The 144179-nt window shown below is 40.8% G+C and overlaps 1 protein-coding gene across 1 annotated transcript; it reads left to right on the forward strand.

Annotated features, from left to right (window-relative positions):
• Positions 1 to 13007: 13007 nt before the first annotated feature.
• VEGFC (vascular endothelial growth factor C) lies at positions 13008 to 108616 on the forward strand. The gene is made up of 7 exons (XM_072123612.1): positions 13008 to 13445; positions 77992 to 78193; positions 80759 to 80949; positions 95687 to 95841; positions 100977 to 101080; positions 102848 to 103181; positions 105384 to 108616. Exons 1-7 carry the CDS (start codon positions 13332 to 13334, stop codon positions 105496 to 105498), a joined length of 1215 nt encoding a protein of 404 aa, XP_071979713.1. The 5' UTR covers positions 13008 to 13331; the 3' UTR covers positions 105499 to 108616.
• The last annotated feature ends 35563 nt before the right edge of the window (positions 108617 to 144179 follow it).

Here is a 144179-nt window from a genome sequence, read left to right on the forward strand (position 1 = left end):
TTTACAATTTTTGAAATGTCTGGATAATTTATTTTCATGTCTTATATGGCTTACAAATTGAACATTGTTTTTTTTATATTTTCAAGTTTTTAAGCATTGTACAATTATACAATATGCATACTTGGTTTTCTATCGTAGACGAACCATCTCCACAGTAAATAAGAAAAGAACACGTGGAAATCTCAGGCATGTTTATAGTCATACACCTGCTTACACTTACAAAGCGCGCTGTACAACAATGGGTTCAAATAAAGTGTAGCAGTTGCCCTTTTAACCATAAACAATTTGAAAGACAAGCAAAATAAAGCAACCAACCATGCACCTGCTCCATATTCCCACCTCAGTAGTGCCTCTAATGGTGTGCCCAGATTAGGACGAGAGATTAGGGCCCGAATCGCTCTTTTTCGTCAGGTTTCACAAATATTACCGATTTGCGTTGTTTTTTCCCTGAATTGCCCCGGGATTTTGGCGCACACGATTGGATTGTGGCGCACCGGCATGCATGCAACGGAAATTGGGGGGGGGGGCGTTGGAAAATTCTACGGATTTGGAAAAAACACGGAACTTAAAACTAAAAATGTGTCGCTTGACACGCGCTTACCTGCACCCAGGGTAGGACGGTGAACTCCGGCGAACTCCAGCGGACTTCAGCACAGCAGCGACACCTGTTTGGACATCAGACGCACTACCTTAGACCCGAAGACCCGAATCCTCGACGGAGAGCACGCCGCTGGATCGCGACAGGACCAGGTAAGTAAATGGGCCCCAATGTGTCTAGAATGGAATTTGGGGAATCGCAGTGAAGGGAGAGTCAAGCCATAAGTTCCAGATGGCATGGAACCGCCTACCCTTCTTCAAATAAGTAAATAGCCATTTTTTTAGTGGGAGGGTGTTATTCACTGCCTTTATCCAGTCACGGAGAGAAGGGGAATATGCAGCCATCCAAAATCTGGCTACTGTCTTCACAGCATAGTAGAGAGTTTCGGTAATGAAAACACATTCTGCAGTATATTGTATCAATTCACGGTCTAAGAGAAGTAGACAGACCATCAGGGACAGCCAATCCCATTCCTGAGGTCTCAAAGCATTTAGGACAGAGGTCCGGAAACCCAGGGCAGAATTTTACTAACTCTACTAGTAGTTAGGTATGCTTGATGGAGTATATATACTTGGGTCATTCTGTCTCCCAGTTTGGGGAAAGCCAACTTAGGCAAAGAGATGGCAAAATTCCTCTACTCGTCCATCAGGGGATCAAGGTCCCTCTCCCATCGTACCCTCGCCAGTGCAGGTGTTCATTTGTGAGTGGATAGTAACTCTCTGTACAGCCGAGATATGAGGGCCGTCCAGGGGTGTCCAGGAGAATGAGGGGAACAGAAAAGGAGCTTTCTATCAGCTTTTCACCTGAAACTGTGTGTCTTGTGTAGCATGGCGGAGTTGAAGATATACAAGGTGGAAGGAATTTGGCAAGTCATAGGAATCTTTTAACTGCTGAAATGAGTGGAGGACTCCATCTGTACAGACGTCCCCTATATAGAGAACCCCCTAGCCCTACGTCTAGCCCCATTAGGCAGTTGGAAAAGTTCGGAAAGAACTAGGTTATTCCACAGAGGAGTGTACTTGTCAAACCCAGTAGCATAGTAGTGGGAACGGACTCTGGCCCACAACAAATGAAATTGGTGCAGTATGGGGAATGCCTCTCTGGTCCTTCGAATTCCCCAAATAGGAGAAGTTCAGGTGAAATATGTAGACAAGAATACCGGTTTACAAGTAGTGCCTGCAAGGTGGAAAATCCAAGGGAAGTAAGACAACTGGGTCACCCAATAAAATAGCTTTAAATTGGGAAGACCCAACCCCCCTCCTCCCAAGAGCGAAACAGCAGGCTGGTGTCTATCTTTGACCTCCCCCTTCCCAAAAAAACAGGGCTATGCAACAATGAAGCTTCTGAAAGAAATGACATGGTATATACATGCATCTTTAAGATGACATTAGGTCTATGGTTCCGCGAGCTACGGAACTGTAAATAAAGACATCAAGTTTAACAAAACACAAACTAAGCATACTCACCTACGCTCCTCTTCATCCAGGTCCCGGCGGTGTTCTTCTTTAATCTTCATACACCGGGATTGCCTGAAACAAAAAACGTATAATTGGCAGGCTGGAGCACAGGGAAAAGATGTCCGGGCTGCTAATTATTCTCACCCAACCTGCTAATTATAAGTCTTTTTTCCAGGCGATCCCAGTGTGTGGAGCGTAGGTAGAGTATGTTTAGTATAATTCATATATATGTACAGGCGGTCCCCGGGTTACATACAAGATAGGGTCTGTAGGTTTGTTCTTAAGTTGAGTTTGTATGTAAGTCGGAACTGTATATTTTATCATTGTAATCCCAGCCAGAACTTTTTTGGTCTCTGTGGCAATTGGATTTTAAAAATGTTGTATTGTCATAAGAACCAGAATTAACACTAAAGCTTCATTACAGACGCCTGTGATAACTGTTATAGCTGATCATTGTAGCCTAGAGCTAAAGAATAATAAATTACCAATATCCAGAGGTCCGTTTGTAACTAGGGGTCGTATGTAAGTCGAGTGTTCTTAAGTAGGGGACCGCCTGTATATATGAATGGGTCCTTAAAATATAAGTTAATGTGTAATTAGTTGTTATTTTATATTTTGCTCTTCTTAGCAGAAAAATGCTGTGGACATACACTCTAATGAAGTATTAAAATGCTACTGGCCCTTTAATCATTCCGTAGATTTTTTCAGCGCAGAGAAGACATGGGACAGAAGATGGACGATGGTCACATGTCCAAATCACATGTCCTGCACCAGCCTGGTCATGTGATCATCGCTAAGTTTGGCTGTAATCAGTTAGTTGCAGGGCATCCAGTATTGCCAGTGTTGTGGTGAGACCCATCTCAGTAAGGTAATGTGCAGTGATGGCAGTTACACATCATTACTATGGTAACAAAGCAGGACAGTCTGTTACATCATCACTGGGAGCCGAGCATGACAGGGAGGAGCCATTACTGAGAACTAAAGGATCATGGGACTTGTAGTTTCCAGTGGTGGCCATCTTGGTGATAACTCCACCTTCTTAAGAAAGCCCATAACATTTTGTGAATCATAAAATCAAAATATTTAAGCTTTATTTTATGACATTGAGTTTATTTTTAATTCATTTATTTATAGCATTATGGGTTTTTGTATATGACGTTCATATTTCTGGAATACCCCTTTAATAGTAGTTTTTCCTTTAAAGAAATTGGATGGAACTTGATCTTTATTGGCAGCTCACATTTCCAACTGTATCTTATCCTTTCAAATTTCTACTTATCCTTACTTAGTACTTCGGATCATCCTTTATTACATTACCATACATTTATTTTATCATTTACCATTTTGACCCATGAAGAAGACAACATCAAGACACACACATTCAATTGTATTTTATGGTTCAATTACCGTATATACTCGTGTATAAGCCGAGTTTTTCAGCACAAAAAATGTGCTGAAAAACGTCCCCTCGGCTTATACACGAGTCTATTATTTAAAAAAATTACCCAGTTAAAAAAAATAAACTTAAATACTCACCCTCCGACGTCAGCGCGACTCCCCGATGTCGGTGCGGCTTACCGATGTCCCCGATGTCAGCGCGTCCTGTCTTCTTTCTTCTCCGTGGCTCCTCTTCTCTCTTCTTTCTTCCGGCATGGACGCCGCCATGTTTTCTTCATGGCCGCGCATACTATGACGTCAGCAGCCGCCGCGTCATAGTATGCGCCTGCTAGAAGAAAACATGGCCACGTGCATGCCGGAAGAAAGAAGAGGAGCCGCGGAGAAGAAAGAAGACGGGGCACGCTGACATCGGGGAGCCGCGCTGACATCGGAGGGTGAGTATTTAAGTTTATTTTTTTAAGGTCCGTGGGGGCAGGCTGCTGTATACTACTAGGGGCTTGCTGTATACTATTAGGGGCTGCTGTATACTACTAGGGGCTGCTGTATACTACTAAGGGGCTGCTGTATACTACTAGGGGCTGCTGTATACTACTAGGGGCTTGCTGTATACTACTAGGGGCTGCTGTATACTACTAGGGGCTGCTGTATACTACTAGGGGCTTGCTGTATACTACTAGGGGCTGCTGTATACTACTAGGGGCTGCTGTATACTACTAGGGGCTTGCTGTATACTATTAGGGGCTGCTGTATACTACTGGGGGCAGGCTGTATACTATTAGGGGCTTGCTGTATACTACTAGGGGCTGCTGTATACTACTAGGAGCTGCTGTATCCTACTAGGGGCTGCTGTATACTACTAGGGGCTTGCTGTATACTACTAGGGGCTTGCTGTATACTACTAGGGGCTTGCTGTATACTACTAGGGGTTGCTGTATACTACTAGGGGCTTGCTGTATACTACTAGGGTCTTGCTGTATACTACTAGGGGCTGCTGTATACTACTGGTGGCTGATGTATAGTACTAGGGGCTTGCTGTATACTACTAGGGGCTGCTAAATACTACATGGGGGCTGCTGTATACTTCTGGGGGCTGGCAGGCTGTATACTACTGGGGGCTGGCAGGCTGTATACTACTGGGGGCTGGCAGGCTGTATACTATAGGGGGGGACTTGACCAATGCTTATACTCAAGTCTGTAGTTTTTCCCAGTTTTTGTTGGTAAAATTAGGGGTCTCGGCTTATACTCGGGTCGGCTTATACTCGAGTATATACGGTATTAGTTTATTGAGTAACATAATAAACAAAGAAAGAGCTGCAATTTTATTTTAATTCTATTATTTTATCACTCATTGTCCACATCTCTCACTAACACAAGTTATTTTACATAATCACAGGACTTTATTTGGCAAAATGAACGAAGCCCAATAGACAACATACCTATTTTAAATACCTAATGCTCCATTATTTGACTTGTTTTTCCCCTATAATAAAGCATAATATATATATATATATATATATATATATATATATATATATAACTATAGCCAAAGAAGATGTGAAACTGGCCTTATAGTTTATGTAGCTGGTAATGTAAAGAGGATTCCAATTTAGAGTTAAGCCAGTGCACACCTTTGTTTGTGCCTCAATTATTATCTTCCAAATGAAAATAACCAAAGTCTAACATATCCTTTAAATGTTAGTTGATTTTAATGGATTTTAAATGGCTTCCTGTAGTGTTCATTTGCACCACTTCCGTTAGTGCTTCCATATTTTGAGTTGGAAAGCAAAGTGTTAAAGAATTTTGACATATCTGTTTGACTTTTGTATTACCGTTTCATTGACAGTTGTTGAGAACAGAGGTCTGAACTGGGCCTAACCTTGATAATTTGGTGACGCGTAGATAAGCAGCTTCTAATGTACATTATGTCCCAGATCTGCAACCAGAAGTAAACAAAATTAGATGGAATAAAGTAGAAACAACACATTTACACATAATATATAATGCCCTTAATCTAATGGTAATAAGACTTGATAGTTGGCAAATTACCAGACTGATTTCTCCGCTCACACTTTAGGTTCTCATAAATAATCCTGTAAATTGTTTTAGAATTAGGAATAAGTGCCAGATATTCATTTTTGCCTAGAAATTGCAATTAAAAATTTGTTGTTTTTTTATCGTATGTAAGTGAGGGAGAAAATGTGAAAAAGACAATCTAATCCCTGTCCTCAAGGAGATAAAACTACAAATAAGAATTATGGATTACAATCCTGGAAAAAAACATTTACGTTTTAGTTGTTGTGCTCTTCCATGTGCCCCTCAGTTCTCAGACATGTTCTCAGCTGTGGTGTCAGATTGTTGGTTGTTTGTGTTTTCCTCTATGAGACATAACGTAGCCTGTACATTCATAAGTTATCTCACCGCACACACATTCCATGCCGAGAAGATATGAATATGTAAGAAATGAGTCAGCAATGTGACATCAGACAGGATGGGACATGCCACATCCACTAATTGCCCAAATTCTAAGAAACTTAGTAGGTTAGAAATTTTTGGATCAAATACAAATATAAACAGTATAGGGCAGTGATGGCGAAACCTTTTAGCGGCCGAGTGCCCAAAATGCAACTCAAAACCCCCCTTATTTATTGTGAGGTGCCAACAAAAAATTAAAGCAGAAACTTATTGCTTCCAGTTCAACAACTTTTAATCAAATTGGCCTCCTGAGGACGGCAACACAGTAGAAAGATGGAAATTTTTCATCATTATAGTTTCTCTCCAGTGTCCCTCTGTACAGAGAATATCGTGGGGCCAGCAGAAGGTCCTCCAAAGATAATTAGGCATTAATTACTCATTCTCCCTCTTCCTACAGGCCCAAGTAGCGAAATAAGTCTGAAATATGACTGAAAGAGTCCTGTCTGGTGTGCTGGGGCGATGTCCCGGGTGCCCGCAGAAAGAGCTCTGAGTGCTGCCTCTGGCACCCGTGCCATAGGTTCGCCACCACTGGTGATTGATGGAGACCATATATACAGAATAAATGGGACTTACCTGAAGGGACCATTGGGATTGTGAGGTACTGGACTCTATTGGTACAGAATAACTCAATCTAATTTTTTGCCCATGGATGAGCAAGGGTGGGTCCCCAAAATAATTATATCTGGTGGGTAAGAATTCCAAGAAGCATACTTGGAATAAGTATATATATTCACAGGAGATCAAAAATAGATCTCCTGTGAATATAGTGCAGTCGGGGCTGCACTATTCTTCATGCAACACAAATTATGTCACTGAAAGGGGCTTTCCAGTCTACAGTCAGACTGTGTGACAAACTTTATAAATACATGTGCAAGCAGTTTGCATGTTCTTTTCAGTGCAAAATCAGACAGAAAACTGGCACAAACGCTTCAAAGAAAGTCTACCATTTAAAAAAAAGTAAAAAAAATACTACAGATACTCACCTACTCTCCTCTTCATCCCGATCCCGGTGCTTGTCTTCACTAATCTCTATCACCTTAAAAAAAGAGATAAAAAACAGCATTTTTCATGTAAAAAAAAATGCTCAGCCCTTGTATTAACATAGAAAACTATGCGCATCTCATTGATTCGTGATCCTCCTCCACTTTGCCGTTTCTGGTATGACATTCCACAAAGGAGAGTGTCATTGATGAAGTCAATCCCTGATATTAGAACATTGGATGCAAGGACCAGCAGCACTGCCTGCTTGGGAATGCTGGTGGCTGTGGAGAAAATCAAAACTATGCAATTAGTGGATTTACTCTGATCAGAGCATGAAAAGAGTTAGACTACCTGCAGATGATTATGCCAAAACTCAGCCATTGAAAAACTGAAGTTTTTTCCAGGTTTTCGATGATCCATGAAAATTGGTTCTGACTAGTACAAGCTGAACTCTTTAACAGAACGGTTGCACTTTCTGTTAAACTAAAATTAAATATATTGGATTTAGTTTGGTCATATGCCATCTGTTAAATAAATGTTGTATGCATCTACCCTTAAAATTTGTGAGGGTGATAAAATGTATTTTTAAAGGGAACCTGTCACCAGGACATGTCATTTTTAGCTGGCAACAGTTTCCAATAGCCTGTGCTATGCTGATTTTAAAAATGCCTTTGTTAAGCATTCTGAATCATTTCAGTAGTTTATACAAATTTAATGAGCCATTACCTGGATCCCTGCCAATAGCATGAGGCAAGTCGTGGGAGGGGCAGCTGCAGCCTGTGTGTGCCTGTGTCAGTCTCCTCTCCTCCCCACTCATGCAGCTCCCTCCCCCCTTCCCACTTCAAGTCATGTGCATTGAGCAGGTATGGGAGGGAGGCGAATGGCAAGGAGGAGAGGATGAATGTATAAGGAGACGAACCCCCCACACAATACACCACACACTGCTGACAGGTAGACAGGAAATGTGAATTAAACTATTTATTATATAATACTGAAATGATTCAGAATGCTGACAATAAAATCAGCATAGGATAGGATAGGCTATTGGAACCTGTCACGAGCTAAAAATCATACTCCTGGTGACAGGTTCACTTTAAATATATAGTCTAATTAAAAGTGATTTTAGCCCCTTAATGTAGGGTGAATGAAGAGGCCACACAGGGTGCGCAGTCTACAGGGCAGGTGTCTGCTGTATTATATACTACAGACAACCGATATCAAATGTCATGACCAGTGCTGGTGCCAATTGCCACAGACTTTTAAAAAAAATTTGTTAAAGGTATTATAATTTACTGTACCAAAACTTTATAAATTTATTTTGTCCCCAATTATACTTCAAAGAACAAATGAGATTTGCCATGTGGACCTCACAGAATCAAATCAGGAACAAAATATGTAGCAACATTGTTTTTTATCAACTCACATCTGGGACAAGAGCCTGGACCTGGAGGGGTTACTAAAGCTTTGTGTAAAATAAAAATGTAAAATTAACTTACCCTCCCCTCTTCATGTTAGCACCACTGGCTTGGAGCTGGTGGTGTAGATGCCATGAGGTTGTTGTCCCCCCTCTCCTCTCCATAGGAAGCCAGGTGGCTCTGATACTTGTGGTGGGCAATACGGCCATTCAAATGTATGATCCTATTGCCCATTGAAGTCAATGTGGTCATGTGCTACCCACATAAAGCAGTACAGTAGGAGTAGCCAACAGTTGTAAAAAACGTTAACGTGCAAGAGGCCTCCCAATTAGGCAGATGTATTATGTAGTATTCCTGCATTTTTCCTGTTCACATGGTGCGGTGTTGCATGGCGTTCGCTGCTTCTGTTGTGCAGTGCTGGTGGGGACCCGGGCCTTGAGCCATGGGGGCTATGCCTGCCAGTACGGGTGCTGGTGGGCAACCAGGTCTTGGTCCCTGCCAGCGCTGTGCTGCAGCGGTGTTGGACGCCATGTGATGCTGCACATAATAGCGTAGGGACCCACCATAAAGAGGTCACCTTGAAGTGGTTGGTGGGCTTATACAATTTGATCAAAATGTAACTAAGAACCTCGAGTTCGTTATATAATGCAGCCTAGCGGCAGTAGATCATTGTGTGATGTGTGGATGTTCGGTCCAGTTCTTTTTCTCTCCTCATGTTGGTTCCTGCATTTAATATAGCTGGTTAGAGATGGCTATAGATGACTAGATAAATGTGGTTCTAGCACATATGAAGTATGCAAATTGTCAGTAAGTGTCTTAAAAAAAATACATTGATTTAGGCAACTGGGGCTTTTGCACCTAAAGTGGTATTGCATTAATCTGTCAAATAGAATAATCTACAAATAGATTCACGTGATATCTGGAGTACGTTGTCTGAAGAATTGAGTGGGTTTCCTCCTTCCAAAAACAAAAGTCACAAACTTGGCACAAATGAATACATTTTAGACATCTTAAGAACAAAAATCTGATGTAACTACGATTGTACACCTACTGTGTGACAAGTCATTGGGTGTTGGGTGCTAATAATGTATTTGTTATTAAATTAAGTGCTTAGTACATTATACATTATTTTCAATTCCCCACATTTGTCTCAAAAATAGAAATATGTTTAAATAGACATTAGAGACCATTGCAATGGATCTGATGTGCAGATTCTGAATAAACTCTGACTGAAAACTGATTGAACTCTGATGCAAAATGTCAGTTTTTCTCCAAAACCCTCCAAACCCTCATCGCACCCTGATCAGACTTTGTCATGATCTTCAACGCAAGTGTGGAAGGGGCCTTAGTGATGTCATAATTCTGGTAGAACAATGCAGTGCAGAATTTGGTAAAAAAAAAAAGTGAATGTAAACCACTGAACATAATTATTATTCCAAAACTAATCCCACCATTAGCTATTCACAGGGTATCTGATCAAATGTTATGTAACAAATGTTAAAGGGAACCTACCACGAACAAATCTACCTATAAAGGTAGATCGGGTGGTAGGTGGATCAATGGGACGTGAGGATAGCCCTTTTAAGGGCTAATCCTCACGTCCCTGCACTTTTTTAGTAACTTTTATCAGACTTTTATGCAAATTTCATTATGCGGCTACTGGGGCGTGGAGTGCCCGCATCTGAGGTTACACAAGGCGGCTACTCCATCCCCCGGTAGCCTCTTTTCTCCTCCTACTCACCATTTTCGTCACGCAGCTGCTCATAGCTGCGCGCCCTCGTCCAACGATCCGGCAGTCTGCGCATGCGCAGAACAGCAGGCCCGCGCCTGTGCGGTCACTGCTCCGAATAAAAGTCTAATAAAAGTTACTAAAAAAGTGCGGGGACGTGAGGATTAGCCCTTAAAAGGGCTATCCTCACGTCCCATTGATCCACCTACCACCCGATCTACCTTTATAGGTAGATTTGTGGTGGTAGGTTCCCTTTAAGTTGATGTTGAACTCATTGGGACTTATTTACTAACGGTCGTGGATTGTACTTTCATCAGAATGTTCACTGGTTTTCGGGATTTGCACATCTTTGACAGGTTTTTAACTGGGGTTTGTGCCTGGATTGTGTCGCACGTGATTGGATTGCGGCGCAGCTGCGCTGGCTTGCTTTGCGACAGAAATGGGGGGGGCGTGCTGTTGGACGATCTGACTGATTCGGAATGAGTGTGGGATTTAAGATTCAAATTGTGTAGCAAGACAATGCACTTACATGCACCAGGAAGAAGAAGGTGAAAAGGACGATCTTAGTGAATCGTGGCACAGTGCATTATTGTTGGACAACGCACTTTCTGTAAACTCCTTGGACTGGGTAAGTAAATGTGCCCCATTATGATTGGTGTATACTATAACATATACAATGTAAAGCTAATCACAAGAAGGGGGGCTCTGTGTCCCCAGCTTGTCACCTAACTTTTGGGTGTTATTTGCCACAGGGGATGTCAGGGATACACTGCAGAATTTCCTTGAAAGAAAATGAGCCACATATCCATCCCATGTGGCCTCAGCCTCCTGGTGCATTCCATGGATATCTGTGAGGCACTCTAACAATAAGAAGACGGCCTTGCATCAGCTCCATATTGTTCCTGTGCCAGTATTCTCATACGTCTTATTTGTAATATGCCGTGCTGTATGACATAGACCAGACCACATGCTGGGAAACTTGCACTTGCATATCTGCTTCACATGTGTGGACATTTTGTGCACCATTGTGAAATGTAAAACCACAATCTTTTTGCAGCTTCATACACTGATGATATAATATCTATATTTATAATAAATCTTTATTTATTTGGCACCATCAGATTCCACAGCGCAGTACAGATCATGGGCCAATAAAATGATAGGAATGAAAGCCACTCTGCTGCAAATGTATATCACTACTGGCACGGAAAATACTTTGGTCAAACTGCAGCAATGACGTCCTGTGTGTCTTTTTCTTATTAATAAATGGCATATGTTTATAACAATTAATATTGGGGCACATTAATCTTATACTGGAGCAAATTGTGCCAGCGTATGATGTGCCCATGCCTCCTGGCATGTGAAACCTCTATGCCAGATCTGATCATGGTGCAGAATTGTGTCCTAGCCTGTGCCTAGGCTATAGACAGTGCACATTCTGGCCAACTGCACCCAAGCGGCATAGAGGGTGTAGAAGTCGAAATTCCCTGCCTATTTTCAGGCATTCAAGCCGTATTACCCCATTGCTTTTCTTTAACACTCATTTATTGCATATTAATAAGACAGATATTAGATGTACAGGAGGATCCACATCATGTCAGGAATAGGACCTCTCCCTCCTGATATGGAGGTTGCTGGTTATCAGTGATGCTATCACAGAGCCAGATATTTAAAGGTACATTTAAATACATAAAATGATAGATTTCTAATATTTTTTATTTATGCAATAGATTAAACATATTGGGGCACATTTACTAAGGGTCTGAGGACCGCGATTCTGTCGGGTTTCCCGAATTTTTCAGTTTTGTGCTGAATTGCCCCGGGTTTTTGGAGCATGTGATCAAATTGTGGTGCATTGGCGCTGGCTTTCATGCGACACAAATCGGGGGGCGTGGCTCGGATAAACCGCGGAATTTAAAAATCAAATTGTGTCGCAAGATCAGAGCGGGAAGAAGATGGTGAAGATGGCGGATCTCAGCCGGGAAGCAACACATGCAGGAAATTGGACTCACGATCTTAGTGAATCGCGGCAGCTCCGAACCCAGGTCGGACAACGCACACAGCAGGGATCGCGATGGGACAGGTAAGTAAATGTGCCCCAATCTGTTGGAGATTGAGCTTTTATGGTGAAGGTGCCAGAGGTGAATACAGGAGCTCCAAAGTTTCAACTGGATCAGACATGATGGGGGGCATTTATTATCGACTTTCAAACGGAAATTTTATTTCCCCCTTGCTGCAACTAATTAATGAAGAGGTGGCGCCACAATATTGGTGCTTTTCCGACACACACGACTTGTTCCTTTTTGGGTGGAAAATGGTGCCACTTGTGAATTTGCTTGTGAAAGCGAGCAGCACTCCAAAGATGGAATTCAAAAGTTGGTGATCTTTATTGAGGCACGTGGCAACGTTTCGGTGTTGGACCAAGCCAGGACCTTGGCGGGCTCTGCACCCCCCCTCCTTAGGGGTTCCATAAAGCTGTGCGGACTTGAACTCTACTTTTTGTAGATAGATAGATTTATTTTCTCTGTAAGGAAATACATCAATGACTGCAAAAATAGGCAATACTCAAAAAAATAGAGGTGACAATTGTGATACTTGTATTCCCCCAATTCACTTGCAGCGCAGGTGAATCGCTATTTTCACTTTTTGGGGTGCTGCCTGATTTTGCATCTTAATGAAGAAGCATTGTCCCCTGGGATAGCACTCAGACTTTTTCTTTAGATTCTAAGTATGTTCTCTGTACAGAGACCTTGGTGCAGGCAGCTCTGACATACAGATAGCATGGATAGACAGACAGACTGTCCTCTGTAGGGTGTTGGGGCAGTAAGTGAGGGGCACAGGACACTTGGCAGAGGAGCTGTGCATCCCTGTGGTCCTGAGCCGTCTCTCCCCTAATTCCTGCCAGGGAGGAGGGCGGTGAGGAGGGAGGAGAGGGGGAGGTATAGTGTGAGTACCTCCTCCTCCAGTGCCTCAGACCTGCCATCCCTGCATGCCTCTCTCACTATCACCCCCTGCTCATGCCGACCACTGCTGCCTCCTGATGCCAGCCTCACGCGTGTCCCTCCTCCCCCATGCTGGCACCACACACTGCTGCGCGACTAGATTGTAGCGATCCCGTCGGATGTGCAGTCTCCTGAGACAACTTTCCTCTCGTGCTCCTTGGCCACCTTTGCTGAGAAGAGGCTGATGCTGGGGGTCCTGCTGCACTGAGTGAGGGGATTACTGGGAGCTCGCTGTGACCCGACTGCCTCCAGGACCTGAGCCACAGTCCGGACTGGAAAATGCACTTGCTGGAAGTCGCTGTACTCCTTCTATACACAGTGCTGATACAGGGGGACATAGCTTATGAGTCAGGACAGGGCTATTACGACGATCCGGAATTTGGGGACTTCAAGGTAAGACATGTGTGTCCTGTGATAGCAGCCATACAACCTCAGGTGTCACCTACCTGCTGCAGGAACCTACTGACCCTGCACTGGATGTGACTGGTGCAGACAGGAGCTGAGCCCTGACATTGAGCACCCTTCATGCATGGATCCTGCTGTCTATGTGGTGTCATGGAGTCTGATTATTAGTCTGTATTAAGTTGTTTCTTTATTTTGTTACTTTAATCCTCTGCATTGTACAGATTGTAATCCCTGTGTATGGGGTTCAGAGGTGGATCACAGGTCATAGGTGACAGTGACACTGTGCATGATGTAACATTGGATTTATTCATCTGGTTGGTAATAATGATTGATTGCAGACGTGATTGGACATATCTGATTGGGCAGATTAACGATTTGGAAAACTATATTGACGTGTCAGTGGACAGTGCACATGACTGTGTTTTGTTACGGATGCATATGGATGCTTAGCAGCAGGTCCTATTTATGCAGGGGTTTGTGGCTTGAGCTTTTCCATAGAAGTCTATGGGAATGGGAAAAGTACGGATGCGACACAGGTGTTATCCCAGTGCAGTCCGTATTTGTGCATCAGTTGCTATTTAACAAAATCGTTTGACCCCTGTCGGGGCTGGGACAGGCTAGTGACATCATTTGGCAGACTTCATTTTTTTTTTGTGGCTTTGCCAAAGCAGATGGCATACATATGACGTTTTGTGGCTCCGAAATTGATCACACACTGATAATCTACTGAGCGCAAAAACGGACCTGAGAAGCCATAGAAGAGCGTTCAGGTAGCCTAAGGAAGTTTTAAGGAACATAAAAATAATGATATAATATCCTGGTGCCAGTCACTTCTAGTGCTCACTGTGTTCTGGGTCACTTTTCCTTTTCAGAACATGTGCCGTTAGGGTGAAATGGACCAAAACTTCTTATGGGTTCTCTATTTTCATTGGATCAATGTTTATTCACTAAAAGCTTGTACCTTAAAAATGTCATGAACTGGTTCCCTGGCCTGTCTCCATGTACTTCACTTTCTCCTTATGTTAAAATTGGCTCTAAAATATGCTGTCGTTTTTGTGCTTTTGTGTGGTATGGAAACTAGATTTTGAGTCCCACTAGGGACAGGGACTGATGTGAGTGATGACAGCTCCTGTACAGCATAGCTGGTTCCAAAGGCCACTAAGTCAAGACATCAGTGGGGGTCCTAGTTCATCCAACCTTAACTATATCATTTTCTGACATTCCTCAAGAAGTGAACTAGCAGAACCCCTCCGTACACTAGGAAATCTGTGCATCCATTTGTCCACACAGCAGCACACAGGTTAACAGGCATTTTATGACATGCTAAGAATTCCTCCCAATATAGCAGCACGTGTTTTCACTCACTTTGGCCTTTCAGACACAATTTGTTTCCATAATCTGAAAAGCTTTTATGTTTTTTGTGAACTGCTCAGTAAATGAAGCAGGACTGGTAATCCAAACCTAGAAGATGCCTCGCTGGGTATGTGCTTCATGTGTGGCAGGCGTACAATATATTGCTGCAATTTGGCTCCAAGAACAGGGGGTGCAAGGTTATAATTGCCTAATTTCACGTCAGTGGAGACATAAGGAGTTAATCTTATTTACTTAGCTGACCAGTAGCTACATTGTCGCCGTGATTCTTTAATGGTTGTTTCTTCTTTCTGCGTTGAATGGGATTTATACGGCTATTGTAAAATTTGACATCCTTTATGCACGGTATAAATCACATTGTTATACACATGGTTTTTGGCACTGAGTTTTTTCGTGGCATCTGTTTTTAGGAATGTTTTGTGAAAATACTGACATTTTTTTTTACTTGTAGATTGTTAAATATGTTCTCTGTGACAGTCTACATTACTTACTATTGTGATGCTTCTGCAAGTTGCAGGTTGTACTGTAGATTTTCAGTGGACAAAAAGTGTAGGATGTAAAGCACCGTCTGGCAATTATCCCTGGTACGTGGAGAAATATTCTGTAGCTATCAAACAGTGGATTACAGTAGGTTGTAGTCAATCACAATGTGCAGAATAGTCTTTCACCTTCTGTTTACAAACAGATTACTACATTCTTCCATTCCAAACCTTACATGCCAAGAGTAACCTACAAGCAGCAAATAGTAGAGTGACACTTTGTTGGGGCGGCCTGCGGAGCTGTCAGACCTCACCCTTTACTTACATCGTACAAGAGCTGTGGAAAGTTGTAGAGAAAGGGATTACAATGCTAAGGATACTGTACCACAAAACCAGAAGATTAATCCAAGTCTTCTGACCCCTGCTCACATTTTTAGTAACGCTTACAGTCCTCTTCCAAAGAAAGCAATTTGACATTTTGCAACTTTTTCCCCCTTTTTTTTTGGAGTCTTGGCAGATCCCTCCATCCCTACGGAGTGGGCTTGTGTGTCATTTGGCATTTTTTAAGGTTTCATATGATTATCGTCTCATATTAATCATATACATGGAGAAACAGAACTGCTTTTACATTTTAAGAAAAATGTAAATTCCATTTTCATATCACTCTCACACTTTCATACTGCTGACACTTCATCTTCACAGCGCAGACACGGAATATATTCCAGTCCCCTATCTGTATTAGTCAACTCAGATGACTTCACACAAATGGGAATGCAAATTGGGTCCCAGATCTGAATTGTCTCTTTTTTTTTAATTCCTTGGAGAATGAAACCAATTAAGCCATTGAAGAAGTCATCCAACAGCTGTAAAATAGTTGGCTGGAAAGGAATGACGAATGATACAGGAATAGTTTCCGAAAAAAGTCAGATACACATATTGATGTAGGTTATGGAACCTGCACTTTAGTGTTGTTACTGAGTTGCTCTTTTGTGTAATATAAGATCAACCTCTACATGTCAGGCATATCTTTACTAGTATCTTAGTATATAGATATCAGCATATGAGTATGTGTATAGCTAAGCTACTCTATATGTAATTATCCTATGTGAGACTTGTGTGACCTGGCCCGAACTCACAGTATCATCAGTTGTTATGATTATGTGAGACCTCACCCCACATATGTCCCATATGTTATGATGGTCTATATACAGTATGATGATCTCAAGAACATCTCTTGCATCCAACCCTTCCTCAATCCAGTGTCTACAAAATTTCTAGTACATGTCCTCATCATCTCCCGCTTGAACTAGTCCCATACTCTGCAACTCTCCGCAGACTGTCCCCCACTTTCCAAGTCTTCAAATGTAATCTGAAAACTCACCTGTTCAGAATCGCCCACAGTACACAATAACTGTACTTCTTTGCTCCCTCACCTCTTGTCTCCATCTTCCCCCTCACGGGCCGGGTACTCCTTCCACTTGTCTCCTCATCACTGTGGTTTTGTGTTTGTACTTGCATTTGTTTTTGTCTTAATGCAATGTATGTGAACCCCATGGAATCAATGGTGCTCTATAAATAAATAATAATCAAGCTGTAATATCAGCCAAAACACCCAGAACTGAGTTATGTGTCCCTTGTACTCTGGCATTTTTATCTAAACTTGTGGCTCATTTGGTGTTACAGTGTACAGAAAGTCCCTGATTTGAGGACCCCCAACTTACCCAACTCTGGTAGCTGGTAATTTACATCACTTTAGCTCCAGGCTGAGATGTTCAGCTGTAAGAGTTATGTAAGGTCTCTACAATTATGTTTTATTATTAACCCTTGTTCTTGTGACAATCCAAAATATAGAAAATTAAAAAAAAAATTTCTGGAGTTACAGTTACAAAATACAGGCGGTCTCCTACTTCCACTCGACTTACATACGACCCCTAGTTACAAACGGACCTCTGGATATTGGTAATTTATTGTACTTTAGTCCTAGGCTACAGTGACTTACATACAAACTCAACTTAAGAACAAACCTACAGACCCTATCTTGTATGTAACCCAGGGACTGCCTGTATACCAATTTTGCCGTGCATGCAAATGAGACTTATATTGCTATATATGAATATGCATGGTTTGTTAATAGGTTTGCCTAAAATGTAATTCTCTCCACGCAAGGAGATATATGGGGAATGTTGGGTCAGTGGGAGTGTAACTGCCGGGGCATCCTTAATTATTGTATTGGGGGACTCTGCTCCCTTACTCCCCCACTTAACATCTGCAGTAAAAAGTAGTTGAATAAAGAGGTCGTTGAGTATGTGAGCTGCTGCTCTGAAAACAACTGGACCGCTGATGATATTACTATATATCCAGTGTGGGTTTGTATTGTTTGAGTGTTTTCAAATATTCTTAATAGAACGTCAAAAATTTGTTATGATTGCATCCACCCTTCTTGTTTCTCCAGAGTGTGATGGACACATTAAAAAAATCTTCACCGCGAAAAATGTTTTCCTCTTTCACTTTGATATAAATTGAAGTACATTTTTTAAAGAGTGCTAGTTCTGTCTTAAAGCCTATGCAGACTATTTTCTTCAAACGGCATGCTCCATTAAAGTCATATTGCACAGAGAAGACTATAAACTATAAAATATATTTGTGTGATTTGCTAATGCAATGTTAGTTTTGAAAAGTAGTGGTCGGGTTATAGTGAGGAAAAAAAGAATTTTTTAATTGGGGTTCCTTGGATCGATCAGATAAAATAGTTATGGGGACCCAACCTCCATCAACACCTACAATTTAGATCCTAGTAGCTTCTAAGATGGCTTGTCTTCTGCTGGACCTGTGGACCTATGGGGGTTATGTATCATACGCTGGCACATGGTGCATCCGTGTATGATGATCCACCTGCCCCTTCTACACACTGTATATATCAGGAGGCTCCATCCTACTAATGTAGCCACGGACAACTGTGCCCGATGTCATTTCTAAGTCAGACCATGTTTGGTGTGAAAATAGACTTTGACCTGCTACAGCTAGTTTGCGGGAGTGGGGGTAGGAACGCCATATTCTGGGCCACTCCACTGTCAGGCCTTTGGCATAGAGGTAGTGTTGCGCCAGGATTAACGATTTTTTGTACACCAAAATGAATGTGTTAGGCCGAATTCACACGACGTATATACGGCCCCGGTAGATGGCAATGGCCGCATGTGTGGCACCGTATCGCTCCATACACAGAGAAAATTTAGGACATGTCCTATCATTCCCCGTATGCCCAGCCGTGTGCCGTGCATCTCTATGGAGAGGGGATGGGTCACCCCTCCTCCTCTCCATCGCACTGGTTGTATGCAGGGCCCATCAGAGGATCCTGTGGTGCTGGTGCATTCACTAGATTACTGTTTCTTCTTAATGACAATTCCTTTAACAGATCCATTTTCTTGCGACCCATGTTCTTGAAGCAGTAGTGTATGACCAGCTTACTGCAGAAAGATACAATGGAAGGATAGATGTATATCATTATACTATCAATATCAGTCAACTATAACATGTCAATATAGTATAAAAAGCAAAATGAATCTCAATCAAATCCATAGCATAGTCTCAATCTCATCCACATGCTTTATCAAGAAATTAGCGGATATGTTGCTGATATTGAACTGTGATGTGGAGTTTAATCTGCTTATGTCTCTGCTTATGTTGCTGATCTTCATTGTGGAATTTCACCCTTTGTAATAAAATTCACTACAAAAGCCACTTTACATTTCTTTCGGATATACAGTTCAACCGTTCATCCGTCCAACACAGCCTCAAAACCCGGTTAGCTCTCTAAAGTAGCAGGGCAACAGGAACTTCTACCAACTTAAAGAAAACAAAAAGGCAACAACAGTAAAATTTTAGAATTTCTGAGCACATTAGATTCCTAGTTTCTTGGATCTTTCCAGTTCTGGCTGTTCTTCCTCTTCCTATTACCCTTCCAACTCTTCTATGCGTAATAGTCTTTTTCACTGAACTGTAACTTCTATGCGTCCGTGCAAGATCAACTCAATCCAGTCATAATGACTTGAAGTGTTTTGGTGACGGATTTATTTGTTAGTTTTCCTTGCAGTTTGTTACTGTTATCTTTTCCAACCCAAAAGTGTCAGATCTTCTAAAAGACGTAGAAAATGCCGCCTTTAAAATGAATTAAATGAACACTATGGGGGAAATGTACAGAGTGTGTCACGCCAAGAGCAGGGGGTGGCACCAGATAAAGGGATTCCAGGAACACCAAGAGAGACTGTGTCATGCATATAGTGTATCAGCTGTTCCAGGAGAGTTCCTTTAATTGTATCTTTGCGTCTGGGAAGATTACATTGCGATAAAATAAGATCGATGTGGCTTTCCTAGTAACATACACTGAACCTAAAGAAATTGTGACGCTTTAAAAATTCCTTAACCCCCTTATCTATGTAATACATGTTGTACTTACATAAGTAAGTACTTACATGTAGTTCTACAATAATTCTGTCTAGCTGACTAGTCATGGCCTTAGTGTGGCTAATTTAGAGTATGTTCCTATAGACAACAGAACGTGTACAGTATGTGCTTATTCTGATATAAGAAATATTTGCAGTGCCACATCGGCTAAATATACATTTCACATCTCCTTTCTAAGAATATTCTGCAACTGATTTGCCTGGGAGAAGGAGATTTAACCTATGCCTGCTTTAACTTTGGAGGACTTTGAAGTGGTACGGTACCTTCTTACATCATAACCATCATGTACCACGTAAGGAAAACAGACAATACTTTCTTGGTGGCTGTTTCTAATCAGATCGGAATGATCAGTGTATGTAATCCCCTAGAGGACTGAATAGTAAGTCAGCTGGGAGGTCTACGCATGGACCCTTGCATTCATATGTACTGCTCTGAGCTGGAGGGCTCTAAGTTGAAGAGATTTGTGAGAATATCACACAGCATATAATATCCTTGTGTGTATCCAATTTATCAACACTGTGCATAGCGGCTAATGTGTTAAAGGGAGTCCACTGGCTCCCAAGTTATCTTTGAGTCGAACAGCCATTGTGTAGGGCACTATATAAGCTGTCCAGAAATATATCTTTCTTGTTTCCCAGTGATCAGTCATTTTAGAGAAAATTAAGATTCTTTCTTTATGCAAATTACCTTCTTGGTGCACCAGGTACGGACTGTGTCTGCTGGTATACTGGATTTTAAGGCTGGCGTTAGGGAGCTGCAAACTGGGCATTTGCCCAAGGCCCCCTGTCCTACAGGGGCACCCTGCATGTGGACTTTTGTGGCCAGAGGATGTATTGCTCCTTTAATACCCCTTGGCAGAATGCCCGGGTGAAGATACTTATCACTTATCTCCTGTCTATATATCTATCATCTATCTGTCTTGTTATCTATTTCCTGTAATTTGTCTATTTCCTATCTATATATCTGCCCATCTAACCGTTTATCTATCTAGATTTTTGTCTATCTATTTATCTATATATCTTCCATCTACCTATCTAGTTAGATATCCATTTATCAATCAATCAATCCTCTGTCTTTAACTTTATCTATCTAGCTCTCATATCCATCTATCTACCTTCTATCACTTTTATACTTTTATACCTTCTATTATCTATATTTCTGCATCCTATCTATAAATCTATATCATCTTTATATTTATCTTCTATCATCAATCTGTCTATCTCCTATAACATTCTCCTCCAGTCCCATATTACAGATGCCTTACCATACTACTGGGTGTAACTACAAAGTGTAATTATTGTGCAGGGCTAAAGGAGCCTCTTACTGGATGTGACTGCTCATAAAATAGTTTTATTTTGGAGCCCTACTTTGTCTAAAACCAGGTTTTTCATGGTTTTCCACCTTTTTCCAAGAACGGATGTCCACAATAGTGCAGAAGGCCGGTGTTACTTGGTGCTGTAAAATATAATGAAGAAAATAAGTTCATGGTGCTCCAGCACACATGACCTCACCCTTGGAACACCGAGAAGGGAATTTGCATAAATATTAAAACTGAATTTCCTCTAAAATGACATATCCCTGGGAAACATGAAACACATGTAAAGTGAGTAAAGTGTCCTGTACAATTCTGGTATTGCTTGTGGGTGAATTGGGAGGTAGAAGACTCCCTCTAAATACAATTGTGCCATTTCTGGTCTACAGAAAGAATAAGTAGTATACCTAAATATATATTTATGTTTGTATCACTGTCATATTGCCTATGTTAGACTTCCTACAAATACATGGGATACATCGACAATAGGGTGTTACCATTCTCCATGTGAAAGGGTTGTGTTCATATATGGGCATTTCTGATTGGACATACCCCCAACTGCTAACAACAATACATTTCTATGAACAGAACAATGTGAAGCCCTTGGAGAAGATGCTCCATAACTCTTTATGAAGAACACTTCAGCAGAGCTCAGGGCTTCTCGATGGTCCCTAGTTAGATCTATGTAACGTACAAGAGAACTTTACGTAATAAAGGGTACCAGGGAGGAAAGTGTTAATTATGACACGTCAGAAGAAACATGCACGCTTGGCTGTGTCCCATAAGAAGAGAATAAAAGAGAGTAATTACATTACCATAACATTGCAGATATTTCTTGGAAAGCAAGTCATCACAACTGCGTAAGAGATCATCCCATACATCATACAGGATGGTACCGCAAGGAATCGGCTACATTTTACATTTCAGATATGACCATTGTGTAAATGGGGAATATATACATTTACAAAGTGACCTATACAATTAATTATTATTATATACTGAATTACCAACCAAGGAACAGAACAAATCAACCATCTCAGCCTTGGTCCATGGGACACAGGTGTTTGTAAAAAGCTCAGCCCCTGTCACTGTGGGTGGAGGTTGGGTCAATAGAATTCCAAATCAATTGTATATCATTCTCTGCTTATTATACACTCAGCGCTCTGTGTATTTCCATAATTTTTGTCACCACTACCTCTTGTAGTTGGCCATCTCAAGTGCCTAACCTTTACATGTAGTTGGGCTGCGTTCACATCTCGTTTTGTGCCTACCACGCTTGCAACGTATGGCACTTGTGTATCTTACTGTATGTTTATACAGTGGATTATGTCGCCTGGGGACCCCTCCTCCCCCTGAATACGTGGGGGAGCAGCACACAACAGCTGGAGCCGGCGATTGCCTGTTGCTGATGTACATGGTGTTACCCCAGTGATGTCACTGTCCTTATATAGATAGTGACATCACCGGCTTCCCCTTCCTGCTGAGTGACGTATCCGCGCAGGAGCTGTGGCTCCGGGATGCAATACGTTGCATCAGCTCCCTATAGGCTACGGCGCATATGTCGCTCAGCAGAAGAGAGCAGGATAAAAAAAATGTAGCTTGCTACGTCTTTCCATCCTGTCTTTTTCAGCTAAGGCATATGTCAATGCATACGCTCAGCACATAAGTCGGGAGCTTTCCCTACGTATACGCTGCGTGCATACATAAAACAACATGTAAACTAACAAAAGTTAGATGTAGACTAACAAAAGTTGTCCAGTTTAAGCAAATAATTGATATTGTTTGTGTAATGAAAAGTTATTCAAATTTCTGATACTTTTTGTATCAATTCCTCACGGTTTTCTAGATCTCTGCTTGCTGTCATTTTATAGGAAGTTTCTATGTTTACTACGAGTAGATTCAAATCGGTCCATGGTCACACAGGTGACATGACTCATTATACAGTATATCACACAGCTCTGATTACTCTCTATGATACTAATGAGGTGTGCACCTGTGTGACATCACATGACCAGGGACAGATCCACTGGAAGTAAACAATGACACTTCCTATAGAATGATAGCGAGCAGAGAGAAAATAGATAGGTATTGATGCAGAAATTACAGTGGAAAATTGTATAACAAACAATCACATATACTTATTGAAACTGGACAACCCCTTTAATGCATCTTGGTGCATTTTTACAGTTAATTTACGCACGAGCCTTTTCAGGACCTTTGAAGCTCCTCCAAAGGTCCTGAAACTGCAGACTGAGAGCAGGCAGAAGGGGCACATCCCCCATTCTCTAAGAAGCTGATTCTTTACCATATGTAGGAAGTGATTCCAGACTTGTCGGGGCTATAATATTCAAATAGCCCATGGCCCATGGCAGTCTTAATCTAACACTGCTCTGACTTCTCTGCAGAGTTTTTATTTTCTTTGCACAATGTGGAGCCCAGAACTCAATACCATATAGAAGATGTGACCTTACAAGAGTTATGATGGATAACATTACATTGATATTATAGGGTTTTTTGTACCTGTGTTTTATGTTGCTGTTGCAGCTGCTGACTGATATTAAAGGAAACCTACCATTTCAAATGGTCGGTGTAAGCTGTAAACACCGAGCACCAGCTCAGGGTGAGCTGGTGCCGGTGCTTAGTTTCGTTAGTGTTATAAACCGTGGTATCGCGGTTTTAACACTTTTTAAACTTTAGAGCAGAAACTGCTTTGGCGCTGCGTGTGCACTAACGAAACTGAGCACCGGCACCAGCTCACCCTGAGCTGGTGCTCGGTGTTTACAGCTTACACCGACCATTCGAAATGGTAGGTTTCCTTTAAGTGCTGAAGATTTAGCTTCTTGTGATCAGAAGACCCAGGCCCTCCTCTTGCTCTGTAGTCTCTAGCTTTATTTACTTTCCTATTATCACCATAACCTTACATTGATTAGAAACTTCACTAAACTTAGCCATGCCACCAGTATATCTAGGTCCCCTCACTGAAAAGCATTTTGATGTTTGTTTTAAATTCACACTGGTTTGTCCCCAATGACCTGTGTGTAATCCTCAGACAAGATAAGATAAGAGCACACACTTGAAGCAGCAGTGCCATCTACTGGATAACATACCTGGCCATGCCGTCATCTGTACATATCTTCTGTACAAGCCTATTCGTGATATAATATATGTTGCAGATCACAACTATTCTTTCAAATCCCCTTTGCAGAAGATCAGAATGTTTTGTAAATAGGACTATATTATATTGTGTATTGAGAAATATTTGACTAGCAAATTTACTTTTGACTTTAATTGTCTTTTTTTTAGCTTTTCTTGTTGCGGTGTTTGCACCTTTGTCATCTCAGTGTTTCTACTTTTTGTTGAGAAAGTCATCAAAAACTTAAAAGGAACCTGTCAGGATTTGGGACACTCAACCACCCACAGGTCCTTATTAACCAGTGAGTCAGTGTCCCAAATCTCTCTGTATGGTTTTTCAGCTATCGTCTTAAAAGAAAAAAAAACTTGATACTCACCTCGTCCATCGTTCTCTCTGCGCCTGCTTGTTTAGGCAACTTAAAGGGGTTATCCGGGATTAAATTTTTTTTTTCTGGCCGGGCTGGGGAGGGCTATTTAAACATAATAAACATGGACTTACCTCCTCCGGTGCTGCCGATGTCCCGCGCCGCGGCCCGTCTTCTCCGTGCGCCGGTTACAGTAGAAGGGCGCACAGGGAGCTTCCGGCCGGCCGGATGCTCCCATGCGCACCATCTCTCAGCGCTTACAACGCTGAGAGATAGGGACGGATGGGAGGAGCCGTCCACGTACTGACTTACAATACAAGTCAGTTTGCGACCCTAAACTAGAGGTCTATAAGGACCGGCAGTTTGTTTTTAGGTCACAAATCAACCTAACGGGTCTTCTTTAACACACAGTATATAGGCTATTGAGAATGGCGTGTGTATGGGGAATACTGTAGGGGAGGACTAGGAAACCTTGGATTTTAAAAAGCTATAAGTGGATCAGGCAGGGAGTTAATCTCCAATTCTGACTTCCCGAAGGGGCCACTTTCTTGATGAAAGTTTTATAGTATACCATCTTTCACTCAACTTATTTAGTTAAGAATATATATTGTAGTCAAACGGATATATGCAAATGTGGTCTAAGTTCATGATGATGGAAATGTTACATTACTTTCTCTTCAGGGGATTGAACAGGTTGTGCCAACTTCTCAAGTTATCTGCAGTATAGAACAATGATGTTGACCCTTTTAGAGACCGATGCCAAACCCCACTTACTTATTGAAGTAAGTAAAGTGCAAACATGATAATTTTTCAATCATATTAGTGTCTTGAGGACACCAATACAGTAGAAAGAAAGTGGAGAAATTTGGCGTATCATTGTAGCTTGCCTCCAGGTTCCCCTGAACAGCAAGAATGAAGGGGCCCGGAGCAAATATTCCAATGATAATCCAGCTCTGTCCACACGTTCTTGCTTCTCCAGTAGTCTCAGGCAGTCCAGGATTGTATTTGAAAATAGTACTGAGCATGGCATGTCCTTGGTTTCCATTGACTTCAGGAGGGGGCCTTGAGTTCTGTCTAATGAACTCTGTGCTAGGGTGACAGCCTGAGTGCCTACAGAGAGGGCTCTCCATGCCATAGGTTCAGCACCACTGCTATAGAAGATAACAAGTTGATCGGTGAGGGTCTAAATGTTGAGAACCCCGTACAACCACATGAACAGGACCCGCAGCAATCTACGGAATGGGATCCCGTTCTAACTAATAGGTGAAGCAGTAAATGTTGCTCTATTCAACAGTATGTTAGTGCCGGAAGTTGCTGAGCATAGCACTCGGCTATTTACGGTACCCTCCACATCACTGGGGGTCCCGTTCCCTGTAGTTTGACCTTCATCAAATAGCATAAAAAGTTGGCACTAGTTTTTCAACTAACATCTTTGCGTGGCCAAGGGCTCAATAAAATATGAGAACAATTGGTAGCTGCCTAATCCGCCATAAATATGAAGATATATAGAGACATAAGGTTTGAAAATAAAAGTATGTACACATTTTGGAAGAACTGACCATCATGGTGTGATGGGATAATGTATGGCTGGACTCCTTTTACATCATTGTACTCTATGCATACAATAAAAAGTGTTTATGAATGTCACATGACCATCTCCAGCTAATTGTTCTCAAGTAACGACTGCCTATTTTTAACATTTCTGTTTAACAATATCCCTTGAGATGAAAGTCGTTCCAGTAAGAAGTAACTTGAAGGTCCTGAATGATATGAGACTTCCTTCATTTTAAGTATGCCATCATCTACTCAGGAAGCTCGAGTGTAAAGAAAAGAGGAAATGACATTTAAACGAAACCACTCCAAATATATTGCATGGTATAGACACAGGGTACAGAGTTATGTCCTTAGTAGTCTCTTGTTAGACTCCTTTACAAATTCTGTCATTAATAAAACACAAGGTTTTGCATTATTGTCAAGTGGATATTGATGTGTTTTTGTGCCTCTTATGTGTGGGTCTCAATGAACGGTAAGTTGTTCTCTTAGAATTCCTGCCTTCTCTGTAATTTACTTTCTATAAAATATAACTTTTACTAAAATATTGATCTTTTATTTATCCTTTTATTTAGATTGATAAAAGAACCAATTTTGGGCCCCGAAACCAGCTCCATGTCCTTATGTTGCTGGGATTAAGGACCCCAAACCTGGTCATCTCAATTGATGAGTGGTTATTATAGTATCTTCCAGTCCCAAAATCCTAAAGGGGTCTAGAAATGTAGAGACCAATCTATCTACCCCTTATCTCATACACTGATGCTTGTATATGCACTGTAAATGTAGAAATAATGTAGTTGGAAAGGGTGGGCTGTGTAGGCAATCATTTAGTGGGGCATAGTTTTTCAATTAATAAAAGGTAAAGGATAGAAATTATGGATAAAGCTTGGAAAGGTGTTATAGGAGCCAGAACTGGTACATGTGGTGCGCAATTTTTGAAAATTACGCTTGGGATTGGTGGTTTGGGGGAGAGAGGGGGTTAGGGATTCTCAGTGTAAGGGTGGGAAGTTATTTTATCAATGATTGTCTATCAGTAATGCCAAACTATACTGTATAAAGCTGGCTGGTGTGAATGGCACCAAGAAAGCTTCTCCACGTTCCACCCCCAACCCCTCATTTTGCTGACATTGCTGGAGCACTTGGAGCATTTTCCTTCTACAAAGCTTCCTTGATGGTGATGTAGTTTGATAGGTGGTATTTCATCAGTAATAACTCTAAGAAAGGTACAATATTCTGTCAATCTAAATTATGTGGAATGGTTCCTAAAATATATTTATAATAGTTTAATTTAAATTCCAATTTTTTAATATCTGCCCTCACATCCTCTGAATGCAGAGATCTGTAGTGAAACTATACGTAATGAATTGTCTCCTTTTCTGTTCACACACCAAGAACCATTGTATGTCTTATTTTGGACATCTTGTGTGTAGTAGAGCCTACCCTCCGAGCAAGGAAGTAGAGGTTTATATGGAAAAAAAACACAAGCGGCCACTATACCATTCTACTGCCAGTGAAAGGTCTGATTGCAGATTTCCATAGCAGATTCTTAGTAATTGAGCCAAGTTTCAGTGACTACAAGAAGATTTATGGAGTAGAAGAGGAAGTGGCCATGTACTGTGAGAAATTTGTTATGGTCTAAAGGAGAAACCAGCTAAATTCATTGTGTGACAGGACTTGGTAGATTGCCAGAATTATATATCGTAGAATTAGAGCTTAACATACGGCTTCAGAACAGGTAGAAATATTCAATAACTGAAAGGACTTGACCATTGCCAACTACAGTGAGGAGCAGATAAGCAGATGACGAGGGTGATAGTGGAATTTCCAGAATGTCTATTTGTTGTATGGAGGCTGCTGATAATAACTATCTTATAGTATATGTAATACTTAGAATTTTGACTTAAAGGTGTTGTCCACGGCAAGCACATTCCAGCAAATAGTTGATATTGTCTGAATAATGAAAAGTTATAAAAATTTTCCAATATATTTTATGTATCAATTCTTCAAGGTTTCCAAGATCTCTGTTTGTTGTCTTCTCCTTAGTTTACTTCCTGTAGATAAACACAAGGCCATAGCTATGTGGTATCATGCAGGTGCTAGGTTCGATATAACACACAGTGTCATCAAAGCTGTGTGATGTGAACGTGCCATGCACCTGTGTGACATCACATGACCATGGACCGGTGTTTATCTACAGGAAGTATACATAGGCGCTTCCTATAGAAATACAGCAAGTGGGCATCTATAAAACCACAAGGAATTGATATAGAAAGTATATTGGAAAATTAAATAATATTGTTTGTAATGAAAAGGGAATTATTTTCTGTAATGTGCTTAAAGTGGACAACCCCTTTTAGATGAAAACATTTAATAAACAGTAAGAAGTTAAAAACTGCCAGGTCCCTAAAGCCTGGACTAAAGTCATTTTAGCACAGCCATAAAGGAAACACCCCAAGTATCTTATTAAATTAATTTGCATATTTGAGGATTAAACTTTATGTCGGCAGCAACTGCATCCAAGAATTAGGGAAAAAAACGGGAAGCAGTTTCTGCCCGGACAGGGAATCTACCATAGGGAATCTTTACAAAACTAGTTTCCTCATGGTAGATTTCTTTTAAGCTGTCTGCACGTTATTCATTGTCACAGATTATCAGAGTTCCTTTTAAGCATTTTGAGCATTTTATACCTGTCCCGAGGGTCATGTAACTGGTCTTTAATATAAACTTTCTGATGAGTCAGCACAACATCACAGTGAGGATTTCAGTCTCAAAGCACAGATGTCAGAGTCAAGAAAAATAGTGTAAAATAGAATTATAAAGTCCCCCGTCTTTTCCGCCCTGTTAGAAACATACTTTATTATGATCATCCTCTAAAAAAATATTTACCCAGTTATTTATATTGTACTTACTGGACAATGAAAAAGTCACATTACTGATGCCTTGTTCTACCAATACCGGCTGTAATGGATCAGCATCCTAGAGTAGTTGGATATTTCTTGTAAGATATCAATGTGGTTAAAGTTGTTTAAATGTACATCATGTTCCAAAAAATTGGAGCTTCAAATTCTACTTTAGTTCAGGTTCGTATATAATCTGCAGATATTTTTTTATCTTAATAATATTTTCAATTATTAAGGATAAAAATGTAGTGACAAGAGTTGGCCATTAAGTTGTAAGCAGCCTATACTGAAGGAGCTTCATACATGGCACGGACGGCACTCAAGAACTTTGGTAATATCCGCTCTCTAAGTTATTATACGGCAGTTTTACTTACATTGTGTAGCTTTCTTATTAGATCACTGTACTGCCATTTATTATAGCGTGGTGTGGTAATGTACTTTAGTTGTAGAACAAGGATTTTTGACCCCTTGAACTTTCAGTTCTGTAAAGGTTTAGGGCAGTGATGGCTAACCTATGGCACTGGTGCCAGAGGTGGCACTCAGAGCCCTTTCTGTGGGCACTCAGGCCATAACCAGAGATGACTCCAGGTATCTTCCTGCAGTCCCAAACAGCCCAGGACTTGCTGTGCACAGAGGTATGTTAAAGTGACAGCTGGACCTGGGACTATGTTCTGCTTTATTGGTGTCCTCAGGTGCTGGTATTGATGAAAACTGTGACAGAGAAGGGAGTATAAATCACAAATTACATTTCTGTGTTGGCACTTTGCGATAAATAAGTGGGTCTTTGTTGTAGTTTGGGCACTCGGCCTCTAAAAGGTTTGCCATCACTGGTTTAGGGGAATTTCCTTTTCTCCTATCTCTTGTTTTTCTTGGTGTGCATGGTTGGGTGGGGTTTAAGTTGTTTTTTTTTTTTAAATAACTTGTTTCTATCTACTTTTCTTATTTTCATTTTATGTACAAATTTTTTGTAAAAATAAAGGAATTTAAATAGAAATAAAAATAACATTATTATTTTTATGTACCGGCAGTCAGTCCCCGATTTAAGGACACTTGACTTACAGGCAACCCCTAGTTACAGACGGACCTCTCTGCCCAATATGACCTCTGGTGAGGCTCTCCAGATTCTCTAGTTTGCCCCCAACCTGAAATGATCAGCTGTAAGGTGTCTGTAATGTAGTTTTATTGATTATCCTTGTTACCATTATGCAATTGACAAAAAAAAAATTGTCTGGAGCTACAATTTTAAAAGATCAGTTTTCCTATGAACAAAAGTTAGGCCCTATCCAAGGGATAGGACCTAACTTGCTGATCAATGGGGGTCTCAGTGATGAGACTGCTAGAGATCACGAAAACTAGGGGTCCACTAGACTTATGGAGCAGACAGCCGCGCATGACTGTTCTGCTCCATTAATCTCTATGGAGCTGACAGAGCTCGCCGAAACTGCTTGCCTGACCATGTCATATTTGAGTTTTTCTTGTTTAATAAATTAGCAAAAATATCTACATTTCTGTTTCAATTCAAGATGGGTGCAGTGTGTACATTAATGAGCAAAAAAAGAACTTTTTTGATCTTACCAATTGACTGCAATGAAACAAAGAGAGAAACATTTATATTGTACTTACTGAATAATGAAAAGGTCACATTACCGATGCCTTTTTCTACCAATAACCTGCTGTAATAGATCACCATCCTAGAGTAGTTGGATATTTCTTGTAAGATATCAATGTGGTTAAAGTGGTTAAATGTACATCATGTACCCAAAAATTGGAGCTTCAAATTCTACTTTAGTAAAACAGCAGCCTAAACTTCATACATGGCATGGACGGCACTCAAGAAGTTTTTTTAATAACTGCTCTTGATGTAATTATACGGCAGTTTTACATTTAAAGGGGTCAGAATACTTTCTGTACCCACTGTATGTAAAGATACAAAGTAACATGGTGTAGCCAGCTCACCTGTAGAACTGCACTGTAGAGGCAGAGACAGCACCACTGAATATAGTAAATGACTTGAAGTAGTCAGCAAAGTTCCCCAGACCTTTCTGGCTACTTCTCATCCTTTTACAATATTTGTGAAGCTGATACTGTAAATGTGAAGATAATATGCAGCTACAGATCTTTATCCCATGGAAGGGAAAGGTGGAAGGCAGAGCTGAGCGGGGAAGTGACACGTGCAGGATATTGGGCGCACAATGTAAGTAAATAGAAGCAGAGTGCAGGATCGTCGGACACTCTGGATCGGGGAACGAGCAGGACTGGGTAAGTAAATGTGCCCCAATGTGTCTGCCCCCGCCCACACTCTAGAATTTTACACTTACCATCAATGAGTTATAGGAGCTTAAACAGCAATAAAACTGAAAAGTAAGGGGTTAAAAATTATCTATTATTGTATAAACATCACTAGGGGGTTGAAATTTGAGAATTTTCTTTTATGGGCAAACCTCTTCAAGGGTTTGTTCACAACTGCAATCCCTACTATTCCTATAGCTACTCCCCTGAGTGGGGGATTCTCAGGTAGGCGGGCCCCGTGCCAGTCTCTCTTTTTGTAGTTCAATTGTTTTAGTGTTTTTAAGATTTAAGCAATGAGTATTGTAACTGTTCCAGCACTACTATGTACTAGGAAACACTAGGAGGCACCTCTCCTGTTGTGGGGGTATCTGGAGGGGAGTAGTTACAAAACAGTTATATTTGTAAAACAGACTGCAAAATATCTCTTTAGGAGAGGATAGTAAATCAAGGTACAACCTGGAAATGAGAATTATTCATACATTGGCTATCCCTGTAGCTTGCTATGTAATGATGTCTTATCCTGGAAATGTATTCTAAATTTAGGTTTAGAGAGAACTGCTCCATGCGCCACATGTCATGTGAGAATAATGAGGTGTACAATACACAAGAAAGATTTGGCGCCTCTCACTCCAATGTATTGTGTTCTCTTTTGGATGTACACATAATGGCAAATGTAATGAAAATAAAAGCCAGGTTACCATGGATTGTGTCTTGGGTGTTACGCTTCTTCTACGACAAGCTTAGACTTTCTAAGTGGAATCAAAAGCACTGCCTTTGACAGCACCCTAAGTCAGGAACAGAGAGTGATGTGTGACCAAACATAGAAGTGTCCTTCACAACTGGTTAAAATATTGATATCTAGGATGACTTTTACTCTTCTCTTGAAAATTATATCTAAAACATGTGTGTGTTTGATAGAAAATACTGAAAAACGACGATGATTGAAATTAGTATTTCACTGCGTCAAAACCGGAGTTGAGTCGAACACTAAATAAGTGGTATATTGAGAATTATACCGTCAACACAGAGGCCTAGGGGGAGATTTATCAGAAGTGCCTGAGGTAAAACTGTTCTAGTTGTCCATGAAAACCAATCAGAGCTCCGCTTAGATTTTATAAACAGCTGTTGGAAAATGAAAGCTGAGCTCTGACTGGTTGCCATGGGCAACTAGAATCATTCTGCTCCCTGAGAACTTTACTTGATATCTAGGGTTAGAATCTGCCAGTTTATTAGATTGCTTTACCTGTTATATGAACTTTGGGACATTTTAAATGTATGTATATAAACCTGTTTCTATATTTATAACAGAATCGATTGTGGAAGCTAGCGATCGGTTCGTGTACCTGGCTGAAACCTAACCCAATTGGGTCCACTCATCCCTATTGAAATATACTATACTGGTAGAACTTTAACATGTTTAACATTTGTCTGTGAATAAACCTCACCCTCACTTGGAGTGCTGCTTTATTTTTTACCATGACGATAACATTTTTATTAGCTATATTTGTAGGATAAACCTCATTAAAATTATATAAGGCTGATCCCTATGGTATATAATACACTAGTAAAAAAAAAAAAAAAATATATATATATATATAAAGCAAAAAGTGGGTGGCATCCCTGGACCCTGATCTCTACAATCCTATTTCAGTTAGAAAGCAGGCAGAAAAATATTTTTGCATCGTTTAAAGTGATATTTCATGTTTCCTATGGGAGCACAAAAATAGCCATTTTATAGACTGGACATGAATGGAAAGTGGCCGCTCATGCATGGCTAATTCTCCTTTTGGCTGGGCTGTTTTTAGTGGAACCCAATTCTACAGATAGATTAAGGTTACACAGGCTGTCATGAATTTATGACATAATAATAATAATTCCTTATTTATATAGCGCCTATAGATTACGCAGCGCTGCACAAAGCTTGTCATATTGTTCTGTGTAACCCAGTTTGGCAACTGCATTGTGTTCAGAACTGTCTGCTTCGAAATCAAAATCTTACTGCAGCTTATTCTGCTCTTAGCTGATTGTGTGAACGTCAAGACTCCTCTGATCTGAAATTGATGATGGTTCTTAAAGGGAACCTGTCATCAGAAATTGGTCTAATAAATGATTGCCAGTATGTTGGCTAGCAGCTTTACACCTTCCAGAACATGTTTCTTTCCTAGCCCAGCATGGTTCCATCATCCACAAAATCTACTTTAAAGTGAGATGTAAATTGGTTGTATAAAGTCAAGCAGGCGGAGAGTTTAACATGGAAGTCAAGCTCCCCCTGCCTCTGAACACCTCCTCCCCTGTAATTGACATCATGCATCAGACTTCTGGAGATGTGTTTAGTGATGTCTCTGGATGCAGGACCATCAATTACAGTGAAGGGGGCTTTCTGAGAAAGATAAAGCTTGAATTCAGTGTTAAAATCTTGACTTTATACAACCAATTTATAGTTCATTTTCTGGATGATGCCACCACACTGGAAAGAAACCTGATCTAGAAGAAATTCAGCCTGCATGACAACATACTGGGATTGGTTTATAGGGTCAATCTCTGCTGACAGGTTCCCTTAAAGAGGACCTGTCACCCAAAATTTCAGCACTAGGAGCTGCTTACATCAGTAGTGCTTTACTAGTGCTTGATCAAACGCCGCAGTGTTAGAGTGATAGCATTACCGGAAACCTCCGGTAACGCTATCTAGCACTGCGGCGGGGTATAGTGTAATTGTCCGAACGCTTGCAAAGCTGTCTGACGTATTCATTTTTTAAATGGATTATAAATCGACCCCCAGAGATCTTAGACCAAAATAAAGCTATATTTACAGTAGATATAATTTACCATTAGCTCTAAATAAACGTGTTGCCCTAAAATGTCCAGACATAGTAACAGTGTAATCTACCGGTAATTCAGAATTTCTTTTCATTATGGCTGAAAGCTGGAAATGTTATTTACCTTCAGTTCGTTAAAAAAAATGTGCAAATCTAACTTATTTTTTCAGAAAATGTAATCTCTTTAAAATGCGACGAAACAATGTGAAATGTATACTTTTTCCATTTCCTTTTTCACCATTTGTATTTTTCCCATTTGTATTAAAGAACAGGTTCCATGCAATAATATTTTACTAGATTAATGAAATCCATGCAACTTCCGAGGAAATGGTGCAGGGTCATGTTTACTATCTGAGAGGGGTAATATAACCCAACATCACTCATACATATATAAAAATGTTGGAAAAATCATTAACTCACTAGGGTGCATCGATCAATGTAACAAAAACTGTGTTTTTCTTGGTGAAACTATAGCCTGCTATTTGTCATGAAGAGGAACGTCTGCTTCTTTCAACACATATTTTACTTTACATTACTTTCCTAATTACAGCTTTTAATAATATATTTGGTTTGGTAAAGACCTGGGATCTTCATATATATAGTTCTGAAACTGTATATTAGATAAACAGCAGTGACATCTGTATTCAGAATTTTTTTTACATTGATTGAATAGTGTTAGGCTTGGTTCATATTAGTTGTTTTATTCCTATTTTCCTCTTATAGCAGAAGAAACAATATATCACAAGACAAGGAGGCCAAAGTATTATGACTGGTGAGTTGTACACCAGTCTTAGACCCCTTACACACTAACGCAGTGTTTTGGTTGTGTTGAAGCCGTAGAATACTGTTAACATACGGTGTAATTTTAATGGGCAATCCCCGTATTGCCCACTGTACCGTAAGATGGACAGAAATAAGAATGTAAAATATAAAGCATGTCCTATTTTTGCCTGTATTTCTGTTCCGTTCCCCCATCAGATGTCTATCGGAAGATATAAAATAACTACAGCATATTGTGGCAAAATGTATTGCCACTGCATATCGAGGGTAATTACACTGGGTAGCCAAGTAGATCAGAGCATGGGGAGAGGACCTTAGCTGTCAGAGTTTCAGACTGCAGAGAAGATTACTTTCCAGATGGTATCAGAGGAGGAGAGTAATGTCAACTCAACAGATTGTGCTGAACTGGGTGATTACTCTCTTTGCCCGACCCATGTCCCCTGCAAACAAGTACCCCACCCATGTCCTCTGCAACCAAGTGCCCCACCCATGTCCTCTGCAACCAAGTGTCCCATCCATGTCCTCTGCAACCAAGTGCCCCACCCATGTCCTCTGCAACCAAGTGCCCCACCCATGTCCTCTGCAACCAAGTGTCCCATCCATGTCCTCTGCAACCAAGTGCCCCACCCATGTCCTCTGCAACCAAGTGCCCCACCCATGTCCTCTGGAACCAAGTGTCCCACCCATGTCCTCTGCAACCAAGTGCCCCACCCATGTCATCTGCAACCAAGTGCCCCACCCATGTCCTCTGCAACCAAGTGCCCCACCCATGTCCTCTGCAACCAAGTGTCCCACCCATGTCCTCTGCAACCAAGTGCCCCACCCATGTCCCCTGCAACCAAGTGCCCCACCCATGTCCCCTGCAACCAAGTGCCCCACCCATGTTCCCTACAGTTGTGCGCATTCCCACTGTCCCCTGCAACAATTTACACCCTCTGCAGCCGTGTGTATCTTTAGTATCCCCTATATCTTTAGTGTCATAATTTGCCAGGCCATCATTTAAATGGATACGACTCACTTACAGGGACATATGGGTGTTATACTTCACATATTTACAGTTGAAAATGGCACTGAAACACATGACTGAAAAAACAATACCATCGTGTGTAATGGGCCTAACTCATCAGCACGTGACGTGCCATACTCACTAAGAGGGTCCCCTCTCTTTACTAGCGCCTGGGTCACACTTGGTAACTCTGGAATATGGGACACCTACTGCTTCTGCACAAAGATAATCCACCACATGCAAGTACTCTAGTGCTCAAGATGTGATTTAAATAATTCCCAGCTTGGTAGCTTGCACTGAGGGGATTGAGACCCCTAATGTGTTCCATCGGCACACATTAACACGTTCACCTGTTGTCTATAAGAAACTTTTCTGCAAATATATACCTCAATAGTAATATGCTTGTATACAAGTACAAGGTACTTGTATATACATATGTATGGATACATAGATATTTCTATATGGCAGTACGCTTTAAGATGTCAGTAGCATTTGCACCTACTTCACCTCATCCTGTAAGTGGGACAAATTTCACAACGTGGTACAAAAAACAGTAATAACCCTAGAGCTTATAATAAAAACCCTTTAAACCATTGGTCACTGTTGGGATCTTTTGTAAAATTAATAATAATAATAATCTTTATTTATTTAGCGCCATCAAATTCCGTAGCTTTACAAATCATAGGGGACATATACAAATCTAATATTACATTACAGAGTGCAGTAATTTGTAACAATAGGAGTGAGGGCCCTGCTTGCAAGAGCTTACAGTCTATGAGGATGAAGGGAGTAACACAAGAGGTAAAAAAGATTTTGTATAATTAATCGGGCTCACTGATGTGGCTTTCAGAATAAATCAAAGCCTCTACAATCTATTTTTAATGCAGCTGCCAAACGCTACACGGATGCCTCCAGTTTGTGCCAATCACTGCACTGGCTGCCCATCTCCTTCCGAATTCAGTTTAAAATAATAAGCCTCATCCACAAAGCTCTGCATAATGCTGCACCTCCCTATCTCTCTTCTCTCATCTCGGTCTATCGCCCTTCCCGTGCTCTTCGTGCTGCCCGTAATATTAGATTAATCTTTACCTTAATTTGAACCTCCCATGCACGTATCCAGGACTTCTCCCGAGCTGCACCAATTTTCTGGGATGACCTTCCCTGGACTATTAGACTATTACCCAACCTCCAAAGTTTCAAACATGCTCTTACAACCCATCTCTATAGGCAGATCTATCACACTCTCTAACTGCAGGAAATGTCAACTCTCTCTTTACTAATCCACCCTATGTCCTTCTTCGGTCTGTTATCATGGCAGCTAACTCATGGCCACCATTGAGAACAACATTTCTCACTACACCCTAACTGAGTGGGTGTGGCCATCCATCTTCCTATTAAGATGGGAGGGGTGAGGAATACTGTGCTAGAAACTGCTATAAAAGATTAAGAATTCAGATCAAAGTTTGAAACAAAAACTCAACATATCATCATAGGAAATGAATCAGGTTTACATGATATGAGTAAGATTGAGGGGAATGTAGCTGTTTTGTAGCACCACTGATGAATAAGTAGTTAGAGAAACTTCTGTAGAAATTTTAACCCCTCCGTGACTAAGGGTCATTGATACCTGAATGTCCAGTTCAATTTTTGCAGTTCTGCTATGCACTTCTTTAAATAACATCTTTGTAAACGCTTTAGATATAAAAAACAGTGGGGGAGATTTATCAAAAGTGTCTGCGAGAAAAACTTTTCTAGTTGCTTATGGCAACCAATCAGAGCTCAGCTTTCATTTTATCATAGCAGTATCATGAGCAACTAGAACAGTTTTGATAAATGAGGCCCAATCTTTATTTAGTTTCAGGACATGTGAGACTTTAACTTGATAGTTGATAGTTTTATTAATTGCATATTTTTTTTCTTTATAAAATTAGCCAGTAAATGAATGCAAATGTAAAAAAATAAGATTTTTTGTAATTTTTCTGATTACATTTTTTTAGATGTAGTAAACCTGAATAAACTTTTATCAAAATATGTTATAAATATGTGCAGCATTATTCCATCAGCCTTTCCCCAAATTCAGCTACAGATGCAGAGTGTGCATGTACAATTCTGTGAACTGTAAGCTAAGTCTTTCCTGCAGCTTCTTCTACATTCTGCCCTCAGCTGACATTCTGGAGGATGGCACATATCAAACACCTATATCTCCTGAACCCTGGCACCTATAAACACAATTCTGGTGTCATATTAAACGGCTATCTCCAGATATGATACCTGGATTGGATGCTTCACAGAACCGGAGATATCCACTCTGAACCTTACAATCGGAAGTCTCAGAAATCAAAAGCTTTATACATAAAACGTATCCATACACAATCCAGATATCATAATAAATGGGAGATTCTTGCATTTAATATGACACTATGATTGTGATCGAGGTGCCAGGGTTCAGTAGATTTAGCCCTTTCTGTCTGGGGCATGTGAAAGTAGGACGTATATAGCCATATGGCAGTCATGAAGCGGTTAAAGACCGATTTTTCTTCCCAAATTATGGTCTCAACTATAAATTCCAGTTCACACTTGTCTCTCAAGTTGTCCTTATGTTATCGGTTAGGAGAGAACATAATGGAAGGGAAATTCTGATAGTAAATGGAGCCTAATGTCTAATTGCACATGAACAAACATCTCGGATGTGAAAAAGATGCATGAACGTTTGTTTTTCACCAGTATGCATCCCTTTGACATCCGTCTTTCACAGATCATTATAAACTATATGTGTTCCGTAAAAAGCGACATCATGTCAAAATCTCAATTAGCCTCAAAAAGCTATTGCCTCATTCTTTCACTCTTCTTCCATGAAAAACAATTCAGATCAGGACATGCTTTACTTTTTAATGGACGCACAGTCCATTAAAATAGCGGACGTTTGAATTGATCCGTGATCCCATATTCAGTGCAGACATCCTTTCATAATTTGCCCGTTTTTAACTGTAATGGACAAGAACCCTTAAACTGTCTTCAGTTCCGGTACAGGAGAGGTCCCTTCCAACATGCTAAATTTATTAATAATGGGAAAACAATTCCTGATTTAGAATTGGGATGAATTCCCCCAGTCCCGTTTTTCAGTGAAGTGTTATATCCCCTGCACTTTCTTGACTGGCAGTGACCCTTCCATGAGTAATCCTTTTACGCTCAGTTGAGGCACTTTTTCCTCACTGGGGGATATGGCAGTACGTCTTTTAGTGCCTCAGACTTGCAGAGCGTCTTACAAAAACAACCATTTGACAAGTGTTTTGTTTTATGTCAGGCTCTTGTTGTTTTAAACAACCCTTTGTTCTTTTTATGGAACAGAAGTATTTTTTTCTTGAAAACCACAAAATATTTGGCTGTTATTTCTGATCTTTCAAAAGTATCAGCAGTGTGCCTCATAAAATGAATTTTTTTGTAATATATGAGACCACATTAATAATATGTGGGACATTTGTGAGATGCGGAGGGACATTTTAATTATGTTATTCGGGATAAAATATTACACCCAGCTTAGGGGGAATTTCAGGTCAAGCTTTTTAAAATATGTATTTACTTTTACCAATGGATACAGACTATTTTGCAGTGTTGATTTTTTGCTAAAAAGGATCATATTTCTAAGATTCCATTTTCTAGCAGTCTTACTCCATGTCATCTTACTACATCCCTGCCAATAGCTGCCAGTTTTACATAAAATCACATTACTTCATGCTGTTTTATAGGTTGATTCCATGTTTTATTAGTCACTTTCTCCCTGGTTTTATACTCACAGGGAAGAATAATGTGCTGAGCTTAATAATCATTCTAGTAAGTTAAAGAGTAACTGTAAAGGTTTTTTGTTTTCCACAAATCAATAGCTCTTGAGATGTAAAACAACTTTGCCTATTATTGTTGTTACCTAAATTCAGCAGTTTCTTTGCCATCCCCCTCAGATTATCTGAGTGCTGCAGTAGTTGCTTACTCCCCCTGTGCTGACAAGTAGTGATTTTTCGTTCACGTATGAGCCGCCTCACTTAACCCTACCCCTAACTGGCTCACCACGCCCCCTTTAACCCGATACAATCGGATTAAAAGTGGAGTGGGGTGATTGACTGGCCTGCAGCTCCCTATTATATATTTAATATTGAGCCGTTCAGGAGCCAGAGGAGCCGGCTCTTTTTAGTGGGCGGGGCCTAATGAGCCAGTTCACTAAGAAGAACCGCAATTCCCATCACCAATAACAAGCCTGTAGTCCTTAGTATAAACAAATCTACGAATTCTACGGATTCCTGGGAGGGGAGGGGCCGCTGCTTCCTGCTCATAGGGGAGGAGGTCATGTGACAGAGCTTTCTGTGTATGTAGCAGGGCTGGATGTGTTCCAGACAGTGGAAACAGATGTCTCCTGAACAGAATAGTGAGCTACAAGATCCACCCTGTTCCTCATCAGTCCCTCCATACCAGTCTGTGAATCTACAGAACTTTCTCTGTCTGTCTCTGCACCTCATGCTGCTCCATTCCCCAACCTTGTCATCCGCAGTATCACCACTGTGCAGATAAGCCCTTAGTACTCACACAGCACAGGCATAGACATCATGTATTAATGATTTCTACAACTTATTACATGTTCCTTGCTTCTCGATGTGATGGAATCTTCCAGATTAGTCACCATATACATCCTGTATGTGTACTTTTCAATTTTCTCTGGATTTACTTGTCGGAAACTAAAGGTATTTACTGCTAAATTACTTTGAGAGAGAACACAAGGCATCTGTGGGCAAGCTAACTGGCCTTGATGGCATAGACAGATATTAGTCTGTCTCCGCCCACTTCACCTCTGGTAAGAAGGATTTTTGTCAAACACTTTCAGAAAAGAAAATGCCATAACTTTGGAAAGAAAAGAATGAGCACCACAAAGTAGGCATCAAAGGGGGAATCACATATAACAATTTGATTAAATCATTATAACTTTATATAACTTTACAGTTATGCTCTAAAGTCTATTTTGTATAAAACCACCTTCTTTGCCATTTCCATTACTTTACCAACAGTTGAAAACATACAAACAATTAAATATGTTTATGATAGATGTTAAATATGTTGGTAAAAACTTGTTTATACAGTTCTTATATACAGCAGGTAAGAGTGTAGCTTAAACAATTTCACCTTTAGGATGTTGAGGCAGGAGGCTGATAAGCAGATCAGAAGTGATGTGAAAGGGGTTTTCCAGGAATATGGCAAACAACTAAGGAGTCGGGAAGAGAAATAAAAAAGATTTTCATCCCTATGTGCAGCTGGAAGTGGGGTCACACTTAAGCCAATGAATGGGCTCCTCGGACCAGGAAACAACACTGAAAGATGGAAGTTACATCCAAAGAGGCCACTCATTGGTTGATGCAAGTCCTAGGACACAGGAACCGTGAGCCTCATAGAGGTAAGTATACATTCTGCTTTTTACCACCACAGTCCTGGACCCTTTTCCTATAAAACCCCTTTACCAATTCTACTCCAGTCAATGCTGAGGCCACTAACTGACCAGGGCTACACCGCTGGAACAGGTAATCAGAGCAAGGTAAGCTCTGGCTGGGAGTATACACAAAAACATACATTCTGTGTATTATTTTTTCGACCCCTACCCCAGTGTTCTGTTGGTTTCTGGAGAACCCACAACACTTTAATTATGTTCTTACGGAAGTATGAATGCAGAATCAGACTACATTGGACTTGTTGTCTGTTACCATGGAGACAAAAAGATCTACATAACGTTAATAAACATAGGAATAGTAAAAATAGGAATAAAGATGAAAAGTGGTGATCCATTGTTTTAATTCTGCCTCTTGTAACTGCTATCCAATTTCTTCGACACAGTCTGCTTATTTTTACCACCAATGTTGCTTCCATTGCGAAACTGGCCTTTCAGTTAATTCTTAAGCCTAATGTTCAGAAGCATATCACACATTTGGTATTAACACAGATTTAGATTGTTTAGCCGATAATCATAGATTAGTATTTATTTGTGTTCCTTTTTTTGTATTGCATTCATACAATTGTCTAGATTACTGGCTGCCGGCATGTAGTGTTACATGTAGATGACATTTGTCCCCCTTTAGGTACAGATGATTCTTTATGTATGTAACAGTATTATTATGTCTTGCACATTAAAGCATATTGCCACATATTGTAATGCGTAACTTTATAAGGTTATCGATTACCGTACTTCTATTTGTCAAATAACCAAATGTTTATTCTACTCCAGTAAACTTCACTAGTTGTTTCTGGTTGTTACCATTAATCAGGGAAGGATTGCTCATTGTACCTGTAATGCCCTTGAAGACTTTGGTTTTGAATACCAGGCATTTACTTGTACCAGAGCAAGTAGCATCTTATGGAGGTATAGGTAGTTATTAAACCTATACCATAAAATTAGAAGATAGTTTCAGAGTTGGAGGGAAATAACTAAAAGTCCTAAAGTGTGAAATAATGGATGTCTTCAGTCCAAACCTTTAGCACCAGGAGAAAAGTCAACTCAAAGCTCAGAAGTCAGGATATCAAGGTCACAATATTGGCTTGCTCTAAGGAATAAACAACTTTATCTTATACACCTAAGGACGATCATCAATGGTTTGCCTGTATATAAGCAATGGAACATGGAATTGCCGTTTCATATGAGTTGTGGGAATATTCATACCTATAATAACCTATAGAAATCATACCTATAATAACCTATAGCATATATGTATAACATTGACCACAAGTTTGGACACACCTTCTTATTCAGAGAGTTTTTTGTATTTCCCTGGCTATAAAAATTATAGATTCAAACTGAAGACATCACAACTATGAACTAACACATTATATATACTTAACAAAAATGTTTGAAACAACTGAAAATTTGTCTTATCTTCTAGGTTCTTTAAAGTAGCCACATTTTCCTTTGATTACTGTTTTGCACACTCTTGGCATTCTCTTGATGAGCTTCAAGAGGTAGTCACCTGAAATGGTCTTCCAACAATCTCTGAGTTCCCAGAGATGCTTAGCACTTGTTGTCCCTTTTGCCTTCCCTCTGCAGTCCAGCTCACCCCAAACCATTTCGATTGGGTTCAGGTGTGGTGATTGTGGAGGCCAGGTAATCTAGCGTAGCACCCCATTGTTCTCCTTCTTGGTTAAATAGCCCTTACACAGCCTGGAAGTGTGTTGGGGGTCTTTGTCCTGTTGGAAAATAAATGATGGTCCAACTAAACGCAAACTGGATGGAATAGCTGTGTAACCATGCCTTCAATTTTGAATAAATCCCCAACAGTGTCACCAGCAAAGCACCCCTACACCATCACTCCTCCATGCTCCACGGTGGGACCAGGCATGAAGAGTCAATTCGTTCACCTTTTCTGCGTCGCACAAAGACACAGTGGTTGAGCCAAATTTGGACTCATCAGACCAAAGCACAGATTTGGTCTAATGTCCATTTTTTGTGTTTTTGAGCCCAAACAAGTATCTTCTGCTTGTCTGTCCTTCGCAGTGGTTTCCTAGCAGCTATTTTACCATGAAGGAAGATGCACACAGTCTTTTAACATTGGTTGTACAGATGTTTCTGCTGCTAGAACTCTGTGTGGCATTGAACCAGTCTTTAATATGAGTTGCTATTAACCTGCAATTTCTGAGGCTGTTGACTCGGATGAACTTATCCTCCGCAGCAGAGGTGACTCTTGGTCTTCCTTTCCTCATGTGAGCCAGTTTCTTGTAGCGCTTGATGGTTTTTGCAACGGCACTTGGGGACACTTTCCCAATGTTTTCCCAATTTTACCTTCATTTTTTAAATTAATAATGGGGACTCATATATCTTTAGTCAGCTGTTTTTTTCTAGCCATAATACAAATTGTAACAGTCTATTCAGTAGGACTATCATCTGTGTATCCACCTGACTTCTGTGCAGCACAATTGATGGTCCCAATCCCATTTATAAGGCAAGAAATCCCACTTATAAACCTGACAAGGCACCTGTGATGTGCAAAGCTTTTCTGGTGACCACCTCTTGAAGCTCATCAAGAGAATGCCAAGAGTCTGCAAAGCAGTAATCAAAGCAAAGGGTGGCTACTTTGAAGAACCTAGAATATAGGACATATTTTCAGTTGTTTCACATGTTTGTGTTAAGTATATAATTCCACATGTGTTAATTCATAGTTTTGATACTTTCAGTGTGAATCTGCAATTTTTATGAAAATACAAAAAACTCTTTGAATTTGTGTCCAAACTTTTTATCTTTCACTGACTGTCAGTCCCTGTCACAGCCTGTCTGTCAGTCCATCCCTGTCACAGCCTGTCTGTCAGTGCGTCCCTGTCACAGGCTGTCTGTCAGTCCGTCCCTGTCACAGCCTGTCTGTCAGTTCGTCCCTGTCATAGCCTGTCTGTCAGTCAGTCCCTGTGACAGCCTGTTAGTCAGTTCCTGTCACAGGCTGTCTGTCAGTTCCTGTTACAGGCTGTCTCTCAGTCCCTGTCACAGCCTGTTTGTCAGTCCCTGTCACAGTCTGCCTCATTCCCTGTCACAACCTGTCTTTCAGTCCCTGTCACAACCTGTCTTTCAGTCCCTGTCACAACCTGTCTCTGTCCCTATCATAACCTGTCTCTGTCCCTATCATAACCTGTCTCTGTCCCTGTCACAGTCGGTCTCAGTCTGTCTCTCTATCTCTATCCATCTTACCTCACACATAAGCATCTTATACTCATAGCCTATACCAGTGATGGCGAACCTTTTAGAGACCGAGTGCCCAAACTACAACCAAAATCCACTTATTTACCCTGATGTGCCAATGTGCCATTTTAAACAGTAACTTATTGCTAACGGTTCTTCCACTTCTTTAATTGTATCGGCCGCCTGAGGCCACCAATACAATTGAATCAAGGTGGGCAAATTCAGACTATCTTTGTAGCTTCTCTCTGTTTAGAAAGAATGATGGGTCCAGCAGGGGGACCTCCAAAGATAATGCACTTCTTTCAACACCTTCTCACTTCTCAAGCAGTTCCAAACAGCCAATGAAGTGTCGCTGTGAAGTAGTGCTGAGCGCAGCATCTCATGAGTTGCCTAGGACTGCAGGAAGATTTAATGAATTTGTTCCTGTTTGGTGAACTCTGTCCTGGACTGATGGCCTGGGTGCCCACAGAAAGGACTCTGAGTGCCATCTCTGGCACCAGTGCCATAGGTTCACCATCACTGGCCTATACTAACCAATCAAAGCGCACAGCTCATAGTAATGAGCTGTGGAAGAACAGCAACCAATCACGACTCAGCTTCCAACTGCCACAGCAGCAGCAGACAATGGCTCCTGTATATGGTGGTGACTAATTGAATCTTGGAAAGTGCATGGTGAAAATTTCGGCTCAAACCGAGTCTCTGACATTCCCTGAGTCACAGAGAGCGGGTGTGCAAAATTTGGTGACTGTAAATGGAACGGTATAGATTCATTTAGCGGACATACATACATACACACACATATACATCCAGCTTTATATATAATATATATATTTACATATATGTTAGAAGTGAAATTACTTTAAATATATTTCTAGTAAATTTCTGTCATGAGACTGTAATTTTTACTAATTCCAGTGAAGTGTATTCCTCTGAGTTTGGCATCACTGACCGCTGTCACCATATTTTGACTGAGCTCAGAAATGTTGTAATTGCATGTGGCAGTAAGATCCTTTTTTTCTAAATACTTTTCCAAGGAATTAGCAATTCACATTCATCTCTATTACTTTTTCTAGTTGTGCAACAGTTGTTTTTGGATAAAGTTTTAGTAAGATGTCAGCAGAGAAGACTTAAATTTGCCTATTTAACTTTTTAGCATAGAAAAATTATGAAAGCGAATACATTTTGTAGGTATACATTCAGGAAGTACAAATGTTAAGGCGGCTACTAATAACAGTATAATGTACATAAAGCAAAGGTGTAGCGAAATTTCATATCAGTGTATTGTCCACAGAATAAAGTGCAAATTGTGAAGTCCCCTGGGTATTTTTTTTAATAAAAAAACAAATATTTTTTTAATGAATCCCTCCCCACAAATTAAAAGTAATAATGTCGCCATTTTCCCATTTCTCCATAATAAACAAAAAAATATACAAACTTTGTATTATTGAGAGAACTCCTGCAGTTTGAACTTCTCATCTTTCAGTGCTTGATAGATTTGTCTTTCGGTGCTTGCAATTTTACATTCTCTATTGTGCTTCTTCTGTGCTTTTGACCCTTGCTTGTACCTTTTCACTTTTCTATTCATATCACAAATTCAGTCTGAATTCACTTTTGTCCGTCTGCCTCTGTTTATCAGTTCTGTGCACATAGCCAAAATTGGCACTGTTGGCCCATTTGTCACCTGCAGGCTAGCACAGTGTGGGCAAGTAGGCAGGGGGAAATTTAGGAAATTGCAGTTTTTGCTAAATTGTTCCAATGAAAACTTCAGCCTACCCCTGGAAAAATAAGCCCATATGCAACTCTGTAGGAAGCCTAATAGTAATTCATTATAATTAGATTGGTCAGATAGTCCTCAGTGCCACGCATCCTAGCCTACTGTATCTTCCATACATAGGGACCACCACCAATGCCTGTAGATGGAGCACTGGACCATGTAATTGTCATTACAAATGGGCTGTGGGAATATTTAGATAGAAATCATACAATAGACTTATAACATATATATATTAGCAGTTATCATCGGACAATACACTTCGGGTGAACTCCGTCGGCCGGGTAAGTAAATGTGCCCCATTGTGTAGTTTTCTGCTTTTTTGTATGGCACATGTCCCATTTTTAAAGAAAATGGGTGTGGATTGAAGCAAGGCAGGCCAATAAGGGGCACATTTGTAGCTTAAAGGGGACCTACCACCACGAATCTACCTATAAAGGTAGATCGGGTGGTAGGTGGATCAATAGGACGTGAGGATAGCCCTTTTAAGGGCTAATCCTCATGTCCCCGCACTGTTTTGTGAACTTATATAAAAGGTTTATGCTAATTTTGTTATGCGGCTACTGGGGCGTGGAGTAGCCACAGCTGTGGCTACACGGCGCGGCTACTCCACGCCCCAGTAGCCACTTTATCCCTACTACCCACAATCTTCGGCGCGCAGCTCCTTGCAGCTGCGCGCCGAAGATTGTGGGTAGTAGGGATAAAGTGGCTACTGGGGCGTGGAGTAGCCGCGCCATGTAGCCACAGCTGCGGCTACTCCACGCCCCAGTAGCCGCATAACAAAATTAGTATAAACCTTTTATATAAGTTCACAAAACAGTGCGGGGACGTGAGGATTAGCCCTTAAAAGGGCTATCCTCACGTCCTATTGATCCACCTACCACCCGATCTACCTTTATAGGTAGATTCGTGGTGGTAGGTTCCCTTTAAATCTGAGCCAGTCCATATTTCAATTCTGGAGTACCAGAGCTGAGCAAGAATTACTAAGAGGTCAGAACCTCTAAATTTGGCTGTGCTGATTATAAGACGGGCTCAAAAAGCGCTGGTCTTGATACATCAGCCTCATAGCCTTTTGGAGATATTGGTGGTCATTTACTAAGGGCCCGATTCGCATTTTCCCGACGTGCTACCCGAATATTTCCGATTTGCGCCGATTGTACCTGAATTGCCCCGGGATTTTGGCGCACGCGATCGGATTGTGGCGCATCGGCGCTGGCATGCACGCAACGGAAATCGGGGGGCGTGGCCGAACGAAAACCCGACGTATTCGGAAAAAAACGCCGCATTTAAAAACTGAAATTGTGTCGCTTGGGACGTGCTTACCTTCACCTGGTCCAGCTCGGTGTATTCCGGCGCGTTCAGTTGATTTTCAGCGCAGCAGCACCAACTGGTGGACGGCGGAGGAACTACCTTCATAAATCCCGTCCGGACCCGAATCCTGTTCAGAGAACGCGCCGCTGGATCGCGAATGGGCCGGGTAAGTAAATCTGCCCCATTGTATTAAATATTACTCCGCTTATCAATGGCCTTGTAGTAAATGCTAGCCTGTCATTCGCACTAAGCATGTTCCTTTGTGTTTATAGCTTTAGAGTGAAATGAAACATGAACCTCCTGGAAAGTGTGAGAGTATTACTGTTACACCGACCTTCTAATCTTAAGAGCTGATAAAGATCAAGAGACCTCTTTAATAAGTTCTTACCTATTGTACATGTTGTTATATTACTTCATGGAAAAACCCCAGTGCTATGTCTACATTCTAACAAATGCCAAGCAAATACTAAGTAGCAGTGGAAGAAAACGTTTAATGTCAAAGCCTTTGACTTGCTTTCTTGGTGATAAGGACTTCCTTCCTTCCTCTTTTTGTCATTAGAAGGGGTTACATTTACTTTAAGAGCAGAAAATAGAAGCCTACGAGAGCTTAAAAAATGTTCTAGAACTTTCATACAGTCTAATATTTTTATGATATTTAATTGATAAAACATTTTAAATAGCATCTATCTCCTCTACTGACCTGTCTGGTTTAGTAAATACATGAATCGCCCATAATATAACAATTTTACTGAATAATTTTTTGGTTTATAATGTTCCACTGTTTTTATTATTGAATGAGAATAATTGACAACTGGGTGTTACTGGTCCCTGCACAGCTTGAAACAGTCCAATCAGATATTCTGACTTTTTAGGAACACATCTCTTTGTATTAGGAAATGGTCATGAGTCATCAATTTTTTCATTCATTTTGAAAAAAACCTTTAGAGGAACACGCCAACTCAATGTATAAGGAAAGTGTGTCGTTGGACCCCGGCTGCAGCCTCACTCACCTTCCCTCGTTATAGTGGCGGCCCCCACCACCTAGTGTGCGTGTGCGCCGGCTCTGTAAGATTTAAAGGACCAGTACTCCAAAGATTGGCACTAGCGGGCCTTCTGCCCTAATAAATTGCCAGCCCCTTCCTGTGTCCCCTGTCGGATCTTTGTGCCTTTGAGAAAGCTTCCTACCCATTATTCCTGCATTTATTGTGATTTCCCGTTGTGACCCTTACTCCTGTTCCTGACTCTGATTTTCTGCTGCCAGCCCTGACCTTCTAACTGTTTCCTAACTCTGATCCTGTGCAGCCTGTCCTGACCTCCTGTCTGACCTCGACACCGCCTCTGCCTTACGATTCTGTACTTCCCTTTGGCCAACACCGCGCGCAAAGTGGCACCTGTGGAGCAACCTGGTGATATCCCGCTCCCAAGAGTTGGCTTACGTCATTGCTCGTGGTGATTCAGTGGGTCCACTACCCCAGACCCTGATAGAAAGTTGCTTCAGAATTGTCATGTCATTGAGAAGTTTCAATGGTTTTTATTAGAATTACTTCAACATTTATGCCATTTTTATGTTTGACTGTTTCCATCATGTGGTCGACGTTTTTCATGTGGTTAGGTCTCTAGACTTTTGGTAATCTACATATATGTTAAATCTATTTATTTATCATCATTTTTATTCCTCCAATAGGAAAATACAACAAACAATTAATGTGCTAGGTGTTTCAGACTTTTGTAAAAGCAAAAAACTGATAGAGATGGGATTATGTTTTTTTTGCTGGTATATTAAACTTATCTGGTATGTATAATCAGCATAATTTACCATTTCTTTTGAGAAATATCCAAAGGAATTCTGCTGCCCCTATATCAAGCACTGCACAATGTCATGAGGCCAGAGGAGTTTCACAGAGTAAAACAGACACAGTCGAACTTGAAATGATTAATTAAAAGGCTAATGCCTCCTCTACCCCCACATCACACATCTCCATCCCCAGCAGTGGAAATGCATGTAAATGCATTGAGTATCTGCTTGGGGATTTTATGATATGGTTTATCACTGACTGTTAGATACAGTGCATACACAAATACTTACAGTACGGCCAAGAACAATCCTCAGGGCAGCTTTCAAGAATTAATATGATAATAAGGATAGTGTTGGAATATAATTTGTAATCTGTCTATACAGACAGTCCCCGATTTAAGGACACCCGACTTACAGACGACCCCTACTTACAGGCGGTCCTCTCTGCCCACTGTGACCTGGTCAAGATCTCTGGATGTTACTATAGTCCCAGCCTGCAATGATCAGCTGTAATGTGTCTGTAATGAAGCTTTATTGATAATCCTTGGTCCGATTACAGCAAAAAATGTTGAAAATCCAAATTTTACATAGACAAATTTTTTTCTAGAGTTGCAAACAAGTATAACTTAAGTAGAAACCTAAAGAACTTATATTGTATGTAACCCGGGGACTGCCTGTACTTTTGTGGATGTGACAGCATAAGCTTGTAGTAGCACCACTTCACATTATTCATGGCTGCGCTTGTTTTGTACCAGGACTGCAGACAGATCACAGTTGATGACGCAGTGGGGATATCAGTATTCAGATCTCCAAATATATATATATACATACATTGCTGATACATTTACCTATGGTGCATATTTCAAGTCTGCAACCTGTGATATAGTCCTACTTTTTACATTCCATTCACCTCCTCCATAATAATATGTATATTATTATGGGTCTGTGGGAATTAACATTGCAGAAAATGGGGAATATTTATCACGTCAGTGGCATAGAAGCCCTGACTAGCTTATTGCTAGCACTTGCGATTATTTAGCCCTCTCCGCCATATTCACGCCAGTGGGGCGTGAAGTTGGGGCGCGGCAGGCTGTGAGTGGGCCGGCGTGGGGTCTTACTGTTCCCGCGTCTTCAGCCTCTTGATATATCGTGCTGCGAAAAGCAACGGTGGGGCTATCATATGATAAATATCCCCCAATGTATCCATTTACCAAAGCTTTGGTATAGTTCTAGCCTTAATGCAATGAATACATTACCATTCAGCCCTACTAAAGATGACCAAACTCATGGGTCTGATTTCTGTAAACAGAAGATTACAGCAGCACAAGCTGGAGAAAATCTCAGCTCAAGATTTGACTGAAAGAAAATTCCTTATTCCGCACTGTTCTTATATGAAATAAATATAAGGAAATGAACGGGAACCTCCTTAATCTGCCTTGACAGATGTTTCTAGGGGAAGCAAGTGTTAGACATGTTGAATTTTGACACCTCATCCTTTTGTACTGAGGAGAGATAAACCAGCAAAGCGTGTGGCACTTGCATGCTCAGCCAAACCAAATATCTGCCAAGAGGAATAGCTGTTGGAGGTGTACTGACACATAAACACAAGACTAAATAACTATGTTCTGCTATATTGCACTTTGTTTCCTACCTATCCTATAAAAGAGCTCTGTAGAAGTAAGTACACAGAACTTTCAATGTTTTTTTTTTAAATAATACCACTTATCATGCAGATGGAGAATACATGTCTGATTGTGGGGGTTCCAGTCCCCCTATGTTGCTATTAGAGATGAGCGAGTATACTCGTCCGAGCTTGATGCTCGTTCGAGTATTAGCATACTCGAAACGGCTCGTTGGTCGGATGAGTATTTCCCCTGCTCGAGATCAAGCATTTACTTAAGAAAACACAGTGACGAAAAGTGAAGAATACAATAAAAACAGTGAACACAGGATCAAAAACACAGTGAAGAACACAGTGAGGAACACATTGCAGATGTTCGTGTACATCTGCTAACTTATCCGAAGACACGCGTGCCGAACAGTGTTCTTCACAGTAGTATGTGAAGAACACCTTGCAGATGTATGGAAACATCTGCAATGTGTTCTTCACACATATTGTTCTTCACATACTATTGTGAAGAACACCGCTCGGCACGCGTATCTCCAGATAAGTTAGCAGATTTACGGAACATCTGCAATGTGTTCTTCAGTGTTCTTTCAATGTGTTCTTTCATCGAAAACATCTGCAAACATCTGCAATGTGTTCTTCTTCTGTTTTCTTTCAATGCGTTCTTTCAGTGAAAAATGCTCGAGTCTCCCATTGACTTCAATGTGGCTCGTTATTTGAGACGAGCACTCGAGCATCGGGAGAAGTTTGTCTCGAATAACGAGCACTCGAGCATTTTAGTGCTCGCTCATCTCTAGTTGCTATTCAAAGCTTTGTCAGAAGTCCCTTTCCAGTTCTGTCTTAATAAGGGTCTTGGCAGTCAGACAATACGTGATCAGGCATAAACCCTTTTTCCGATAGGAAAAATTTTGTTATTGATGGGTGGATCAGTGATTGACAGCTATCTCTGTATCAATCCTTCAATCATTATTTAGACTGCAATTTATTATTGGATGATTTTCTAAAGGCATTTTTATGTAATACATGCTGAATGTGTGATGGGACACACATGTCCATGATTTTAGTCCTGTATTCCATGATGGTTCTGCCGATCTGTTTTGAAGTAGCTACCTGCAAGAATCCCAATTACTTATATTAGATAACCTGGCATTATCATAACTTTGATGGCCACAATTCTCACAGTTATGAACACTTTTTAACTGTTTACTTTATCCACATCTCTACCCAGATTTCTTTTTTCTGTTCCAGTATAGAAACATAAATTAACAGATCCTAAGTCTAAGGCTACCTGCATGCATACAGATGCTGTTTTCAGGCTGCATACAATATATCTGAGGTCAACTTTTATAGTCTGTATGTCATCATTGTATATTCTTGAGTATAAGCCGATATGAGTATAAGCTTAGCACCCTAATTTTGCAACAAAAATCTAGGAAAACTTATTAACTCGAATATAAGCCTAGGGTGAAAAATGCAGCAACTACTCTTTAATAAAATGTCCCCTTTAAAAAAAATCTCCAGCAGAACCCCCCTTTATATAGAAATGTCCAGCAGAGGCCCCCTTTAAAAAACAAAATGACCAACAGAACCCTCTTTTATAAAGAATTGTCCAGTAGAGCCACCCCTTACAAAAAAAAAATGACCAGCAGAATTCCATTTTATAAAGAAATGTCCAGCACTGCCCCTCTTTACAAATAAAATGACCAGCACTGCCCCTTTCATTATGAAAAAAACCTTAGCACTCATTTTTCAGCGCTAATGTTTTTTAAATATATATACATACTTGAGTATAAGCCGAGTGGGGCTTTTTCAGCACAAAAATTGTGCTGAAAAACTCGGCTTATACTCGAGTATATACAGTAATTCTTTGCCGAGCTGTTTTTACAGATGTAAATAATCATAATGCTTGTTCCCTACTTGTTACATGATTGTGTCACCTAGCAAGTGATCCGCAAATACATCCATGTGGTGTCTGTATTTTCTCTTTGCTATAGACTTGATGGGAAGACGTCAGCCATAAACACAGGTATAATTGAGTTTTCAGCATCCTCCTCATGGATCACAGTTGTGTGCATGAGCCTATTGAAATTAATGTGTCAGCGTGTCACCCGCAAAAAAAAAAAAGAGTGTCACCCCTTCATCCTCATAGACTGTAAGCTCTTGTGTCACCCCTTCATCCTCATAGACTGTAAGCTCTTGTGTCACCCCTTCATCCTCATAGACTGTAAGCTCTTGTGTCACCCCTTCATCCTCATAGACTGTAAGCTCTTGTGTCATCCCCTCATCCTCATAGACTGTAAGCTCTTGTGTCACCCCCACATCCTCGTAGACTGTAAGCTCTTGTGTCACACCATCATGCTCATATAGTCCATGGGAATGAGGGGGTAGCACGAAGAACAGGCAATCCTTGGGTTACATACAAGATATGTTCTTTTGGTTTGTTCTTAAGTTGAATTTGTATGTAAGTTGGAACTGGTATAGTTTATAGCTGAAACTCCAGATGTTCCAAGTGTTCTTTTGTTGCAGTGACAATTGGATTTTCAAAATTTTTTGCTGTCATGGGAAGAAAGATCATCAATAAAGCTTTATTACAGACATCTTACAGCTGATCATTGCAGCCTGGGACTAAAGTTCAGTAAATTTGCAGCATCCAGAGAGCTTCACCAGAGGTCATAATGGCCAGAGAGGTCCGTCTGTAACTAGGGGTCGCCTGTAAGTCGGGTGTCCTTAAGTCGGGGACCAGCTGTATTAGAGCTTGTATGGTCCAGGGAACAGAATAAAATAATTTAATTTAAAAATCCTGCTGCTCGAACCAGCCATCAGCCGCCATCTTATATGCAAAGTCCAAGGTGAATGGGATGTAATGCGAAATGCCACAAAACATACGTAAAAGGAAAATAAAATACAAAACTATATAAGGAAAGAGAATCTAGACAAAGTAACCACCGAGGAACAATTCCAAAGCCTCTGCCAGGTCTTATACATTTATTTTATGGACCAAATGTCCCAAAATGAATTTTACAATTTCCGAAAAAAAGAAAACTATTGTGTAATAACATGAGGTTGTTCATAGCTGAGGCAGAAATAAGTAGTAGTTAATGATACATATTCATCACAATTTAGTGTTAAGCTCATCGCTCTTCAGTATGGACAGGCATGTGGAGTCATGGATTGAGAGCAACGTCTGGTTCTGCTGACAATGCCAAGGAATACAATAGAGGAAGATGTAAAATCGTTACATAATGACAGGATGAGGGATGGGGACGATATATAACACATTAAACCTAATCGAGATGAATGGTCTGCAATGCGCCAGGGTACCAAAAAAGGAGATTTTTCAGGAGATTTTGGATTAATATAGTATATATGAAGGGAAATTTCTGAGCCATGCCAAGCCGACCTGATGAATGTGAGCGGGATTGAAATATGGTCAGAAGTATCATGTCACCTTCCGCAGAACATATAAATCCTCTCTCCCAATATAAACACGATATATTATGTTATGATAACCATTGACTTTATAGAATTGCCCATTCCCTCCGGATCCTGAGGTTAAGACGCTTGGATCTCTCCAGTATTTTACCCTGTGTTGAGTCTACACTTAGAACATGGATGAGCTGCAGGCTGTATGTGTCTGTGTAATAGCAGACAGACAATGGAGATTTCTACAACTATTTGTGAATTTGTGTTTTTTTTTTTCTCCAAAGTTTGGACTTGATCCAGAAATGAGGAAAAGTCTTTACTATATGGTTCATGTATCCTACAATAAAATGTCTCCCTGCAAATTGTATGAGGTCATAATTTGGATGCTTTATTATACCTGTGTATGACTTCTGTCACATAGCATGCAGAATATGCAGGGGCGTAACTTGAATATGCAGGGGGGTTGCAGAGAGTGCGGCACAACAGGGCCCAAGTGGCTTAGGGGGCCCATAAGGTGTCACTATACTATAGTACTATAGTCCATACATTATACTCGGGGGCTTGACACAGAGTTTGCACTGTAGTGGAACAGACGGAGCTGAGCAGATTATACATAGTGTCCTATCTGTAGGCAGCATGTTTTATAGGAGGAGGAGCTGATGGGATTGTAAACAGTGTCCTAACTTCAGGTAGCGTGTTATAAAGCAGGAGGCGCTGAGAAGATTGTAAATAAAGTCGTATCTGTAGGCAGCATGCTATGGAGCAGGAGGAACTGAGTACATTGTACACAGTGTCCTAACAGCAGGCAGTATGTTATAGAGCTGGAGGAGATAATCAAATTGTGCATGTCCTATCTGCAGATAGCATGGGCAGCAAGGTGGCTCTTTGGTTAGCACTACTGTCCTGCAGCGCTGGGGTCCTGGGTTCAAGGCCTATCCAGGTAAACATCTGCAAAGAGTTTGTATGTTGTCTCTGTGTTTGCATGGTCCTCCAGGTCTTCCGGTTTCCTCCCACACTATAAAACATACTGGTAAATTGATTAGACTGTGAGCCCCTATGGCAGTGATGGCAAACCTTTTAGACACCGAGTGCCCAAACTACAACCAAAACACACATATTTTTTGCAACGTGCCAATGTAACAATTTAGGCAGTGACTTATTACTCCCTGCTCTGTCACAGGTTTAAATCATATAGGCACCAGAGGACACCAATAGTAAAAAGGCGTAGTTCGGATTATCATTGAGCTTCCTTCCAGGGTCCTGGGCTGCCTGGGAGTACAAGAGGCCTTTAGTCCTGTTTTGCAAACTCTGTGCTGGAGTGAAGGTGCGGGTGCCCACAGAGAAGGCTCTGAGTGCCAGCTCTGGCACCTGTGCCATAGGTTCGCCACCACTGCCCCATGGGGACAGGGACTGATTTGGGAAGCTCTGTGCAGCACTGCACAATCTGTGTGCGCTATATAATTAAATAAATTATTACGGTATATTACAGCATGTTATGGAGCAGGTGGAGCTGAGCAGATTTTATATAGACGCCTCTTTGTTGTATGTGCCTTGATAAATGTGCCAAAGACAATTGAGAAAGTTCTTGGCATGAATGACGCCACAATTCTGGCACAAGTAGATTGGTAAATCTTCCCTATGTATCTGCTCGGCTCTCTCAGCTCTACTACTCTGATACTACTCTGGACTGTTTATGTAACGTGACAGGTTGTCCTTAAATATACCATAGGATGGTGTGAAGCATAGCCTCATTACACATTACATTAGTCTTACATTAGTGAAGGGCTTGCTAGAATCTGTCCATTCTCCTTAAATATCTTTTACTTGTAAAACCCCAATTAACCTTGTGTTTGGCAAGTGTTGGGAAATTGACTGTGAGTAATTGTATCACATTGTTTCTCCAAAGTCCAACTAAGGTTATATTCACAGCCAGAGATTCTTGTAATTCTGTTAATCTAATCTTCACACCCTAAGGCCACTCAGCTCTGCGATTTTGTGTGGTTAGTGCTCACTTTATATTAACTACTGGGATTGTCATGGAATAAGGATCGTTAATGATAATGACTTTGACTGTACACACATTGGGGCAGATTACTTACCCGGCCCTGTCGCGATCCCGCGGTGCGTTGTCCGGATTCGAGTCTGCTGCGATTCACTAAGATCGTGCGCCCGAGTTCCTGCATCCGTCGCTTTTGCGCCGGGGTCCATCGGAGTTCACCTTCTTCTTCCCGGTGCTTGTAAGTGCGTGTCTTGCGGCACATTTCTAAATGTTAAATCCTGCACGTTGTCCTAATCCGTTGGGCTGTCCGACGGCTCGCCCCTTGATTTTTGTTGCGCGCAAGCCGCAGCCGATGTGCCAAAATCTGATCGCGTGCACCAAAATCCCCGGGCAATTCGGCACAAAACGGAGATCGTCGGGAAACCTGACGAAAATGCGCTTCGCCGGACCCTTAGTAAATGAGCCCCATTGTTAATGGTATCGATGAGTAGTCTGTGTATGGGTTTGATAACAGAACATTGGTGGATCACATACCTACGGGCAACCTACTGCCACTGATATCTGCAAGAATTGATGTGTAAGACCACGCCACTAAGGTTGTTTTCCTTACTTGTATTATTCATGATGCCGAGGTCGTCCACGTAATGAAAAAAACATACTCCCCCCTCATAATCAGCTCCACACCTGACCATGGGTAGTATGTGGGTTTACAACTAAACTAAGCTCATTTCTATACAGCTGAGATACAATACCAGTCAGTGATGGATGTATTTTTGGAAAAAGCAGCTATGTTTTCCACTCCCCGGACAACTCCTTTCATTTGCTAGCAACCTTTTTCTTATTATGTCATAGGACAGTGATGGCGAACCTTTTAGACGCTGAGTACCCATACTACAACCAAAACCCCCTTTTTTTTGCAAAGTGCTGATGCGACAATTTAAGCAGTAACTTATTACTCCCTGCTCTGTCACATGTATAGGCACCTGAAGACACCAATACAGTCGAAAGAAGGAGAAGAAGTTTGTATTATCATTGTAGCTTTCTTCTAGGGCAGTGGTGGCGAACCTATGGCACGGGTGCCAGAGGCGGCACTCAGAGCCCTTTCTGTGGGCACCCGGGCCATCGCCCCAGCACACCAGACAGGACTCAAATAATCTTCCTGCAGTTCCAAGCAACTTAAAAGATGCTGCTTTCAGTCATATTTTGATACTTACTTCGCTACTTGGGACTGTAGGATTAGACAGGGTCGAATTATTTTTGGAGGACATACTGCTGGCCTATGATTCTCTGTGTACAGAGGGAAACTGGAAGCTAAAATGATGAACATTTTCTACTGTGTTGCTGTCCTCAGGAGGCAAATATGATTGAAAGTTTTTTGAACAGAGAGCAATAAGTTACTGCTTTAATTTTTGGTTGGCACCTCGCGATAAATAATCAGGGTTTTGGGTTGCAGTTTGGGCACTCGGCCTCTAAAAGGTTGGCCATCACTGTTCTAGGGTCTTTGGCTGCCTGGGACTGCAAGGGGCCTTGAGTCCTGTCTGGCGAACTCTGCACTAGGGGGGTGATGGTACAGGTGCCCATAGAGAGGGCTCTGAGTGCCACCTCTGGCACCCGTGCCATAGGTTTCGCCTCCACTGTCACAGGACATTAGTATCAGATAATTTGGGGTCCACGACCTTCAGCCCATCCCGATTTGCGTCTGGCACAAGAAACAACAGACAATGTAGCTGGAAGAACAGCTCCATTCTTCATGTAGTGGCTAGGATGGGTAACTGTGAGGTGTTATTGTTAGCAATTACTAATATCTGGTTCATGTAGCCTATATTTTCAGTTATATTTGGTAATACAAACTGTTTGATGGATGAAGCAGCACATGAGTGCTAGAACTACAACCTGCAGTCATCATCATCATCCCAATATAGGCATATTTTTAGCTATGTACAGTCTAGAAAACTAATCGTAGCTGAAGGGATTACTCTAAGTGCACAAACTATTTCTGTAATTCTTTACAGATAACAATTGCACATTTGTTTGTTGCTAAACGGACAATATCAGATTTCCTTTTACTGTACAAACCCAAAAAATATAGAAACAGCAGTCACAACTATTTAGTTACAAGACACCATGAATGCAAAAAACTGGATATGCTAATGTTAAAGCAAACGTATCCTATGGGGCGCCATCTCCCCTTCCCCTGATTTATGCTCCGCTCTGTCAGGTCAGGCATCTCTCTCCATGTAGAACTAGGAAAATTAAAGGTGTCCAGTCATAGAATCAATGGGGGGCATTTATCATACACTGGCGCTTTGTGTACCGGACTATGATGAATGTCTTGCCCGTAAACTGGATAGATCAAAAGGCTGCAGAGGGGACAGCTGCGCTGACTTCAATTGTAAACCAGGCTTTTACCAACAACTGTACACACTTGAACGTTGGCCACACCATCCTTCATGCACCTACACGAATTCTTGGCATGGACGTGGCGTAACAGGGAAAATAATTTACTATGCCTGGTAGTTTTTTAGAAATTACACATATTTCAAGCCTTTTGTGCCAGAAATGGCTTAAATTGTGCTTAAACATGCAATAAAAAAGAAAAAAAAAGAACCATTCAGTAGTGTATACCCTTAGTGATCCCAGAAGGACAACATTTCAGTCCTCTAGTTCTTCCCAGTTATTGGTTACAGGAATCCTTTATGCAGCCAGTTGCAGAGCCCTACTTTACCAGCATCACAACTCAGCACTGCACCATGATTCCTTTAGCATAGCATATAACCTTTCCAGCTAGTGATGGACTACAATGTTACATGATGGCATCTTGTAAAGATCAGGAAGACTGTTGTATTGTAGATACTTATTGCTTGCTGCTCAGTCAGAACTTTCAACTGTATTGGCATTTAAGGGCCACCAATACAGCTGAAAGGAGGATGAAAAATTTGGATTATCATTGTTACTCCCCTCCAGGGCCCCCACCAACAGAAAGAATAGCAGGGCCTGGTCATATCTACACCTTTATGCTCCCAGGGTATGTTGCTTTAAAATATTGCAAAGCACAGCATTTTCTGGACTGACTGCCTTTTAGTCCTATCTAGCAATCTCTGTACTGGGGCCACAGCATGGGTGCCCACAGAGAGGGCTCTGAGTGCCACCTCTGGCACCTGTGCCATAGGTTTGCCATCAAACTGCCTGATCTGTACTCCATTCAAATATGTAGAAAAGTATCAAAAGATGCATATCCGGTAGGAGAAAAGAAGGAAATCTCCTAATGGACTTCACCACCAACACCAGTTTTCATCTCCAACTTTAATCTAAGTTTACAGTAGACATCTCCTGTGGTTTACATGTGAAGTTTGGCCTCTCTACGGAAAGCGAGCAGCCTAGGTAAAATGTTGCAGATACATAGTGAAGTTTGCCAATAAAACTTTGAATAAAATACTCATATATGCAAATCTCATAAAAGCAAATCCATTCAGAGACGTCAAAAGCACTTTGCCTGACTCTGGATTTAGCCAATTTTGCCGTTTCCTGTGACGTAGTGAGTTTTTCTCTTCATTGAGAGGATAAAAGTTTGCAATTTACATTTGGTGGGATATTCTTTTAGAGTTTGGTTTTATCCTGGAATTTTTCTCTTTATGGATAAGCCAACCTTTAAAATCTTGCACCCGGTATATATGCATATTTGTTGCTCCAAGTGTATTTCTGTTAGTGTTAGAAAGATATAAAATAGATAGATACCGTATATACTCGACTATAAGCCGAGTTTTTCAGCACACAAAAAAGGTGCTGAAAAACCTCACCTCGGCTTATACAAGAGTCAGGAAAAACAAACATACAGTGTACTCACCTTCCGACACCCCCTGGCAGGTCCTCTTCCATACAGTGATGCTCCGGCATCGGCTCCATGTCCCTGCGCTGTCCGTCGCAGGGATTGTGATGTCAGCCGATCGCTGACATACAACTATGTGCGCTGGCATCGGCACACACTATAATGTTTGAGAGCGGCTGACGTCATGGTGCCTGCGACGGACCACGCACGGACAAGGAGTTGATACCGGAGCCGCGATGGATAGAAAGGGACCTGCCGGGGGGCGTTGAAAGGTGAGTACACTGTTTGTTTTTTTTCCTACAGGCATTATATTGGGAGCAGTGGCTGCAGGCTATATACTACAGGGGCTTGCAGGCTATATATTAGAGGGTGGCTGTCAGGCTCTATACTACAGGGGTCTCTCAGGCTATATACTACAGGGGGCTGGCTGGCTATATACTACAGGGGCTGGCAGTCTTTATACTACAGGGGGCTGGGAGGCTCAATAATACAGGGGGCTTGCTGGCTATATACTGGGGAGGCTGTGACCAATGCATATCCCACCCTCGGCTTATACTCAAGTCAATACGTTTTTCCAGTTTTTTGTGTTAAAATTAGGGGTCTCGGCTTATACTCAGGTCGGTTTATACTCGATAGGTGCTAAACATGTGTCATTTTATAGTAAATCAGAAAACCTATGTGACGTGTACTGCCTGCAGCTTTCAACTTCAAAAAAAAATATAGACACTGTAGTTTAGATGGATATTTGGTTCCAAAATAGTGCAGCATTCAATACTTTTGGTGGTGCTGCAATTTTTTTATTGTTTTAGATAGCCAAGAACATTGAAAAATAGATATAAGTTATTAGATTAGAATGAGATAGATCGAATTTTGCCATTTTTATATACTATAGATCATATCATTCCTGTGATAGGTCATCCTTTATCAGAACATTCTTTTACAATGACAGTACATTGCAGGAGGAGCATTCCAAGTAGAATCATCTAATTCCTTGTTTATTATAAGGCAATAAAACAGAGTAATAAATATTTACAGCGCTAACGATTTATTTGTGTTATTCTTATGTCATGTTCCTGTACTATGAAACACAAGGTTCTCCCCGCTTTCTGTAATTGAGATCAGATCAGCGCCTCGACCTTTGCTCCACTCCATTTGCAGCTTTCTACACTTCTTGACAAAGTTCACATTGTTGTTTTAATTATTGAAATGTGCAAGGCGTCCATGTGGTGGAACGCAGGCATCAGACATCAATAATTACCACAGTTATTTATCGCTTTACTCTGCACATCCTAGAGGGAAAACTGTCTATCTATTGTAAGATAAACAGGAACAAGTATTTATATTGTGATGGTTTATGGAAATGTACCAGACAATTTATTGGATAAATGGAGTGCGTCAATTTAGAGTGGACATTCCAAAATGAGCGCGGGAGGATAGCACCAATAGCAGTAAACAGTCACTGACTATACAAGTACTTCAGTCTCTAGTGACAACCGTAAACAGATTACATAGCGCACTGTGCAATGATGCATCACCCACTAGATAGTTACAGCTTCTATTGTCTTAAAACTTTACATCACTCTTTTAAACATTTTTGCTTTATCTGCAGCATTGTAATGGTTTTACTTAGTACAATACTAGTACTATATAGATAACACTGACCTATCATTACATCACTACTGACAATAGATGACGTCACATCTTGTCTCCTCCCCCTCCCTCTACAGTGACTTCTATATAGATAACACTGACCCATCATTACTTCACTACTAACAATAGACGATGTCACAGCTTATCTCCTCCCCCTCCCTGTACAATGACCTCTATATAGATAACACTGACCCATCATTACATCACTACTGACAATAGATGATGTCACAGCTTATCTCCTCCTCCTCCCTGTACAATGACCTCTATATAGATAACTGTGACACATCATTACATCACTACTGACAATAGATGATGTCACAGCTTATCTTCTCCCCCTCCCTGTACAATGACCTCTATATAGATAACACTGACCCATCATTACATCACTACTGACAATAGATGATGTCACAGCTTATCTCCTCCTCCTCCCTGTACAATGACCTCTATATAGAAAACACTGACTCGTCATTACAACACTACTGACAATAGATGATGTTACAGATTATCTCCTCCCCCTCGTACAATGACCTCTATATAGATAACACTGACCTATCATTACATCACTACTGACAATAGATGATGTCACAGCTTTTCTCCTCCCCCTCCCTGTACAATGACCTCTATATAGATAACACTGACTCGTCATTACAACACTACTGACAATAGATGATGTTACGGTGTATCCCCTCCCTGTACAATGACCTCTATATAGATAACACTGACCTATCATTACATCACTACTGACAATAGATGATGTCACAGCTTATCTCCTCCTCCCTGTACAATGACCTCTATATAGAAAACACTGACCCGTCATTACATCACTACTGACAATAGATGATGTCACAGCTTATCTCCTCCTCCCTATACAATGACCTCTATATAGATAACACTGACCAATCATTACATCACTACTGACAATAGATGATGTCACAGCTTATCTCCTCCTCCCTGTACAATGACCTCTATATAGAAAACACTGACCCATCATTACATCACTACTGACAATAGATGATGTTACGGTTTATCCCCTCCCCATCCCTGTACAATGACCTCTATATAGATAACACTGACCTATCATTACATCACTACTGACAATAGATGATGTCACAGCTTATCTCCTCCCCCTCCCTGTACAATGACCTCTATATAGATAACACTGATCAATCATTACATCACTACTGACAATAGATGATGTCACAGCTTATCTCCTCCCCCCTCCCTGTACAATGACCTCTATATAGATAACACTGACCTATCATTACATCACTACTGACAATAGATGATGTCACAGCTTATCTCCTCCTCCCTGTACAATGACCTCTACATAGAAAACACTGACCCGTCATTACATCACTACTGACAATAGATGATGTCACAGCTTATCTCCTCCTCCTCCCTATACAATGACCTCTATATAGATAACACTGACCAATCATTACATCACTACTGACAATAGATGATGTCACAGCTTATCTCCTCCTCCCTGTACAATGACCTCTATATAGAAAACACTGACCCGTCATTACATCACTACTGACAATAGATAATGTTACGGTTTATCCCCTCCCCATCCCTGTACAATGACCTCTATATAGATAACACTGACCTATCATTACATCACTACTGACAATAGATGATGTCACAGCTTATCTCCTCCCCCTCCCTGTACAATGATCTCTATATAGATAACACTGACCAATCATTACATCACTACTGACAATAGATGATGTCACAGTTTATCTCCTCCTCCTCCCTGTACAATGATCTCTATACAGATAACAGTGACACATCATTACATCACTACTGACAATAGATGATGTCACAGTTTATCTCCTCCTCCTCCCTGTACAATGACCTCTATATAGAAAACACTGACCCATCATTACATCACTACTGACAATAGATGATGTCACAGCTTATCTCCTCCCCCTCCCTGTACAATGACCTCTATATAGATAACACTGACCCATCATTACATCACTACTGACAATAGATGATGTCACAGCTCCTTCCCTGCGCTGAATACATTTTTAAAGAAAAATAATAATAAAACTTCTTCACATAATTGGTTTCATTTTTTCATCCTGCACAATGAACAATGTAAAATTATAAAAAGATCAATGCAAGATTTATAAAGATATTTTGTTGCATGATAAAACATTGCAAAATGTATCATGAAAAAAATCAACAGCATTGCAGTTTTTCAGTTTTTTTCTAATGTCTAACCAAAAGGAGGTAATCTAATTATTTAAGTTTCATTGACCCCTAAAATGGTGCCATCAAAATCTATAAGTTATCCAACAAAAAAAACCCTAATATGCTATAGTGATGGAAAATAAAAAATATATTGCTCCAGGGGTGGTAAAATAAAAGAAAACATACATAACTCTCCAGGTTTCCATGCCGCTCTGGTATTGATGTCCTGTGAGCCATGGATGACACTCATTGGATGAATGTGGTCTCATGAGCTACTGGAACTTCCATCCAGGTGCAGTGCAGACAGCCAGAAGTACCAGAGGGATGTGGGAAAGCGAAGTCGGAGCAGGGTTTGTATGGTTTCTTTTTTTCCCACCTCTGTCACATGCCCCTAGAAGTTTTTTAGATTCCTTAAAAGCCTCTTTATTGCCATAAATATGTCCCTCACTACCTTATTTTAAAAATGGCCTTTTGGGATTTGGAAAAAGAATTTGTATTAAATATCTATAATCAGCAAATCAGATATTTATACAAAGATGTAAAAATCAGACATCAGAGAGTGAAACTACAGGAGTGAGGTCCCTGCTCGCAAGAGATCAGGTGATTTATCTCTATATTCAGGGACACAGCTATTACTTTTATTTAATCAGAATGAAGTGAAGTCAGTATCTCATAAGATTCTCTCTGGTGATACCATGTGTGTGTATTGGTAGAATAAAGTCAGTATCTCATAAGATGCTCTCAGGTGATATCATGTGTGTGTGTTGGTAGAATAAAGTCAGTATCTCATAAGATGCTCTCAGGTGATATCATGTGTGTGTGCGTTGGCAGATTCTACACAGCATCTGAATAATTGGATGACAGGAATTGCTTGTGTTTTTTTGGGTTGCTGTCCAATAAAATATTAGTTAAAAGAATGTATTAACCTCATATCCCTATAAATCATCCACTATCAGTAAATTACTAACATAGTAAATTGAGTCATCAATGCATTATAATGAGCTGAAAATATTCAGTTACTTTATCACTTCTTTACTGCATAAAGAATATTGTTATCTGTCCGTCATGTAATAGGATTTCTCTGTGTATTGTGTAGCACAGCTGCCGTATTGGTAGAGAAGGAGACAGTTGATTGTAATTTGTTAATCTTCTAGGGATGAAGACCGGAGAGGGATATGGGAAAATTCTGGAACAACTCCTTTTTACTACTTCATCTTGTACATACTTGCAGGCTCTACTGCAGCCACACACCAAGAAGAAAGCTGGGACAGGGTTGACTATGTTGCTGCTTCTTGTAGCCTCCACTTACATCTCTTGGCAGGGGTGTAACTACAGAGTAGCTGCCATATGGGGCCTGTGCTGTCAGGTAACCCCGGCCTCTTAGATATTGGGAGTGTATATGGCCTTAGGCCTCTTGGTGCATGGCCGGAGAGCAAAACTTCGCCCGGGAAGACTTTGCATAGTTTTGCGTAAAAACCACTTCCCACTCCTCCAATGGCCGTGCGCTGGCCACAGGGCATGGAAGTAAAGTATTCACGATTTTAATTGCATAGTCTTGCACTGTGCAAGAATTTGTGATTAATGCACTTCTTCTACACCAGAAAAGTATTAGCCGGCAGAGACACGTACATGCGATCTGCCAGCCGCTGCACACTATGATGCGGCGGTGTCGCCGCTGATGACGTCATAGTGTGCACCGGCCGGCAGATCACGTGGACGCGTCTCTGCCGGCTGTTACAGAATAAAGAAGAGGAACCGCACCGAGGATCTGGGCGCCGGAGGGTAAGTACGTTTATTTTTTTTATCTACTAGGCAAACTGCAGGCTGGCTGTATACTACTGGGGGCTGGTAGGCTATATACAACAGGGGCTGGGCAGGCTGTATACCACAGGGGCTGGGCAGGCTGTATACAACTGGGGACTGGCAGGCTGTATACTACTGGGGGCTGGTAGGCTGTATACTACTGGGGGCTGGCAGGCTGTATACTACAGGGGCTGGGCAGGCTGTATACAACTGGGGACTGGCAGGCTGTATACTACTGGGGGCTGGCAGGCTGTATACTACTGGGGGCGGGCTGGCTGGCTGTATACTACTGGGGGCTGGCAGGCTGTATACTACTGGGGGCTGGCAGGCTGTATACTACTGGGGACTGGCTGGCTGTATACTACTGGGGGCTGGCAGGCTGTATACTACATGGGGCTAGCAGACTGTTTACTACATGGTGTTAGCTGTATACTATATGGGATTGGCTGGCTATATACTACAGGGGCTGGCTGGCGGTATACTACAGGGGCTGGCAGGCTATATACTACATGGGGCTGGCTGTATACTTCATGGGGGCTGGGCAGGCTATATAGTACTGGGGTCTAACTATATACTACAGGGGACTTTCTGGCTATATACTGGAGGCTGTGACAAATGAGTTTCCCACGCTTGGCTTATACTTGAGTCAATAGGTTTTCCCAGTTTTTGGTGGTAAAATTAAGGGTCTCGGCTTATACTCGGGTCGGCTTATACTCGAGTATATACGCTAGATAATAATGAAAGTTTAACATATATGTTCAAATGGCCATTAATTTCTATAGTCTTTTGAAGGTTTCCCTTTTGTCTAATTGCATCTCGTCTGTTATAATCGTTGTACAGAAAGCTGAACAAATTCTAAAATTTGTAAAAAAAAAAAAAATCAATGAAACAAGATAAGGCTTTTTTCGTGAGTAAACTGTGTTTTAGAGGTCTAGCTGAGATTATCTACCAATTTCAGGACAATTACAGCAATATTGGTTTGTACCATTTAATAATGCAGTCAGGGCAATTACATGCAGATGCTTGTCTCGCAGCGCCGGGCCGGCCGTTTTAGTGTGGTGAGAAACGCTACAGTATAACACATTAGTTTTACAAATTGTTGAGTCTTTCTTCACTTTACTCACTGAATCCTGTATGTATAGGCTGATAAATCACACGTCCTGACTCATATTATATGTCACGTTGTTTATTTGAGTACATCATTGTTCTCCTGGGGGCGTTAATCATATAGTTTTGCATACAGTCGTATCAACATTTTGTCAATGATGATATAATGTCAATGTGTTTAAAATAAATGAGGGACATTGTAGAGCTTGGCTTGACATGTGTAGCCTATTAGCTGTGCAGTATTCAGAGATCACATTCATTCATGTCAATGTAAAGAGAGTGTGACATATTTACTGTAAAATATAAAATCCCTACGGTACGGCGGGCATACATCGTGTGAATGTAGCTTTATACTTGTACTGGGAAGTGGGTAAAACATTCCAAATGCAGTGAAATTGGTGAAAAAACAAGCCATTTTCTTGTGGGCTCTGAATTTACACCTTTCACTTTTTGTTCAACATGAGCCCTCCTCTTTATTCTATGGGTGGTTCATTCACAGAGATACCAAATTTATATAGGTTTTTACTGTGTTTTAATACATTTTAACTGGTTAAGGACCGGGCCCTTTCCTGTTTTTTCATGTCCATTTTTCACTCCCCACATTCAAAAATCTATAACTTTTTTTATTTTTACACATAGAGCTGTGTGATGGCTTGTTTTCTGCGTAACAAATTGCACTTCATAGTGATGGTATTAAATATTCCATGCCATGTACTCGGAAGCGGGAAAAAAATTCCAAATGCAGTGAAAAAGGTGAAAAAACACATTTGCGCCATTTTCTTGTGGGCTTGGATATTACTTCTTTCACTGAGCGCCCCAAATGACATGTCTACTTTATTCTTTGGGATACCAAATTTGTATAGGTTTTATAATGTTTTCATACATTTACAAAAATTAAAACCTCCTGTACAAAATATTTTTTTTGATTTTGCCAACTTCTGGTGCTAATAACTTTTTTATATTTTGGTGTATCGAGCTGTGGGTGATGTCATTTTTTGTGAAATTTGATAATATTTTCAATGATATTATTCTTAGGACTGTACAACCTTTTGGTCACTTTTTATAGATTTTTTTTATATTTTTCAAAATGGCAAAAGAGTGCCATTTTTGACTTCGGGCGCTATTTTCCGTTACGGGGTTAAACGCATTGAAAAACTGTTATCATATTTTGATAGATCGGGCATTTTCGGACGCGTCAATACCTAATGTGTTTATGATTTTTACTGTTTATTTATATTTATGTCAGTTCTAGGGAAAGGGGGGTGATTTGAAATTTTAGGTTTTTTTATTATGATTTTTTTTTAACTTTTTTTTTATTTTTATTTTTACTATTTTTCAGACTCCCTAGGGTACTTTAACCTTAGGTTGTCTGATTGATCCTATCATATACTGCCACACTACAGTATGGCAGTATATGGGGATTTTACTACTCATACATTACAATATGCTATCAGCACATTGTAATGAAGGGGTTAAAACGAAATAGCCACGGGTCTTCGGAAGACCTGAGGCTACCATGGAGATGGATCGCTGCTCCCCGATGACGTCACGGGGAGCGGCGATCCCAGGCAAGATGGCGGTGCCGCTATCTTTTTGAGGCTGCTGGCAGCTTTGCCAGCAGCCATCGATGTGATAACACCCGCGATCGGTGCCGTGAATACACGGCGGGCGGTCGCGAACCGGTTAAAATAAATGAAAACTTTGGTTTGAAAAAAATGTCTTCGTTTTGCCATCTTCAGATGCTAAAACATGTTTCATACTTTAGTGTACGGAGCTGTGTGAAGTGTCATTTTGTTGTAGGATGTGCTGACTATTGATAACTTTTTATTCATTCTTTATGTGTTACAAAATGGTGGTGTTTGGGACATTTGCGTGCTATTTTCCATTACTAGGTTTAACGCTGAAAATTTTACTTTTTTTTCATTTTGAAAGGTTGGGCTGTATGGTAAGTGGTGATGCCTAACATGTTTAAGATTTTGGCACTTTTGCACTTTATACAATATTGGCAGTTATTGCATTATACATACAAGTATGTGCCTTATGTAATTATTTAAAAGAAATTTGGTATTGTAGTGATGGACTTTTTTGGACCTTCAGGAACGATCCAAACTAATTACCTGTAGATATTCACAAATGTTGTAAATTGTTCGTTCTTTTTAAATATTAATTTTCAATAATAAATGGAACTTTTTAAGAAATTTTCTTGTGAGATTCGATCTGTAGGAACCGCCTTTCACTCTTGTGTCTTTTTGGATTGACATGTTTATGATTTGTTTGTATATTTTTATATCACTTCTAGGGGTAGGGGGGATTAGATGTTATACATTTATCAATGCAAGAGGTACCACACTTTTTGTCACAGCCCAGGGCCCATGGTAGCCTTAATCAATCTGCTCATGGCCACAGAGAATTATGAGTGGGGAGGGGGGTTACAGGAATATTATCATTATACAGATGAGTATGCCACAGGAAAGGAAACATTTTACCATGTGGTTGGGGCTGTTGGCCCTCTACAAGGCATTTAATGTTGTGAAAGCCACCAAAATGGAGTATTATACTCTGTTTGGACAGTAGGAGATGGGGTCAGAAGCAAAGCAAAAGGCTTGGTTTCATTTAAAATATTCCCACAATTTTTGTCCCTTTTTCTGTCTTCGGGAAAAAAAAATTGGAATGTGTGGCTGTACAGACATGGCCAGGTTGGGTTGACAGAGAACATTTTACATAAACAGCTTTAGCCAACCCTAGCTTGCCTTTTGCCTTGCCAATTTGTTGGATGATATGAAAGTGCAGCTGCTTATATATCAGATCAGCGGATTTCACCCTGATGCTCACACACTAACCAGAGGACTATCACTGTAATACCACTCATGTCATTAATGCTACCGTAATATTTGATCCAAACATAGAGAATATTCCTGAATATTCTGTTCATATCCTTTTAGTTGCAAGCATCTATGTACAGAAATCTGCCGGATGCTTGATACAAAGTGATTTATTTTCTGATCAGTGAAACAGATGCAGTTATATCTTGTGTGACTAAACCAATATGCACTTGGATGAAAAAATTCTCTTTTATAAAGTAAAAGTCTTGTAAGAATTTCCTGTGGGAGGATGTGGTTCCTTGCTGACCTCCTTAGCAATTTGCTTGTAAGTGCAGCAAATGAACACAAGGGAAGCATGACATACCAGGCTCCATGCAAGTCATAAAAGTGAGGTAGATGTGACCGAATGCAAATTCCTACGTTCTCAGAACTTTCATTGACCTTGGTAAAGCTTCATGTCAGATACTGTTGTTCTTAGCTTAACTTGTTATGTTTCTCAAATACTTCTAAGTGTTGATCATCAATCCCGTAATGCTCTGGTAGCCAAGAACTGTATGTGATAAGGATGTAGATGCAGTGAGTTGAGGTTAATAGACAGAGAATATGTGATAAGGACTGTTAAAGTTGGCCACTGATGTATGACTCCTTACTGTAGGCATCCTTGTACTTTTGTGATAAGGCTTTAGACATCTCAGCTGCCCCATCACCAAGACCCATATTGAGAAGTTTGGTTTGATTTTAAAATCTATTTAAGGCATCACTTAAGTAACATTATTTTTCCACAAATGTATAGCTCATTTCATGTCGGACACCTTTGTCTATTACTTTCATTACCTATATGCAATCATTCCTCTGCTATCCTCCTCAGTTTAGCCTGTTACAGCAGCAACTCTTCAGTTTTTTTGTCCTGACTCTGTGCAGTTTATGCCTTTTTCCATGTGTGAAGCTAATCTCCCCTATGATGCCAGGCTTTGAGACTACATGGATCCTGTGTGAAGAAACTATGAAAAACTAAGTTGATTTACGTGTTGAGATTGTATTGGATAAGCGACTGAGGGTAGTATTCAGTAAACTCAATTATAAGACAAAATAATCTTTTCTGCTGATGAAGATCTTTTACAATTATCTTCAGAACAGGTAAAATAGAATAACTGGAAAGTAAAGTATGAATGACAAAATATGGGCATCATTTTATTAATCAGATATAAATACTTGTTAAAAGGCATTTTAAAACCATTATAAAAAGTACACTTTTAAAATAAAAAAATAAAGTTTTTAACCATGGATTCCCCTTATGAATGCTATCTTACAATTTTTTCTAAGAAGCATCCCTCTGACCGTGAAACTGTGTCCCATGCCCCTCCCCCCAACCCCCCGTGAAACCAGCCTACTGAACCTTGGAACCTTGCCCATATTAGACCAAAAGACTCAGGGGCGTAACTACAGCAGTAGCAGCCATAGCAGCCGCTATGGGGCCCGCAGTGTCAGGGGGCGCCATCATCAGACCTGACACGATAAAGAATGGAGGATGTGCACCATTATATCTATATATGCACATGTCCAGCATAATATGTATATAACATATACTGTGATGTATATATGCAGTAACTGTATACACTGTATGTGAGTATGTTGCATATGGCACTGTATGTATGTGTACATGAGTGTATTTATTTGTGATTGTAACTCACATGTGTGAGTAAACTAATATGTATATTTTTTAAGTGGGAAGGGGGGCCCCTATGCAGTAGCCTGCTAGGGGGCCCTGTCTCTCCTAGTTTTGCCACTGAAAAGACTGTATAGTATTTGAATAATAAATTCGATTTCTTTGCTGATATTTTTTTTTTAAGTTATGCTAATGATGCGGGGCACTTCTCTTATAAGCCATATACCAATAAAATATAGCTTCACCTAATAAACCGCTAGGACTTAATTGGCCGCACATAAAAAGATCCCCCTTCTCTTCACCATAACTGCATTGATAAACCACAATACAAGCCACTTAGGTAATTTAACTCCTCATAATCCTTTTACTTGGCATTTTCTTCACAAATTTAACAATAGAGTAATCTTAGAAAAATCTTTTAACATCACAGTATGACAAGGTATAAAATTTCATAAAAAACGGTAGAGTCCATAGAGTAATATATGTATAATGAGCTTCAATAGAAACAAGCACGAACACTGCTCTGCCTCCTTCTTCAGGCATGCGAATGAGCTACACAGGTTTCAATTAGTAGTAATATGTAAAATTGTCATTCAACTAGCTGCTGTTCATATACTTTGTGCACAAAATATAGAATCTGTTCACATAGACCCACAATGTTATCTGGAAGGTTGAGCCGAACCTGGACCCACAAAGTTCAGTACAAACCTTAACTTTGTGGTTCAGGTCCACTCAATACTAATTATAAGGACTAGATCATGTGGGACAATCACAACATAATACATCTATCATATGTGTTAACATTAGTCCCGTGAATATTATGTGCAATATACATTGGGTCAAAGTTGGTTGGACACAATTTTGGCCAAAGATCACATGGTCACTAGGGTCAAAGGTGTCCTTTGCTTCAGGCTCCATATACTGTGCAGATGAAGAGTGGGGTTGCTTTGTGTTGAACCCTGAATGGTCTTATATTGATCACCTAATCTAAAGAGTCTAGTTAGTATACAGGTAGGTTTATCTGGAAATTCGGAACCCCTAGTAGAGTGATCAGTGTAAGTTGCTAAGTCTCTGCAGTGCAGGAGAATATATTGGTACCATATAAGTGAGTAAAATGAAATAAAATTGGTACATAGTACATTCCCCAGCAGGGGAAGGTAGTTACTAGAACTATAAGCTCCTCTGCAAAAACAGATCCAATAGTTATTGTCTATTGTGAGCCAAGATGAGCGTCTGTGCAGAATTAAAATATAAAGTTCCTAGAAATGGTTGTATTGTTCTATTTAAGTCGCCATTCTAAACAGAATGTTTGCACACAGCATTAATACTAATGTAAACTATGAGAGGAGCAGAACTGTAAATGTGATTTTCCATGTCATCACATTGTTAGTCGATTAGTCATTTTGCATGTAACATGCCATTAGTAACCTTGGTTTATTTGTTATATTAAAGCTAAACACGTCAGGAAGGAGAGAAGTACAATGTATCACACCATGTATTTACACTAAGCTTCATTTTCTATGTGGGGCTGAGATAGCCCCGAAATTTGTGTTTTGCTGAGCCAGATATCCCCTGTTGTGCCTCTGTTAGGAATTATTTTAGGACATTTTTGGTTTCTTTTCCAAGTTGCTGTACAGAGTTTTATTTTTAGAAAACGCCTCCTTGATTTTGCATAACAATAACTGTTACTTTCATTATTTATATGTGAAAGCCACAAAAGTCAGCAGTTCTGGAACACACATGGTTTGCATCCCATGCCACATGGAAAGCGTAAGCTAATCACATCCACATTAATTCCCACTTAGTAAAGTGTCAGTGGTCAGGTCTACCTCAAGTAATGAATACTAAGCGCTCATTAAGAAATTACTGCTGGAAGACTGCGAGCTAGCATTTCACCGCCTTCGTTTACTCTGGACGGAAAAGTAAATAGCTCGACACTTAGTACTATTAACATCTCCAAACCAGGCAATAGTAAGAGACATTATAGTCAAAAAGTATTTAGGCGTTAAAGCAATTAGTGTCCTTACATGAATACAGCATTTGTACAATTAAAGTTCTGCTAAATGTTTGCAGTCATAGATTGGACTCGACATAGGAGACCTTCCTCCTCATTCTCACCCCTGTAGGCGCCAACTTGGACTACTCCGAGCATTTGTGACTTTGTAACTTGGATTCCATAACCAAGGAAGACCAAATTATGATAAAAATATAGTAAAAAACAGTCAGTAAGCTAGTTATTAAATATAATGTTCTATGTGTAAGAATAAGAACAGACTATTCTGAAGGTATTCATACTGTACACATTAGATGATATGATCTAATCTGCCACTGGACGACCATCTACTTTCATACTTTCCCTCAAAGAAGGATTTTATGGTAAAGAAGAATCCAAAAATGTTTTATTTCTACATGACTGATCATTTGTCCCCTTTACACATCAAGAATAGAAGACTTTCAGTGAACCCAGTCTGTAGCCCAGTGAGTTGCTCAGTCGGATAAGTCTTACGGACACTTTTACCCTGAACTGACCTTCTTATAAATTCCAAAAAACATCTTATCTTTATCCTGTGCATTACACTTAACGCTAAACCTCATTCTGTACACCCTTTTCTAGTTTTAAGACATAGTCCCATTTATTATGAACAACAACAAGATTATCCTTAAAACCCCGACTAAAGAATCAGGAAGCATCAATTTTGATCCCATATGATTAGTAGTATTATGGTTGGCTCATATCCCACTTGACCTTTGTACTACAAGGGTCAAATATGTCCTTCGGTGACATTCAGCCGATAGGGCATGGCTAAGGAGAACGTCAACGTCCGTCGGTATGTTTGGATTGCTTGTCATGATTAAAATACTTTTCATTATACAGGAAAATATTTAGATTTCATGAGCAGGGAACAGCTTGTAGTCAACAAGCGAAGCACATGTAAATAGCGGCCCGGAGACGTGTTTATAATTCCTGATGATATAATGTTAGCGTTTAGATATGCGAGGTACAGACAGAAATATTAGTCTTGATTTTGTAATATTTCAAGTAGCAGTGATTGAACATTTCACAGCTTGCGCTTTGTCTAGCGGTGGCATTAATGAACATGACAGGCGCTATTACACAGTTTCAACATCCGTCCAGCTCGACATGGACCAATGCCAGGAAACTAAGCTTTTTAACCTTACAGAACTTGTTGAGAGGTCATGGAGAAAAGAAAGTGAGACTGCAGCTATTGAAACAAATGGTATCAACATCAGGATGTCATATTTTTCCCTTCCCCAAGCAAAATCATTTCTCAAAACCAAAGCTCTGGTGTTATGCATACTGCTCCATTTGTTGAGAAATTCCATCTGGGATTTGCAAGGATTCATGCTAGTTTCACAGTGATTTCGCATTGCAGAACTTTTTTCTGGCAAATTTTTATATTGAACACATCTTGGCATAGACTGAAAATGGACCAACTATATAAAGAGAAATAATTCCAGCATGTGTGGTATATGTCTCTGTCTTTTGTGAAGATGCAGCACTTTATGTAACTAAGACGTGACTAAATGGAGATTTTGTAGACACATTTCAATCCCCTCTGGAATAGACTGTGCAAATGACTGTAAGCTTTGAGATGAGGCAACCACATGAAGACACATGTTGGAAGATCAAGTGTCAAGTAGAAGCTAAAGTTTATTATGGGATATCCCAGTTCTCCTTGTATTAAAGGAAATCGACCATTTAAAAAAACAAAAAAAAACCTAGAAATTCTCACCTCCGCTGCTCTTGATGTTGATCCCGGCTCTGTCCACCGCTAGTCTTCACACGCTGGGATCACCGTGAGAAGAAACTTATAATTAGCGGCTCGGAGTTGAAGGACAAGATGTCCAGCGCTCCGGGCTGCTAATTATGCACGACTTTCACATGACGTTACATCCCTCTCCCATGCTGGATAATTTCCTTTAAGAATATTGCAGATTGGTCACATTACCATATTTAATTATTTAAAACTGTGAATAGAGAATTGTGGTCAGGCTTCTAAAAGTGGATTTGCTATTGCAGTATGTTACAGTACAGTAGTTAGCAAAGGTTAAGAAGATATGTTTTCAAAATTATTTTTAATTATTTTACTGTTGTAAAATGTCATATAAATTTCAAAGAAAACCCACCTTACCAATCCTATTCCATCTACATTCTTATGTTTTTCAAGGTCCCACACCATTTTCAGGATTTCATGTTGATAAAGTATTTTTTTCAATCGCAACCATTTGCTCCAGTGGTATTGTTGACTGTTGGGGAATCAGGGAAATTTTGATTCACTTTTTATTGTATAGGTTTGTGTACAGGTCTAGCAGCATTCAGGACTTACATTCTCTCTGTGTCCTGGCAGAATTTTAAAGAGGTCATTTTACCACCTTCACCATTATGAATGTCTTGCAGATAAGTTGCAGCTCTACTGATTCTGGTGAAGTTTAACTTTTTTCTCAGTAGCCCTTGCAATTTTAGAGAAATCAGTGCCATTTCTTATGACACTCAATAAGTTTGGTATAGTAATGTGAATCAGGTGGGCAGTTCTGGGCTGTTGCAAACAACTGGAAACAACCCACCTGACTGACAGTAAGTTAATGGGTTGTCTCAACTTTGGAAGCTATCGCCAATCCATAGGATAGGGAATAACTTCCTAATCCAACAGCTGGAGCCCACACTGTTCATGAGGTAGGGAATCCTGTTCTAACTGATGGGTGGAGTGTTGTGCTCAACAATATTTGCCACTTCCATAGAATTGAATGAAATGGCAGGGCGTCTGCTCATCATGCAGCTCCACTCACTTGTGAGAATGGGATCCCCTCTTTCCTAAATGCCAGGGGTACAGTTATCATGACCGCTGGAGGTCCCACCTGTCTGACCCACACCCATTAGGAAGTTATTCCTTATCTATTGGGACAATCCCTATAATTAAATAGCATAATGGATGCAAAAAACAACTGCACTAAGTGCTTGGAAATGAGTGGGGCTATCAAATATATTCCAATTGAATCTTTTGACCAGCATTAAAGGACATCTATCACCAGATCAAGGATTGTAAACCAAGCACGCCGACATACTGGTGTGTGCCACCTCTGGCAGGGTCTGCTATTCTTTTAGCTAAGTGTGCCCTGGTTTTTAAGAAAAAAATGAGCCTGAGGGGCTCCAGGCTCCATAGGAGTTAATGGAGCCTGGAGCCCCTCATGCTCATTTGCATAACGTTTTTCTTAAAAGAGCAGCAGATCCTGCCAGAGGGGGCACACACCAGTATGTCAGTATGATTGGTTTACAATCCTTGATCTGGAGTTGGTTGGAGTAGGTTGATGTAGTGAAAGTTCCTCTTTAAAGAGCATTTCATATGAAACAATCAGATCATTAAAAGTAACTTCTGTCAGAAGTCAGCATTTGCTTCTCTATTATAGGTACACTAGGAGACCAAGGTTATGGCATGCTTTATGAATCAGTTCAATAGTTAAAATGTACAAGGGAGGACAGAGGACAGTGTTACTATAATTACAATGATGTGTGAGGTCTGATTTTACTTTGGGGCCCCCTTCATAGAACAATATTTATTGTATATTTATTATAACTCGAGGAATTTAAAATGTGGTTTGGATTTGGAGACATTTTAGCTTAATTTATTAAAACTGCCTTTGTGTTTGTATTAAGTCAGGGTCCTTATTACTACGTTCTTGTGAAGTTTAGGAAATGAAGGCTGCATATTTTACCAATTCTCAATTCTCTATTGTACAGTGTATTTGGAACTCTTTACTTCTACAGAGAAATCTCGAGACATGTGGCATGATTTATGTGATTTGTGTTCTATGTGCTAGATTTGTGTTTCTATTATTCCTAAGAACATTTAAAAAGGTTAGAACAAAGAAGGGCAAATTTATTAAGTGCATAAAATTAAGTCTAAAAGTGCACCCAATTTATCTTAATGTCGGTGACTTTTTTCTTATTTTAACTTCGCACCTTGCTGCCTAAAAAGGCACAAACATTTAATGAAATTTGCATAATTTTTGATGCCAAGCCCGTTTTTATCATGATGGTCCTAATAATGCTTAAACTGACAATTCCTTCACTTTCTGGCTCTTCTCCACGCCATTTTGGAGTTGAGACCAATCGATTGCCACAGATCCAACTTCTATTATTCCCCGGCATTGTCTACAGATGTTCTGATCACACCATTATTTGAAGTTGTCACTATTATTTTTCACTTATAAACTGATATGTCCTCCAAGACACATGCATTGGGGATGTAATATATAAGGAGAGGGCATAGCATCCAGGCCCCAGGCACCCAGGCCAAAGACCCTTATGGAACTAAAAGGATGTCTCTTTCGTGATAAAGAATAACTAACTTGTGCTTTTATTTAAAGGATCACCCAGACAAGGAGCTGGAAGAGCAACTACGAGCCGTATCCAGTGTGGATGAACTTATGACGTTGCTCTACCCCGAATCCTGGAAAATGTTTAAGTGTCAATTAAGACAAGGAGGACAACCCCGTTTTGATACTAGAAGAGACGACAGTCTTAAATTTGCAGCTGCACATTCCGATTACAATGCTGAAATCTGGAAAAGTAAGTGCGACCCGGGACACAACCCATTATACCAGGCAGTATCTGATTATCCCAATAGAAGAATAACAATATTACAATATGTTAATGATCAATATATCAATCAATATTTTACTGCAAATTATAAATCTATCATAGCTTTATTTTTTAATCAATCCAAAAAAATATGCATTAGTATTAGATCGTGAATCAAATCTTTAAAGCTGCATTACCGTCTGGAAGAATTCGAAAACTGCATGCTGAGATATTTTTCCTTCTTGCCTGTGTTTTAGGATTTATATTCTCTTCAGTGTGTTGTCTGGTCTCCATGGGATCTGTCCCTCACTGCAGGAAATAGAGAGGCTTTGGGAACCTCCATGAACTTGGGTCTACTTGCCTCCACCCAGCCATGCACACACCCGATAGTGGAAGGCTCATGAATGTATGTGCGTTCCACTGACTCCCGAGGAGATGTTCCAGCCTCCTGTACTGCTTACTCTTATTAAATAGCAGAATATTTCAGCATGTTGGAGCAATTTTAGGAAAATGGAAACACTGCAATGAAGGTAGAAGGTCTTTACTGTCACTGATGAATTAGCCAGACGACAATGCTGCTTTAAAGTTTGAATTAGTACGATATTGTAAGTGTTAAGAGACATGGCAATATGTAACGTGATGGGTTCAATGGGTATTTACACATTAATAATTTTGATGACCTATCTATACTGATGGGTTGTGACTTTCTTTGCTAAGCTGTTGCCTTAAAATCTGGGCAGAGAGGTCTCCTGTCCAAAGGCTTATCCTAAATACTTTGACCCCTCTCTACCTACTGCTGAGGGCAGTCTTTTCTTTTAGCAGATCTTACATTTGTTTCCCTTTCTCACAGATTATTGAAGTTGTAACATATTTTAATTTTATCTTAATTTTAATCTTCATTGGAATTTTCTGTTCTGTCTAATCTCTCAGTTGTATTTTATTTTAATTTACCATCATAAGTAAGAAAATACTGTATCAACATTTAGTAAGTAATTAATGAAATTGATTAAGAAGTTATATAAGCCACAGATCTGTGGTCCTAAATACTTATGACAAGTCAATTTTAAAGGAAATCAATCTTGGCACCGTGAGAGTTCTGTTAGCCTATGCTTCCAGTCTGGTGACCATACAAGATAAATTGGAAATAGCTACTTATGTCATATGTATGAGGTCATATTTTCTGAATTATTACATAACCCTGGCTGTCCGCATTACTTAAAGGGGTATTCACATCTGATCATTAACATTTTATTTAATTTATCTGAAATATATATAGATTTCTTCACTTGGATGTTAATAAAAAATATATACCTGTGTGAAGATAATTTCAAATAAATGTCATGTGGGTGGTTATTTATCTTTATTTTTCTTTCTGTTTTTTCTGTCTTTTTTGAGACATTTTTCAGCTAATTGCATTTTTGTGCCTTGTTTGGGACATTTTGAAATGTCCGCCAGAAATTAATTTTTCATTAGACACATTTATCTTCTATTCTAGATGTGCTAAATGTAGCGAGCGAGATTTATCATTTCAATTGTCAAACATTTTTTGGCACAAAAAAACTCCAGACTATACCATACATAAGGAAAACTTAGAAAATGAAAAGAAATGACTTGAGATATTTGTGCAACATTTTTACGACATTTGTAACAAATGTCTCAAAAAATGATCTTTAAAAGATCCCCTTTTAACACAAGGAAAAAGTGAGATTGATACAAGATAAATTGAGACGAGATAAATGACCCCCATGGTTCCTTAGAAATGGAGGACAGCTGTCCTTGGATATGACCACCCCCACCGCAGAGGTTGCTCGAAGAAAGTAATTTAATGCATGTCACCCACCCTCTGGTAACAAACACTGAACCCAGATGGTTAGTCATGGCTCAATAGCACATGTGTGTTCACCGCTGCCAAAGTTCAGCTGAATAAAAATCTATATGAATGACTAGATGTGAATACCTTTTTAATTTAAGCAGTTTTGCAGTTGAATTTCAAATTTTGAAATTTCAGAAGAATTTTAAAAATCCTCTATGTTTTCAGAAAATGAAACTCCCTGCTCTCCTCTCACACTATTCTCTTACTACTGGCAGCTCAACTATACATGTATTTTGGTTGGGGAAAATGATAAGCAAACTCCTGTAGATATCATGGGAATATGAAAGTCTAATATCCACATCCTTATTCATGCAGCCTGAGTATGTATTAGTTAGTCATCTGTTCCCACTGATATTAATATGAATGACAGTTCCAGGTTCCACAGAGTTAATAAAGGACCGGGTGCGGCGAATGCACTGATGGTTTATTCATGTTTGTGGGACAGTATGTAAGAAATTGCTCAGCTAGACCTGCAACCCTATTCTCACTGAGAATACCCCTAATTTGTGATTATTGTTGTAAATCTGTCTCTGTCTAGCCTTTGAGAATGGTTATGGGTAGATGTATTCATCAGCAATTATGGAATTTTTAAATACATTAAAAATATTATCAATACTGCATGTTGTTACACTATTAATATGTATATATACTATAAGTGATCCATGAATATTCCTTCCTAGGCATTGAAACTGAATGGAGGAAAACGCAGTGCATGCCACGGGAAGTGTGTGTAGACGTGGGAAAAGAATTTGTGGCATCGACAAACACCTTCTTTAAACCTCCGTGTGTATCCCTGTACAGATGCGGAGGCTGCTGTAACAGCGAGGGCTTGCAGTGCATGAACACCAGCTCTACATACGTCAGCAAGACTGTAAGTTTTCATCACACTCAGAGAGTGGAAACTAGATGAGAAAACTTACAATACACTTAGATATATTTCTGTTGAAAATACGCCAACATCTTCTTTGGTTATTGGGGATATTGCTGTCACATCACTTTTGTCGCTTTCATCCCGATACTCAGTTGTAATAAAGCCACCGCAGATCTTCTATTAGAAGACAGAAAAGAATTTAGAGAACCTCAGATTTTGCAGTGATTTGTGGACTCCTAGAGATCAAAAGAGAAGGAAATGCATTCTCTACATTTACCAGTCTCATAAGAGCTCTAGAGGCGAAATCTTGTAAATGTCAAGAAAAACTGTGTCATGTTGACCATGATCAACCAGGCAGAGGATCCAAGTGATAGTTTTAATTTTTCTGTTCATGTTTTAACAATAAAACACATTCTACATTACCAGGGGCTTATTTAGGCTATTCCATAAAAGAAAAATAGTATTGAGGTGGCTTTATTTTGTCAATTAATTCTCTTTTGTTGTTTTTTAATACTTTTCTAAGATTGAAATATGATATAGTGTGCCTTCCACTGTCCAGCAATGGGAACATATTCATATATGCTGTAAACTTTATGGAAGAAAGAGTTGTTATATGGTATCAATGGAATAACACATTGGCCCTGGGGGCATCCACTTCTGATCTTTTTGGTTTAGTTGTAAATAAACCTGCACAGATCTGACGCTCCTTTAAAGGTCTAGAAAATTACCAAAGAAGAGGGAATCTGTCATATCACATATTCGCAGGGTTATGTTATGCATGAGTGGGGGTTATGAGGGCAGTTGTCATTTTTGGCATGAGACCCCTTCTCTTTCTATACCCTTGTACAGATAATCCAAACCAGAAGGATCTATGAACTTTTTTGAATAGTGCAGCAAACTAGACTTACATTATAATATTACCATATGGGTGGCACCTATGATAGCACAAATTTTGATCCTGCCCTGTAGAGATAATCAAAAGAAGGAACTCCTACCCTGAAATCCAAGCTTGGTTCTAGTACTCTATGGAGGAAGTAAATGTTGAACCATTTACAAAAAAATCAGTTGTGGGGGAGGAGGGCTACAATTTGCGTTCGGCCCAGGGCCCATGGAAGTCTTAATCGCTCCTGAAACAGAGACTATTCTAGTCTATCTGCATCCCAGTAGCTGTGTGAACATAGACTTGTATATGCTGAACATGATGCTGTGCAATAGCAAGGATTCAGTTATAGTTGTGTACTTGACCTTAAAATAGCAAAATGTGTATTCCCCTTTTTCTAATTCGTTCAGCTCTTGCTGGAAGTGAAGCAGCAAGGGGTGACAAAATCAATGTGGTATGTTAATCCAAATCCAGGAGCGCTTAAGCTTTGTATGAACTCCTTTCTAATAGCCGGTCCCTCCTGAACACTCCATTGTTTGGAAAACACTTCCCACAGTTTCCTATGTAAAGCCAAATGATTACTTTAATAACATTTTCCTAAAGGGAATCGGTCACCTGGATCCTCACTCTCCCCCCACCAAACTAGCAGCCATGTCTTGTAGGGCTGTGTACACAAATTCCAGCCATACCTTTGTTTTCATCTACAGTCTTGTCCATCCAGCCCCCGAATCCCAGCCCCTTCACTCATCCTCCTTAGTATTGATGTACATTTTTTGTCATGGTGGTTGTACAATGATTGCCGATATGCTGTAATTAGTGTTATCACCTTTGCAACCTAGGAATGTCAGCAGCAACAAGGGGTGGATCTCAAAAATATTGGTCACAAAAGAGGGGGTTGGATTACACCTCAAATGGCAATTGCTCATTTATAAAACCATCAGCCTTTAGTGAAATAGGAAAGTCTTTATACGGCCTAACAATAAAAAGCAGTGGGGATGAGCAGACCCGTTAAGTTAAGGTTTGGGTACCCGAACACTCACCCCAAGATGCTCACGCCATGCAGCAGAACCAGCACCAATTAGTGGGTGGGTGTTACCCTTTAAATGCCACCAGTAAATCTGCCTGCGTCATGTAAATGCATGTGCAGCAGGATATTCCTAGGGTTGTTGCTCCCCATGATGTCACCACTTAAAGAGCGTTCGGGTAGGTGGATGCTACTTGCGGTGCAGAAATTTGGTGACCCAAAACCACAATGTTCGGCAAAGACCGAAACGTAGCAGGTTTGGGTTGGCTCATCCATAATAAGCAGCAGTGTACATAACCATGGAATTAATGGTGTTCTACAAATTATTAATAATAATAAAGCAGTCAATGAATGGCTAGGATCACCCATTGGATGCCGAAGTAAAGAATGAGTGCATATTAAAATGAATACATTACAAGTCATGCTAAAATTTTTCCAATAAAACTATATTTCAGTCTGCTCAGATTCCCCTGCTCTATAATATGCTGCACACAGATAGGTCACTGTGTACAATCTGCTCAGCTCCTCTTGCTCTATAACCTGCTGCCTGCAGATAGGACACTGTGTACAATCTAAAAAGCTGCTCTTGCTCTATAACATGCTGCCTGCAGATAGGACACTATGTATAATTTTCTCTGCTCCTCCTGTTCTATAACATGCTGCCTGCAGATAGGACACTATGTATAATTGTCTCTGCTCCTCCTGTTCTATAACATGCTGCCTGCAGATAGGACACTATATATAATTTTCTCTGCTCCTCCTGTTCTATAACACATTGCTGTAAAATTATACTATTGTATAATAAACAGTGTTTAAACAATGTTTCAGCGTTGATCCTCTTTGAGAATTATTTATATATTCCTCCCCATGCCAGTGATTTGTATTCAAAATCATCTATAACATCACATAACAACACAGTAATCTGAAACACATGATAAACACTGGGCCACATTTACTAAAAACATTGCAGTTTGCCTGTGTAATTTACAGAGGGCACCAGATTCAGGATTTATGGCGCCCGTTCTTCATGAATCTGCACTGCTCCAACAGAGTGCACCACTTTTTTTTTGGTGCACCTTTAACATAGAGCGTGCAACACATTTCTTTCCGACTTTGCATGATAAATCTGGTGCACAGTCATACTGAGCACCGGAAAGCCGCCCTCAATGCAAAAAATTGTGTTGCATGAAGAATAGTGCAGCCGCGACACAAAGCAGTTGTGTGCGACACAGGTGTGCAAGAAAGAACGTGCAAAAGTCCGACTGGCGCATGGCCCTCAACATCTGCAACTTTTTATCATTTTACTTGTTTTCTTGTATCGAGGATATTATCACTTGTCCTTGTTTTGTCCTGTTTAGTTTTTATCACATCCTGGTTCTCATCCATTCAGTGTCTGAGCTTAACATCTTCATCCTTAAGTATTGCACTGGTCTTTCTCTCTTTAAAACTCTTTAGTGGCTACCGGGTAAACACTTTATCACTTATAAGGTCATTCTTTTATCTTCAAAGCTCTGTGTGTAGCTACTCCCCCTGAAATCTCAGCCTTAATCTCTCCATTGAGAGGTAGACATCTCCTCCACTCAGCAGGCAAGTGCTTGCTTTCTACAACTCTAACACCCACATCCTACTCAGGACCTTCTTTCTACCATCATCCCAGATTCTAGACTTCTATATCTGTTCATAAAACAGAATTATATTTATGGTTGAACTAGTTCATAACTCATATGTCCAGATGTGTCCAGATATGGTCACAGACCCAAGAGATATCCCATAGGGATTATTTTTTCAGAGGGGACCATGGTCCATGCATTCCAAACTTTCTCTTATTATTACTTTTCTCTCTCTATAAAAATGTAGTTTGACTTGTGAGGTCATTAATGTTTGGTCTAAGATACTGGGTTTAAAAAGCCTCTTACTGACCTATAGGAACCCGCTTAACATTCTGGAAGATCTAAGTGTATGGAAACCATATGACAAGAAACATGATGAAAGCAGATGGAGAGATTGATCATTTCCACCGTTCATCTGTTGTTGTTTTGTATCTTTTTTCAGGAAATTTTTAATGTGATTCTTAGAACATTTTCACGATTGCTCTACATCATGGACTTTCTTTGCTTGTACTCAACCTTCTATGTGATATAAGTCCAGGATGAGGGCAGTTGAAACCAAATACTTCAACAATTTGGAGCAATTTAGATACACAGGATACTTAAAGGATACTTTTTCATATACATGTCAATAGTTCCCAGTACAAAAATAACACTGACATACTACGAAAATTGATGTCACCTAAAATTTAAAGAAAACCTACCATGAGGATTCGATCAGAAGTAGACCCAATGGTAGATTCCACCTGCCTGTCTCTGTCCTAATCTGTACTTTAATAATCCTGGAACCTAACTTGTTACAAACCTTATTTTAGTAATATGTAAATTAACTGCAAAGGCTACTGGGGCATGTACTTACCTGGTCGGGCACTGGGGGATAAGGCAAGTACACGTCCTAGTAGCCTCGGCAGGTAATTTACATATTAATAAAACAAAGTTTTTAACTAGTTGGGTTAGGTTCCAGATTATAAAGATTAGGGAAGAGACAGACAGGAGGAATCTACCATCAGATCTCCTTCTGATTGGTAGGTTTCCTTTAATGTCTGAATAAAGTATAGCAGCATTAGAGCTGTAGATAAAGTTTGGTAATTATGCTTTTCATATTGTTGTCTGTCTATTCAGTTCTGCTTTTGCTTTTGAGACAAGGGGAAGAACCGTTATGGTTGTTCTCTATGTTTTTTTTTGCTTTTGAACGAAAAAAATTAAAATGGAAAAAAAAGACTTTAGGCAAGGACTTCATGGTTATCCATCTTTTTTGATATCTCCCTGAATTCCAGTTTTACATTTGAGTGTAAATCGTTTTTGAAGAAACATCAGTACGAAAATATTTTTAGAAACCACGTTGTGGTTGAGCTTGTGAAGATCTTGATTATATATTTTATATGGAATCTTTAAAAACTTAAGGATGTGGATATCTTTGGCCTTCAACAAGTTTTTCTTGACTGTGAACATTTCCAGAGCCTTCACTTTTTTCATTTATTCCACTAACAGAGCTGAATGGTGGTCTTGTTTTCACAAATCTGATTGTGACTGTACAAGATTAAAATAGTTTTCATGCCTCTAAAGGTTTTACAATGTTAGTACATGATATATGTACATGATATCTGGCCATGATCATGATCTGTGATTCATGGACAGAGGACAGTTGTTTGTTTAAACCCACCAGTTCTGGCCTACATCTAATGTTTTGGTGGCCAACTTTTCACTGACAGTGGTTGTTGAGGGAAAGAAGGTCATGTTGGATTTCAATGTGAGATATTGGGGGAGATTTATCAAGTGCACCATTGCTTGATGTTCCTTGTCCCCCCTTTGGTTCCTTTGGATATATAAAGAGGCTTCAGCCTCTAGGCATATCAAGCAGACACCCAACTCCACAACCTGGCACGCCCCGCTCCACATCCCTTTTTGACCACTTGGCGTGGAGGTGACATAAGGAGGAAAATAGTCACAATTCCTGGTAATGTGTCTGGAATTGCAACTTTATCAAGCTTGTACATAATGTTGATAAATCCTCAACATTATCTTTTTTTGAGAAGATTAGCCAATAGAGACTGTCAACAACTGACTTCCTTCTTCCCTCGAAAAACACATGGGTACTCAACTAAGCTGAGAATATAGCTTTGTGAGGTGTTGCTTTTTTGGGTTATCTAATATTCCGTGAGCTAGCCACTGTTTTTGGGGCTAGTTGATGGCACACGTATATGGCTTTGTGTGTGAGGCCTGAGAATGTACTACTTCACATGCACCATATATTACACAATAGAGATGATAAGGTTGAAAAAAGACCACCTATAATTTGACATAGCTGATAAAGAGGCATGAAAAAACTCCTATATTACTCCATAAGGGAAAAAATATTTCCCAATTTGAAATGTGGCAATCAGAAAATCCCTGGATCACACTTTCACTTCCCGAAATCTAACTCCCATAGGTATAATCTACCATACTTAGTGAATATATTAGAAAAAAAGATTAATCTAAATAGAGAGAGGGACTCATCTGAAGAATAAAGATTCCCATGTATGGGAAAGATTAGCACAAGGGATAGGGATTTTCTGGAAAGACATGAATAGGGTGTTATAGTTTTTTGAGAGTCTAAATAAAGAACTTGCTATTTCTATTAGCGGAACCCCTGTGGATACACCTCTGCTATTATAGGGCCAACATTTTAATACTATACGCCTTATACATACATACATATACATGTTATAGAATTCTGAGCTGCTATTCGAAGTTAATCTTTAAAATAAAATTTGGGGAAAAAAAACGTTTTCCAGACTATAAAAATATTTTCAGACAAATAAATTCCAAGCTGTCTTATTCAACATACTGAAACAATCACAGACAATGTGCTTAAATAATGTATTTTATCAGCGTTCGTGTCACCACATATGTAGCATTGCATTTTTCTATTATGAAGTGATAATGCAAACAGAATAACACATCTGGGCTCGTTCTTCTCTATACAGTGCAATGTTTCACCATAATATATTCATGTTTTAGGAATCTTGGGGTTTTGCTTGTCGTATACAATTACTGTGAAGCACTTGATTCCAATTTAATTTTATTTTTAAACTTGTGATTTTCACCATGTGTTTTCCTTTGGATGGTGCTAAAATCAATTTCAGTACAGCAACAAACACATTAGGAAAGTATTAAATGCTGGGTTACTTCACAATTCATTGTGTTTGACTCAGGTGATCATCTGATGTTAAGCACAGATCACATGTGAAGTTGATTTGCTATTATGTGTAAAATATTATTTGTAAAAAATTTCAAAATTATGTTTTTACCTAGTTTTGGAACTTACTATTTCTGTAGTTAGGTCATGTCATATCAAACATTAGGGCCTATATAGTATAATGCAGTGTTTATGGCAATGTGTAGGCAGTCGTAATGGGAAGTCTGGCTTTTATTGGTGAACCAGCTTATTAGGCCCAGCTCACTAATAAGAACTGACTCCTGAACGGCTCCCTAATAAATGTATAATAGGGAGGCTTAGGCCAGTCAGTCACCCTTCTCCACACTACTTTTAACCTGATTTTATTGGGTTCAGGGGGTGTGGTTACCAGACAAGGGGCAGGGTTAAGTGAGCCATTGGCTAACTGCATGGAGACGACTCCCGTCGTTCCCATGAAAGGGCCGGCTCTTAGTCCCGGTTCATTTGCGAACGACCTATCACTAGCAGGCAGGTAGCATCTTGGCATGCTACTACAGCACTGAGAGACCTGAGAGGTCTCCTACAAAGGATGCATGAAGAAATTGTATTGTCAGCTGCCAGAGGGAAAAGTAGACTGATTAAACCATTGGTCCACCCACTCTTCCAACAGCACAAAGAGGACAAATAGATGGAAGATGCTCACATTTATTTCATGCTTGAAATGCTGGAAATTACTAAAAATAATCTTCAATAAGTTTTCAAGATTTTTGTTATTAAATTGATAACCACCTTTTTAAGTGCTATGTACTTTTCTGACAGTTTGGAACTTAAATCTAAGTAACTATTCAATAAGTGTTGAATGATATCATGGAGAAATACATACTTTATGTAGTTAATAAATAAGAAGAATACATACAAATTTTGTCCTGAAAAAGCCTCACTCAGTTTATACTTGAGTATATAAAAAATAAATTTAGTACTTACCTCTGGCGCTCCTTGCAGCTCCTCTGCTTTCTCAGGGTTCCTTTGTAGCTGAGTGGGTAGAGACAGGTCCATGCGCTCTGCCCATGCACACTCTATAACGTGGCGGTGTCGACAGCCTTTTAACATAGTAGTGTTTGTAGAGGCTGCTGTACAGGAACCCAAGAGAGAAGAGGAATTGTGGTGAGCATCTGAGTTATCTACTGAATTTATAATTTTTTTATATTAAGAAAGGCTTCAGAGCATCTTCTTATTGAGGGAGGCTACATTAATGGGAGAGGCTGCTGGGCATTTTATTAGTGAAAGGAGGGTTCTGGGCATCTCATTAGGGGGGAGGCTGCTAAGCATTTCATTAGTGAGGGAGACTGTTAGACATTTCAATTGTAAGGGAAGGCTGCCGATCATATAATTAGATCATTGTACAGGGGGGAGGAGATAAACTGTGACATTGTCTATTGTCAGTAGTGATGTCATGATGGATCCGTGTTATCTATATAGAGGTCATGGCACAGGGAGGGGATATAAGCTGTGACATTATCTACTGTCAGTAGTGATGTAATGAGTGGTCAGTGTTATCTATATAGAGGTCATTGTACAGAGAGGAGGAGGAGATAAGCTGTGACATCATCTATTGTCAGTAGTGATGTAATGAGGGGTCAGTGTTATCTATATAGAGGTCATTGTACAGGGAGGGGAGATAAGCTGTGACATCATCTATTGTCAGTAGTGATGTAATGATGGGTCAGTGTTATCTATATAGAGATCATGGCACAGGGAGGAGCAGATAAGCTGTGACATCATGTATTGTCAGTAGTGATGTAATGATGGGACAGTGTCATCTATATAGAGGTCATTGCACATGGAGTGGGAGGAAATAAGCTGTGACATCACCCATTGTCAGTGGTAATGTAATGATAGGTCATTGTTATCTATATATGGAGACTTTGTACAGGGAGGGGGAGCTGTGACATAATCTATTGTCAGTAGTGATGTAATGATGGTTCAGTGTTATCTATATAGAGGTCATTGTACAGGGAGGGGAGGAGATAAACTGTGACATCATCTATTGTCAGTAGTGATATAATGATGGGTCATTGTTATCTATATATGGAGACTTTGTACAGGGAGGGGGAGCTGTGACATAATCTATTGTCAGTAGTGATGTAATGATGGTTCAGTGTTATCTATATAGAGGTCATTGTACAGGGAGGGGAGGAGATAAACTGTGACATCATCTATTGTCAGTAGTGATGTAATGATGGGTCATTGTTATCTATATATGGAGACTTTGTACAGGGAGGGGGAGCTGTGACATAATCTATTGTCAGTAGTGATGTAATGATGGTTCAGTGTTATCTATATAGAGGTCATTGTACAGGGAGGGGAGGAGATAAACTGTGACATCATCTATTGTCAGTAGTGATGTAATGATGGGTCATTGTTATCTATATATGGAGACTTTGTACAGGGAGGGGGAGCTGTGACATAATCTATTGTCAGTAGTGATGTAATGATGGTTCAGTGTTATCTATATAGAGGTCATTGTACAGGGAGGGGAGGAGATAAACTGTGACATCATCTATTGTCAGTAGTGATATAATGATGGGTCAGTGTTATCTATATAGAGGTCATTGTACAGGGAGGAGGAGGAGATAAGCTGTGACATCATCTATTGTCAGTAGTGATGTAATGATGGGTCAGTGTTATCTATATAGAGGTCATTGTACAGGGAGGGAGAGGAGATAAGTTGTGACATCATCCATTGTCAGTGGTAATGTAATGATGGGTCAGTGTTATCTATATATGGAGACTTTGTACAGGGAGGGGGGGAGCTGTGACATAATCTATTGTCAGTAGTGATGTAATGATGTGTCAGTGTTATCTATATAGAGGTCATTGTACAGGGAGGGGGAGGAGATAAACTGTGACATCATCTATTGTCAGTAGTGATGTAATGATGGGTCAGTGTTATCTATATAGAGGTCATTGTACAGGGTGGAGGAGGAGATAAGCTGTGACATCATCTATTGTCAGAAGTGATGTAATGATGGGTCAGTGTTATCTATATAGAGGTCATTGTACAGGAAGGGATGGAGATAAGCTGTAACATCATCTATTGTCAGTAGTGATGTAATGATGGGTCGGTGTTATCTATATAGAGGTCATTGTACAGGGAGGAGATGAGCTATAACATCACCTATTGTCAGTAGTGATGTAATGATGGGTCAGTGTTATCTATCTAGAGGTCATTGTACAGGGAGGGGGAGGAGATAAGCTGTGACATCATCTGTTGTCAGTAGTGATGTAATGATTGATCAGTGTTATCTATATAGAGGTCATTGTACAGGGAGGGATTATTTTTTTTTAAATTCTAATCCTGTCTGTTGGGGAAATGAGGTGATTGCTGCACAGAAATGCCCTACTGTCATTGTCATTTCTGGAGCCTTACGTCCAGCGTGAAAATTGAAGAATAAAGAACTGTTTAGTAACTCTACAGTCACAAAAATTTAAAAAAAAAAAACTTCCAACAAAATATTTTCAACATTAAAACTTGTTTAAGAAAAAATGTCACATACTGGTAACACCTTCCCCTTAATAACAAAACTCCACTACAACTGAGAAACTGAACCCTGCTACATCTATTTATTTCAGTCTGGTTCCTTTATCTTTAAGAGATTATCTTTTCTGCTGTTCTCTTTAAAATTTATAATTTTGTCATCCACTTCATCCACTGCCTGGAAAATAACAGCTTCAACCTACACAAGGAGCTATAAAAAAGTTATAGTAGTTGGCACACTTTGTTTTCTTAGTTTATTGCATGAATGTGATATCAACAATACGGAACAGCACAATAATAAATTACAACATTTACAAATATATACTATTTAGGTGAATTCTAGTTTGTTTATTATTATATTTGGATATAGCAACCTATTTTCCTTTAGGATTCAGTTTTAGTCTGGATACTTTTACAGTTTCCTTTTTGCTATTTGTATGTAAAATTTACCCTTATAAAATGATGTCGCTTCTTTAAGACAAACAGTAACCACTTTGCATTCCAGAAGGGTCAGTTTTCTAATCATAGCCATGTCCTAAGAATTACTCACCATTATTAACTTTTTTATTAACAGTAGGCACTTTGACATAAACTCACAGAAGGAGGAGGTGTAGCTTGTAAAAACGTACTGACTCTTCTCTGTTATGTTTCAATTATATCTACTGAGTGGCTCACACTCGATTTAGAAAACTCATAAGATATGTTCCCAAAAAATACCGGACATTGTAACCTGAGACTTAAGGACTCTAGGTCTAAAAATAACATATCCCAGTATCGGAGTGTTTTTACTTTGTGTACTGAACAGTTATACCACAAATATATCTAGAATGTCTCAGTATCAGGAAACAAACCATATGGTGAGTATTGAGTCCATACAAGAATGTTATAATATTCATGTGCATGGACAAGAGCTGTCCTTCTTAAAGGGGTTTTCCCATGTTAGACATGTATTGGAGTAAAATTCCACATTCTTATTTATACAGTTATATGTCAATTCACATTCAGAATACATCTATTATAAAACATATTAAGCAATGAAAGAAAAGCTTGCTTCTTCACCTACTAATAGTAATATTGGATAAGGGGGGTGCTCTATATTACAAGCAACTAGCCACGCCAGGATTGGTGAGCCCACCGGGAAAATTTGTGGTGAAATTAAAGGCCAGTCCACCCTTTTTTCTATCCTTACATATCTGGGAGGGACAGTTTACCGTTGATATTACATTATAGGGCACATTTACTTACCTGGAGTTCACAGAAAGTGCACTGTCCTACTATAATGCACCATGCAACAATCCACCAAGATTGCCCGCCCAATATCATGAATGTGAAAGTTCGAATCAGTCGGACTGTCCGATAGCACATCCCCCAATTTGGGTTGCATGGAGGCCAGCGCAGCTGCGCCACAAAAAAGGATTGTGTGTGCCCATTGCACACACTTCTTAAATACCTGTGCAAGCCGTTTTAGCAGTCCATCAAAAATGCACAAGCAACCCTTAGTAAATGAGCCCCTATATTTTATAATTGATGGTTAGTTCATGAAATAGTATTTTAATTCTTGTCCTTGTCCTGAGAACCCAAATAGTTGCTGAAATGAAAGGACAGGTGCCCATAGCTTAGCTCTGTCCCTCTATGGATGTAATAGAGTTAGGGTTAACGACTATATGACCATAACTACTGCCCTCACAGGTTTTATACAGTGGAGACCCTGTTCTGGAAACAAGAGTAGTTACATGGTTACAACCAAAAAACCTGTTAAAAGTAATCCTGCTAACAGTGGTATCTGTCAGAAAGCAACATACTGTCCCAGAAATTGAAGACAGCCGTTTTCTGGGTGCCAAACTACTCAGATCACATAAAGTTGTCATCTAACCTCAGATTCTGGAACAATGGAGCCTAGAGCATCCAAAGCAGATTTTCACTATTCCAACCCAAATTCTCTAGTTTCACAACGCTCCTTAAAAATTAATCCTTTATAAATATATGTATTTAAAAACTGTTCACAAACACTGACCTGTATCCTCAATGTACTCGGTATCCCTGCAGATTCTCAAATATATTCTCACCAGTAGAGAATTAGTTTTGGAGTAGTTTGTATTGCAGCATATATTTAGTACGCATATGGGTTCATCAGCTCCATGACATTTGTATTTTTTGTTTGGAGCCACACTATGGAGCACATTTACTTATCGGTCCGCTGGAGTTCACCGAATGTTCATTGTCAGACGATAATGCACTGTGCCACGATTCACTAAGATCGTGCACCCGATATCTTGCATGTGTTGCTTCCCTGCTGACGGAGTTCACCTTCTTTTCATGGTGCATGTAATTAGCTTGCAATTAGCTTAGCACAGTCCAAATCAGTCGCATCTTCTGTTAAATACCTCTCCAAGCTATGCAATCCCCGATAAAGATGAACAGTCTGACAAAAATTTAGCGGCCCTTATGAACCCTTATGATTTTTATGTTTTTTTGTATGATTGGGGGATAATTTATAGTTGCAAAGGGATTTCTTTTCTATAATATAGTTCCTAAGTAAAGCTATCAGCATTCTACAAATACCCCCAGCATTTCTGATAAATCAGTAGTACGTTACTCACATATGGTAACAGGATACCACATATAATTCCCAAGTGCTGTACTGGGAAATGTAGAATGTACAACATTGCCTAAAAGCAGCGATTGCAATTGCACGTTCTGCCAAAATATGGGAAACAATATGTAAATGATTTGCGCTTCCTACGGAAACAAATACATGAGTGACATATTTTGGAGAAATAATTCGAACAACCAAAGTAAAGAGATCCCCTTTGTTTCCAAAATGGTGTCAGCGTTTCATTGTTGGTTTAGCCATTTCCAGTGTGAAGAAATGTTCCTGGCGTGTGTGGTTTTAATCTTCCCTGCTTATGATCCGTGTCAAATTTAAAAGCTCCTAACAGGCTTCTCACATCGGACACAGCTGCTTTCAGAAATGTCAGAAATGTCTTTGTGCCAACAATCAAAAAACCTACTCTGCATCCGAGTAGCAAGAATTCCACACTCCCCTCCACTCGGCTGTGGAAATCTAATTTGTTCTGTGTAAACACCTTTGTGCTGTTAAATAAATTCATGCAAATGAACTGCGGGGAGAGAGAATATACAGAAGACTTGCATATGCAGGAGGATGTATTATAGCAGAATAGGTCTCCACTCAATCCAGAAGAAGCTAGAAATATCTATATAAAATTATTGTAAAGTGTATTGTTTAATAGGAACATCCATCCAGACTTTGTGGATGTTAAATCCTTGTAGATAAAGTCCAACGTAGATGAGATTTTACTAGCTCTCATCCTATGCATCCTAAAATTAAAGTTGTAGTTCACTACAGAGTTTCCTGACTTTTTGCAATGTGTAGTAAAACTTATATTTGACACGTACATTGTGCTGAACATGCCAAATTCCCAAAAGATTTTTTTCATCCACATTTTACATCCCCAATGGCAGTGGTGGTGAACCTATGGCAAAGCTGCCAGAGGTGTCATTAGGTGCCCTAACTATGGTCACAGTTCAATACACTGGACTCAAGCCTTCTCCTGCAGTCCTCGTCAGCCCATGACATGCCACACGCTAGGGATACTCTAAAGCAACACCTCCAAAGCAACATGAGGCTAAGAATGGTGACTTTTCTCCTACTTACACCACCTTCATACAAAATGGTTTGGGAGTGGTACAAAATGGGCCTTGCCAGGGCTTGCAGTGGGCTGTGCCTTAGTGTGCAAGTTACTTGCGCTTGCTATAGCACAATTCTACACCACGCAGGGCCCCAAGGTCAGAACCTCTTAAAATATCTGGCAGCACCATGTACCAGATCTTGATAAATTCACCCCATGTGTTTCCCTGTAAAACTATATATCAATTTAGAATTGATGAGCGCTTACATAGTAGGGGGGTTATCAAATCCATTTTGGTGTAAATAAAGGTGAAAACCACTGGTTTTTCATGCCAGTCTTCCTGCTGGAGTAGATTAATGCATTAATGGAAGGCCTGCTGAGACTGTACACCTAATTTATGATGTGGCCTGTGTAAGGGCAAAGGGGTATCCAGACCAGTGTAAAAATACTGTTCATAATACAAGCCTCTCACTGCCTTTACTACTAGTAACATGGAAATAAATAAATCCATATGTGAGAAAATGGCCATTGTATCTCTAAGACTTTATTCATATTTGTGTTTATGACTATATGAAAGGCAGATTTACATAGTGGCTCCCATATTTGATCTACTCACCTATACATTCTACTTGTCAGATTGATGAACACCATGATGGAAGCCAGTGAACCCCCATAAATTCAGTGGGGTGTGTCTTGTGCCATTAATATGCATTGCTTCACAGATCCAGTAATGTTTCATTTGCAATATTGAATTCCTATCATTTATAACATAGCCGAGAGTGACAACATCGATGTGATTAAATTATGTGTTAAAGTATTGTCATCTATTAATATTGGGATAAGAATAACTTGAAACTTTCTTCTTTATTATTATTTAGCTCTTTGAAATCACAGTCCCGCTGTCTCAGGGGCCCTTAAAACCAGTCACCATAAGCTTTGCCAACCACACGTCCTGTCGTTGCATGTCGAAATTGGATGTTTACAGACAAGTCCATTCAATAATCAGAAGATCATTGCCAGCAATTCAAGTTCAGTAAGTAGAAATGATTTAGCATATTCATGTTGAATAAAAGTTTTTGTGATGTCACTGCGTAGTTTTGAAGTGGTTCATCTAAAGTTCATCACTTACCAGACTTTTAGGATCCCGTGGCTGCCATGTTTACTACATATGGTACTCGTATCCAGGTATAATAAGGCAACCTTTAAAGAGGACTTTCACCACCAACTCTAACTATTCTCATCCTTAAAGAGGTATTATAATACTGATTCCACCGCAGTTGAAACTTTTGCTGTAGCCCTCATGGTTCCTAAGCAGTCAGTTCCTATGGTTTTGACTGTACACAGGTTCACAGTCCAGGTTGGGAGTAGACACATAAGCATTGGCCACCTGATAGTAGAGAGGAGGCAAAACTAATAGAACTGTTTGCTTGAGAATCTCCAATTTCTAAATTTAAAAATTTCAACTGCTCCGATATGAGTGGAGCAGCACCTATTGTCTGATGCAAGGAGTGTGTGTTGGTGAAGGTGTTGAAAAGGCTTGTTAAAACTGCAATACTGTAAAAGGCTACATTTATTCATAAGATTAAGGGTCAGAGGTCTTAACGAGAACATCCAAAACTATATATGTTACAGATTAAAGAAAAAAGCGGATGTCCATATACAAATAATTAACATTTTATTAATTCATATAAATACACCAAGCAAAAACATAAAAACAATTAAAAAGCACTAAACGTGCATACAATGTACCCTAGTCCCCAGTGCAGGATAATAGATAGATATAAAAGGGTTAATGCAGGTTATAAAGCATGATAGTCAAACATAATAATCTGAGTAGATAGTGTGAAGCATGCTATAGTTCATATAAAATTCATAACATAGTAAATCACCTATACATTACCTAGGTAGGGAGTATCAAATAGTAACACTGGGGGCACGAATCCCCACGCGTTTCGCCTGGACCTCCAGGCTTCCTGAGGAAGCCTGGAGGTTCAGGCGAAACGCGTGGGGATTCGTGCCCCCAGTGTTACTATTTGATACTCCCTACCTAGGTAATGTATAGGTGATTTACTATGTTATGAATTTTATATGAACTATAGCATGCTTCACACTATCTACTCAGATTATTATGTTTGACTATCATGCTTTATAACCTGCATTAACCCTTTTATATCTATCTATTATCCTGCACTGGGGACTAGGGTACATTGTATGCACGTTTAGTGCTTTTTAATTGTTTTTATGTTTTTGCTTGGTGTATTTATATGAATTAATAAAATGTTAATTATTTGTATATGGACATCCGCTTTTTTCTTTAATCTGTAACTGTAAAAGGCTACAGTGACAGATATAGAATTATTATTACAAATGATTAATTATTAATATTAATTTCATACTCCTCTCTGATTAAAGAAACTCCTTTAAAATAGTATTTTTACTCTGTGTGAAAAAAGATGTATTCAATGATTGGAAGCCTTCTATTTATGAAAAAATGATGGCCAACCAGTGAGCTTGATGTGGCAAAATTTCTATAAATACATAATTTTGGTATATTGTACCTCTTTAATATAAAGCTCTCTTTACCAGTTTTGGTGATTGGTAACTGTGGTGGGTACACTGGCAGCAGAGTGAGATTTTGGAAGCTGCTGTAAGATAATGGCAGAGGTGTAAGGAGCACACCGCCTGAGATGACTCTCTAATCCCCCTATAGTCACTGGGATGGACCTTTGTCCAGCCGTCTGGGCAACTGTGGGACACAGTTCTAGTATTCCCAGCTGTCTAGGTGCAAGTCCACAATAAATTAAATGTGGGAGGGAGCTCTTGGCTTCACTACCCAACTAACTACTTTCATTAATGGAGGTAAGATGTAGCCGCCATTTGTTCCACGCTCTCAGCAGGAAAGTTGTGCGCCTCTGGGTGCTGACAATGTCAGGTAATGAAGCCAAAGAAGAAGCCGAACAGACAGCATCATAATTTTGAGGCAAAGGGCAACTCTCCTGCTGAGAGCGCGTTCATGAAAAGCAGCTATCTTATCTCCACTAATGGAGGGCACAGTGCCGCACTCTCACCAGAGAGTTGCGCCGACACCAGAAGCTGTCAGCTTGATGCATATTAGCAAAATTACCTGTGGCTGCTTTCACACAAAAGTACACCACACCTGGGGCAGGTGCATGCTTTTGGCTGGAGAAGGAGAGAGATGAGCGCTCCTCACCCATCCCTTCGCCATGGCGAGATGTGTTGCTGGGCCGTACAAATGGCAAAAGATATATATAGACACTCTATTGTTTTTCTAGCGGTGACACACTTGGGTGTATTCTGTACCATGCCGTGAACAATGCCCTACTATGGTGATCCTGTGAAACGGTCCTTAGTCTGTGTGCAAGAAAACTAGAGAATACTGTTTTTTATTTATTTTACTTATCTTTTTTTTTTACAAACTACACTCATCTATGACTTTTTGATATTCTTTATTATTTTATTCACCTGATGCTTTGGCCTGTCTGGCAGATTGTACTGTTTTTACACCTATTACAAGTTACAGGAGAAGTGAAGCCCCCTCCGTCATACTAGCAGTACTCCACATTCCATTGCCCTGACTTGGTTTTATTTATGTTCAATGCAGTACAGATGGTTAGAGGAAAGATTGTGATTGGCTGCAATCAGGCTCTGAAAGTTTTTTGGCTGAATTGCATCTCAGTTTCTATTTCACTGCAGAGCCAGTCTCCAGGAGTTAAAATCTCAGAGGTGTAATTCTAGTGTTCAGTGGCAAATCCATGCGTCTTCCATTGGTTGCGAGTCCAGATAAACCTGTAACTGTAAACCTGTTATTTAGCTTTAACAATTGCTAAAAATGATGTAACAACTTGTAAAACAATTATTCAGTACAAGCCAACGCTATCAGAAAAGTGATGTGCTAGGTCTCCGGCTTTACTCTAAGCACTCGGGAATCACAAGGTACATATTAAAGGCTGCATTGTAATTTTGTCTTCTTCTGCAGCCAATCACAACCTCCTGTCAGAAACATCTGTGCTGAGTTTAAGATAAATGATGCTCATTCATGGCAGTGACATGTGGGATATGGATTGGGCAGTAATGTCTCACACAGCTTCACGAGCACTTAATACATGTGGCCCCTGAGATTTCCCGTGTTCCTATGTACAGAAAAATAAGAAAGTTTCAAGTGTGAACTGATTTATACTGATTTTGTATTTCTAGACAGATATCGCATTATGAATTACATATGAAGTACATCTGTAGCAGAGCTCATTTTGTCAATACTGCGGAGCTAAGCATGTTACTTGGCAAATTGGGGAAAATTTACAAAGCTACTCATACTAGAAATTTACATTATTTTACAACCAGACTTGTTTGCCAAAAAGGCCATGGCTTAAAGGGGTTATCTCCAATCCATAGGATAAGGGAAGAGCAAGAAATCTTCGGCAATTTTGTTTTCTAGACCATTGGTGATCTTTATTATTTGTTTTTGTCTTTTACTTAGGCAGAATTGTTTATTTTTGTATAAAAATTGGTTATTTGCATTGTCCATTGTGTTTCTCTCTTTTCTGTCTTGGACAAAATGAGCCAACTTATAGATTGTTTAAATTTCAATTGGAAGATCAAAAGATACATAAAAGATAGATAATGCATCCTAAGATAGATTATGCAGTATCAGTCACTGATACAAGGGGCGTAACTAGGAGAGGCAGGGCCCCATACTAAATTACTTTATGGGCCCCCTCCCCCTTTAAATATATAAAGGAAGTGATGCAAAGTTGTCCACGAAAGTTGCGGATATGTCATAGCCATAAATCACGACCCTGAATGTCAATAAGACCTCTTCCACTAGCCTCAGTGAAACAGAGTCTTATCAACCCAATTAAGCTGCCACTAGTTCTTCTTTAATATAAGCCCGTTCCATAACAGGATTACATAGAGTGAGGAACCAACCCAGGAACATGTATATAAGCAAGACATGAACATGGGGTTCGTGGATCGAGATAAAAGAGCAACACAGGTTAAATTTTATATTAAATTGCCTTAACAATTGCCAAACAGTACACACCTGTCTGACTGATGCAAAAAAGTATCAATCTATAGTGACATAGAAAAAAAAATAAGTTTAACATAAACACATCAAAATCCATCATGATAAACCAGGGACACTAACTAATAGATCCAGGTACCGTGACTGTGGTAATATTCTTATATTTATTATCCATGACCTCCTTCCCTCTAAAATCAACTTATGCTAATGAGCTATATGGTCTCTGGGGGGTGATACCAGGGCAAATCCTTGCTGCAGATTCACAGGCTGTTACTCTGCACCTTTGGCACTCCCCTCCCTCTGCCTCATGTAATCTCATTGCAGCAGAGGAAGTTTTAGCAAGGGGTGGAAAGGGGAAGTGCTTCTCCACAATGTAACAGCCTGTGAAGCCAGATCATGTGGCTCATTAGCATAATTTTAAAAGATGATTTTAGAAGGAAGAAGGCCATTGATAAGAAATATAAGAAGATTACCACTGTTACAGTACTCGGATCTATGAGTAAGTGTCCCTGGTTTATCAGGATGGATATTGATAGTAGATTTTCTTTAAGTATCGGGCATAGTCATGACGTTTGTGAACTTATTTTCAGGAGAGTTCCACTGTGTTTGAGTTAAGACAGTATTGAAGCCAGCTTACAATATACAAATTGGAAATACCTCACTACTATAATTTGGGCTCAAATACCACCATACCATCAGCAGACCAGCTGTAGATGTAATGAATTATCTCTGATACTTGATACGTTTTATTTATGTGACCTCCCTATAGCACTTTTACCATTTGATGGATGACTGTTGTTTTAGATTTTAACAATGAAAAATCTGTGGTTAAAGAATAATTTCCACGCAATGACATCATCCTGATGAATGGAGCCTCTTAGGGCATGCATACATAATAAGATTGCATAATAGGCAGAACATAATGTAAGAAGGGATATTAGCTTGACATTAAATCCAAACTGCTTTATTGAGATCCATGGCAAAGGAATTATTCCCTACTGAATTATTTTGTTGCTTTTGAACAGTGTAGTGCTATTTCCCAAGGAAAGTAACTGTGGGGTTTTTTTTGTATTTTTGGGCTTTTTATAAGACTGTACAAAATAATTCCAATTTACCTCTTCCAGTTGTCAAGTTGCAAATAAGACCTGCCCCAGAAACCATATCTGGAACAACCACTTGTGCAGATGTATACAACACCATGACTTTTCATCACATTACGAGGAATCAGGTACGAGATTTCCACCATATGAAACACATTAAGGGAATATCCTTTCAGAATATAATGAATTGTTTTCTCTTATGTGTCTTTATCTCTAGGGATTTCTGGGTAATTTCCCTGCTCATAACTTATGTATTACATAAAATCATGTGTAGTATTGGGTAATTATGCTTATTAGTAATGACGTCATATGATACTAAGGATTTACAGTTTCATTATTATGAATAATGTATATGTGTGACAACCTCTTATGTTATCAAGATCACAAAGTTACGCCAATACAATCTCCATTATAATAACAAATATGGTTATTGTCCTTAATGTCAGTCTTTTCTTTTAGTTTCTTCCGTCCATCTATTTAGAGCAAAGTGATTTCTGTGAATCTGATGCCACTTTATTATCTCAGTCTAATGACATCTGTCACCAGACCTTAATTTATCCCTTTTCTGTTATCTATTACTTTATCTCATTGTGAATAGTGTGAAACTATTGAATGTTCTTTTACATATTCTAACTGGGTTTATTCTAACCATCAAACAAAAAGTTTATGCTGTCTATTAATGTGTACAGGAAATAATATGGATGGCATTTACGATCCCTCAACATACTACTTGGGTTGTTCCTAATGTCTCCCCTGATATACATAGTTTTTATTATCATTTTAACTATACATCAAAAATATCAGGCAAAATAGGTGGCTTTTTAGAGTGTCCTTAACCCTGCAGTTGGGCGCTCGTAAAAATAATGGACTAACAGTAGAAATACCGACCAGGTGACAACACTATTAGTTTCCAGCATTCCTTTGAATGTCCATTTTCTATCAGGCCCATGTAATAGGGCACTTACCCCAAAACTTGCCACAAATTTACATGGCTCGTGAAGCCCTGTTATGAATTGATTTGCCTTAATTTTAGTCATTGCTCTTTGATGCCACCTAAAGATACTATACAGTAGGTGCTAGAAGTGACTGTAGTGCCATAGTAAGGCCCAGTTCACATTGCAAGGGCCAATTAGGCCTTCAGTTATTTCCTTCAGTTACTGTCAATCAAACAGGCAGAACAGGCTTAAAGGGGTATTCTTGTCTGGGCACTTACATTCAGTTTCATTAATCTGCCATATGTAAACATTTCTTCAATTAGATGTTATTAAAAAAAAATGTTCCTGTGTGAAGATAATTTCTCATAAATGTAGTGATCCGGTCCCTCAGAAACTAGATAGCTTCCTCGGATACGGCCACCTCTGCTGGAGGGATTGCACAAATAAACAAAAGGTTATTGTATATAAAATGTCCGGGAGTTACTACATGTCGCACAGCCACCCTGTGGTAATGATTGCTGAAGGACTCTATAGCGCAAGTCTGGCCATCGCTGCCAGAGTGTGAGGTGGTCAAATCCGAGGAAGCTATCTCATTTCTAAGGGACAACATGACTACATTTATGAGAAATTATCTTCACACAGGAACATTTTTTTTATTAACATCCAATTGAAGAAATGTTTACATAAGGCAAATGAATTTAATTAAATGTAAATGGCCAGATGGGAATACCCATTTAAGTTTTTCCAGCGGTAAGATGTAATGAGAAGATCTTTACCTGTTCTGTGTTCGATTACTCCGGCCTTGACTCACAGTAACTAATGCACATAACTGAACACCTGACAGAGATGTGGACTGGGCCTAAGACGTGGCTGAGTTACCACAATTATTGCATGGAAAAATATTTGTATATACATATATGTACTTGAATTATAGCATTACATTTTTTTCTCATTTCATAGACTCCTCTGAATCATTTTATGACATTTGTGGTCCGAACAAGGAGTTAGATGAAGAAACCTGTCAATGTGTCTGTAAGGGCGGTTTGTTACCTTCAAGTTGTGGTCCTCATAAAGAGCTGGATCGGACATCTTGTCAGTGCGTCTGCAAAAACAAACTTCTTGCAACTTCTTGCGGAGCTAACAAAGAATATGATGAAGAAAGGTGCCAGTGTGTGTGCAAAAAGACCTGCCCGAAACACCAGCCACTGAATCCTATAAAATGTGCATGTGAATGTTTAGAAACTCCCAATAAATGTTTCCTCAGAGGAAAGAGATTCAATCATCAAACATGCAGGTATGTGGACTGAATGTTATTGTATTGGTCTAGGGCAGTGGTGGCGAACCTATGGCACGGGTGCCAGAGGTGGCACTCGGAGCCCTTTCTGTGGGCACTCAGGCCATTGCCCCAGGACAGAGCTCACCAAACAGGACCAAATTCACCAAATCTTCCTGCAGACCCAGGCAATTTAAGAGATGCTGCAATTTAAGAGATGCTATTTTAAAACGACACTTCATTGGCTGTTTGGAACTACGGTAAAAGTGAGAAAGTGTTGATAGAACTGCATTATCTTGGTAGGTCATCCTACTGGACCCTACATTCTTACTGTACAGAGAGACCCTGATGAGAAGCTACAATGATAGTCTGAATGTGACCTCCTTCTGTAAACTGTATTAGTGGCCTCAAAGGGCCAATACGAGTAATAGATGTTGAAGAGCAGGTAGCAATAAGTTACTGCTTAAAATGCAATGTTGGCACTTTGCGGTAAATAAGTGGATTTTGGTTATAGTTTGGGCACTCGGTCTCTAAAAGGTTTGCCATCACTGGTCTAGGGAGTTATTATGTCCACCATATTAGGGGTCGGCAGGGCCGGATTAAAGGAGGGGCTCATGGGGCTCGAGCCCCGGGGCCCCCACCACTTTCAGTTTATAAGGGGCCCCCACCAGTTTCCGACAGTCAGCGACTCAGCTGACTGTCTGGCTGGCTGGCTATATACTACAGGGGTCTGGCAGGCTATATACTACAGGGGGCTGGTAGGCTACATACTACAGGGGGCTGGGAGGCTATATACCTCCAAAAACATTGTTGGAAGGGCCCCCACCAGTTTGCGCCCAGGGGCCCCCACCACCCTTAATCCGGCCCTGGGGGTCAGGAAGAAATTGTTCCCTACTTTGGGCCTTCCTCTGGATCAACACTCTAGGACAGTGATGGCTAACCTTTTAGAGACCGAGTGCCCAAACTACAACATAGACCCGCTTATTTATAGCAAAGTGCCAACACAGAAATTTGATTTGTGATTTATACTCCCTGCTCTGTCACAGTTTTCATTGATACCAGCACCTGAGGCACCAAGAAAGCAGAAAATAGTCCCAGGTAGTGCTGTCACTTTAATATAGCTCTGTGCACAGCAAGTCCTGGGCTGTCTGGGACTGCAGGAAGATACCTGGAGTCATCTCTGGTGATGGCATGAGTGCCCACAGAAAGGGCTCTGAGTGCCACCTCTGGCACCAGTGCCATAGGTTAGCCATCACTGCTCTAGGATATAGGATTTATAGGTTGAACTTGATTGACTGATGTCTTTTTCTAACCTTATTTACTATCATACTAAGCTATGATCAAAGGAGACTTTGTCATAGAAACTTTATTTCAAATTTCTTTTCTTAGTGCCCTAATGCCAATCTGGCAGCTATGGCTTCATTCACAGCTATGTATAGATCAATACTAAAATTTCATATATGATACATTTAAAGGAAATCAACCATTTCAAAAAACAAAAGAAAACCTACAAATACTCACCTTCCCTCCTCTTGATGTTGATTCTGCTCCTCTTGATGCACACCCATGCCACTTCTCTCTCCCATGCTGGGAGAGGGGGTGACTTCATTTGAGGGGCATGAATTCACACCTCTCGTGAGACGTCACCTCCCTCTCCCAGCATGGGAGAGGGAAGTGCAGGGGCGTTCATAATTAGCAGCCCGGACAGACGGACATCTTGTTCCAGCACTCCAGTCAGCAAATTATGAGTTTCTTTTCTAGGACATCCCGTCGTGTCAAGACTAGTGGAGGACAGCACCAGGATCAAGATGAAGAACAGAGTATTTCTAGGTTTTTTTGTTTTTTTTAAATGGTTGATTTCCTTTACTAAATTTGCATATTGATATGTGATTATATCTCGTGAGGAATAGTAATTCAATGGCAAACCCCATTAATTATATGAAGCAAATGTCCATGCCCAACCAGCTTGGCCAAGCATATGTGTGTTCATATTACAGAAAGGAGAATAGGCCATTGTTAGACACCCCTGGTGGCTGCTGTTCTCTAATGAGACTAGAGAAATGGTTTAGTCCAAAAGCCTGAATCTATTTTACACTTATTGTTACAGACCTGAGTACAAAAAGACCATTAGACAGGGATGTTGTTTCTTTCTAGATAATCTACATTTTACCTCTGAATAAAGATAATTAATTAATCAAGGAAAATTTGAATCTTTTTTTGTAGCTGTTACAGACCACCCTGTACAACACGACCGAGAACTTGTGAACGCGGTCTCTACTATAGTGAAGAAGTTTGTCGCTGTGTACCCACATATTGGAAAAGACCACACATGAACTAATAACCACATGGTCCATATGCCTCTGAAAATAAGGAACACTTAATTTTATTCTAACTTTTGGATCTACTTTTGCATTGGAAACCACATGTGGAATAAGGACATAAGCATTATGCAGTATGTAAAATGGGACCCGAATTTATAGAATGACCAAGTTTTTTTTTTTTCTTTTTAAGGACTTGATGGGTCATGTGCAATGACAAAGCAAGTCCATGGTTTTCCTGTGATTTTTTTTTATCAAGATAATGACTTATATAATTTATTTCCACTAAAAATATTGTGCAGCATTTCTGTTTATAGCAATAACAATGTAAAAGCGCACTGTGATTAATATTTTTATATCATGTAAAATATGTTTAAAATAAAAAAAACTGAAACTTGTACTATAAACCCACCAATATGTTCAGTCGGACTCCTTATCACACCTCAAGAATATAGATGTGTAATACATTTTATTTTTTTATTTTAAATATTTTGGGTTTTTTTGTAATTGAGATTCTCTTTTTTTTTTTTTTTTGCAAAGTTACCACCAGTATTGCACTGGCTTCATGTTTCTATGTTTAATGGAAGGAAGCACCTGAAATGAAAGTCTATTACTTACTGTACTTTATTGTATATCTATAGCTATAGACCCTTTATTGTGTTAGCAGATACATAATAGATAATAGATGCTGCAGTAGGTACAAGTTTTGAAGCTCTAGTTTAAAAAACAATGAGAAAGATTATGACCTTAGTATTTCTGGCAGACAAGGCATATGATAAACTCCTTTCCTATAGTTTTTGGGCATGCTGGTGAGAGGATCGGGAAGGACAGGGACGTGTGGGGCATGAACGCTCTGGTCCACCATGTTTACCGTAGTCTCCACCAGAGACTATAGCTGAAATCTCTGCCAGGTTAGACTTGGTCTTAACCGATCTGACCGGGCAGAAATTGCATCCAGATCTACTAAGTAAACTGAGCCTCAGTAAATCCAGGTTGCAGAGTGCTGGTGGGGTAGGAATATTAAGACTTGAGTTCTCCAGTCTTAATAGATTCACCCCAATATTTTGAAAGCACATTAAATGTTCAGTTCTAGATGTTATTGATATAAAATTATCTGACTAAAACATAAAATGAGACATCAGGTATGTGGCAGGTATCTGTACTAATTATGCAAAATGCTAATAAAATCCAGGTAATCAACTGTAACAGGAATCCACCAGCAGTGCAATGAGGTGTTTCTTCACCCTACTGTGTTCTTAGCTCTTTGCATCAAGCTTCATTCTAAAGTAAATGCTGTAGTGGGCTTCTGATTGGACACAGCACCAACCACTAAGAACAGAAGGGTGGAGCTCTGGAGTAATTTAGTGTAAAGCGTTAAGTCCACAGTAGTGTGAGGACATGCCCCATTTTACATGGATAATATACAATCCTGCAGTGTGAATCCATTTTTCACAGCCATGATACTACTAATAATATAACACAAGAGTACCAGAGCTGTTACCTAACACTGTCTGCAACTTTGCATTCTTAAACTTGTGACAGATTCCCTTTAAAATTCATAGACTATTAAGTATCTTAGTCAATAGCAAGTTTTATAATGTCTTCTCCCAAAAAAAATTTCAGATGAGACTCCAGCCGTTCCTGCCTTATCTCGAACTAAGCTCTAAGCTCTATCAGGATCAAATCCAGTATGATCAACTTGAATTCAGAGTGGCTGAAGTCTAGAGTGTCCGAAAGCCGAAAACTGTGGATGCAGCTACTTATGTACTTTAATACATAGGAGATGCACAATCCAAACAGTTTTAATAAAACTAAATTACAAAATGTATTTTTTAGCCAGAAATATGTGCATAAAATGAATAAAAAACAATACCCATGGGTACTATTTAAATGTAGAATTTGAAATTCAGCGTATTTAAGGAGATGTGATGAAATGGATAGGTTTTTCACATGGAGGGAACAGTTCCAACAAAGACATAGCCTCCTAAACAGCAGCTTTCATCATTAACATCAACTCCAACTCTTTAATAGGTGCCACTTGGTGGACTTCTCACATTGCTGGCATCTTATCTCCAGACCTCAGTGGGGGTTAGAGAGATCGGTAGATTAAAGGATGGAAGTTGGAGCTGGTGAAGGTGAAGAAAGTCCTTCGATAATAAAGTTCCAGGAAAACATATTTTTGCATTTGCCTTCATATCTGTGATTTTTCTTTACTATTAGACTGAGGTTTTGAAGTTAGTGTTATAGATGGCCAATACAAAGAGACTTGAGCCAAAATCCCAGCTGTACCTCCCAGGGCTATTTACTACATGGCGCTGTATTTATGGCTGCATTCTCTGTTTTGATTTTTTATGCCAAAGGATAAAAGGTGCCCAACCCCAGCAATCTGATACTGATGACCTATTCCATGAATAGGTCATCAATATCACTAACCTGGTAGACCCCTCTTTGATAGAAGTATTTTGCCTATGTAAAGTATTATCATTGAAATGTTAATAACTTATAATATAATATGTCTTTGTGCCTTTACATTACTATTTGTAAACATGATATACAGCAACCATAGCAGAACGTGAGATTCATTTGTTCTTGACATGAGCATATCCAAATGATTTTGATATAGAGGACACAGCTGAATTTGTTGGCCCACAATCAGCACATATTGATATCCCTATGTTCTAAGTTAATTTGGATGATAATACATGTCCACCCTTTACCATCATGTATAAAATGCTCACCAACTGGTGCTCAGCTTTGTATTATGGTGTAAACCTCTAAAATGCTTGATGATGGTTAATTGTATAAATATATAAATTTATGGTCACCACTAGAGGGAGCTTAGACGCTTACTAGCATACTCTCTTGTTATTGAATGTAATGTATCAATTATATGCAGTAAGCACCCCAGCTCCCTAAGGGCTGTCAATCAACCCTTTGACTGTATAGATAATTTGGATGTATTACTTTTAAGGTCTAATCGGTATAAAGAAGTTAATGAAGGGCTTTTATAAGCAGATAAGTTTAGATATAAAAAGCCTTAAACAAAAGTCTATTGACTTCAAGGGTAAGAGATCTAGTGAAGTACAACCTAATGATGAATAAGACCAGTCTATATAAATGCCATATTTTATGTTTTTTTTTTAAAGGAAAAGATCCCATTAGTGACCCTTTAAAAAATCTTTACAAAAGGTGTAATTTTTTTCAGTTTTTCTTAGGCAAGATGTGATCCTATTCTTGGCATAGAGCACATTGTTTTGTGAATGAACTGTTCAGTGCAAGATCTTAAAAAGATATTGGATTGTACAGTAATGTGGAAAGTAATAGCTGCTCTGGCAAGGTAGTACAGGATCATTTCACTAAAAAAGGGGCTAATAGAGTTTTAGAAATCAAACCAGCTGTGGGAAATAAAGAAATTGTATAGCTGGTTGCATATCCAATCTTACCAGTGATATTTCTATGGTAGTTCCCCATTGGTCATTTTGTTAATTTCCAGATTACATAACATGGTGTGTGATCACCTGATCACTCGAGTCAATCATCTCGTGGCATCTGACTCCTGATATCAATGACTGACTTCAGCAGTCAAGGATCGGTATGACAGACCAGCAATCCGGACATCTATGCAAAGACCAACGGGGTCTGCTTGAGTCTCATCACTGGCAGGAAATTTAACATAGGAGAAAATATTTTCTGCAGCAAATTTTATTTTAACCCATTTGAAATTTTTCAGAGAGATCTATCAGGGCTTGTACGCCAGATTTCTATAGTATGGGACATAAATTAATGGCAATTACTGGTGCACCGTGATGGGGTCTGCGCACTCGCCACAACAAGCAATCTTTAATGGCAGAAAGGTCACAGGCTGAGGCGCATTGTAGGGTGGTGCCACTGAGGGACGGGGGCACGAGTCTCTGCTTATGATAACTTGTGACTATGGATGGGTTCAGTTTCTCTCCTGTAGTCTCATACAGATAGAGACCATTTCAAAATCTCTTTAAATGTTACTGAGGGAGAAAACCACTGATATGTATATCTGCTATATTTTTCCCGGTACATCCCATACATGCTTCTTTTTTATGCATCTGATTTGTACAGTGTGACCTTGTTGACCTTGTGTTTCTTTTCCAGATACAACATATTGTGTAGTACACTCGGAGATAGTCGCTTTGTGGGTATAAGATGATGTTTTCAGACTTGTGACTATGCTTCCTACGCTTGTAAAGTGTGAACTATTCATTCCTAACGTTTTGTTGGAATACATTAGAAGCTCAATTTAGCAAAGTGTGATGTTACGCAAGAAGTGGAAATATTCACATCTAGACGTAGCCAAAATGAAAGCTGGAATTGGGAGAAATATCCTCAAGTTGAGCAGGAATGGGTCATTTGACCATTTTCTGCCTGAATCACACTTTAGAAAGTTTAGTTTGGTTCTTAAAAAGACAGTCCTAACTGTGTGAAGTCTTCATGTAAAGGAAACTATTGCACTTTGGTAAGAAACATATTAATAAAAAGTGTTTCATTGGAAAAAAAAAATCATTATTTCTGAGAAGCCATTGGCTATGTGAGAAGTCACATTTGAGAACATGAATGTATTGCTCTTCCTATCACCGCACAGTGATAAGACACTATTGACTTTCTTCCATAGAGATTTTTCCTATTCTTGTATAAGGTATTTATGCTGGAAAATGCAAATATTGCTGATATGCTTCAGGTATCTGACATTTGCAATAAATATTTTAAGATTGAAAAATACATTTCCATGCTAATTATTTTTGTGCGTTTAGTTAATAGCGTTGATATTTAATTCTGCAAAGAAAATATTTTCTACTGTGCTGTAGCTTCACAGGCTGTTACCGTGTGCATATGGAGCAGGGGGAGGGGAGACCATGTAACAGCCTGTGAAGCTACACCATGGATGGGCTCTGGTTACGCCCCCAGACCCTTTCTGGCCCCAAAGCAAAATTATAAAAGTTGATTTTAGATGAAAGGAGGTCTTAGGTAACAAATATAAGAAGATTGCCATAGCCATTGTGTCGCAATCTATAAGTCAAACACCGTTTTCTAGCAAGCTTAGTTTTTACTGCATTAACATTGTGGTCCAGATGACACATTCCTAATATGCTTTAGGCCAGCGCAATGGGGGAGATACCAAATTGATATAGTTTTTCATATTTTTAAAACTTTTAATTTTTTTATACTATTATTTCAGCCAATCTACAGTACTTGAACCCCAGAGGATTTAATCATTTATACAATATCTAAAATACAACTGTACTGAAGCATATTGTGAATATACTGATTCTGTATTACAGTCTGCCTCTAGCACAGTCTGCTGATTGACAGCTATGTTAGCCACTTACAGGCTCCCAACTATCATGGCAACCGATCGATGACCTCCAATAACATCACGTGGGGTGCTGATCTGCAATACAATATAGTGGAGCCTATGTGCAGCACCTTTAACCTAACAGGTTGACTGTTGCAGTCCATATATCATTGAGAAGGACCAACCATTAATTTATTTTGGCTGGTCCTCAAATACTTAAAATAACAAATTAAGTTATCTGACCTGGACAAAAATGAGGGAACCCTTACTTTAATATTTTTTGCTGCACCTTTTCAGGTAATTACTTAGAGGTGGTACTCCCATTGGGGCCACTAAGGAGATATATGGCGTTTAGCACATGGATTAAATATGTCAAATTTATTACTCAGGTCATTACAGTCCCAACTATTCTATAAATGTGTTTACCTTTTTAGGACACCTACATAAAAAAATAACCTCCCTAATAAGTGGCAACAGCCAAGTGAAAACAATGAATAAGCTGCAGTCTCTCTATGCTCCCGAGAGTAATATTACTGGTGTATTCTTATATTACTGATACAACTAATGTTACTGGTGTATTCTTATATTACTGATACAACTAATGTTACTGGTGTATTCTAGGACCAAGCCCTCACTTGGTCCTGTGTAACCCCTTTAATGCATATGTGTGACCCATGCTGGAACCTCTGAGAAGATCCTGAAGGAAATAGGAGACCTCCTACATCCCAAAAGAGCAGGTTGTCCTGTCATCAAATATGTGCTCAAATCTACTACAAAGTTAGGGAATTTTATCTTCACACTGAGCACAAAGCCAAAAACCCCACTGAAAAGGCACAACAAGGTGTCTACAGGGCCAAATTGTGCAGCACGCTGAGGCCACACAGCTTTTTCCCTGGTCTTGCCAGAAAGGCAGAGTGAAAATGCTAGAATTTCAGATCTTGTAACCCCCTAGATGCTGTGGTTTGTGTGATTACCCCCCCCCCCTTCCTTATCCACCCAACACTGAAACTTGACATTCCACTGTCAGTGCATGGACATTGACTGCCTGGGACCAACACAGTCAGACTGTTTCACCTCCCAATGCTCCTGTGAATGAATTACATAGCAGCAACCGGAATTCACATCAATGAGGTGGGGGATGGGTCTGGGAACTTTTGCATAATGAGGAGGAAGCAGCTGGAACCGGGTCACTTCGGGTCACTTCTAGGTCTAAAGAAACCTAAATCAGGTAGAACAAAGCTGCCCGGTGAAATTAGAAGGTTGGAAAACCTCTTTTTGGGTGTTATAGAGGGAATTGTTCCATACGTGAGATCTTTCTGTGAGATACAGTAAAATAAAACCCAAAATCTAAAAATGTTATAACTAAAAATAAAAAATACATATTGGATATCACTGCACCTGTAATAACTCAAACTATACCACCATCACATTACAGCAGTTATTCCGGGTAGGGGGGAGCAGCACCAAAAGAAATCTTTAACAATCTGTGGCTAAATTACCATTTCCAAAAAATTTAAAAAGTTATAAGTCATTAAAAGGAGAGATAAGCATGAAAAACATATGGAAGAAGATTTTTTTATTAACGAAAAATAGTAAGAAATCATATTCATGTATGGTTGTTGCACAAAAACTAGCCAGAAGAAAGATTATAATGATTTTTAAAGGCAAACAAAATGTTTCACTTTGAAACTTTTTATTTCAGAAATTAAAAAATGCAGGAAAAAATAGTAACGTTTGTAAATTCCAGGGACCTTTATCTTTCAGGACAGAATGTTGATTTGTACAAACTGCTTAATACAGGAATAAAGGATACAGGAACTTTTTTAAAAAAACAACTCTTTGTACAGTAATACTGAAGGAAAAAACAGCAAGTCAGAGTTCTTGGTGTGCGACGATGAAAAATTTAAAAAAATGGGTTGGACACAGAGGGCTAGACCAGGCCAATCACAAAGTGGTAGAGAGGAGCTGTCACCCAGTACAAATAACTGACCTTTTTAATACCTTCTAATAACTGCCGTGATCTATTAGTTTTTGTTTTAGGTTTTAATCCATCCCCCAAAAATATGTAATCTTTTTTTTTTTGGCTACGCTGATAAATATCTTCTACATTTATGAAGTACAATATGATATGTAGACAGGACATTCTGCATTTGATATCACAAAATATGGTGCAGAATGAAGTTGAGTGGTATCATCTAATCATAAGAGAAGAGTAACCTGACATTTAATATAGGACAGGGTGTGGTTGTTCCTCAATGAAATGTATGTGCAACATCTTCCCTGCAATTGCTGACATACAAGCAGGTGTGGCTTACAACTGAATGCCAAAAACTATCAGTCTCAATGTCTTCTCGTCATGATATATGAAGGGCCTGGCAACATAAAGTTTGTGGATATGATGTAAACTAACTTGACAAGTATGCAATATTTGTGGTGTTGCTTTCTCCACCTTATAAATACTGCTTTATAGGGTGCAGCATCTCTCACCTCATGTTCAGTTTTTATAAATTTTTTCTCCAAGCCTAAACTAGACTGTCAGCTCTCCTGGGTGTAGGATTCTCTCAAAGTATTTGTAATACTCATTGCCAAATGCTTGTATTTTCTTGCCAAAACATTGTTTTGCAGAGAATATGTCTTAACAGAATGCCATGATAGTCACCTATGTGTGGGAACTACCAATGGGGCACTCGTAACTTTACACCAACCGCACCAAGGCTGTCAGTACGCAAGACCTTAAAAGATAAAATTCATAGATTTTCTAATATGTGATGTTAAAGATCAATAACATTTTACTTTGGACAAATTTGAGTAAAAATCCCATTAATACCTCCATCTTTGTATTATAACAAAACTGTCTAGTAGCAAAATAAGGAACTTTCCGTGAAAAATGGCCAACATAAAGAAGACGTACAGTAGGGTAAATGAAATAGTGAAATAGATTTTATAGTTTGACTTGACTTTATATTTTTAATAAACCACTAACGTGTGAAATGGGAGATGTTTTTCACAATGGGAATTTTTAAAGAAAGTTTTGCGTTCTGGAGTGTGCTTTGTTGTACTGTAGTGAGTTTGCAAAGTTTTTTCCAATTATTTTAAAATTCACATTGGTTAATGTTGTGTTTCGAGGCTAACCCTGCCCACTTTTCCACTCATCCTTCAAAAGTGGATTGTGTGGTGTAAAATATTAGCAAGTCCCAACATTTTTGTTCTAGTAAGTTCTTTAGTTGCTGAATTTTAGAACCCCAAAATGCCCACCAAAAAAAATTGTGTTATTACCACATAACATGGGACATGTCATATCTGAAAAATGAGACCTGGTTGGAAAGTCCATAACCCATACTCATTCATTACCAGATGGAGTAAGGTTACACTCATATCTCGTTTTTTGTATATGCCAAGTGTATACTCCAGGAAAGCTCCTGACGTACATGCTGATGAAAAGATCTGCTACACCCCTGCCAATGTATGGGCAAGGTTGTAGTTGCAAATAGCGCCCTCTCCGTGTCAGGATCTATCTGGAGACCCTGCACAACTTACCCAGAAGATAATGCTAGAATATAGTGTCATTGCAGCTGTAGATTCTGCCTGGAAAGGCAACAGGTAAATTGGTGTAAGTAATTACCCAATTATTTTGGCTGCATTGTTAGCTGGAGTGTGGTTGGAGGAGGGCTACCACCTGACCAGAGGAGTATAAAAACCTCTGCTGGGTGGAAGCACATGGTCTTGGAATCCAGTCAGTAGAAAGAGAAGCAGGTCCAGTGTGCAGCTCACTGCAGAGCTGCTTTCCAGACCCACTACTAGGAAGAAGAGGTATCTCAGGCAGCTGCCTGATTGAGGTCAAGTACGGAGACTCAAGCCCAGAACTGCATCTTCCACTATGTGGACACACTTCTCCCTGTATCAATCCAGGCTGAGAGCAACCTTCCTATGGACCAGCTACCTCCCACCAGCTCACCATCTTGCGGAATCTACTGCTGTTATGTTTGGCCATTGCCTGTTGTATGCTTTTCAATAAAGAACTGTAAGTTGATTTGCACAACGTTGCCTCCGTCTGATCCCTGGATATGGCTGCTTACCACCATGGGCTCCCCCATCCATTACCCAGGGACTCATATTAGAGACATTCAGGGATTGTCCCAGGGAGAAACCAGTATATCAGCCTCTCCTTCCTTATTTCTTGCACACAGCACCTGCTGGAGACCTGCCAGGCTGTAGGACAGCCCTCTGGTCCCCATACCAAGCACCATAACCACAGCATGCCCAAGGATACACTAGCCACCCACTCCGGTATTCTGGGCCCTGGCTGCCTCCAGGCACAAATGAGAAGGCTAGGCCCTGGTGGGGGATGTTGCAGATCCCTTTTGCCTCCATCTGTATAGTCAACAATGTAAAAATACAGATGAAAAGGACACAGCAAGCTGTGTTTTTTTCCCTTCTGCTCCTTACTGCGTAAACACTCAGAGGAGGCCATTGGAGGCAGCAGGGGATGGATGGAATGTATTGAACCCCTCCCTCGGCCTCTGCTGAATGTACACTCAAGAAAGTCCCCCGAGATGTGATTGTCCGTAGCCAGGGTTGGCTCAGCATTTCAGTAGGCCCCTGGGAGACAGAACCTCAGTAGGCCCCTTTGTAGTGAACTCACAGGGCGACATTTAAAAATTCATAAACTAAAACAGTCTCCTGTTCCCTAAAATATTCCCTAGTTTATCATCCCAAGCTAAGCAGCAAAAGGTGCCGGAAATACTACAAAGAGGAGACATGGAAGCACTGTGTAGGAAGTGTTTGTCACGGCTGTACCCACGATCCTCAATGCCCTCCGGTGTGACGTGTAACCCCCAGCCCGTGCTTACCTCTCCAGGCTCCAGGCTGTGGTCTCGTCCAGGCCGCACGCCTCTTCTGACAAGGCCGCGCGCTCCTGCTGCTAGGACGCGTGCGCCAACTCCTCCTGATTTAAAGTGTCAGCTTCCTCCTAATTGGCGCTGGCTAATCCGGCGTGCCCTTATAATCTGGCACATCCCTCCACTCTCTGCCGGATCCAGACGCCTCTGTGTTTCCTGTGTTCCTGTGGTATTCCCGTCATCCTGTGTTCCTGTTGCGTTCCTGTGGCAGTCCTGTGTTCCTGTGCCGGTCCTGTGTTCCTGTGGCAGTCCTGTGTTCCTGTGGCGGTCCTGTGTTCCCGTGGCAGTCCTGTACTCCTGTGCCGGTCCTGTACTCCTGTGGTGGTCTTGTACTCCTGTGACGGTCCTGTATCCCGGTGGCCATCCTGAGGTCCTGCCATCCCGAGGTCCTGCCATCCCGAGGTCCTGCCTTCCCGAGATCCTGCCTTCCCGAGGTCCTGCTTACCCGAGGTCCTGCCTTTCCTGTGTCTGGTTTCCTGCTTCCCTACCTTGGCTGCCACTGTGGGCCTAGTCGCAACCGCGGAACGACCTGGTGGCTTCCCAACGCAGCAGGACCATCCCACTTTGCGGCAGGCTCTTGGAAAGACCAAGGGCCACTTAGATTCCAGTCCTGGGTTGCGGCTAGTACCATCATCTCCTGCAGTGTATCAGGGAGTCCACAGACTTTAGCCCCAAGAGACTCACACACACCCCCGTGCGTGACAGTTCTAGCTGCGTTAATGTGAGCGGGCACTAAACAGTCCTAGTTGTTTTTGTCTAATTCCCTTCACTGTGTAGTTCCGGTGCCTGATGCTACCATTATATACTGTAATAATAGAATTGTTTGGGGTCAGCTGTTTAATAATATAAATACAGAAGAAGCTGCAGTTCCTATCAAGTCCTGTGACATTGTTATTGTAAGTATTTACATGTCCCTTTATAGATATACTGATAAAAGATGATGCCATAATGTCATACTTCTATATCCCTGCGAACGATATGACATCATTATGAGAAAATAGAACACTGGCTCGTTGCTACCTGTTGCTATAGTAACCAAGCTATATATCTTAAGTTATACGTCTGTGAATGTCATGTATAACAAACATATCAGATAACATCAATGTTACATTTCATGGCCCTAGAGTTAAAACGAAAAATAAAACAGCAGTTCTTTATCATGTTTTATCGAACTAGAATTGCTTCATATCATGTGAAATACATGTCACCCTAATGATCCGAGATTAGGATATCTTAAACATTCCTTCTAAGCCTTTTTTTAAAATAAAATGATGTGGGTATATACATATACACAGTGTTCTCCTCATGTCTGTGCTTGTAGAAGAAGAGTCAGTACATCTACAGTACAACAGGTGGAATTTCTGTCTGTCCAACAGCTGGATCTAAAAAAGATTTCACAAGGCTCAGCTATCTAAATAAGATAAAAGCTTAAAGGAAATCTACCATTTGTTTTTATGTATTGTGAACCAAACATACCTTGAGAATGATGTAGCTACACGGATGCAGAAACATATCTGATTAGAAACAATTATAAAATTCAGGACCTTCGGGAAAGCTGCTGTGTTTCACAGTGCTTCCTGAACTGTCCAGACAGGACTAATCAACCTGAGCTGGATGACATGGCAGTTAGGGGGTGGTACATCGATTGATTTGTTATGCCTGTCAGGCACAACACATTGATTGCATCATTCTCTGGAGCACTGCATAATTAGGGTAAGGGGAGAAGCACCAGAGAAGCCACAGGAGTGACAGAGCCTCATTATCATAATTTTATAATTGTTTTTTCAGCAAAACCACTCAATTCAGAGATAAAACAAGATATGTCCCTGCATCAGTGTAGCTACAACATTCTCAAGGTATGCTTTCATTTGTCTGTAGACTTTCATGCTTGTCCACTTTCTGCATTGTCTACATAACTTTTACTGGAATGCTACATAGTGTAATTTCGGGAAGTAAATCTGTGCAGAAAATGAATGATTAATATGGTTGTCTTACAATAAGTCAAAAAGTGTAGTGCAATGCATGTAGATTTTTTGGTGCAAAGTGTTGAGAGGCCTGGCCTAAAAAAAAAAGTTCCCACAAAAAAACCATACAAATTGCCTGCCCCTTTTAAAAATAAAGGAAAATTACACACATTTTATACCTTTACCCCAATAGTCGATGACATTTTTTTTATCATACATCACACAAAAAACTATATTTATCATGATGGAAAAACTTTATGAATCTTTGGTGTCTACAAATAAAACCTACAGGTCATTTAAAAAAAAAATAGGCCCTCACACAGCCACATTGAAAAAAATTCTAAAGTTATGGCACTTGAAAGGTGACATTGCAAAAACCTTTCCTTAAGTTTTTCATTATGCAATGCATGGGCATTTAAATATATATATACATTTGGGATCGATGTATACGTATTGACGCAGAGAAAAAAGGTTTTTATTTTATTTATGTTCAATGATAAAGGCAGAAAAATTTTATTACAAAAAATTGATTTGCATTCTTTTTTAAATATATGCACAGAAAGGGTTAATAAAGGTTCACCAGTAGGATGTATGAAACCCAAAATTGTGCTATTATAAAACTACACTTTAAAGAAGACCCCATACAGCTAAGGTGATGGGAAATAAAAATGGTACAGCTTGATGAAGGCATTCCCAAAAAAAATAAAGATGACCTGGTCATTAACATGGAGTATTAAGGGCCCTGTAGACCATGGAGATACCACACACTTTTTATTGAGACCTCTCAAATAAATGGCTGAGAGGCTTAAGGGACTCTTCCATGTTTAATGCAAATTATTTAATAAAGAAGATTCTTTTTCTTCTGTTGGCCGGGGTTGTAGGGCCAAAGGCGACTTAGTAAACATGCGGTGGACCTGCCCAAAACTTGTTTTATTTTGGGAAAAAGGTATTTTTCTTAGTTTCAATAGTGATAAAGTTATACATTGGCTCGTCCCAATTGTTGGCCCTTTTACAAATAGGTACTAATATATATTCATTGGAACAGAGGTGGATTATCGCATATCAGAGGAGAGGAGGTTCTACCATCACCATAGACAGGGGCATCAACTACACCTAGAGGAGAGGCAATTCTACCATCACCATAGACAGGGGGTATCCTCTACACCTAGAGGAGAAGAGGTTCTACAATCACCATAGACAGGGACATCCTCTACACCTAGAGGAGAGGAGGTTCTACCATCACCATAGACAGGGGGTATCCTCTAGGCCTAGAGGAGAGGCGGTTCTACCATCACCATAGACAGGGGCATCCACTACACCTAGAGGAGAGGCAGTTCTACCATCACCATAGACAGGGGGCATCCTCTACACCTAGAGGAGAGGCGGTTCTACCATCACCATAGACAGGGACATCCTCTACATCTAGAGGAGAGGAGGTTCTACTATCACCAGAGACAGGGGCATCCTCTACACCTAGAGGAGAGGAGGTTCTACCATCACCATAGACAGGGGCATCCTCTACACCTAGAGGAGAGGAGGTTCTACCATCACCATAGACACGGGCATCCTCTACACCTAGAGTAGAGGCAGTTCTACTATCACCATAGACAGGGGCATCCTCTACACCTAGAGTAGAGGAGGTTCTACCATAACTATAGACAGGGGGCATCCTCTACACCTAGAGGAGAGGAGGTTCTACCATCACCATAGACAGGGACATCCTCTACACCTAGAGGAGAGGAGGTTCTACCATCACCAGAGACAGGGGCATCCTCTACACCTAAGGAGAGGAGGTTCTACCATCACCATAGACAGGGGCATCCTCTAAACCTAGAGGAGAGGAGGTTCTACCATCACCATAGACACGGGCATCCTCTACACCTAGAGTAGAGGCAGTTCTACTATCACCATAGACAGGGGCATCCTCTACACCTAGAGGAGAGGAGGTTCTACCATCAACATAGACGGGGGGCATCCTCTACACCTAGAGGAGAGGAGGTTCTACCATCACCATAGACAGGGACATCCTCTACACCTAGAGGAGAGGAGGTTCTACCATCACCAGAGAAAGGGGCATCCTCTACACCTAGAGGAGAGGAGGTTCTACCATCACCATAGACAGGGGCATCCTCTACACCTAGAGGAGAGGAGGTTCTACCATCACCATAGACACGGGCATCCTCTACACCTAGAGTAGAGGCAGTTCTACTATCACCATAGGCAGGGGGCATCCTCTACCCCTAGAGGAGAGGCAGTTCTACCATGACCATAGACAGGGGCATTCTCTACACCTAGAGGAGAGGTGGTTATACCATCACCATAGACAAGGGGCATCCTCTACACCTAGGGGAGGGACAGTTCTACTATCGACATAGGGAGCATCCTCTACACCTAGAGGAGAAGAGGTTCTACAATCACCATAGACAGGGACATCCTCTACACCTAGAGGAGAGGAGGTTCTACCATCACCAGCGACAGGGGCATCCTCTACACCTAAGGAGAGGAGGTTCTACCATCACCATAGACAGGGGCATCCTCTAAACCTAGAGGAGAGGAGGTTCTACCATCACCATAGACACGGGCATCCTCTACACCTAGAGTAGAGGCAGTTCTACTATCACCATACACAGGGGCATCCTCTACACCTAGAGGAGAGGGGGTTCTACCATCAGCATAGACAGGGGGCATCCTCTACACCTAGAGGAGAGGAGGTTCTGCCATCACCATAGACAGGGGCATCCTCTACACCTAGAGGAGAGGAGGTTCTACCATCACCAGAGACAGGGGCATCCTCTACACCTAGAGGAGAGGAGGTTCTACCATCACCATAGACAGGGGCATCCTCTACACCTAGAGGAGAGGAGGTTCTACCATCACCATAGACACAGGCATCCTCTACACCTAGAGTAGAGGCAGTTCTACTATCACCATAGGCAGGGGGCATCCTCTACCCCTAGAGGAGAGGCAGTTCTACCATGACCATAGACAGGGGCATTCTCTACACCTAGAGGAGAGGTGGTTATACCATCACCATAGACAAGGGGCATCCTCTACACCTAGGGGAGGGACAGTTCTACTATCGACATAGATAGGGAGCATCCTCTACACCTAGAGGAGAAGAGGTTCTACGATCACCATAGACAGGGACATCCTCTACACCTAGAGGAGAGGAGGTTCTACCATCACCATAGACAGGGGCATTCTCTACACCTAGAGGAGAGGAGGTTCTACCATCACCATAGACACGGGCATCCTCTACACCTAGAGTAGAGGCAGTTCTACTATCACCATACACAGGGGCATCCTCTACATCTAGAGGAGAGGGGGTTCTACCATCAGCATAGACAGGGGGCATCCTCTACACCTAGAGGAGAGGAGGTTCTACCATCACCATAGATAGGGGCATCCTCTACACCTAGAGGAGAGGAGGTTCTACCATCACCAGAGACAGGGGCATCCTCTACACCTAGAGGAGAGGAGGTTCTACCATCACCATAGACAGGGGCATCCTCTACACCTAGAGGAGAGGAGGTTCTACCATCACCATAGACACGCGCATCCTCTACACCTAGAGTAGAGGCAGTTCTACTATCACCATAGACAGGGGCATCCTCTACACCTAGATGAGAGGAGGTTCTACCATCACCATAGACAGGGTCATCCTCTACACCTAGAGGAGAGGAGGTTCTACCATCACCATATACAGGGACATCCTCTACACCTAGAGGAGAGGGGGTTCTACCATCAGCATAGACAGGGGGCATCCTCTACACCTAGAGGAGAGGAGGTTCTGCCATCACCATAGACAGGGGCATCCTCTACACCTAGAGGAGAGGAGGTTCTACCATCACCAGAGACAGGGGCATCCTCTACACCTAGAGGAGAGGAGGTTCTACCATCACCATAGACAGGGGCATCCTCTACACCTAGAGGAGAGGAGGTTCTACCATCACCATAGACACGGGCATCCTCTACACCTAGAGTAGAGGCAGTTCTACTATCACCATAGGCAGGGGGCATCCTCTACCCCTAGAGGAGAGGCAGTTCTACCATGACCATAGACAGGGGCATTCTCTACACCTAGAGGAGAGGAGGTTATACCATCACCATAGACAAGGGGCATCCTCTACACCTAGGGGAGGGACAGTTCTACTATCGACATAGACAGGGAGCATCCTCTACACCTAGAGGAGAAGAGGTTCTACGATCACCATAGACAGGGACATCCTCTACACCTAGAGGAGAGGAGGTTCTACCATCACCAGAGACAGGGGCATCCTCTACACCTAGAGGAGAGGAGGTTCTACCATCACCATAGACACGGGCATCCTCTACACCTAGAGTAGAGGCAGTTCTACTATCACCATACACAGGGGCATCCTCTACACCTAGAGGAGAGGGGGTTCTACCATCAGCATAGACAGGGGGCATCCTCTACACCTAGAGGAGAGGAGGTTCTACCATCACCATAGACAGGGACATCCTCTACACCTAGAGGAGAGGAGGTTCTACCATCACCAGAGACAGGGGCATCCTCTACACCTAGAGGAGAGGAGGTTCTACCATCACCATAGACAGGGGCATCCTCTACACCTAGAGGAGAGGAGGTTCTACCATCACCATAGACACGGGCATCCTCTACACCTAGAGTAGAGGCAGTTCTACTATCACCATAGACAGGGGCATCCTCTACACCTAGATGAGAGGAGGTTCTACCATCACCATAGACAGGGTCATCCTCTACACCTAGAGGAGAGGAGGTTCTACGATCACCATATACAGGGACATCCTCTACACCTAGAGGAGAGGAGGTTCTACTATCACCATAGACAGGGGCATCCTCTACACCTAGAGGAGGTTCTACCATCACCATAGACAGGGGGCATCCTCTACACCTAGAGGAGAAGAGGTTCTACGATCACCATAGACAGGGACATCCTCTACACCTAGAGGAGAGGAGGTTCTACCATCACCAGAGACAGGGGCATCCTCTACACCTAGAGGAGAGGAGGTTCTACCATCACCATAGACACGGGCATCCTCTAAACCTAGAGGAGAGGAGGTTCTACCATCACCATAGACAGGGGCATCCTCTACACCTAGAGGAGAGGAGGTTCTACCATCACCAGAGAAAGGGGCATCCTCTACACCTAGAGGAGAGGAGGTTCTACCATCACCATAGACAGGGGCATCCTCTACACTTAGAGGAGAGGAGGTTCTACCATCACCATAGACACGGGCATCCTCTACACCTAGAGTAGAGGCAGTTCTACTATCACCATAGGCAGGGGGCATCCTCTACCCCTAGAGGAGAGGCAGTTCTACCATGACCATAGACAGGGGCATTCTCTACACCTAGAGGAGAGGTGGTTATACCATCACCATAGACAAGGGGCATCCTCTACACCTAGGGAAGGGACAGTTCTACTATTGACATAGACAGGGAGCATCCTTTATACCTATGGGAGAGGAGGTTCTACCATCGCCATAGAGGGTGATTTTTTAACTTTAAGAGCAGTGAGACTATGGAACTTTCTGCTGCAGGGGGATGTTATGGTAAATACTTTGTACACATTCAAGAGAGGCCTGGATGCCTTTCTGGAGTGCAAAAATATCATGGGTAATGGGGAAAATTAGTTTAGTCCTGATAATAGATTGTACTTTTGTCTTTTTCCAACAGCAAGTTGAATATTTAACTGCCATGACATATGATAATGCCCTGCCCCTACCACAAAGGCAGATACATCATGTGGCTTAGAACTCATGATGCATCTGCCGGCCTGCTCGGTGCAATTAGCCTGTGGATTGTGCAGGGTGCGCCATATTCATGAATCGTGCACATTCTACAACTTTTTTTTTGGTGCACCTTTAACAATTCGGTCGTACAGTGCATAATAAATGTGTCGCCTAACTCAAATTGTACACTGGAACACCCCTTTCAGTGCAGAATTTTGGGTCGGCCGAGGCCCAAATGTGTTGCAGACACTTTATAAATACATGTGCAAGCAGTTTGCACTCAAAAGAGCATGCACCAAAAATGGTGCAGATGCTTTATTAGTAGTTTCATTGTGTTTGTATTTAATTGTGCTTTTGATAATATTAGATCAGATTGTTCTAGTAATCAATGCAAAAAAAATTCTAAAAAGTAAACGAAATAGATGCGATCTGACAACCTTAATCAAAAGTTAACCATCCTAGTAAAAAGCTGATGAAACACATTGAGAAGATTTCATGATGACCACATTGTTGATGTGAGGGTAAATGGCTGATGTGGGACATCCAGCCCGTAGGCCGCACAATAATGTTTATAGTTTAAATGTGGAATTTCTAATGTTCAGTTTGTATTAAATCTTCCACACTGTTTCTGTCTTCCCACCATGCAAGAATTTTTTCTTCTGCTAGTAATTAGTTGGATTAATTATACACTACAGCTACCGACCTTGACATGATGTGTGTTTTATCGGAGGAGAACCAGACTGCATGTTATGTGCTTTTCTATGTATGTTCATGAGGATAGGATGTGTTATGCTTTCTAATATTTCTTTCTAACATCAGATACATAACCCTAGTGGGCTGTCATATAGATTCCATTGGGATGCACTAACTACTCAGATTCAGTAAAAGGCACCACTTTGTGTTGTTATGTTCCACTGGTAACCAGTTCCATTGGTTACCCAAAGGCACCATACTGTCAGATAGCAGGACTTGCCTGACCCCACAAACCTGAGAGTATAGAAGCAAAGTATGTTTCATGATAAGAACAGCACAAGGCACCAACTGCACTGAAACCTGTGAAGTGGTACCTACTAAAAGATATCCATAGATAAAGGTGGAGGTAATGACAGGTTCTTTAAAGAAGAGCTCTCACCAGAACCCCTCACACCAGTAATAACTGCTGGTAAAGGGTTAAAAGCCTTCCCTATATCACCTCAAATTATCTAACTTGAATTGTACCTTGAAGAATTGTCATCTGGATATTCAGATTTAATTTATCTGCCATATATATAGATTTATTCAATTGCATGTTATTATTATTTTTTCCTGCGTGAAGATAACTTTTTCCATGAATGAAGCCATATTTTCCCTTAGCAACTAGATAGCTGTCCTTGGATACGACCACCCCTGCACCCTGGCAGCAGTGACTACGTATGCAATATGTGACCACCTGGACTCATTGCTACAGGATGGCTGTCCTGGAAATTGGTATACTGTATAAACTTTTATCCTCCTGCCCAAATTTTTTTGTAATAAAAACCTTCTGTCTCACTTTGATAATGTTTAAACAATACTCTGTAATGAATGACAGCATTAGATCTGCCATGTCGCAAGTTTTGTCTGAAGCAAGTCTCAATCAGAAAAGATTTGGATACAATTAAGTGGCTAAAAAAATCCAAGATTCGCACCAAATCTACAAAACAACAAATATATTTTCTCATCTCTAGTCCACAGGATAATTTGATGGGATTTCGTAGAAGCATAAGCCGCGTTTCCTTCTGAGAAGAGCAGAAGTTCAGATAAGGCCGGTTACCATCGCCTAGAAGTCTTCAGACACATAGAATACTTTTCCAGAATCATATTTATCACACAATAATATTCCAAATTATCTCAGGAACATTTTCACTATAAACCGATTTGTCATGTGATATAAATGTGCAGATTTTAATCACTGGTTATTCCACTGAGACGGCTACAAAATACAGTAGTCTGCTAGTGGGATGAAAGCAAGGTCACCCGATATCATGTAACAACAGCTGACTGCTCATGGACGACTACCCTGGGAGCCATTACCCAGACTATGGAGCTCCTTTTATTTCAGGGCTATTTTGTCTCCATGTTTCTTAATAAAATTTATTTGCGCCTGATGAATTATTATCAAGATGAATAGCAGAGAGCAAAGTCAATGGAGTCTAAAATAGTATATTGTGGGAAAGGAGCAAAGGTGAAGCAGAGTTTATTCTGGGCCTGCAGTTGGACATGTTCTCTCCTCCAAAAGGTCGTAGCCATTTTTTTTTTTCAGAATTATTCAGCCTGTCAATATAATGTATTCCTCCTGAGAAAAAGGGAAGGGAAGAATTTAATTCTTTAGTAAAGAGTCAAGATCCATTATACATTAATGATTTTAAAACACATTGGGGGAAATTTTTTAAGGGGTTGAGGCTCGGTGCAGAGCTTGACAACACTAGTCTAGTGCTGCGCCAGATTCATCATTGTGATAAATTCTGCCATAGTTTAAGACTGTCGGATCCTATTTAAGACCTGCTGTTTTGCATGTCTGATCTGTGCACCACAATGTGGCACACTAGTTATTTTTTTATGTGCACCCTTTTTCTGGAGGACACGCCCCCTGTGTTAGGCAAGGCGGAAATGGGGAAATGGGGGGGGGGGATGGTCTAAGACCCTTTATAAATGTTTTAGGAGTTTGGAGCCAAAGTGGCTTCATAAATTGACCCATTGCTGGGCCCTGTGTAAAGGTTCTAACGGTGAACCACCTCATTTATTGCCTGCATATGGTAACAAACTAACTTACTTTTTTTAGATAGAAAAAGGATAACATGTTTAATTTATTTCTTACTTTTAAAATTTAAAGAGGACCTTTCACCACCTTTCACCACCAATGCATAGATGAGCATATAATTCTGTAGGGACTGCTACACAGATTCAGGAGCACTTTGGATTTTCTTTCAACCACCCATTGTTGCAGGGATATTAGTCTTGGTATCTGACCATTATAATCTATGTTTAGTCAGAGAGGAGGAGCTGGGGGCGTGTGTTATGCTAATCTTCTCTCATATTGTCAGTAGTGAGCTGTGATTTTTTTTCTGTGTTCATCTAAAAGCTGTGTTCAAACACATGTGTTTACAAAAATACAATGATACAGGTTGCAATGCAAACAGGATGCAAACTCAATGGAAACGTGAGCACAGTGTAAATGCAAATACTTTATAAACACACATGCAATGCAATGGAAATGGAAACGCAAAGTAAACCAAAACGTGATACAAGTGTAATATAAACACAATGGGGCACATTTACTTACCCGGCCGATTGAGTTCACGAGGTCCGGTGTGTCCGACGATCAGGCAGTCTGGTGCCATTGGCTAATATTGTGTGCCCGATATCCTGCATGAGTCGCTCCCCACTCAGGTCCACCGGAGTTCACCATCTTCCTCCCGGTGCATGTAAGTGCTTGTTTGCAACACAATTTTGAAGTTAAATCCTGCGGTTTGTCCAAATCTTCTGACGCCCCGCCCCCCCGGCGTGATTGCGACAATCCGATCGCGTGTGACACAATCGCCTTCTAAATACCATGAGCAATGGTAAAATGAAGGCTGAACTATGAATGGTTGCCATGGGCAACTAGAAATATTCTGATTTTCAGACAGCTTGATAAATCTGCCCCACTGGGGCTTATTTACTAAGGGTCCTGTGGGCGCATTTCCGTCTGGATTTTTCGACTTTTCAGGGATCGCTCCGCCGGGACAGGGATTGTGACGCAATTGCGCTGGCTTTCATGCCACAGAAATGGGGGGGGGGAGCCATCGCCAAATGCAAATGCCATGTAAATGTATGCATAAATGCAATGCAAACACAACATAAATGCAAACGACACGTAAATGTAAGTGTAAACAAGTCATAAATATGAATGCCATGTAAGTGTAAATGTGATGTATATGCAACATAAACGTAAGTGTAAACATGTCATAACCACACGTAAACCCAAACGTGAGGCAAATGGAACCTCAGTGTAAATGTATAAACTCAAGCGCAAACGTAAGCATAAACACGAGGCAAACTCAACATAAACGAAAGTGCTGCATGAGTTTAAATGTGACGCAAATCCAGCGTAAGCGTAGACGTGATGGAAAGACAAACATCATGTAAGTGTAAACACAATGCAAACTCCACTTAAGCATAACCATAATTGTGGCACAAATGCAACACCAATGGCGCATAAGCGTAAACACAATGCACACAGAAATTCCACATAAGCATAAGTGTAAAAGCGAAACAAACGCCACGTAAGCGTAATTATGTAAACCTAATTGTAAACACCACATATACGCAACAGCCAGTGAAACACCATGCAAGTGCCATGTCAATGTAAATGCCACATACCCACAAATGTAAGGCAAATGCAAATGTGATGTTAGCGCAAACACCATGTAAACTTCATGTTTGCGTAAATGTAATATAGATACTTTTACATCACGTTTTTTGTTTATATCGCTTTTGCGGTAACATTCCATTGGAGTTTACATGGCATGTGTGTTCTCATTATGTTATCAAGTTTGCATTTACATTGCATTTGTGTTAACATCGCAGTTTCACAACTCATTTGCGGTGTAAACGGAATTTACAGGCAATGTGATCACAATTCTGTAACATTGTGTTTATGAAAATGATGTGTAAACACAATGTAAACATAATTTTAGCCGATTGTTTGTGACCATAGCCTTTAGATGAATAAAATCACTGCTTACTACTGTTCATAGTAGCTTCTCTGACACTGCCTGCTGCTGACAGTATGAGAGGAGGTTAGCATAACACACGCCTCCAGCCCCAGCTCCTCCTCTCTGACCAAACACAGATTCCAATGGTCAGATACTGGCACTGATATCTCCGCAATACGTGGGTGTTAGAAAAAAAAGTCAAAGTGCCCCTGAATCTGTGTAGCAGCAACCACAGAAAGGTGGGTTGGTGAACCGTCCTCTTCAAGCTTGGTTCTGGTACCGTGTCTAGGCAGTAACCGGGATTCTGTAATTGGAAGGTCCAATATGTTAACATTGGTGTCAATGATGAAATATATAAAATGAAAATATTCAGTTAGTATTCAACAATCTATGTATATCATTATTATTTTTTAATTGAGCAACATTAATTCCATGGTGCCGTATATTCAGTAAGGGGTTTACATATTTTTCATTAAGATGATAACATATTGGAAGTACAAAATACCAAAACTACAGAGATCTACCAAAAGAAGAAGGAGGACCTTCCCCGTGGGGGCTCACATTTTATATGGGAGGGTTACAGAGTATGAAGGATGCACAGGAGAAGTCCTGGAGATGGTTGTGAGAAGAGAAGATGATGAATCAAAAACTTTGTACATCATGGTTAATATTTTATTTTGAGTTCCCAGTAGGTATCCAGTGGATAGACCAGTAGAGAGGAGAGGCAGAGGAGAAGTGGGGAGAGATCGATTAGCCAAGCAGTGTCAGAGTCGGTCGTGGTGGACCCACTGAAACACCACGAGCGATGACGTGAGCCGACACCTGGGAGCACAGTCTAAGTGGCATTGAGTATTCACCAGAGCCTGTTGCAAAGCGGGTAGGACTTGCTACAGTGGGATACCACCAGGTCACTCAGGCGCAACTTTGCTAGCGGTGATGGCCAAGGTGAGGTACAGAATTGGCAAACAGAATTGGAGTCGTGGTCAGGCAGAAGGTCAGGACCGGCAGCAAAGGATCAGAGTCTGGGATGTAGCAGAAGGGAAAGGCTGGCGGCAGAGAATTGTAGTCAGGAGCAAAGCAGGAGGTCACAACGGATAATTGAAAAAACATCATAAACACTGTTTCAATGGCAACAAGGCACAAAGATTCAGCAGGGAGCACAAGAAGATTCCGGCTATTTATCAGGGCAGCAGCTGGCAAGCGCTATTCAGCGGTGCTTCTTTCTTCTATCGTCCGGAGAGAACGAAGTCTACCTTTTTCCTCTTGGAACATCCACATACTCTTCATAACCGGATATTCCACTGCCGGTGAGGACTAAGCAGCACCCTATATGCACTGCTACAGCGTTGTGCCTGCACACACAACCATTCAAGGTGAGCACACCATTGTACCTATTAAGGATATTTTTTTCCCCACGTTTATCTGCACCAGGAAGTGCCTGTTTTTTATTTTACAGTCTACAGTGCCAATCGGCAGTGCACTGGCCCTTTAAATTTCACAGAGCTGGTGCTTGTGCACCCTAGGAGGCAGGGACGTGCCGGACCAGGGTAGCCGCTGCTGGAGCAAGGAGAGGTGAGTGAGCTTGTGGCCGGCCAGGTGGGTTACACGGAGGCACACGAGTGCACCTCCGACCCAAGACATGGCATTCACATTCAGTTTCATTAATCTGCCATATATAAACATTTCTTCAATTAGATGTTATTAAAAAAAATGTTCCTGTGTAAAGATAATTTCCCTTAAATGTAGTCTTATAGTCCCTTAAAAACAAGACTGTGTCCTTGGATGCGACTACCTCTGCTGGAAGGGATTGCACAAAGAAACAAACATTTTTTATATATGAAATGTCCGGGAGTTACTGCAGGTCCCAAAGCCATCCTGTGGTAATGATCACTAAAGCCAGGTCGTCAGGCAGATGTCAATATCGCATATCTGGCAACCGCTGCCTAAATGTGAGGTGGTCGTATCCGAGAAAGCTATCTTGTTTCTAAGGGACAACATGGCTACATTTATGAGAAATTATCTTCACACAGGAACATTTTTTTTAATAACATCCAATTGAAGAAATGTTTACGTATGGCAAATGAATTTAATTAAATGTGAATGCACAGATGGGAATACCCCTTTAAGGATAGATTGGAGGGATGATAGAGAGTTAGTACAGAGAAAAGAATATTGAGGTAGTCCAAGCAGGAGATGATAAGGGCATGGACTAGCAATTCTGTAGACTTTGCGTTGAATGCTTAAAATATCCTGCACATTTATCAAAGGGATTAGTTATTTTTTATGCACTTTTAAAACTAATACAACAAAAGAGTGTGGTCTGAAGAGAGGTGGGTTTGTAGAAAATGGAGAGCACATTATGGAACATTTTGAAGCATTTTTGTGGCATAAATTCAAAGTCAACTAATTGGAGTTAAACTCCACAGTCTTAAACTACAAACTAAAATAAACATACGCTAATACAAACTTTTTAAAGATTAGCTGTAGAAAAATGAGATGTGTGTTATTTGGGTAAATCCAGATATGATGGACATACAGAGCCCTTAAGAAGTAGATCTGCTTAGTTATGTAATGATACAAAGGATACAGTATATATCACATTTTAACATCCGCCTAAGGGTACATTCACACAGCGGCAGCCCCTCCTCCCTCCATAGAGAATAGCGGCGCACGGCTGCACACACGCCAAAAGATAGAGCATGCTCTATCTTTTTGCGGTTTGCGGGCCGGATCGGTGCCACACATGTGTGGCACCGTATCTGCGCCGCTATTGCCGTCTATGGGGACGTACATGCGGCCGCAAATTTGCTGCCGCATGTACGTCCCCACAGACGGCCATGTGAATGTGCCCTTAAGTCAAGTTTTGATAGGCTTATATGTGATTTTTGTTTACTTTATTGAGAAATACTTATTAAATAAGTACAGTAGCATATATACTTTAGTGGCTCATACTATACATGAGGCTTGGGTTTTAGAGTTAGTTGTATAAGACCTGTGCACATTCAACTTGTTCTTCAACTTGATGTGTTCTTTTAACCAGGATGAAACCACCTAGACTGTTTAAACATCTGCTAAGTGATTTTAAACAATTCATTGTAAGGTCTATTCTCTGTATATCATAAGTACCATTGCTGCCATGCTTTGTTATAATACTCTACTTATGCCAACGTTTGGGGAGGAAAACCAACATCAGCGTATCAGTCTATCTGACATGTCCAGAAATAAGCAATGTGTGGCCATCTGGACGGCTATGGACATATTCGGAATAGTATTCCATGGAAATGATCTTAATCTTCTGAGAATGGCCTTCCTTGTGACACTGATAGAAGCCATCCAAAGCTAGCGATAGGAAGCGGCTGGTATTTTCTGAATCCTGAAAGCAGCAGAAATTTTTTTGTCTATTACATCTATGTGTTTTGTAAGCTGAGATTTGTTTTAATGCAAATCATGGTCAATTGTACTGCACTTCATTATACGTTTTAAGTCCATTATTAATAGGTAAATGAAATTAATTAATTAATAGTAGATAAAAGTAAACTTTAAAATGACTTTTTACAATTTTAACCCATAAATTAAAACACAATGATTTATAAGCAAACCTATCACAGAAATGTAATTCCTATACTATGTTGATTTTAAAGATTCCTTTGTCGGCATTTTAACCCCTCAACCCCTCAAGCTCATTTGCTTGACCAAGGCCTCTTTTTCAAAACCAGCAGTATCACTTCATCCGGTTATAACTTTAGAAAACTTTAACTTACCCAATTGTATTTGAGTTTGTTTTTCCATTACATTTTGTACATCAAAATAGTGGGAAATTTTGGTTGATATATTTAACATTTATTTATGAAAAAAGGTGAATTTGGTAAATATTTTTTTTTTAAATTTGCTATTTTCACACTTCAAAATGTTCTAATGTCCGTGCAGACCTTAGGTTAGGCTGACAGAGAAACCTGTTGGCCTAGCATAAAGCCCCTTAGTGATCAACGACCCATATGGGTGGTCACCAAGGGATTAAATCATTTCAGTAATTTATAGTAGATTATTTTACATAACCTGGCTTCCTGCCAGCAGGGTGTGGTAAGTTCTGGAAAGGAGGATGTTGTGGAATAGAGAAAAAAATACTTGAGGAGACACAGACACATAAAGATAGATTGCAGACGATACCCCACCCTGCGACTCAACACACCGTTGGCTGGGAGACAGGTAATGAAAAATAAACTTTTATAAACTACTAAAATGATTCAGAATGCTGACAAAGACATTATTGAAAACAGCATAGCATTTTTTGGTGACAGCTTCCCTTTGAGTATTATTATAATTTTATTATCTAATCTTATATTTTTCAGTTCTAATGTCTTAATATAATTATACAGGCAGTCATCTTGCATGCGTAGCTGCTTAGAGGGTTTGCCAACATGCGGCATAAAAAATCTGTTATTGCCATATGAGGAGGTTGTTGTATTGAACAAGGTAAAAGGTAGGAGAATCTGAACTTTTACATCACTCCATTACTTGTTAATGGGGCATCCTGTGAAACCAGCTTTATAGTAGAGGTGATATAATAATTGCTATGATGCAAGGGATGGCAGTTGACTGCTGAGTGGTGATGAGTGGATCCAAATTTTAAAGCCCTGTTTGGGTCTAGGTTCAATACCCAGGAACACCCATGATCGGTGCTGGCACTGATCGCCGGTGTTAGTGTTTAAATGGCGCTTGCAATATCGCCAGAGGGATTTAAATTACTGCGACAATAACCTGCCAGCCAAGCAGGGTGCCGCCATTTTGGGGATGGTTATCACTCCCAATGGCATCAATAGGGAACAACGATCCTCCCCAAAGTGGTAGTTCCCTGCAACTGCGATTGAAATGCCGGTGGTGTTTTTTTCAGCAGCATATAAAGAGTTAACGACTGCGATCCGTGTCAGCACTGATCACATGTGTTAAGAATTGGGCAAGGAGACCCAGCCGTGAACGTGTAATGTAATTCGTGGTCAAGTCTAAGAAATCAGAACCTGCAAAGTTCGTAACGAACCTGAACTTTGCAAATCAGGTCTGCTCAATACTAGGAATGAGAATGATCTTCACAGAACAGGTAGCACTTGCCTATAATGGTCAATATTTTTATTATTTAATGTTATTTTGAAGGTCATTTATACAGTTGTTACTGGAAATGCTCCCTAAAGCGATAATTTACTAGATGCCGTTTTCCAGAGAAGACTGAAAAACAAATAATATCAGTTACTGAAAAGTTCAATCGTCATTGTTTTACTCCAACATTTTCCAAATTTTACAAAGTGCATATAGATCCTCGATATTTTTGACATTTGTTGGCAGCCAGTTAGATATGAGCTAAGAGTTGTTTTCAGATACAGTAAAGTAGAGACGACTTTCATTGGCAATGCTTGAAGCCCACCCTGAAGCTGGAAGACCCCTGACCTTGTGATGAAGACACAGCAGGAGTCGGAGTTTTAGGGTTGAGTTAATATTTAACTAATTTGCTCATTTCACCAAACTCCAGTGGAAATGTTATCTCTAGCTTTCCAACATAATCTCTCTCCTTCTATACATATCTTGCCAAAATAATATCTGTAGAAAAATGAGAAGGCTTAGAAGACAAATAATACATATGTGTAATAAAAGAAGGGCCAATTCTCTTTCATCTTCTGCTGTTCTTAGTTATCAGAAGCATAGCCACCTCCTCCAATATTCCTTAGCCTCGGTCCATTTATACCCCAACAGTCTTGGACACCATAGAAAAGTAATGACAATAGAAACCTGTCGACAACATCGGCCCTTGCTCATTTTGCTTAGTCGCTTGTTACATCTGCACATGAGAAAAGCATAAATCCCTCTGAGAATTTCTGGCTATTTAAGGTAATAAGGAAAGCTAATCTTAGCCTCATAGTTTGATTGTCCTTTTATCCAGTTCCAGATGTACTTAGCACAAATCAGTTCTGATGCTTTCATGTGCACTCAACCTGGATCCTTCAAAATATTTTGGGTAATGTCCATTAATGTCACATAAAATCAATGGCACATTCTTGTCTTCTCATATAATACAATTTTATTTCTGCGTGCATGACTGCTTTGTTGAGCAAACACTAGAATTCCAGGACCTTTGGATTTTTATTACAAGTAATTTACAGGTAATTGGAAAATGTACTGATATTTATGAAAAATTGGATAACTTATTTAATTTCAAAATTGTACTAGACAAGCATAGTCCTTTCAAAGGTGGCCATAGCGGAAGTGTCCACCATGGTCAATGAGATTAGTAAATATCCTACAAATAAACACAAAAAAAACTAATTGTGGGCATTTGTTATCACCTTTTTGGTGAACACAAATGCAAAAACCATTGGTTTGCATAGTTTTCAACTCCATTTGCACAAAATGTCTTTCACCCTCCTTGACACTTCCCCATAAAGGGCTGTTGAGGGGCAGGCAAAAGATTAAGTCAACGGATGCTTCTGGATTTACTAGCTTTCATGCCAATTTGGTACAACTCCCATCCCCTACTGGAGACGATAATAGTGAGTTGTGTCGAATTTATGATTGCAACTCATCATGAATTTGGCGCAAGCTTTTCAGACGAAGATTGGTTAGAATGGCAATGCATAGTGAGAAAGACAGGGTGCTCATTGGGTAGTTTGCAGCAAATTATGGGTAATAAGTAGTGAAAATTGGACATTCATCCCATTTGGTTGTGCAATAAAGGCACAATTCTCGATAAAGTCCCCTATCTAATATTATCAGAATGCCTTTGCCATGCTGCTTCTAATCAAAGGTAATGTGGAGGATGGAGGGAAGGATGCATATGGTGCACACCACACTTCACATATGTTTTAATTTCTTACTTCATTGATGATCTTTGGATACAACACATTTTGGGACTCCAAGGCCACTTTCTCAAATAAAATGGAGCATACATAAGTGTAGGACAAGTGTGCATAGTATTCATAAAGTGGGTCACATGGATAAAAAGGTAGGAGCAGGAATAGCCTTAATATTACTATTTGTACCAAAATGAAAGTTAAAAATTATACAAAATGTTTTTTCCGGCGTTACAGAAAGACAAAAAGAAGTGGTGCTAGATGATCCTAAAATAGAGATGCAATAAATAACGATGAAAGCAATTAAAATATTAATTACTCTATATTATAATCATTCAAAAATAGGTAAAACCTTTTTTTAAAAAAAACTATAGTTAATAAAAAAACATATTTTTTCCAAAAGGTTTAGAATATGAGCCTAATAAAACTTTAAAAAGTCCTATATAACAGTCTTATATTTCTCATTAAAAAGAAAACTGCAAAAAAGAAAAACAGTAAAAAATAATTACCATATATACTGGAGTATAAGCCTATTTTTCAGCACAAATTTTTTTCTCAAAAACCCTAACTCAGTTTATACTCGAGTCAAGAATAAAAATAGTCAAAACTCACCTTTCCAACGTCACCCGTAGGTCCTATGCTTGTTTCGATGCTCTGGTGCCGCCACGGGTCCTTCGGATCCTCTTCAGTTTTTTCCGCTCCTCTTCGGGTCCCCTCACGATGCCAACAGCTCACAAACAATGACGTCGGGCATCAGCTGATGTGATTCTGTGTGCCGGCTGAGAGCGAAGACCCGAAGAGGAGCGGAAGAATCCGAAGAGGACCGAAGGACCAGAGGCAGCATCGGAGACAGACTGGGTAGGCTGTATACTACAGGGGTTGGGCAGGCTGTATACTACAGGGGGCTGGCAGGCTATTCACTACAGGGTCTGGCAGGCTATATACTACAGGGGTCTTGCTGGCTATAAACTGGGAGGCTGTGACCAATGCATTTCCAACCCTCAGCTTTTACTCTAGTCAATAGGTTTTCCCAGTTTTTTGTATTGAAATTAAGGGTCTCGGCTTATACTCGGGTCGGCTTATACTCGAGTATGTTGTAGCCATCAAACTGACTAAATGGATAAACTGCCTGAAGAGTGAAAAAATGCTGAGAGTCTCAACCATGTTATGTCATATCTAGAATTTGTTGGAAGGACCAATGAGGAATATTTTATTTGGTAATCAATCAATAATTTCTCAAAGTATAATCTGAGAACAGACACACTACAATGTCCATCTAACTCTTAAAACCGGTCCGTCCTATAAGAACATGGAGGTTCTAAATTCTGTAAAGTAGAGAAGAACTCTATTGTTCATAATTAATTCTTGGCTTATCAGTCAACTCTTTTCAAGTCTAGTCATTTCTTAAAAACTATGCAATCTATCTAAGAAGCTTCAAGATTATATACTTGGAGCCTACGTCACATACCTCAAAATTGCTCCTAAGAGATTTCATGGAACAATTAATCCTTGTATAAGGAAGTGAGGAGGAAGCTCCAACCCAGTGGAAATTGCACATTAAAATTTACATTCAGTGACTGCTGAAATAACAAATACATTACTTATTAAACTAAAGGGCAATGACAGCTTTGTGACATTTTACCTTAGGTCTGAATTGCTTACTGAGGGCACAGAATGGGTTAATATTAGAGATGAACGAACATGCTCGTCCGAGCTTGATGCTCGGTCGAGCATTAGGGTACTCGAAACTGCTCGTTACTCGGACGAATACTTCGCCCGCTCGAGAAAATGGCAGCTCCCGCCGTTTTGCTTTTTGGCGGCCAGAAACAGAGCCAATCACAAGCCAGGAGACTCTGCACTCCACCCAGCATGACGTGGTACCCTTACACGTCGATAGCAGTGGTTGGCTGGCCAGATCAGGTGACCCTGGGATAGACTAGCCGCTGGCCGCGCTGCTCGGATCATTCTGTCTCTGGATGCCGCTAGGGAGAGAGCTGCTGCTGGTCAGGGAAAGCGTTAGGGTGTTCTATTAGCTTACTGTTAGGCAGGAGTGATTCTCAAAGAACCCAACAGCCCTTCTTAGGGCTACAATAACGTTCTACTTTTTTTATTTTAATTTGCATCTTTTACCATTTTGTGAGGAATTAGCAGGGGGACTTGCTACCGTTGTGTTTAGCTCTTAGTGGCACACATATCCATAGCAAAGACCGAAGTGGGAAAATTCAGTAGGGGTTGGATTTCTATTAGGCAATAACTCAGTGTCATCTCATCTGGCATAGTAGTGTGCTTCCTTTGATACTTGGCTAGAAAATAGCCATAGGAGAATACAAACAGCTTCTTGAAGCCTACAGTAGCGTTCTATATATTTGATTTCTGGTTGATCTGCTGGTGGCTGTAGTTTCTGCAGTGCATGTACTTGCCAATTCTGAGCAATTTGTAGTGAGACTTGCGACCGCTGTGTTCTGCGCTTAGTGGCGCACATATCCATAGCAAAGGCCGAAGTGGCAAAATTCAGTAGGGGTTGGATTTCTATTAGGCAATAACTCAGTGTCATCTCATCTGGCATAGTAGTGTGCTTCCTTTGATACTTGGCTAGAAAATAGCCATAGGAGAATACAAACAGCTTCTTGAAGCCTACAGTAGCGTTCTATATATTTGATTTCTGGTTGATCTGCTGGTGGCTGTAGTTTCTGCAGTGCATGTACTTGCCAATTCTGAGCAATTTGTAGTGAGACTTGCGACCGCTGTGTTCTGCGCTTAGTGGCGCACATATCCATAGCAAAGGCCGAAGTGGCAAAATTCAGTAGGGGTTGGATTTCTATTAGGCAATAACTCAGTGTCATCTCATCTGGCATAGTAGTGTGCTTCCTTTGATACTTGGCTAGAAAATAGCCATAGGAGAATACAAACAGCTTCTTGAAGCCTACAGTAGCGTTCTATATATTTGATTTCTGGTTGATCTGCTGGTGGCTGTAGTTTCTGCAGTGCATGTACTTGCCAATTCTGAGCAATTTGTAGTGAGACTTGCGACCGCTGTGTTCTGCGCTTAGTGGCGCACATATCCATAGCAAAGGCCGAAGTGGCAAAATTCAGTAGGGGTTGGATTTCTATTAGGCAATAACTCAGTGTCATCTCATCTGGCATAGTAGTGTGCTTCCTTTGATACTTGGCTAGAAAATAGCCATAGGAGAATACAAACAGCTTCTTGAAGCCTACAGTAGCGTTCTATATATTTGATTTCTGGTTGATCTGCTGGTGGCTGTAGTTTCTGCAGTGCATGTACTTGCCAATTCTGAGCAATTTGTAGTGAGACTTGCGACCGCTGTGTTCTGCGCTTAGTGGCGCACATATCCATAGCAAAGGCCGAAGTGGCAAAATTCAGTAGGGGTTGGATTTCTATTAGGCAATAACTCAGTGTCATCTCATCTGGCATAGTAGTGTGCTTCCTTTGATACTTGGCTAGAAAATAGCCATAGGAGAATACAAACAGCTTCTTGAAGCCTACAGTAGCGTTCTATATATTTGATTTCTGGTTGATCTGCTGGTGGCTGTAGTTTCTGCAGTGCATGTACTTGCCAATTCTGAGCAATTTGTAGTGAGACTTGCGACCGCTGTGTTCTGCGCTTAGTGGCGCACATATCCATAGCAAAGGCCGAAGTGGCAAAATTCAGTAGGGGTTGGATTTCTATTAGGCAATAACTCAGTGTCATCTCATCTGGCATAGTAGTGTGCTTCCTTTGATACTTGGCTAGAAAATAGCCATAGCAATAGGATAGGATTGTTTGGTTTTAAAAACTCAAAAAAAAAAAAAAAACACAAAAAAAAAAAAAAACACACAAAAAAACACCAAAAAAAACAAAAAGAAGTAAAAAAAAAAAAAAAGTTATAACTCTCATTTTAAAAATGTTTAACCCGAGGGCTAGGGGTAGAGGACGAGGGCGGGGACGTGGGCGTCCAACTACTGCAGGGGTCAGAGGCCGTGGTCCTGGGCGGGGTGAGACACCACCTGCTGATGAGGGAGCAGGGGAACGCCGCAGAGCTACACTCCCTAGGTTCATGTCTGAAGTTACTGGGACTCGTGGTAGAGCACTGTTGAGGCCAGAACAGTGCGAACAGGTGATGTCGTGGATTGCTGACAATGCTTCGAGCAATTTGTCCACCACCAGTCAGTCTTCCACGCAGTCCACCCATGTCACCGAAATCCCCACTCCTCCAGCTCCTGCACCTCAGCCTCCTCCCCCCCAGTCTGCCCCCTCCCAGGAAAATTTGGCATTTGAACCGGCATACTCTGAGGAACTGTTTTCTGGACCCTTCCCACAGTCACAAACCACTTGTCCGGTTGCTGCTGAGCAATTTTCCGATGCCCAGGTTTTCCACCAGTCACAGTCTGTGGGTGATGATGACCTTCTTGACGTAGTGGAAGTGTGTAAAGAGGTGTCCGACGATGAGGAGACACGGTTGTCAGACAGTGGGGAAGTTGTTGTCAGGGCAGGAAGTCCGAGGGGGGAGCAGACTGAGGGATCGGAGGATGATGAGGTGACAGACCCAAGCTGGGTTGAGAGGCCGGGTGAACACAGTGCTTCTGAGACGGAGGAGAGTCCTCGACCTGAACAGGTTGGAAGAGGCAGTGGTGGGGCCAGACGGAGAGGCAGGGCCAGAGCTGGTGCATCAGCGCCACTGTCAACTAGTGAAGCTCCCGTGGTGAGGGCTCTTGCGGCGAGGGCTAGATCTTCAGAAGTGTGGAGGTTCTTTAAGGAAACACCGGATGACCGACGGACTGTGGTGTGCAACATTTGCCAAACCAGGCTCAGCAGGGGTTCCACCACTACTAGCTTAACTACCACCAGTATGCGCAGGCATATGAATGCTAAGCACCCCACTCAGTGGCAACAAGCCCGTTCACCTCCGGCCGTGCACACCACTGCTCCTTCCCCTGTGTCAGCTGCTAGTCAGCCCCCTGCCCAGGACCCTGGCACAAAAACCCCATCGTCGCCTCCACGATCCTCCACAGCATCCACCAGCGTTCAGCTCTCCATACCCCAGACGCTGGAGCGGAAACGCAAATATAGTGCAACCCACCCGCACGCCCAAGCCCTTAATGTGCACATCTCCAGATTGCTTAGCCTGGAGATGCTGCCCTATAGGCTAGTAGAGACCGAGGCCTTTCGCAACCTCATGGCGGCGGCCGCCCCTCGGTATTCGGTCCCCAGCCGCCACTACTTTTCCCGATGTGCCGTCCCAGCCCTGCACCAGCACGTGTCAGACAACATCATCCGTGCCCTGACCAACGCCGTTTCTGACAAGGTCCACCTGACCACGGACACGTGGACGAGTGCTGCCGGGCAGGGCCACTATATATCGCTGACGGCACATTGGGTTAACTTGGTGGAGGCTGGGACCGAGTCTGACCCTGGGGCTGCTCATATACTGCCGACGCCGAGGATTGCGGGGCCTACCTCGGTCCAGGTGTTTCAGGCCTACTATGCCTCCTCCTCCTCCCACCCCTCCTCCACCTCCTCCTCCGAACTACCATCCGTGGGCACGGCGCCATCAGTCGGTAGCTCTAGGCACAGCAGCAGTGCCGTCGCTAAGCGACAGCAGGCGGTGCTCAAACTGCTGAGCCTAGGCGACAAAAGGCACACCGCCCAAGAGCTATTACAGGGCATCACGGCGCAGACTGATCTGTGGCTGGCACCGCTGAACCTCAAGCCGGGAATGGTTGTGTGTGACAACGGCCGTAACCTGGTGGCGGCTCTGCAACTCGGCAGACTGACACATGTGCCATGCCTGGCCCATGTGTTAAATCTGATAGTGCAGCGTTTCCTCAAGACATACCCCAATCTGTCTGATTTGCTCACGAAGGTGCGCCGCATCTGTGCGCATTTCAGGAAGTCCAGCCCAGATGCTGCCACTCTCAGGGCAGCGCAGCGCCGCCTCCAACTGCCCGCTCACCGACTGTTGTGCGACGTGCCCACGAGGTGGAATTCAACACTGACCATGTTATCCAGAGTTTACCAGCAGCGCAGAGCGATTGTAGACTGCCAGATGTCAACTTCCACCAGAACTGGTAGTCAGGTCAGTCAGCTTCCTCAAGTCTACAATGAGGAGTGGACGTGGATGTCTGATATCTGTCAGGTGCTGAGTAACTTTGAGGAGTCAACACAGATGGTCAGTGGCGATGCCGCCATCATCAGCCTCACCATCCCGCTGCTTGGCCTGTTGAAAAACTCTCTGGTCAGCATGAAGTCGGAAGCTTTGCGCTCGTCACAAGAGACGGGGGAAGAATATTCCCTTGTTGATAGCCAAAGCACCCTGAGGTCTGTTTCTCAGCGCATATCGGAGGAGGTGGAGGTGGAGGAGGATGAGGAGGAAGAGGAGGAGAATGTTGGCGAGACACAAGAGGGGACCATTGTTGAGTCCTTCACTGTTCAGCGTGTATGGGCAGAAGAAGAGGAGTTGGAGGAGTTGGAGGAGGAGGAAATGGACAGTCAGGCCAGTGAGGGGAGTGAATTCTTACGCGTTGGTACTCTGGCGCATATGGCAGATTTCATGCTAGGCTGCCTATCCCGTGACCCTCGCGTTCAAAGAATTTATTCCAGCACCGATTACTGGGTGTTCACTCTCCTGGACCCACGGTACAAGCAAAATCTTCCCACTCTCATCCCTGGAGAGGAAAGGAGTGTGAGAATGCATGAATACCAGCAGGCCCTGGTGCACAAGCTGAAACAGTATTTCCCTATTGACAGCGCTAGCGGCAGAGTGCGTAGTTCTGCGGGACAAGTAGCGAGGGAGAGTAGGCGAGCAGGCAGCTTGTCCAGCACTGGCAAGGGTACGCTTTACAAGGCTTTTGCCAGCTTTATGTCACCCCAGCAAGACACTGTCACCTGTCCCCAGTCTCGGCAGAGTAGGGCTGATCTTTACAGAAAGATGGTGAGGGAGTACGTAGCTGACCATACCATCGTCCTAAATGATCACACAGCTCCCTACAACTACTGGGTTTCAAAGCTGGACATGTGGCACGAACTGGCGCTGTACGCCTTGGAGGTTCTTGCCTGCCCTGCCGCTAGCGTCTTGTCCGAGCGGGTTTTCAGTGCAGCTGGTGGCATCATCACCGATAAGCGTACACGCCTGTCGACTGACAGCGCTGACAGGCTGACGCTTATTAAAATGAATAAAGGCTGGATTTCTCAGAATTTCCAATCTCCACCAGGTGAAGGAAGCTCAACCTGAATAATTGATCCACTCCTCCTCCTCCTCCTCATTTTCCTCCTTCTCCTCCTCTTTGTACAGTAAAGCAGAGGAAAATGGCTATTTTTTGACAGGGCCCACTGGCTCTTGCTATAGTACTTCATGCATTTAATTTTTCTGGAGGGCCACCTACCCGGTCCTCTGTTTGAAACAATTTTTGTGAGTGCCACATACAGGCACTCAATCTATTCCATTTTTCTGGAGGGCCACCTACCCGGTCCTCTGTTTTAAAAAATTTTTGGGACTGCCACATACAGGCACTCAATCTATTCCATTTTACTGGAGGGCCACCTACCTGCTCCTCTGGTTTGAAACATTTTTGGGACTGCCACATACAGGCACTCAATCTATTCCATTTTACTGCAGGGCCACCTACCTGCTCCTCTGGTTTGAACAATTTTTGGGACTGCCACATACAGGCACTCAATCTATTCCATTTTACTGCAGGGCCACCTACCTGCTCCTCTGGTTTGAACAATTTTTGGGACTGCCACATACAGGCACTCAATCTATTCCATTTTACTGCAGGGCCACCTACCTGCTCCTCTGGTTTGAACAATTTTTGGGACTGCCACATACAGGCACTCAATCTATTCCATTTTACTGGAGGGCCACCTACCTGCTCCTCTGGTTTGAAACATTTTTGGGACTGCCACATACAGGCACTCAATCTATTCCATTTTACTGCAGGGCCACCTACCTGCTCCTCTGGTTTGAACAATTTTTGGGACTGCCACATACAGGCACTCAATCTATTCCATTTTACTGCAGGGCCACCTACCTGCTCCTCTGGTTTGAACAATTTTTGGGACTGCCACATACAGGCACTCAATCTATTCCATTTTACTGGAGGGCCACCTACCTGCTCCTCTGGTTTGAAACATTTTTGGGACTGCCACATACAGGCACTCAATCTATCCCATTTTACTGGAGGGCCACCTACCTGCTCCTCTGGTTTGAAAAATGTTTGGGACTGCCACATACAGGCACTATCCAAATTAAATTGTCTCCATAGCAGCCTCCACACGTTGTCTCCATTGCTACCTCCAAAAGTCGTCCATATAGCTGCCTCCATACATCGTCCCTTTATCAAACGAGGTGTGTCAGGCAGAAATTTGGGTTGTTTTCATGGATTCCACATCAAAGTTGTTAACTTTGTCGCCACCCTGCTGTGTTATCCACAAAATATACTGGCAAACTTTTACCATTTAGGGATATTATTTCAGCGCTTCTTGCGCATCTGTTTACATTCCCCTCACCCGGCATATCCTAAACTTATAAGAACGCTACTACACTTGATCTTATACAAAAGGTTCTTAGAAGTGCTGTTTGGGGAGTAGCCTAGAGACAGGGGCTTGGATTGGCGAAAGCTCGCCTGGCAGCGGAACGCCAGCTCCATGCGCATCATGCGCTTCTTGCGCATCTGTTTACATTCCCCTCACCCGCCATATCCCAAACTTATAAGAACGCTACTACACTTAACTTGGTGCAGGCTGGGACCGAGTCTGACCCTGGGGCTGGTCATATACTGCCGACGCAGAGAATTGCGGGGCCTACCTCGGTCCAGGTCTCAAAGGCCTACTATACCTCCTCCCACCCCTCCTCCACCTCCTCCTCCTCCGAATTACCATCCGTGGGCATGGCGCCATCAGTCGGTAGCTCTAGGCACAGCAGCAGTGCCGTCGCTAAGCGACAGCAGGCGGTGCTGAAACTGCTGAGCCTAGGCGATAAAAGGCACACCGCCCAAGAGCTATTACAGGGCATTCCACATCAAAGTTGTTAACTTTGTCGCCACCCTGCTGTGTAATCCCCAAAATATACTTGCAAACTTTTACCATTTAGGGATATTATTTCAGCGCTTCTTGCGCATCTGTTTACATTCCCCTCACCCGCCATATCCTAAACTTATAAGAACGCTACTACACTTGATCTTATACAAAAGGTTCTTAGAAGTGCTGTTTGGGGAGTAGCCTATAGA

Source organism: Engystomops pustulosus, chromosome 1 (assembly GCF_040894005.1).
Source record: "Engystomops pustulosus chromosome 1, aEngPut4.maternal, whole genome shotgun sequence".
Classification (NCBI taxonomy): Eukaryota; Metazoa; Chordata; class Amphibia; order Anura; family Leptodactylidae; genus Engystomops; species Engystomops pustulosus.

Coding starts and splice junctions, on each gene's coding strand:
- VEGFC (XM_072123612.1), top strand. CDS start 13,332: ATGCACTTGCTGGAAGTCGCTGTACTCCTTCTATACACAGTGCTGATA. Junction 13,446..77,991: donor CGGAATTTGGGGACTTCAAG/GTAAGACATGTG, acceptor TTTTATTTAAAG/GATCACCCAGACAAGGAGCT. Junction 101,081..102,847: donor ATCACATTACGAGGAATCAG/GTACGAGATTTC, acceptor CTCATTTCATAG/ACTCCTCTGAATCATTTTAT.